This window comes from Onychomys torridus, chromosome 13 (genome assembly GCF_903995425.1).
Source record: "Onychomys torridus chromosome 13, mOncTor1.1, whole genome shotgun sequence".
Taxonomy (NCBI): Eukaryota; Metazoa; Chordata; class Mammalia; order Rodentia; family Cricetidae; genus Onychomys; species Onychomys torridus.
In genome coordinates this window covers 35132186-35276364 of record NC_050455.1, presented here as the reverse complement: position 1 = coordinate 35276364, position 144179 = coordinate 35132186, and the positions used below count along the sequence as shown (strand labels likewise).

At 41.2% G+C, this 144179-nt stretch overlaps 2 protein-coding genes across 2 annotated transcripts; both read left to right on the top strand.

The window, feature by feature from the left end:
- Nucleotides 1-39795: 39795 nt before the first annotated feature.
- On the top strand, nt 39796-72746 carry Ccdc112 (coiled-coil domain containing 112). The gene is made up of 10 exons (XM_036205297.1): nt 39796-39999; nt 52332-52441; nt 57140-57261; nt 61884-61973; nt 63857-63932; nt 64891-65281; nt 68414-68827; nt 70358-70453; nt 71425-71543; nt 72043-72746. The coding sequence occupies exons 1-10, from the start codon at nt 39883-39885 to the stop codon at nt 72071-72073; spliced, it is 1566 nt and encodes a 521-aa protein (XP_036061190.1). The 5' UTR covers nt 39796-39882; the 3' UTR covers nt 72074-72746.
- A 2345-nt stretch (nt 72747-75091) lies between these two features.
- Pggt1b (protein geranylgeranyltransferase type I subunit beta) lies at nt 75092-116730 on the top strand. Its single transcript, XM_036204941.1, has 9 exons — nt 75092-75256; nt 80171-80289; nt 88366-88433; nt 91399-91550; nt 93115-93247; nt 100284-100329; nt 103171-103355; nt 105193-105301; nt 110846-116730. Exons 1-9 carry the CDS (start codon nt 75117-75119, stop codon nt 111025-111027), a joined length of 1134 nt encoding a protein of 377 aa, XP_036060834.1. The 5' UTR covers nt 75092-75116; the 3' UTR covers nt 111028-116730.
- The last annotated feature ends 27449 nt before the right edge of the window (nt 116731-144179 follow it).

Genomic DNA, 144179 nt, shown 5'->3' with positions numbered 1-144179 from the left:
TTTTTTTTTTATTAGAAAGAAGATGGGGACTTGGGAATCAAGCTGGAACACACGGACTGACAAGAAGATACATCAACACCGCTAGAGCAAACAATGAGTCACTGGGTCTCCACCACCCTCCCCCTCCCCTGAGGAAGCTGCGCCTGGACTTTGCTACACTGTGTGTTTGTGAACATCAGATAGGTTTAGAAATATTATTTCAATAAACAGTGGATTTGCTTTATTCTCCTTTCGAGTCCTAAGGTCTGGCCTCCAGGCTCGGCTTGGGAATGGATTTTATTAATAAAAGCTGTCCAAATAGTCTACAGTTAAAATATTTGCTCAATTCTTCTCTTTCCTTTTAAATTAAAAGTGAAGTGGTCTATTTCATCACACGGGCCTGCCTGACCAAGGAGAAGATAAAATTTACCTTCTGCTCTTCGGTTCTGGCGTGAAATATTTGCTTTCCCATGAAATGAGCTCAGATGGCTATTTAAAATCAGGGCAAACAACATCACCAGTCAGATGGGAGAGAGTTCCTTCCTTAACCCTTAGATCTTTCTTCTCCATCCCTAGGTTGTTTTTTTGTTTTTTTTTAATTGAAAAAAAAAACAATCAGCAAAAAAGCAAAAGAAGAAAATATAGGAAAAAAGAGCAGCATGAAAATATGTCCAGTTTTCCTTGACTGGATCGCTGCTAGTGAGAAGCGTCTGTGCGACCCTGAACCCCGATTCCTTTCCTGATTCAGTTGTTAAGTACACGTGGGAGTGGCTACATGACACAGGCAGAGGAAGGTTCAGGGAACCATAGTGGATCCAAAGTTCAAATGACTGTAGGACCCAAGCGAGTGTCATGAGTATGTCCACATGACCACGACCACCCAGTGACCACGGTCAGCTGACCATTGCCTGCCCTGTCTAAAGCTTCCACCTGCGATTTTGAGAACTAGCAAAGCCTGCTGTGGGTTTCTACTTCCCTTTCTGAAGCAGGGAAGAGAAAGTCAACTCTTAGGGAAGAGGAAGCCTGGAAGACTGAGTAGGAATTCAATACCAAGGGAAAAGATGGTGTAAACTGAGGAAGTGTCGGGGATACAAGCAGGATGAGGTATGGGGACCACTGTGCAGAGGCAAATCTTCCTAGATGTGTGTAGCTCTTCATGAAGCTTCTTGCTTCCCTAGGGTACCATGGTCCTGAAATGGCCCTGCCTGTTCCGGTGCCGCTCTGGCCCAAACCTAGAAAGCATTATTCCTGGCTTCCTTTTCCTCTGAGATCTCAGGGGAAGGTTCAGATTTTGTGGTAATTGAGTCATGTACAGAGATGGGAATGTGAGGCTTCTTTTGAAAAGGGAGGCGGGCTGCAAAACTGGGTTGAAAACTGTATTTCTTTTTGATGATGGAGTACAAGTGGCATATTCCCTCCAGTGTAACGCTGTGGGATGTTCTGTATGTTAACTGTGTTGCTCTGATTGGTTAATAAATAAAACACCGATTGGCCAGTAGCCAGGCAGGAAGTATAGGCAGGACAAGGAGAGAGGAGAATTCTGAGAAGTGGAAGGCTGAGGTGGGGAGACACTGCCAGCCTGCCGTCCAGGGAGCATCATGTAAAGGCAGCAGGTAAAGCCACGGGACACGTGGCGACATATAGATGAACAGAAATGGGCTGGGTATAAGAGTAAGAGCTAGACAATGGTAGGCCTGAGCCAATGGCTGAGCAGTTTAAATAATATAAGCGTCTGTATGTTTATTTTATAAGTGGGCCACGGGACTGCCGGGGCTTGGTAGGACCCAGAGAGAAAAACTCTAGCTACAGTGTAAGACTGCTATATGCCACTCTCTAGACCACACTTCAGAACTGCTGTTGTGCTACATTTAAAAATGTCCTCCAAGCAGTTCCTCCTGGCAGTCAGCACAACCCCTCTGGATGGAAAGGATAGTGTGATCTGATTTAGATCTGCTTGTAGCAGATCACAGCATGAGGGGGTGTCAGAACCCAGGACTCCGTGTAAGCAAGTCTGAAGGGCATCTTCTTGATTGACAGTTGATATGGGAGGGCCCAGCTCACTGTGGGCAGTGCCACCCCTGGTCCTGGATAGTATCAGAAAAAAGACTAATCAAGCCCAGGGGAGAAAATCATTAAGCGGCATTCTTCCTTGGTCTCTTCATCAGTCGTGACTCCAGGTTCTTGCCTGGAGTTCCTGTCCCGACTTCCCTGGATGATGGATTATAGAATGAAAAAAAAAAAAAAAAATCTTCCCAAGTTGCTTGAGAGCATGGTGTTTTTTTTTTTTTTTTTTTTTTTTATCACATCTATAGAAATCCCAAGTGAGACGTTGTTGTTGATGACTTAGCATGGTAGCTCAGGGAAGATGTTGAGATCTCAGCAAAGAACAACTCCTTGAAGAACAGGACTGCAGAGGGCAGATAACCAACAAGATCGGGGCAGGAATGGTGCGTCTTGACACAGGATCTGTGTCTCTGGTCCTTTAGAGTCAGAGCAATGGGAACCCACGCAGGTGCCCTTGCCCATGGCAAGGTCTGTCTCTGGAACAGTTTTCCCTTCCCAGCAAGTGTCTAAGGCCCATCCCTGGCCAGAGCTGGATCTGACTGAGTCTTTAAGCTTCTTCCTCTCAAGAGAGTAGGGGCATCAGGGAGCCCCGCCCAGAGAGCCAGACTCCCGTCAGGAATCCTTGCAGGGAGCCAGGCTCCCAGCTGACCTTTCCCTCCTCCTCTGGCACCAACAAGCAACCTGACACCCCTGTCTCTCCAGGGCCTGGTGAACCGGGGGCTCTGATTGGATGCATGTGCAGCCAACCGAAGGTGTCAAATGGAACCAATCAGGAGAGAGTTGTCAAACCAAAGAGAAGAAAGAGCCCAATCAGGTCCGCAGTTCTATCCCTTTCCCCCAATCCCTGGGAGGGGACTCCTGAAGCTTTGGCCATTGCCATGCTAGCCAGGGGTGTGCGCTTGCTTTTGGCTGTTGGCTATCAAGGACTTCGTCCCAGGCTGCCCTAACTAAAGCTTCAATTTCCACCAAGAGCTGCTCTGACTTTTGCTGCAGGCCTTCAAACACAGTGTGCTGTATTGGGAGTTCTTATGTGCATCTGCAAAACCTGGCGTGTGTGTGTGTGTGCGTGTGTGTGTGTGTGTGTGTGTGTGTGTGTGTGTGTGTGTGTGTTTCATTCCCCTTGATTCCAGGACACCTGGCTTTCAGAAGGCTGCCAGCTCTGGTATCTCTGCCTGTCCAGTCACTCGTGGTCATGGGCTGTCAAACTGGTTACAGAAGCTGTGTGTTTTGTGGTTTCTGCTTGAAGATCTGACAGCCTTTGTACCCAGGGTTCTCGGTCATGGCTGCTGCTGCAGATCTCACACCAATATTGGGAGCCCTCTTATTGCTCTGGTCAGCTAGGATCACCAGGCGGTCCTCTCTTGGTCACTGCAGTTAGGAGGCAGGACCTTCTGTGGCGACTAGGTCATAAGGACACAATCCTTATGATTGGACAAATTCCTCTACTACCCCTCCACCCTGGCATGGGGTCGGAAAGATGGCTCAGCAGTTAAGATCACTGTCTGCTCTTCCAAAGGACCTCGGGGTTGATCACTAACACCCACATGGTGGCTAACAACACTTTGTAACTCGTGTCTCAGGAGGTCTGTCGCCCTCTTCTGGCCTATGTGGGTACTGCATTCAGGTGGTGCAGGCAAAATATCCATACACGTAAAATAAAAATGACTCTCAAAACAGATTTTTTGAAAACCACCCCCAAAGCTCCTTCCCTGCTTCTGTAAAGGTATCGTGAAACAGCATGTGTGTGTAGGAAGTAGCTACTGCCAGACAGCAAATTGCCAGTACCTTCCGTTTCAGACTTCCCAGACCCAAGAGCTATGAAAATCATTTTCTGTTGTTGTTTGTAAGCCACACATTTTGCTTTTAAGAACCTGCGTGAAACACGGCTGCAGGTGGGTTTATGTTTCTCCCTTGGAGCATTTGGCTAATACCTGTGTTGCTGTATGACTTACCGTCTGTTTGATGTGGAGATACATCCTGGGCCCATCTATCTGTAGTCACCCTGAGTAGTCATTTCCCAGGCTCCGCCCACACTGAGGTGCTCCTGATAACTGGGCAGTGCTGACTGGAACTCCAAAGGAGTGATGCAGTGTGATTCCCAGAACCACCCTCTCTCCTTCTCAGCTGTGCCATGTTGTCTTCTCATCATAGATTAAATGTGCGTTTGAGGCTTAAAAGAATACAAAGAAATGTGGGTCGGGGTACCCGTGCAGGAAGAAAGAGAATATATAACAGCCAGCCACCTCTGGAAGTTTTTATGTAGTTGTGTAACCACACCGACTTTCTGTAATGCTCAGGTATTGGCGTCGGCGCTTTACCTCATCCAACCCAGCGTGTGGGCCTGGGGGCGGGGGGTTAGAATCAAGCAGAAGCCGCAGCCTCAGCTGCTCACTGCCCCAGCTGCAATGTGGAAGTTTCATGGTACTTTCTTCCTTAAAACAGATACCGACACCTACCTCCTAGGGTCTATGTGAAGAGAAAATGCTTAAGGACACTCCCAGGACGTCCGATGCGGATTGCAATAGGAGGTGGCTGATAGACTGGAGAGCTGTGATAGCCTTGGTGATTAGCCTCTGGCCCGAGGCAAGCTTACTACTCACCAGAATGCTGGAGGGTTCTAGCCACCAGGATGTGCGGTGATGAGGTCTCTCTGAATAATGTGCCTGTCTGTCCCCTGGACTCTTGCACAGCTGCTGGTCTCGTTGCCAGCTTCGGGAGATGCTTCCTGGTGCAATTATCTGATTATTGAGACCAGATACTCACCCTGGTTCTTTTTATAACCTTGAGTCTCCATCTCATTAACATCTCAAGAAAGAGATGTAATATTTAAGTAAGTTTCCCAGTTAGCCCTGTACCCAGCACATATCACACACCTCTTAACGCTGCCTCCTCCCATCCTTTCTGTATTAATGGAGAAGTCAGGTTTGGGCCAAGTGATTGTTAAGTTGTCACTGGGGAGGTGAAAAGGAACAACTATTTCAACCAAGTTGACTCTCTTTAAATTTCCTTGAACATAAGAACCACACAGGAAGCTTGTGCCTAGGGTCCCCAAGGTCAGCAAGTAAAGGCACCTGCCTTTTGGCCCACAGGTTGTCTTCTGAGCTCCTCCCCATGCCCTAAGTGGTGTGTACTTCTCTCCAGCCCCTCCCTTCACACACACACACACACACACACACACACACACACACACACACACAGTAAAACCGTAATAAACATTTTTAAAGGAAATGCAGGGTTCCCAAGCTCATGCCACAAAATCTCTGAGTAACTTAACCTGGGGTGGTGCCTAGTAATCTGCATTTTACTTATCTATCTATCTATCTATTTTGTTTTTTTTTCGAGACAGGGTTTCTCTGTGTAGCTTTGCGCCTTTTTCCTGGATCTCACTCTGTAGACCAGGCTGGCATCGAACTCACAGAGATCCACCTGGCTCTGCCTCCCAAGTGCTGGAATTAAAGGTGTGCGCCACCACCGCCTGGCTAGTCTGCATTTTTAAAAAACTCTCCATGAAGTTTCCTGACGTGACAACATTTTGAGAAGTGCCGTCTTAAATGTACCAGAGTCTTTGGGTGCCAATTATATAATGCTACTTATTTCTATTTCTTGTTTATCTTTTCACCAAATTTTTCTTTTCAAAATGAGATGGAGGACAATGGCCAAAGGATCCCAGCTGTGTGTGTGTATGTGTGTGTGTATTGTGTTGTGTGTGTTGTGTTGTGTGTGTTGTGTTGTGTGTGTTGTGTGTGTATGTTGTGGTGTGTGTGTATGTGTGTATGTTGTGTTGTGTGTTGTGTGTGTGTATGTGTGTTTGCTGTGGTGTATGTGTGTGTGTTGTGGTGTGGTGTGTGTGTGGTGTGTGTGTGTTGTGCTGTGTGTGTATGTGTGTTTGTTGTGGTGTGTGTGTGTGGTGTGTGTGTGTTGTGTGTGTTGTGTGTGTGGTGTGTGGTGTGTGTGTGTTGTGGTGTGTGTGTGTGTGTGTTGTGGGGTGTGTGTGTATGTTGTGGTGTGTGTGTGGTGTGTGTATGTTGTGTTGTGTGTGTGTTGTGTGTGTATGTTGTGGTGTGTGTGTGTTGTGGTGTGTGTGTGTTGTGTTGTGTGTGTGTATTGTGTTGTGTGTGTTGTATTGTGTATGTGTGTATGTTGTGGTGTGTGTGTGGTGTGTGTGTGTTGTGTGTGTGGTGTGTGTGTATGTTGTGGTGTGTGTGTGTTGTGGTGTGTGTGTGTATTGTGTTGTGTGTGTGTTGTATTGTGTATGTGTGTATGTGTGTGTGTTGTGGTGTGTGTTGTGTATGTTGTGGTGTGTATGTTGTGGTGTGTGTGTGTTGTGGTGTGTGTGTGTGGTGTGTGTGTATGTTGTGGTGTGTGTGTGTGTATGTGTGTGTATGTTGTGGTGTGTGTTGTATTGTGTGTGTTGTGTTGTGGTGTGTGTGTATTGTGTGTGTGTTGTGTGTGTATGTTGTGGTGTGTGTGTGTTGTGGTGTGTGTGTGTGTGTTGTGGTGTGTGTGTGGTGTGTTGTGGTGTGTGTGTGTTGTGGTGTGTGTGTATGTGTGTGTGTGTGTGGTGTGTGTGGTGTGTTGTGGTGTGGTGTGTTGTGGTGTGTGTGTGTTGTGGTGTGTGTGTGTGTGTGTTGTGTGTGTGTGTGTGTGTGTGTGTGTGTGTGTGTGTGTGTGTGGTGAGGAGAGCAGCAACTCTCCTGAATGTCAGGATTCTTGCTTAGGAACCAGGTACATGCAGAACAGACACAGCCAATGAAAGATGCTCCCCCAGCGATTAAGAGACTCTAACTTGGTTTCAGAGAAGAGAACAGGGGCGGGGGGAATTTTCTGACTCAGTTCTCAGGAAAAAGAAAATCAAAAGCTTGCCAAAAAAATGATTAAGACATTTTTTTAACCAAATCACAACTACAATAAAAAACCAACAAAAACCCTAAAACAAACAAACAAACTAACAACAATGATCTATGATGTTGTCTATGAGATTTTACTTATCAGAAGTGGTTCTTAATCTGAATGAAAATTGACATTCTGGCTCTAATTATGGTAACTAAACAGTATTTTTGAATCCCCAGTATTAGGTTTCTCCACCAAGGCAATAAGCCAAATTAAACCGAACTAAGAGTCCAGTAGTAATGAGCAAAGCATTCCTGGGTGATCTTGGGGGAAGGAGAGATCACATGTCAGGTCTATGGACCAGAGCTTAAATACCCTGTAGGATGGTCTTGAGCAGCTCCAGGGGAGGGGCTGTCACTAGGTGGGCTTTCTGAAAGGGGCAGGGATTGGAGAGGATGGGGGTTGCTGAGGCAGAGCTTCAAACAGAACAGTAACTACAGTATCAGCACTTGTTGGACTGGAGCAGAGAAACCTCCTGTGCAGAGGAAACTGATAACTCTTCACTCTCTTCATGGGCTCACATTGCACAAGGCAGTGCCTGGTGAAGAATATTCAGCAATCACTCAATCCTTTCTGCCCAGCTTGCCCACACATCTAATTTCCTGTCCCTCTGTCTGAAGTCATCAACTGAAAGTGATGGAATTCAGAAAGCTGTGGCCATGTCCTCAAGATGCACTGCAATTGCTGTGTGTCTTGGAAAGCAGTGGGCTTGAGAGAGCTCCGCTATAACACCTCATTAGCTAACACCTTATAGGTGCCTGTCCTGAAGCCTAGCTCATCAGGTATAGGTCTTCCAATGAATGTGCTACTGTGACCTAGTCCCACCAGTGACTGCTAAGAAAGGAAGTATTTCTCCACTAGAGTCTTTGTGCCTTGATGGGAAGTTCCCTATTCATTATGCAAATCCATGAACATCTCTGGAACAGGCTCACCAACAGATGTTGCCATGCTTTAGGATGGTGGGGTAGAAATAGCTTTGGAAGGCTGAATGCTAGTATATCTCATAATATTGAGAGGGTAGGAATGTAGCTGTGAATCAGGTTCCAAGCTGTTGTACCATTTATCGAAGAAGAGAACAGTAGCCTGCTTTAACTCCTGCGTCTCTCAAAGGTTTAATGAGTGTAATTTGTGCCTATTTTCAGCCCGGCTTCAAACAAGCAAGTGCAATTAACTTGGCTCCATGTAAAGGTGGGAGAAATTACCAAATCTGATAAGAAGGCAACATTCTGAACACAAGACTGAAAAAAGTGTTGTTCTTTCTAGAGTCTGCTTTTGAGAGAAATGATCAGAAAGCCTGAAGTCTCCAGAGCATTTTAATTGGAAGATGAGCATGGGTACAGGGATACGGAATGGAAGACTTCCTGAACCAGGAAGATTGCTGGTCTATAGTCAGAGAGGGGAACAATGCCCTTCCAGCTGATGCTGTATAGACAGTTTTATATTCCCCTGGATCCTCTGAGGTGACAAAAAAGCCTTCCTCCATAGCTTATGGCAATTCCATAACTGAAGACGGTTTCTGTGAGATGTTGATTGACAGTATCCTGCAGTATTTTTAAATAGAGAAAGCACAGCTCACTAATCAGTTTTAACCTGTGAAACAGCTGCGTCTATGCATGCCTCTTCTTTGTCTTTTGGAGACATACCTGCCCAGGCATCTGCCCACGTTTCCTTCGTTATCCAGAAATCAAGCTTTGAACCCATCTCACACAGGTTGCTTACACACCTGACTGTCCATCCCCTTTATCCAAAATAAGCAAAGGAGAGCAGGGAAATCCAGACAGCTGTGGTGGTGGCTCCAGGATGCACTATGACGCCTCTGTGACTTGATAAAAAGCACTGGCTTTAGAAAACCTGGGTGTGAAGCAGGCCATATTTTAGGAGCGTCTGGCCTCATTCTCAATCCCTTAACCTTCACATCAAGCCAAAACACAGGTATAAACATAAACAAATCATAGCAAACAAAAAATTCAGAAAACAGAAAAGAAACAAAACAAAAAATGGTAGTTATGCCTCAACATCTCAATGGTTACATTAAATGTAAACAGCCTAAACACATTAATTAAAAGAGATTGACAAAGACCTATAATTTAGGAGGCCAATGAGAGCCTGGAATACATCACATGACCTTATCTTAAAAATAAATAAATTGGCAGAATAGAATTAAAAAACATGACCCAACTATTCATCACCTATAAGGAGCTTACCCCAAATTTAACAATAAAGAAAAAAGGACAGACTATTGAAAATGGGTTATCATTTAAAGATTCATCCAAATAAGGTGAAAAATTACCATGTTCACGTCAGGTAAAGTAGACTTCAGAACAAAGAAAATTATTAGAAACAGAAAGAGAAAGCACACTAAGAAAGTGCATTAAGCCCTAAATGGGTACATCAAAACTGCAGAGCTGAAAAATATATGAAGCAAAATCATAGAAATAAGAGAGGCAAAGAGAAACTCAGAACCACTGTGGAAACTTCATCATCCTCTTTGAACATCTGATAAAACAGATAAGATAGAAAACCAGAGAGGAGACTCAGCTCCTTGAACTAATAGGGTTAGTCAGCACTCACAGAATCCTCTGACAGCAGCGGAATGTTTGTGTTAAGTAAAATATATCCTGGGTCCTACAGTAGACTTCAAGAAATTTAAAGCATTTGGAAAAACAATACATCATGAATTCTCTGTGCATGGTGGCATTAAAGTGGAAATTAATACAGAAGAGAACTAATACAGACCTCCAAATATCCGTAAACTAAATCCATCTTGGAAACAGCATTGGGCTTTCAGACAACCCATGACTCAGAGAAGAAGTTTCAAAAGTAACTTGTGTGTGTGTGTGTGTGTGTGTGTGTGTGTGTGTGTGTGTGTGTGTGTATCTTAAGCCAGGCATAGTGGCATGCACCAGTAGTCCCAGTAATTTGAGCCCAGGAAGTAAGAGACTAGCAGGGGCAGAACTATCCCAGGAATTAGAGACTAACCTATCACAAGTCTAACAAGTCAGAAGAAGAAAGGAAGGAAAAAAGGAAGCAAGGAAGGAAGAAAGGAAGGAAAAAAGGAAAGAAGCAACAAGAAATAAAAAAAAGAAGGAAGAAAAGAAAAAAGGAGAAAAAATCCAGATAATTGAAAGGATTTGAGGAGAGGCATACATGTTCAGTCTAACATCTTGTTCCGATCTCTTTCAGCTCCATGAAAAGGGAAGGTAAATGACTCAGAAGACTCTGAAGAAAGACACTTGCTAAGAATCTTAATATAGAGATGCTCTAGGAAATGGTCCTCTTCAGGAATCTCTGACCCCGATGTCCACCATTGGGCCCCATGAAACATCATCTGTGCTGCTGGCTTTCCTCCTCAGTGTCTCCAGCTGTGGGTCACGGGGCAGAGCACACAGATATTTTTATATCATTTGAATGGATTAATGGCTCAAAATCAAATCCTGGCAGAATATCAAAGACTCACATCAGAGACACAAGGGTGAAAGTTCCCTTCCATGAAATATAGAGCTTTAGGTGTTTGGCCTTTTTTTTTTTTAAATGTTGAAAATATTCATCATATTCTTTTAACCTAAGAATCCAAAATAAAACCCACATGGTGTCAAAGTACAAAAGCCTCCAAAGAACAGAGAACAACTTTGGAAGCAATAAAATCTTTTTTTTTTTTTTTTTTAATTTTTGCCTGTTTTAAAAAGTGGTGGATGTCCTTGCGTTTCCTGTCCCATTCTGGGAGCTGAGCGCACACTGGGTGTTTTCTATTTAAGGTTCTGAGGGCCAGTTCAGGCAAGGTCCTTCTCCATCTACTTTGTGCTCTGCTCTGACTGGAATTTGCCTGCTTAGGGGCTCTGCCATGAACCCCACACTAGAGGCTGCATCTCAGTGGCATTGTGATCCTGGAATATTATCTTTCATTTATTTACTTTGCCCCCTTCCCTACTGGGAAAATAGTTGCTTCTTCCCACATGTTTTTTTTTTTCTCTTTCTTTTCCCCAGTTGTTCTAATGTTTTACATTCTTCGTTTCAACTCAAGTGTGAATGATTAACAACAGCTTGAACTTTAAGCCTTTAAAGCATACCTGTGTTTTGGCTGAGCAAAGTGGTGCACCGCTGGGACCCTAAGATTCAAGAGGCAAGAGGATTTTGAGTTCGAAGGCCGGCTTAGGCTACATAGTGAGACCCGTTCTCACAAAACCCAAGTCTGGGAGCTGAAAAGATGACGTAGCAGTTAATGGCACTTGCTGCTCTTGCAGAGGACCTGAGTTAGGTTCCCAGCGCTCATCAGGCAGTTCACAATTGCCTGTAACTCCAGTTCCAAGGAATCAGACACCCTTTCTGACCTTCAAGGACTCGCGCGCGCGTGCACGTGCACACACACTCAGTTATGTACACGTACATGTAACATAAAACATTTTTCAAAATCCACAAAGACTCAGATAACCACAGCTGCTGTGAGATCATAATGGCAATAGCTACATAGCCATGTCATGTCCGGAAGACAGACTTCCACAGCCCTCCTCCCCATCCACCTGCTCTAGCGCGCATTCTTTCCATTCCCCTTTACCACATTCCCTGAGCCTATGGTGAGGAGGCTTACACACGCCCCTTCAGGGCTGTAGAGCTTCGGTTTCTTCCAGCACAATCAATCCCCTTGTCTCTCACTCAGCTGGCCAGTAAATGTTGGGAAGACTTCCCATTTCTCATTCTAAATTGTCTACCTCCCACAGCACCCACCACAGTGTCTAGCACATAGTGAGTTCACAGGTTATAAATATTGCCACTATGGATCCTTTCCCTCTGACACGTTGAAAATATGACACCCCCTGTCCTCATTTTTATTTGCTTGTTATAGAGAGAACACTTGCTGTGCTTAAAAGCACTTTAAAAAAAAAGAAGCTCCTGGGATCCAGTCTTTTTAATCCCTCTCTATACAAACGTAAAGAAGAGGGCACAGAAACCAAGTTCTTCTGTGGTTTTTCAGACATGCTTTGGATAATCCAATAAGAGCCCACATCCTCTGCTCTCAAGCTATACAAAGTTGGAGGAATCTCTCGGTTTCAGATTACATCTTTTCTTTACGAAATGAGGTGAAACACAGTACAGACACCCATGGAGGGCAACGGGCACCGTTTTGCTCTCATAAAAATAAAAGGATGAACATCTGTAAAGATCAGCCACATGAAGCATGTGCAGTGGGGGAAGAATGTGGAAAGACTCACGTTGTCTTTAATCATGGGGTTGGTTCTAAGCTTACATTGTTTCCTGGCATGGCTGTTAAAATGTTCTTGGTCTCAGGGAAAGAAAACAATAACACATATTTCCCACACAGGCATACTCTGTTACAGGGTTTCCGCTATCCCTCAGCTTCTCATTTCTCCACACTTCTCTGTATTTCCTTCCCTTCCATTTGCCTCTCACAATAACTGCAGGGACATGTAGAAGAAAAACAGAAGAAAAAAAAAAACTTAGGCTACTAGTATCACTTCTATAACGGCTAAAGCCATCCCAAGCCAGCTCATAAGCGTCTCCAGTAGCCCGAGACTCCAAGCATCCAAAGGACTGGAAAGCACGGGATGACAGTTCCTCCAGGGTGTTGGTTCTGAAGCAAGCACGGTGCTCTTGGTTCATTTCTCCAACATCCATCCTGTGAGTAGGCATTTTTACAGATAAAGAAATCAGGTAAGTCACAAAATCACCACTGCAGTCTACAGAGCCGGAAGCAAGGTCTGATCCCGGCCCAGCTCCTGGAGCCGCTGTATGGGTATAGCCCCTGAGCTCTGAACTGTGTAGCAGGGTTTTGGAGGCCAGTTTCATGGCCTCGCTGCCACAGGTTCTTTGTCCGTGAGTTCAGGGTAATAACAAACAGGTAGCCAGATGACCCAACAAGTTAACATTCATCAGCTATGCAGAGCATGAGTCTGTGTCCCACAGGCCAAATCAACCCTGCCCTGCTCTGTTCTGGGAAATAGTTCTGTTGGAATAGTGCCTGGTTGGTTTGTTCTCTGGGTGTTACCTGTGGCTGTTTTCTCACTATAGGAGCAAAACTGAACACTTGTGACAGAGACCATATGGCCCACAACATTTACTCTGGTCTTTGGCAGAAAACATCTGCCAACACCTAATTTAGGTGAGTGCTTGGAAAGACCTAATCTAAACCGACTAAAGCAGGAGTTCTCAACCCCATTGGGGGGTCAAATAATTCTTTCACAGGGGTTAAATATCAGGTATCCTGTATATCAGGTATTTACATAACAGTAGCAAAATTACAGCTAGGAAGTAGCAACAAAAATAATTTTATAGTTTTGGATCACTACAACATGAAGCATTGTATTAAAAGGTGGCAGCATTAGGAAGGTCGAGAACTACTGGACTACACAGAAAGTCCTGGTTATTGTTACTGTTAATCTTCAGGTTCACTTTGACATCTTGAAGAACAGACATTCCCATCTATTAATACAGTTCATACTTAATAGTCTCTCCTTTGGCCATAATTCTGAAGCCTGTGACTTGAACACAAAGCAAACATGCAATTGGTCGTTGGACATCTATGTCATGAAGTCATCAGCCTGACAGGAAAGGGTTCCTTCTTTAGAAAACTATAGGGCCACTGTGATGAATCGTGTAGAGCTGACTTATCAGAAACTTTTGGTACTTGGAGTGCTTGAATGAGGATTTTCCAAGCCAGACAACAACAGTGTTTCCTAGAAAAGTAGGAGGTAAGGGAGCCATTGTCCCTCTAGCCTAGGTCACTGTGGGCATGTTCTCCAGGCATAGGAAAGGCCTTGTTATTTCTAGATGTCAAATCTAAAAATGAAGAAAAATAACATCATATTTTTTAAACGAGACATCATTTGGTAATCAGGGTTTGCAAATGAAAATTAAAGTAATAATCCTTTCACTGACCCAGGAAAATAAATTCATGGTGACCCAAACCATTGGAGTAAAATGGATCTGTTCTGCGAATAGCATGGGGAGTGACCTTTGAAAACACAAATCAGATCGTGCTCTTTGGTAAAACTGCATGAACCCCAAGTTCCATGGTCCTGCTCTGTCTACACCACTGACCTCAAATCTTCCAATTCTCTCACTCCCTCGGTGGCCGACCACAGAAGACATCTTTTGTTTCCAGGGTGCCCTGAGTGTGGGCCTGTCCTAGAGAATCTGCACCTGCCTTCTTCTCTTCCTGGAATGATGATTGTGTCCTCATATCTTCACAGGGTTGCTTCCTGCTCTGTGCTGGATCTCAAACCACAAGGCATGTCTCCGACCGGGCTTTGCTCAAGGTCACACCTACTCTAGTCTGGATCACATCCATCCTATTTTATCTTATTTGCAGCCTCAAAACAAATGAAAAAAAAATCTTGTTTATTACTTTGCTTACTTTGCAATTGTCTGTTTCTTCATTACTAATACATAAGTTCTGTGAAGGGCTGGAATTTCTAACCTGACATAATAGGTACTTAGTAAACAGTGGTTCAATAAATAAATGAGTGAGCCAGCAAGATTTTACCCTACAACTAAAAGAAACTGTTGCTTGAAAGTCTGAGGAAGGAAACAGTAAATCCTTGGGGAAAACCAATTTAGGTCAAGGAGGAGTGTAGCATGTAGCCGGGGTTCAGTAAGGTGGCAGGTAGGAACAGATGTGCTAAGGATGAGCCTTCTATATCCATTTTCATAAATAGATCTAAGCCTGTGCCATTTAGACAGCCTACTTGGAAAGCCTGTAGAGGTGCGTGTTAACTAGAAATACCATCCTTCCTCACTAGTCTTCACAAATGGCCCTAAGGACAGCAGCCAGGGGATTCCCCAAACACCAAGGCTACCTAAAGCCTCGGGACAATTATTCTCCTCAGTATCCCAAAGGTCGTAGTCAAAAGAGAACATTTCAAGCCAGAAGTGGTAGCACATACCAGCAATTCCAACGCTCTGGAGGCCTATGGATCAACTGATAGTTCAAGGCCAGCTAGGCTATATAGTGTAGCCCTGTCTCAACAACCCAAACACACGCACAAGAAGTCAACGCTCTCTTTCAGAAAACAATACTCTGAACTTTTGAATCACTCTTTGAAACATGTGAAAAGTTGGTAACATACAAAAGCCCAACAAGGAAACTACCCCCGCAGCTGACAGCAGCTCTCCAATAGTCTCACGGACATCAAAACACAGTCACCAGTTGCCCTCGGGATAACCTAGACTGGAAGTTCTGTGGGCTGGAGATGCATGCAGCTCGGTGAGAAAATGCTTGCCTCGTATGGATGAGGTCCTGGGTTTTATTCCCTGCACTGAAATTCATTTTAAAAAAAGTTAAATTAAAATTTCCTTTTGCGGGTTGGGGATTTGGCTCAGTGGTAGAGCACTTGCCTAGCAAGCGCAAGGCCCTGAGTTCGATCCTCAGCTCAAAAAAAAAAAAAAAAAATTTCCTTTTGCACTGCACTCACCCACTTCACTAAGGCCTCTGCCAGTTGAGAAATGTCATTCAGACTTGAATTTGACTCAGGAGGGTGTTATGGTCCCTTTGGCTCTTTCCCTAGAGGAAAGTGGCTTGCTTTGGACACACTCCAGGGCATGGGAAGTGTTCATTTTGACTATACACAGCAAAGATGCTCAGCCTTAGTGATGTTACTTTTCCAGTGAGTCTCAGGGGGAATGGAGCATTCTCACTGAAGAACGCTTTCTTCACCAGCGTGCAAAACATCTTTATGAATTAGATTTGTGAATGAATTAAAAGTGAAGTTAAAACAGTCAAAACATGAGTCAAAGTTATTTTATAATTAAAGCATCCACCAATCTCATCCTCATATCATTTTCCTTTTTTTCTTCCTGGTGGTAACCAGTGCTCAAATATGATTCTCATGGATATTTTGGTAATCTTACTATATGGCTATCTATCTATATAAGTATTTTGTTTCAAGTATTTGAATTTTTTCAAATCCTATGCACACCCTTTTATGACTCACCTGTTTATTCTATTCTAAGGATGCGTCCACATTAATACATACAGTTTTTAACTACAGTGTAGTATTTCATTATATGAGTAATATATTCTATTTTTCCCCTTAGAATGAACAACACAGTAATTGATTTTCTTGTGTATGGTCCATTATTGTAGACTTTTCCTGCAGCAGGTTCCTGTGAGTTAACAGATGCTGGTTGATATAACAGATGTCCCCTGAAATTTCAGGAGTCTGGTGAAACTTGTCACTTCTTTATGTGAAATCCAGGTAGATGAAAGGTGGGACAGACACATCTGTCCCATTGAGCCACCAGAAAGTCAGACCACAGGAGGGTCTGCCTCTAAAGATGTGTGCCAATACCCAGGCAGAAAACCAGCCTTTTAATATCTCTAGGTCAGAAGTTATTTCTACTCATCTACACTGATAAATCCCAGGACACCTAAATGCAAGCCCAGAAAGACTATTGCCCCCCCCCCACGACCTCATCCACAGAACTTCTCTACCTGTGGAAGGGGAGCATAATTTTGATGGACAACTGACTCTCTCTGCCACTCCCCTGAACTGGCTTTGCCAGTCTCAAAGAGGAGCCGTTTGTCATTGAGAGTTGTGTTCTCAGGGCCCTTCCCTGTGCTATGGATGATGACACAGGTGGCAGGGGCTTGGTAGCAGCAGAAATACTAGACTCACGTCTAGCTTCTGCTTGTCTTCACATCTGTGCTCAACAAAAGAACCGTTGTGGGCTGCTCATGGCTGGTGGATGGAGCTGAGCCCGGGGCAACACAGAGACTTCCATGCACCATCACTTCCCAGACTCTGAGAGAGACCTCAATGATTGCAACTAGGTACCAAATAACCTTGCTAGTGCCAACTTCCAAGACATGATTAGAAGAACAGGCTTGTTCAGCCATATGTCATGCCAACAGAAATGCCAGGGGCAGACTTTATAAAGCCACTGTCTTCCAGGTGTAAATAAGCCTCTACTCTACCCTTCTGGAAACTAGACTACCTTCAGACACTCTTATCACCTGGTCACTTAACCCTGACTGAAAATGAGAAAGGATATAAAACAAACCATGTACAAATTGATTTCAAATAAGCATCAGTATCAGGGGAGGAAAAGGGCCGGGGAAAGAGTTTTAGATCTGCCTTTTTAAAATAGGCTTTAAGAGCCCAGGTGGTGGTGGAGCACACCTTTAATCCCAGCACTTGGGAGGCAGAAGCAGGCTGATCTCTGTGAGTTCAAGGCCAGCCTGGTCTACAGAGTGAGTTCCGGGACAGCCAGGGCTACATAGGGAAACCCTGACTTAAAAACCAAAACAAAAAAACAGGCTTTAAAATAAGGGGGAAGTACCAACACAGATAAAATACTTCACTTTCAGCAAAGTACCTATCAGTCACCTCAGTAGAACTTTCTATAGGAAGTTAATGATGTTTGGATAGTATCATGGGTTACCATGATATTTTTATATCTCTATAATTACTTGATAGTTGACAATTATATGAGATCAATGAAAGTACAGTAAGGACAGTTGAGATATTACCAATTACCTACTATAGTTATATACTATACACCCATCAAAAAGAATATCCATGTGTATTATGTAATATGTCTAAGATATTTGTTAAATGTAAAATTGAATATGTATATGTAATACAAACATTTGTATGAAAGGATATTTACACACACATACATAGCACACGTAAGGAAGGGTGTCTCTAGAATTATAAACAAGAAACACTAATAATATTAACAAAAGCTGCTTCGGCAGAGGAAGTCCAAAGGTTAACCTATTCATTATTCTGCAATTTAAAATGTCTGGATTTGCTGCATGAAGGCGCGCGCGTGCGTGCGTGCGTGCGTGCGTGCGTGCGTGTGTGTGTGTGTGTGTGTGGTGTGTTTAAGTGTGAGAAAGAGTATGTATGGTACTGTAGCTGGTTTCACCATCACTAAGTGTGCAGTCTCAAACTAAAGACTGAACTTCAGTAAGAATGGACTTAGTAATTATCATTTGAAATTCAAGGCAGGCTGGGGAGATGGCTCAGCAGCTAAGCGAACTGGCTGCTCTACCAGAGGACCAGCGTTTGATTCTTAGCACCCACGTGATTGCTCACAACTATCTGTAATTCCAGTTTCAAGGGATCTGATGTCCTCTTCTGTTCTCTGTGGGTACCAGGCACACATGTGGCACACAGACATACGTGCAGGTAAAACACCCATGTACATAAAATAAGTAAATAAATAAAAATTTTAAAAGGGAAAGGAAAGCCAGATTTCACAAGACATAGCCTCTATTTCTTTAGAGTATTGATAGGTCCACCACATGAAGGGCTACGATCTAGACAGGAAAGAACAGTGATGCTTCTGTAAGCGGCTTTTCGGAGTGGGGCCATGCCCCTATAGAATCAGGACAAACAGATTTGATTTTCTTGTTCAAGGGGTTATTGACAAAGAAGAGTAGGAGGAACAGCAGATGGCGTGAAACAGCTTCAGACGTGTGATCCAGAATGACCAGATCACGTTCCTCTGTTAGGAAGAATTGATTATTTGCATTTTATTATATTTAATTATTTAATTATTTTGTTTGCTTTTTGAGACAGGGCCTCACTGTGTAGCTCTGGCTATCCTGGAACTCACTGTGTAGATCACGATGGCCTCAAAGTCACAGAAATCCACCTGTCTCTGCCTCCTTAGTGCTAGAATTAAGGGCACATGCTGCCACACTTGGCTTAATTATTTTTAAAATGTTTGCTTCAACTTGGCTTGATTATTTTTAAAATGTTTATTTCAATGTGTTCTATTTAGGATGGGAATCTTTGGACTACTTAGGGTCATGTTACCAGCTAATTCATTTTGCATTAAAATGTTTCTGATCTGTCTCACTTAAACTCAGTAAATACATAAGGGAAATATCACACTTATGCATGCACACACATAATATGCTCATCCATGGGCTGAAGAGATGGCTCAGTGGTTAAGAGCAATGATTGCTCTTCCAGAGAACCTGGGTTCAATTCCCAGCACCCACATGGCAGCTTACTGTGACCCCAGTTCCAGAAGATCTGACACCTTCACATCAGTGCACATAAAATAAATTTAAATAAATTATAAAAAGAATATATTCATCACAAAGAAGAATGCAGCTGTCATTTACAAGAAAATGGATGCCATCATATTAACCAAAGCAAGGAGATCTCAAGAGAAAAATATAACAAAAACAAAGAAACCAAACCAAAACAACCCCAGTTCCTCTCATATGAAAAGCCAATGAAAGAAAGGAAGGGAGGGAGGGAGGGAGGGAGAGAGGGAGGGAGGGAAAGAGGGAGGGAGGGAGGGAGGGAGGAAGAAAAGACAGCTGAGTGAAAAATAGAGTCTATTTTGGAGAGGAATACAAGAGAGCATGGAAACAGGAATATGATTGAAAGACATTGTATACATGTATGAAAATGTCATGGTGCTATTATTTTATATACAAATCATAAACAATAATAGCATTTTTTAAAAATGCAGAGCTCTGTTTCTTTGCCGCCCTCACCTGGTAACAGCATTTGAGAATCTTATGAAAGGAGAGCAGTAAGTAACATGGGCCTTGCTGACGGCAGCGCTCACTCACTGTCCACGCTCACTGACTCACAGGCTGTTCGTTCAGCTTTCCTTAAAGAGTCAAAGACCAAACTGGTGGCGACACAGTGGGCCACTGTGACCTTCCATTCCCTCAGGACGGAAATTGTTCCAATTCAGAGACAATCTTCATCTGATTCTTTTTTTAGAAGAATGGTAAGGGAAGAAAGATAACCATTATAGTTTAGTAAATTGTGATCTTAGTATAATACAGCCGTGACATTCTAGGAGTGTTAAGTGGTCCCTTCTGGGGAGACGCCTTCCAAATATGTCTCTGAGTTATGACTAAGTTTCTATTTTTTTTTCTACAGATTGGCCAATCAGCCTTATCAAAAGGAAATTTGTGACATAGTTTGGGGTTAAGAGATCAGGGAACAAAACAGGGCTAGAAATAGTGACCTGGTTTCCTTGGAAACGGAAGAAAGTACAGGTTTGTAGGTCACTGTTGTTTTGTAGCAGAGGCCTCTGATTGAAGTGGACTATAGCCTGCAGGTCCTTCACCTGCCTTTCCCATAAATAAAATTTCCCAAGAGTGCCCTTTCAGCCCTACTCACCGAATGAATGATTGACAGAACGTCATTCCGGCCCACTTAAATGTCTTGTTTTCTGTGTTCAGTAGAAACTTGGTTTTCTTAAATGCTGTAATATGAAAATTTGTTCAAAGGCAAAAGTGAATGACAAAAGAGGCTCTGAGATTCTAAAACGCCGTGATTCTAGAATATAATATAGGAATTCATGAGCTTTGCCTCACATAAACAACTTTAGGCTTATAATATAATTTGACGATAACTCAAGGTTTATTTTCATGTAGCACGGATCAGTTTTTCTTCTTAAATTTCAGAAAATAAGCCTTCTCTAGCTACTTTAGGAGCACAACTTCAGGAAAGATTTTGAGCAGGTCTCAGAGCCTCAGAGAGGGGCCAGAGAACAACAAATGGACGTCACATATGAGTCACTCAGCAGGAGGGCAGCAGGGAAATCTGGGAGCCGCTGTCCCCAGACAAGGGCTGCCAGCTGTGTGCACCAGGGCCTCCTGCGGCAGTCTCTGCCCATAGTGTACAGAACGCTGAATCTCCATCCACCTGCCATGATGGATGTTGACATCACGTACCTCCTCCTGAGGTTTCAGTCAGATGACAATCTGTGACTGGTAGGGTCTGGCCCCTAGATCCTGAAGTCTAAGATGTCAAGAGATTTTTTTTTTTTTCTTCACCTTTGGAGCACGAACTCTGAGAATTTAGAACATTCTCCAAATACGAAACGGCCTCAAAGCCGGCGAGCAATGGTGTTAATTACTTTCTGCTTCTGTGACACTAGGACCAAAAGTAACTTACAGAAGGTTTGATTTGGCTTGTGGCTCCAGAGGCAGAGTCCATACTGTCAGGGGGTGAGGTGTTGGCATAGCAGCAGGCAGCTGGGTCAGAAACTGAGAAATCACATCTTCAACTGCCTGCAGAAAACAGAGTGAATTAGGAGCATGGTGAAGCTATAAAAACCTCAAAGTCAGCCAGGCAGTGGTGGCACACGCCTTTAATCCCAGCACTCGGGAGGCAGAGCCAGGCGGATCTCTGTGAGTTCGAGGCCAGCCTGATCCACAGAGTGAGTTCTAGGAAAGACACAAAGCTACACAGAGAAACCCTGTCTCAAAAAACCAAAACCAAAACCAAAAGAAACCTCAAAGTCTGTCTGCCTTGATGTATTTCCTCCAGCGAGGTTATACCAACCCCAAAGGTTCTATGAACTTCCCGGACAGCACATTGCCAACCTAAGACCAGGTGTTTACATATCTGAGCCTATGGGGGACATTTCTCATTTAAACCACATGTATCCTAAAAGACCAATGGCTTCCGTGAAATGGTATGACCTCAGTACCACTAGATGCCCTGCAAAGTCTGAGTCACATTCATTGAATTGCCTTTATCATATGGGCATTACATTCAGCACTTAACGCCAAGCCAAGGAGTGTTGAGGAAACTTCCCGCCATGTTGGGGAATACAGGCCAATAGTCCCAGCAGCTGGAGGCCAAGGCAGCTCTCATATAAATATGATGTACAATGTAGTTATAGGAATATTGGTGGAATATCTGACTGAACCGTTCTTGTCTTGGTCTCTGGGCAATGTTGAGACCATACTTGGAAATATTCTCTATTCAAGTGCTTCCCCAGGAGTGCGGGTGCGTGATAGAAAGGCTGTAGGTCATCCTGTACTATATAGCAAGACACTGATTCAAAGAAATTATTGTAATGTTTTCACAAACAAAAGAATTCAAATATTTAATATAAAATTTTGGAAACTGGATTTGTTTTAGAGACTAGATGTCAGTTGAATCCAAGAGTAAGTGTGTTTATTTGCTTAAAGCTCCTAACTAGAATGCTTCCTCCTCTTGTCACTGATAGATCACAACAAGAACATTCCAATTTTCATGCATGAAAGGTGAAAAATGTTTTCTCATTTGCAAAGTCAAATGCCGACTGTTCTTTTAAAAACTGTCTCTCTGCTGACATCTGGTGGTTAAAATATAAAATGCAGTTTTATAAAGGAAAGGGTGGGTTCTCAGATGCCACAGATGGAAAACCATTAAAGACTTAAGAGCCGAACTGAAGGCTGATTTCGTTTCTATTGCTGGCATTGAGTTATTCCTAAATAGACATGATTGTGTGAGGTTTGATGGAGGAAACTCTCCCGTGCTGTAATATATCTGGCAGGCTGTAAATCCTGCTCAAAACTTGTGGCCATGGTTAGATGACACAGGTAAATTTAATTCTTTAAAGAGCTTCCAAAGTGAAGAAACACATTAGCTATATAAAGGTACAAATGAATTACTATTGGACTTCTTGGCATCAATACAATATAGACAAAACGAACCACATCTCTATTCTTTCCTACATGAAATCTTGAGGGGTGGGGAAGCATAAACATGGAAAAGAAGGTCCTGGTTAGGCTTTTTGTCAGCTTGACACAAACGTGGGTCATCTGGGGAAAGAGAATTTCAATTGAGAAAATGTCTCCATCGGATTGGCCTGTAGGAAAGTCCAAGAGGGCACTTTCTTGATTAATGATGGATGTGGGATGGTCCAGCCCACTGTGGGCAGTGCCATCCCTGGCCAAGAGGTCCTGAGGTATAGAATAGAGTGAAGGAGGCCAGGAGGATCCAGAAGGAGCCAGTAAGTAGTGTTTTTTTATGGCCTCTGCTTAGTTCCTGCCTGAAGTTCCTGTCTCGGCTTCCCTTCATGATGGACTGTGAGCGCTAAGATGAAATAAACCCTTTCCTCCTGAAGTTGCTTTTGGTCATGGTATTTATCATAACAATTTTAAAAAGCCTAACTAAATCATGTAGTTATTAGGAAAAATGAATGGAGTTAGGAGGAACGTGATAAGAGAAGGTAATGGAAGGTACATTGTATATATGTATGAAAACATTAGTGAAACCCATTATTTCACATAATTGATACATACTAACAATATGTTGAGTGTTCTGAAGGCAATTTTATTTCTGCTTTATTCACTCTTCCTACTGAGCATTTTCTTTCCAGTCTGAGTAAAAAATAACATATTTTCAGTGTATGAATGTTAACCTTGTGTGATTCTTCTCTAAAGCAGTAACTAATTTAAAATGTTGTCTTTATTGAACTCAAATCTATCACATTTCTATTTATAGAATGTGTGTGTATGTTCCAAAAAATACTTGTTATAGCCACTCAAAATTACTGCATAGTAGCCCAGTGTGGTAGCATATGCCTTTAACCCTAACACTCTCAAGGCAGAGGCAGGAGGACCTCTGTGAGTTCCAGGTCACCCTGGTCTACATAATTAGTACCAGGACAGCCAAGTAGAGAAGACCTGTCTAAAAAAACAAAACAAAACAAACAAACAAAAACAAAAAACCCTCACAACTTTAAAAAATACCGCATTGTTTTATGAAAAGTAATGAATATTTTTGTTTGAAAATGTTTTTGTATACGCTGTAGACCAACTTGTCTATTTTGTTTTCTGTTTGGAGCTGGAACCATAGCTTAGTGGCACAGAACTTTCACAGTATGTGTGAAGCCCTGGGTTTGATTCCCCAATACTGCAAACTATAAATAAATATAAATAAACATATTCTACTTTTATAGCTTCATTTTATTATTTTACATATTCAGAAAATATAATGGTGAACAAGTAGACAATGTCCCTCTAGAATGGAGATTTTTTTTGCTTCAATTTATTCTTAGGTATCTTCTTTTTAGATATATCAAATGGATCTTTATTCCAATTATGTCTTATTACTGTGGCAATTGATTTTTTTCTTTTTCTTTGTCTTTTTTCTCCTTTGAGATGGGGCCTCAGCATATTACCCAGGATGGTTTCGAACTCATGACCCTCCTGTCTCAGCCTCCCAAGTAGCTGAGATTACAGACACATTGACTTCCCCAGGCAAATTTTGTTTCCATTGATCTCATATGTTCTTGCATTGTTTGCAATAGGTTTACATTGACATTACTGAACTGTCCAGGTATACAACCATTCAAAAAATGGTGATCACTGCACCAACTCCTAGTGCAACTCCTACAATCTTTCCTTCTCTGATTCTATTTAAATAGATTCTGGTTAAATTTTGAGAAGTTTGCTAAATGAAAGTGCACACTGTAGAAGCAGATGTTTCTTCACTGAGCAGAATGATGGCCTTTGACAAATATTGATCTTTTCTACTTTATCAAGATTGTTATAAAAAATGTATCAAGATTGTTATAAAATCAAGTATGTCAAAAGTCACTGAATGCTTTTTTTGGACTTACTTGGAGAAAATTATCTCCTGCTCTTCCGTCAGTTTTACCAGGCAGGTTCAATTGCAGAAAACAGAAAGAGATTTACAGATTGAAGGATTTAAGAATTCAGGCAGGGACTCAATTGCTTTTGAATTACAAGTGAGCAGAAGTAGGCTGATCACACTGTAGAATGGGCCCACCAGGGCCTCATGTTCCTGGCAGAATGAGAAAGCTGTGCTTGTGTGTGCCATCTTTGTATCATCTAAAATGAGAACTGAAAAAGTCTTCTTAGCACATAATAATCAAAACACTAAACGTACAGGACAAAGAACGAATATTAAAAAGCTGCAAGAGAAAAAGACCAAGTAACATATAAAGGCAAACCTATTAGAATTACACCTGACTTCTCAATGGAGACTCTAAAAGCCAGAAGGGCCTGAACTTTTGTTCTGCAGTCTCTCAGAGACCACAGATGCCAGCCCAGGCTACTATACCCAGTAAAATTTTCAATCACAATAGATGGAGGAAATAAGACATTTCATGATTTAAAAAAGAAAAAACAAATTTAAGCAGTATCTATCTAAAAGTCCATCCCTGTAGAAAGTGGTAGAAGAAAAACTCCAACCTGAAGAGGGTAGCCACACCCAAGAAAACACAAAGGATAAATATCTCAGACCAGCAAATCAAAAGAGGGAAAACACACACACACACACACACACACACACACACACACACACACACACACACAGCTACAACAAAACAGCAGTAGCCAGTTAACACTGCTCATAGATATCTTTCTACACCAATGGTCTCAATTCCCCAATAAAAAGACACAGACTAACCAAATGGATGCTGTAATAGGACCCACCCTTCTGCTGTATCCAAGAAACACACCTTGTCATCAAGGATAGACATCATCTCAGGATAAAAGGATGGAAAATGATATTCCCAAGCAAATGTATTTAAGAAGCAAGATGGTGTGGCCATTTTAATATCTGACAAAATAGACTTCAAACCAAAACGAATTAGAAGAGATAGTGAAGAACACTACATACTCATTTAAAAAAAATCCACCAAGATGACATTACAACTCTTAACATCTATGCACTAAATACAAGAGCAACCATATTTGTAAAAGACACACTACTACAGCTTAATTCACACATTTACCCTTGCACACGGACTGTGGGAGACTTTAATATCCCACTCTCGCCAATATGTCATGCAGACAAAAAAACTAAACAGAGAAATGTTGGGGCTAACTGCCATTATAAACCAAATTGGTCTAACATATTTACAGAGCATTTCACCCAAATACAAAAGAATATACCTTCATAGAACTTTCCCTTAAGTTGATTGACTACATACTCAGAAACAAAGCAAGTCTCAACAGATACAAGAAAATTGAAATAACATCCTGCATCCAATCAGACCACCAGGGATTAAAGCTGTATATCATCAACAACAGAAACAACAGAAAGCTTACAAACTCATGGAAAATCAACAACTCATTACTGAGTAAAAAAAAAAGGGCGGGGGGTGGTCAAGACAGAAATTAAGAGAGGAATGAAAGACTTTGTGGAGTTGAATGAAAATGAAAACACAACATACTCTAGCTTAGGGACACAATGAAGGTGAGTCTCAGAGGCAAGTTCACAGCACTAAGTGCCGACATAAAGAATTGGAGAGATCTCATCCTAGTAACTTGACAGCATACCTGAACAGAAAGAAGAGATCACAACCAAAGTGAGTAGATGGCAAGAAATAATCAAATGCAGGGTTGAAATCAATAAAATAGAAGAAACAACAACAAAAATAATACAAAGAATCAAATCAATAAGATTGACAAATCTTTATCCAAACTTACTAAAATGCAGAGAGAGACTATCCAGATTAACAAAATTAAACATGAAAGGGGGCACACATCACAACAGATACTGGGGCAATCCAGAAAATCATAGGACATATTTTAAAAACATATTTCACCAAATTGGAAAAATCTAAAAGAAATGATAATTTTCTTGATACACACCATTTATCAAACTTAGATCAAGATCAGATAGGCAATTTAAATAGACCTATAACCTTTAGTGAAACAGAAGCAGTCAATAAAGATCTGTCTACTAAAAAAGCCCAGCCAGATGGTGTTAGCACAGAATTCTACCAGACTTTCAAAGAAGTTAATGCCAGCTCCTCAAATTATTTCATGAAATAAAAATCAAAGGAATATTTCTCACTGCATTTTTATGAGGCCACAATTGCTGTGACTGATACTGAAGTCACATAAAGACCCAGTAAAGAAAGAAAATGCAAACCAACTTCCCTTATAAACATAGATGCAAAATTCTCAAAAAAATACTTGCAAACTGAATCCTAGAACACATCAAAAAGGTCATTGTCCATGATCAAATAGGCTTCATCCCAGAGATGCAGGGATGATTCAACATCTGTAAATTAATAAATGTAATCCACCATATACCAACTGAAAGACAAAAAACCATGTGACCAAATTAAACGCAGAATAGGCCTTTGACAAAATTCAACACCCATTCATGATAAAAGTCTTGGAGAGATTAGGGATATAAGGGACATATATCAACATAATAAAGGCAGTTTACAGCAAACCCATAGCCAACATAACTTAAATAGAGAGAGACTCAAAGCAATTCCACTATAATCAGGAACAAGTCAAGGTTATCCACTCTCTTCATACTTATTCAATATAAGACGTGAAATCTTAGCTATCAAGCAATAAGACAACAAAAGGAGATAAAGGGGATACAAATTGGAAAGGAAGAAATCAAAGTATCTTTATTTGCAAATGATATGATAGTACACATAAGTGACCAGAAAAATTACACCAGGGAGCTCCTAAAGCTGATGAACACTTTCAGCTAAGTCACTGGATGCAAAGTTAACTCATAAGAATCAGTAGCCCTCCTATATACAAATGACAAAGGGACTGGGGGAACTCTAACCAAGCAAAGCAAAAGACTTGTATGATAACAACTTTTTAAGACATCAAAGAAAGAAATTAAAGATATCAGAAGATAGAAAGGTCACCTGTGCTCATGAATCAATAGGATTAGTGTAGTAAAAATGACCACTTGCCAAAACCAATCTACAGATTCAATGCCATCCCAATCAAAATTTCAACATAATTCTTCATGGATCTTGAAAGGACAATTCTCAACTTCATATGGAAACACACAAAAAATCCAGGAGAGATTAAACAATCCTAGATAATAAAAGAACTGTAGGAAGTATCATCACCCCTGATTTCAAGTTGTATTACAGAGCTATAGTAACAAAAACAGCATGGTATTGTCATAAACACAGACACACTGATCTATGGAATTGAATTGAAGATCCAGACATAAATCCACATACCTGATTTTTTTTTTTTTTTTATAAAGAAGCCAGAAACACACACTGGAGAGAAGCAGCATCTTCAACAAAAGGTGCTGGTCAAACTGGATGGATGCATGTAGAAGAATCAAAATAGATCCATATCTATCTCCCTGTACAAAACTCAACTCCAAATGGATCAAAGACCTCAACATAACACCGGATACACTACACTTGATACAAGAGAAAATTGCGAATAGCCTTGAACTCATTGGCACAGGAAAGGACTTTCTGATCAGAGCTAGTACAGACTAGACTAGAACTTAGTGCCATTAGCACAGGAACTAAAACCAATAATTAATAAATATGACCTTGTGAAACTGAGAAGCTTTGGTACCGCAAAGGACACTGTCACAAAGACAAAGCAGCAGGCTATAGAATGGGAAAAGATTTTTAGCAAGTACACATGGGATAGAGAGCTAATGCCCCAAATATATAAAGAACTCAGCACCCTAGATATCAAGGAAACAGATAACCCAATTAAAATATGGAGTATTGCTACACAGAAAACTATCAAAAGAGGACTCTGAAATGGCTGAACAACACTTTAAGAATTATGTTTAACATTCTTGGTCATCAGGAATGGAACATATAAATCAAAACCACTTTTAGACTTCCTCTTACACACATTAGAATGGCTAAGTCGAATGAAACAAGTGACAGCTCATGCTGGTAAGGATGTGGAGTAAGGAGAATGCTGATCCATTGCTGGTGGGAGGGTGGATTTGTTTAGCCACTAAGGAAATCAGTGTGGTGGCTCCTCAGAAAGATGGGAATTGATCTACCTCAAGATCCAGCTATGTCATTCTTGGGCATATACCCAAGGGATGCTTCATCCTACTATAGAGACCTTGGTGAGCTGTAGTCATTGCTGCTCTGTTCATAATAGTCAGAAACTGGAAGCAACCTAGATGTCTCTCAACAGAAGAATGGATAAAGAAAATATTGTATACTTACACAATGGAGTATTACTCATCCATTAAAAGAAATGAAATCATGAAATTTGCAGGTAAATGGATGAAACAAAAAAAAAATAATAATCCAGATTCAGAAAGACCAATGTGGCATGTATTTGCTTATATGTAGATATTAGCTGTTAAATCAATGATAACCAAGCTATAACCCATAGTAACACAGAGGTCATTAGGTATAGAGTAAGGGACCTAGGAACAGATAGATCTTGTTAGGAAAGGTAAATTAAATAGACAGTTATGGATGAATGGGGGGAGCTGGCATAACTATTTGTTTTTGTTCTTTTGGGGGAGGGCACTACCCAGCTCCCAGATAAATCACACACACAGGCTTATTATTAGTTATAAATGCTGGCCTTAGCTTGGCTTGTTTCTTGTCAGCTTTTCTTAACTTAAATTATCCCTTCTACCTTTCGCCTCTGGGCTTTTATCTGTCTCTATTTCTGTAATCTTACTTTCACTCTTACTCCGTGGCTGGCCGTGTGGCTGGGTGGCTGGCCCCTGGCATCCTCTTCTTCTTGTTCTTGCTCCTTCTTCTTCCAGATTTCTCCTTTTATCTATTCTCTCTGCCTGCCAGTCCTGTCTATTTCTCTCTCTCCTGACTCACTATTGGCCATTCACCTCTTCATTAAACCATCAGGCGTTTTAGATAGCACAGTAACACAGCTTCACAGAGTTAAACAAATGCAACATAAACAAAAGTAACACACCTTAAAATGATATTCTACAACATTTACCCCTTTTTTGTCTAAATAAAAAGAAAGGTTCTAATATAGCAGAACTATATACAACAAAAATGTTATCAAGTAAAAATTATATTTACAATATTTTGTCCATTTGTAGTTAGCATATTCAGGGACAGTAATGCATTATCTATCCTATCGCAGTGAATCCAAAGTTTTACAACTAATTTACTTTCTATCATAACTAAAGAAAACTGCTATATAACTATCTAGTCTTCAACTCCATCAAAGACCTAGAAGGACATAATATTATTTAACAACAGAGACATTTGGCTGCCTGGACCATCACCCAAAGTTCCTCTGCAATGTTGGGGCATCTATCTTCAGCCTACAGGCACAGAATATCTGGCAAACTTTTCAGTGAAGCAGGAAATTTGAAGGACTGTCCTGCTTTGTTTTGGCAAAATTCATCAGTCTTTTTCCTGTGTGTCCTGCATGTCCAGTCTGCACAGCACACTGTCAGCATTCAAAGGCAAGAACAGTTTTTTGCCCAGTGGCTAATCTTATCACAATGAAAGCAAACTCCATAAGGAGTTTCTTCAATGCTCATCATCTCTGAAGCAAATTGGTGCTGCCAGGAGCAGATGTGTCTCTTTGTCATGAAAAACCTTATGTTAACAAAAAAATTTAAATGCCATAATCAGTAGGTCTTTGAAGTGTTTGAAAATCATTTATTTATTGAAAATATACCTATTTGACCTAGAAAACATCTAATGTGACTACAAGTTTGATTATTATAGATTTACCACTACCCTCATTTTTACTTATACATTGCATTTTTAAATGAACTCTGTAAGCACAATACCCCAAACAAGAGTAGAAATATATATACAGCATAACAATATTAACTTTAAATTTGTGTCAATATACTCAAATCCTTTAAAAAAGAGTAGAAACATATATAGTGTGTTGTAACAAAAATTACCCTAAATTTGTATCAATATATAAAAGTCCTTACAAATACAAAATATTTGAGATTAATAGTTGTTTTTTAGTTTACAGTAGATTCAATAATCTACCCTTTTATCTTATCATTCTTACATTCCCCTAAATGATAACAAACATCTATAGCCCACAAATAACCAAAAGCCTCCCATAACCCAACTCTTGGGAATGTGGATGTCGTTTTCTCTAGACTGTTTCCTGTGGTCTGTGGGCAAAGGAATCTTTCTGGGTCCCTGAGAAAATTTGAGATAATATCCAAGTCCTGGGAAGATCAGCAGTAACCTTTGTTGATAGCTATCACCTGTCAAGATTCAGGAGGTCTCCCCTAATCAAACCTGATCAATATCATTCTTGAAGGAATCCGCAGCCTCTCGTCTTCTGTAGAAACAAAAGCAAAAACTCTTTTCCAAAGCACTTTTGACTTCTTTTTTTAAAGTTAAGGTGTTCCTAAAGTATCTAGGTTGGTTCAATTTTGCAGTCCTGTTCACAATCCCATGCCTCTTAGTGGCTATTGCTTGTTGATCAACAATCAAAAAAATTCAAAATTAACACAATAACATACAGGATCCACGCTCCCTATGTATTTCCCATCTCTATATGGCTTATTCTTTTCGATTATTTTACTTCTCTCTTTAAAGACTTTATTGTTTTTAAACTATTTCTTTCTTTCTATGACTGTCCATACCTCTTTTCTTTCTTTCTTAAGCCTAAGCACATTGTAAAACACACTGGAACCTGCTTAGAGGGTTTTTTTCCGTCTGGACCTCTTTTACTGCATATCTCTGGTCCTTTTTGACCATACGAGCAAACGTAAGACTGCTCAGCTACCCCTGGATCCTCTGCACCATTCTCGTGGCTGGCTTTACCCACTTTTAGGTTTGTGAGAGCCAGGCCTAAAGCTTGAGGCCCAGTTGGAGGTTTGCTTGACCCGGAACCGCATTCCACCCCCCAGCCATGGAATGACAGTGCCCTGAACCATGGCAGGCGTGTCTACTTAGTTTTTATTTTTATTTAGCATGGAAAAAGCCCTTTATGTGCTCTGCTGTATTGCAGAACTTCAAGGAGCTATATGTATTTTTTAAAATTCTTTTCAAACTTTCTCAGGCTCTATGGAAATTCGAGTCCCACATTGGGCACCAAAATGTTGTTGGCTGTTTTTACTCTTTTGGAGGGCCCACTACCCAGCTCCCAAATACATCACACACAGAGGTTTATTTTTAATTATAAATGCCCAGCCTTAGCTTTGCTTGTTGCTAGCCAGTTTTTCTTAAATTTAAAAAAGTTTCAAAATAAGTTTCAAAATTGAAGTTTAAATGATCTCATCTACCTTTTGCCTCTTACTTCTGTAATCTTACTTTCACGTTTCTTCTGTGGCTGACTGTGTGGCTGGGTGGCTGGCCCCTGGCATCCTTCTCTTTTTGTTCTCTTGCTCTTTCTTCTTTTTTCCTTCCAGATTTCTTCTTCTATCTATTCTCTCTACCTGCCAGCCCCACCTATTTCTGTCTTCTGCCTTGCTATTGGCCGTTCAGCTCTTTATTAGACCATCAGGTGTTTTAGACAGGCACAGTAACACAGCTTCACAGAATTAAACAAATGCAACATAAGCAAAAGTAACACATCTTAAAATAATATTCTACAGCAGAATGGAACAGGTGGATCAAGTGTGGAAGGGGAGGAAAAAGGGGAATGATAGATGGAATATGGAGAGAGATAGCTAAAACTAAGGGCCCTTTGAGGGGTGTTATGTATGGAACCCTAATAAGTAGAAGCTTCATAAAATATGTAAAACATAATGAAGGCAAGATAAATGAAATCACCAAATAACAGGGAGACAGAGCCTCAGCTGACCATCTCTTGCCACCAAATGAAGCTTCCAGTACCAGGATTGAGTTACATCTAATTGAGTTGTTGGCCAAAAGGGTCCTTTGGGAATTCCTAAATAACCAAGGCTGTAGCCAAGACTATAGTGTAAAAAATTAGGGTCAAAGAGACCACAGACACTGAAATGAGGAACAGGAAAGAACTCATCTTATTTGGGAATCAGAGAGTAGAATCTTTATTCTTAGTCATATTATACCATTGTAGCTCAGACTACGAAATACATAGTGCCATAAGATATCAATCTGTAGTGTTTGTATTTTTCTTACTGGACAAAGATAAGCTCCTTATATGTTACTAATTGTACTTTACCCCAGAAGATAAATGTGAAGATCATGACGCCTGACCAAGGAAATCCTTGTTGGAGTGTGAAGGCAATACTCTGTTAAAATTCCGCAGTTATCCTCTTGTTTTCAAGGGATATCTGGCAAGAGCATTGTCCTGGCCTCACACTAGTTCAGTAAATCTCCTTCATTTTCCACTTTTTATTTAGCCATATTTTGTAATATAAAGTTGAATACAGCTGCTCAGTGCTGAGTCATTTTTGGTGTTGGGAGTTTTTTTGTTTTTCTTTTCAGACTATTAAAAAACAACAAAACAAACAAAGAATCAATAGAAACATGCGTGTATAGGAGGTTCTTGCAGTCTTTAGTTGGTTAGACGGATTTAACTTCCCTAAGCCATCAGTAATACCTTTTAATAATTTATCCCCAGATAGTCCATGCAAATGTTCTGCAAATGTGTGATTAATATCAGACTGTAATTTCAGTATTTCCTGAGTCATATTACCATGATTTAATACATGTTTTCTAACCTTATCCCAAGAGATCAAGGGTCTCATTCTAATACACAGGAGTAACATGGAATTGAATCACATCCCAATCACATCTTAATGATAATTGTGTTTGTAAGCTAACAACTTGATTACCTAACATAGCCATAGCCCATCCTAAATCAGTGATTTCAGCATGCAGTATACTATTTATATGTCTTTGAGCATTCCATAATTTTCCTGAATCAAAATACCATCTTTAAATACAATGTATACTTGAATGATTTGATGTAGGGCTACTCCAGCAGCAGCAGTGGTGGTAACGGCAGTAATTCCTAATGCAATGGCAATAATTAGTTCAACCATTCTTTTAGTATGTTCTTCATTTGATCCAGTGTATGATATAAAGAACATACATGGAAGGAGATTATTCCCTAGCTTGATCCATCTGTACCGTCATCCAAACACCAATCTAGGCTCGAAGTACATAAATGCTCTGGGAGTTCAAATCAACAGAAGTGCTAGAATTTACACATGTATAAAAAGAATAACTGGAACAAGACACATACCATTCAGATCAATTCTAAGTAGTTTCTCCAATCATAAATATGTAAGGGAGATGAACATATGCCATGTTACAATGAGATACATTTTTAAAAAAGACATCATAGTCTTATTACTAGAAGTATTTTCCCATATATTCCCTTTCCAGACCCAAATGTTACCCAAATGTGATAATTTCCAAAAATGTTCTTGAGTAACTCTTCTGTCCATATGAGGAGAACAGAGAGGACAGCCTGTCCCATGCCATACTAACTACTTAGACCCATTGCCATGGATGGTGATAGTATTATTATTACAGAACCATCTTACATCTTTGCCTTTCTGGTTGATGTGAGCAGAAGCTACAGGGTTCCAAATGTTCTATTGTGTATCAGTCAAAAGGACAGCTATTTGAGCAGGGTCTTTTCCTTAACAGAGAATGGCATCGTAGCCTCCCTCTTAATATTAATTGAGAAATTTTTATCAGTATAAGGGGCTAAGTTTTTTGACTGTTTTATTAGGTAAACATAGCCATTCAATGGTTGTATCATAATTTTGGTAAAATATACCTGTTGAAGGATGATGAGATAGAAAAGTCATGTATTCTGATACTTGTTGGGTAGATAGTCATTTGTAAATGTTTTATCTCTTGATCTATTGACCCACTATTACTAGAAAATATTTTTTGCTGTCTCTAGTAACATTTTTGTCATAAAATCTAAAGACTATTTTTCTGAAATTAATGTATCCATTTCAGCCTTGTTATGGCTGCTATTTGTATAGTAATCCTTTCCTAGCCACTTACTTTCAAGCTGTTTTGCATCCTGTAAGCAAATTCTCATGTCTTACAGAAAGTACACATTTAGGTATTGCTCTTTTTGCCTCATCTGACAATCTTGGTCTTTCTAAATAATTATTAAAATAGCTGGACTTGAATCTTCCATTTATTATTTACTCTCTATGTCTCATTCTTATTAGGTTTTTCTGTTCTCTTTTTTACTGACTTCCCTTTCCTTATGTATTTATTTTTTGGTTGTCTTAGTTAAGATTACTATTGTTGGTGAAACACCATGACCAAAAGCAATTTGGGGATGAAAAGGCATATTTGGCTTATACTTCCACATCGCTATTCATTATCAAAGGAAGTCTGGACAGGAACTTAGACAGGGCGGGAACCAGGAGGCAGGAGCTGATGCAGAAGCCCTGGAAGGGTACAGCTTAATGGCTTGTCCCCATAGCTTGCTCAGACTGCTTTCTTATTGAATTTAGGACCATCAGTCCAGGGATGGAACCACCCACAATTACTGGCCCTGCTCCATCAATCTCTAATTAAGAAAATGACTTATAGCCAGATCTTATGGAGGCATTTCCTCAACTGAGGTTCCCTCCTTTTAGATGCCTCTAGCTTGTGTCAAGTTGACATAAGACTAGCTAGCACAGCCCCATTGCTGAAGACAACACCCACACAACTTATTGAACATGGAGAAGTCAAGCTGGTGCCTACATAGAGTCTTCACCCCTACATTGTATTATTTATGGTACAGAAAAGTACTCTGCAGGCTTTGAAAAAACAGAAACACCAATCCAGCCACAAACTCTCTGATTTGCAATAGTGTCCTGCCTTCAAGATATGCTAGTGAAATAGTGGCACAAAGCTTATGGGAGTAACCAACTAATGTTGGATCTGAGATGGACCTATACATTACTTGAGTCACCAAGAATCTACGACTAGATAGCTCAAGGACCTAGGACTACTGTTCTAAAGAACAAAGAACAACAACAACAACAAACATAGCAATAAAATGACATTCTGCTATATTCATAGATCAGTGCCTTAGACAGCTGTCATCAGAGGAGCTTCCTCCTGCAAGAGATGGAAACAAATACAAAGACCCACAGCCAGGCATTATACAGAGAATGGGAGACTTTGGAACACATATTCCTAAAGGAGATGTCTCCATCAAGTCCCTCTCTTCAGAGCTCAGCGTGGGAACCCTGTGGAAGAGGAGGAAGAAAGCATGTAAGGGACAGAGGGGATAGAGGACATCAGGAAAACAAGACCCTCTAAATCAACCTGCACAAAGCACATATGAACTCACAGAGGCCGAGGCAGCATACAGAGGGCCTGCAGGGTCTGTACCAGGTCCTTTGTGTATATATTATGGCTCCTAATTTATTGTTTTTATGGTGTTCTTGAGTGTGAAAGTGCGTGAGTCTCTGTTTCTTCTGCTTTCTCTTGGGCTATCTTCCTTCTGTCTGTTCGTTTTGTCCAATTCTATGTGCTAGTTCTCATTTTACCTTATTTTTTAAAGATTTACTTACTTATTATGCATAGTATTCTGTCTGCATGTATGACTGCAGGCCAGAAGAGGGCATCCGATCTCATTACAGATAGGTGTGAGCCACCATGTAGTTGCTGGGAATTGAACTCAGGACCTCTGGAAGAGCAGCCAATGATCTTAACTGCTGAGCCATCTCTCCAGCCCCCACTTATATTTTATTTTATTACTATCCCTCACAAGCCTGTTTGTTTTCAACTGAGAGTGGGTATGGATGAGAGGGAGATTGAGAGGAACTGAAAGCTGAGGAGGAAAGAACACAGCTTCTTATCTGCTACCTCTGGATCAGGAAGAAGATACAATACCTGTTGGTCCCAGAGTCTCACTGGGCACGCTACTAGCTATCCTAGAATGTATGCTTCAGGTACCACCTCTTACCTTATTTAGTTGTTCTGAAATTACAGTGTGCACAAGTGCGTTTATCCATTCCACAAACAATCTACTTTGAGCACACTAGCTGCAAAGGATCCTTGGAGGTAAGAATTTTAAACATTCTACCTCTGTGGTAATGAAGATAAATAGCCAGGTGATGGTGGCGCACGCCTTTAATCCCAGCACTCGGGAGGCAGAGGCAGGCGGATCTCTGTGAGTTCAAGGTCAGCCTGGTCTACAGAGAGAGATCCAGGACAGGCACCAAAACTACACAGAGAAACCCTGTCTCAAAAAAACAAACAAACAAACAAAAGACTAAAATAGGCACTGCGTGAGGAGCTGTCTCTACCCACCACTTATTGACATAGTGGATGCTACTAGATTTATACCCAAAGATACTTGCACCTTAGCAGCATTCATAATAGCCAGAACCAATCTAGATGCCCTTCATTGGATGGGTGGAAAAACAAAGCTTGATATATTTATGGAATGGAAAAACACCGCATCAGATAAAAAAATGAAATCCTGTTATTTGCACCAACATGGATAGAATTGGAGAACAATATGTTGAGTGAAACATGCCAAACACAGAAAGACAAATAGCATATGTTCTCACTTATGTAACAGAAACCTGTAAGTCAGTCTTGTAGAAGTATGAGATGGAACAGCAGATACAAGAGACAAGGAAAGGGGAAGAGAGGAAGAATTAAGATGACTTCGAGGAAGAGAAGGAGAAAGAAGAGGAGGGGAGATGAGCAATAACCTCTGAGAGGGTAGCCAGCCCGGCTGTTCATATTGATATGTAACAGGTAAAATTTTCCAGCATTGCTGCTCCCCTACCCCCACACCTTTCCCTTTCCATTTTTGCTTTTTCCTTAAACAAGTCTTGCTATATTAGCCCAAGTTGTCTTGGAGTTTATAATCCTTCCGCCTCAGTATGTCAACTACAGTGGTTACTGGCTTGCACAAGCAAACATGGATATCATTTTCTCAGTGTACAAGTTCTTAACTTGTGCATTTATATAAAGGATGTGGTTTCGATTTGAAATTCTCAGACAAGAGTATTTTGTGGAAAGGGGTTTTGTTTTGTTTTACCTAGGAGCTGATGTTTCTGAGTAGTTTTCTGAATGTCTAAAAGAATATGTAGATGGTATTCAGGCTTATTGTTCTATCTAACCATAAAATCAAGAACTCTCAGATTACTGTCTGAAACTCCTTTGGAAGCAATGGACTCAAGTTCATAATTTAGGATGTAATTATTAATTACAATAAATTACAATCCACACCAAAGATGTGTTCTAGTCAGCTTTGACTGTCAACTTGACACAGCATAGGGTCATCCGAGAGAGGAAGCATCTACATCAGTTTGGTCTGTGGGTATGTCTGAGGGGGGTTCTTGACTTTTAATTAATATAGGAGACCCCATTTCCCTGTGGGCAGCACTATTCCCTGAGCAGGTGGTCCTGGGTCATACATGAAACTGGCCAAGCCTGAGTCTGTGAGCCAGCCTTGCCTGTGCCCTGGCCTCCATCCCTGTGCCCTAGGCTCTACTCCTGTGCCCTGTGCTCAACCCCTGTGCCCTGGGCTCCATCCTGTGACCTGGGCTGTTGCGGTAGCACCCACGCTACCACCACCCGTTCACCATGTCCGAGTGAGGGGCTGTGGATCGAAAAACAGAGACAAGAGACAGCGGGTCATTTGTGCCAGCAGGATGCCAAATGCCGTTTATTGAAGGAAGGAAGAAACCTTAAATACAGGCTCACAGCACAATGGAGGAACTTCTGGAGGGCAGAAGTTCGCTATTGATGTTCTACATTCTTGCATCTAAGCTGCTTACACCAAATGCAGGATACACAAACAAAGAACCTCTGGTGAGCATTCAGGAAGGTGGAGAATGGCAGGGAATCAGCATAGGGAGGACATCAAGGTCAAGGTCGGCAAGCAGGGCGGCAGTTACCCAACTTGGGAGTTCCAGGGCACTACACTGGGCTCCATCCCTTTTGCTTTCCCATGGTTTTGGTTGCTGTTCTCTACTGTAGCACCAAACTTCTGCTTTTTATTGGGTCATTTGCAGCAGTATACAAATGCTGTCTCCTAGTCCTGAAGTCTCACCCACGACTACTACCTCAACACTAGGATAATCGGTACTCCCAAATCTTCAGCTCACTCAGATAGGCTTTGTTTTCCACCACCCTCTGGCTCTGCTTTTATTCTGATGGTCCACAGCCTCCTTTTTGACAAATGCAACAGTCATTTCTCTGTCATGTCACTAGACTGCCAGGCTGCAGCTCTCCGTGCTGATATACATCTTCCGTGAACCCCCCCAAAACAGTTTCTTCTGTCCCCAGGCTGTTTCCTGTTTGCAGCAGCCAACTTAGAAGGTTCTAGACCCAGTCATCAGACATCAGGTTATGTCCCTTCCAGAAATTCATCAAATCCTACTCAAAATAATCTTTTTTCTATGTAATAATCTTCTTTGTAATGTAGATGAAGGCTAAATCCACACCTTTGGAGATGCCGAGGCATCTAACGGACAGCCTGTTTAACAGCTCTTTCTGGAGTCTCTGCAGTCAGGGGCCTGAGTTTGTATCCTTGTCTCTTCCTATGCAGACTAGTCTTCCTTAACTTTCTCTATGAAATGGAGACAAAACTTTCACTACATAGCTAAACCTCACTATTTGTGGGGATGAAATAGAAATGCGTAGGCAAAGCACCCACAACAGCACAGTCAAGGTACTTTCTCTTAAATGCAGAGCTTGTTTACTTGTTTATATTCCCTCCTAGAAGTCATGAGAAGAAGAATCTTGTATACGGAATTCCATCAAGAATTCCCCAGATCCAGAACCGCTCCTGGCATACAACAGGAGCTAGAATGGTGGATTCATTCATTTAAATGAGGAACAGAAGTATGTATAAAAGCTAGCTCCATTGCCACTGGTTGCTTCTGAGAGGAAGACTGATTTTTCTCAACTTCCCACACAAGAGTCTTAGGAATCTTTCCTCTTACGAATAAGTCCTAGGAAGCAGCTATGGTGTTCCTGGCTCTGACACCTGCTTCTGCAAGGAATGATTTTTCTTTGAAAATACAGAATCACATGTATCCCTAGAATTCCACGACATGCTTTATCATTTACTAAGTTTCATCGGCACTTACAGAAATAGAAAACAATTCTATAGTATGAAAAACACACATGTTCGTATAACACGGATACAATTTAAAAGGAAGACAATGCATTTCTCAGCAGTTATGGGCGTGGGCGAACAGAACAGACCACCAGCACTAACAAAGCCCATATAAACACAAAACTGAACGGATCCGCGCTGCGCCACACCACCCCAAGTCCACCTTGCCCCCCAGCCTGGTCCACTATCCTCATCTCCATCCCACAAGCCGGCGTTGGCCCCGCCCCTTCCGAGCCCCGCCTTTAACTCGGTCCTGCCCTGCGCTTCCACCGGTGTTCTCAGCAGCCACGCCCCGGCAGAGCCCCGCCCTCGAGCTGCCCATCCCTGCACAACCACGCCCACTTAGACCACGCCCCCGGAGCTAGGCGGGGTCGGCTTCGCGCCCCGCCCTAGTGGTCCAGCAGTTGGGTGCCGTCGGCGGAGCGTGGGTGAGCGCCCACTGGAGCTGATCTCGCGCAGAGGTGCGGGAGTCTCGGCGAGGGAACATGGCGGCCCTGACGACCGTGGTGGTGGCGGCGGCGGCCACGGCAGTTGCCGGGGCGGTGGCGGGGGCAGGCACGGCTGCGGGGACCGGCGTGGGAGCGGCGCCGACGCCGCAACAGGTAACGGCGGAGGCTCGGGCCTTGCTTGCTCCCGGGCGAGCCTGGCGTTTGATGGCACTTAGAGCCAGGGCGGTGCATTGGGTACTGGGGTCGGGCCTCAGTGGACGCCCCGGCCGCCGCTTCCTCGCGCCGTGTGGTAGGGACTCCCTTTCTTCAAAAATGGGAGCTAGTGATGGGAGCTCTTCTGGATACTAAGTCGGCCGAGACCCAGGGCTCCCAGCTGGCTTGGAGAGTGTCTGAGCACCAAGAAATTGGATCTGTTGAGTGCATCGGTGCAAGAAGGGACTTGATAGGTGTTTACCAAGATGGGGGGTCTTAAGGACCCCATCTCTGCAGGGTGGCATGGGAATCTTTCGTTCGGATGACCAGACCTCTTTTTCTGCATGGGAGTCTTTCGTTCAGATGATCGGACTCCCTTTTCCGGTTCAGTTTTTCTCTATAGCACTTAGTACCACCGGCTATGTTCCATATTTTATTCCCGTTTTAACATTATCTTTATGCGTCCGTGAAAATGTGAGTACCAGGAGGGCAGACATTTTCGGAAGCTTTAGTGACTGTTGTATTAACTAGCTCCAAGGGCTGTGCCTATTGTGTGCCCGCGACGGTGCCTTCGCGATAGTAGGCACTTACTAAATATTTGTGGTTCAGCCAAGACCTGAAGGGAAGCTACTGTGAGCCGAGGACTGGCCCCATCTTCCATTTCTAAGGGAATACGGTGTTCTTTCTAATATGAAGTTAAGGAAATTCCATGTAGTGGAAGATTTTCAGACACATCCTTTGTTTTTCTCCTTATTCTCTCGATATAACCCCCGAAATAACATTTTAAAATGAAGTATAAAATAAAAATTTAAAATTGATTATGTAAAATGCTTTTAAGTATATATTTTAAAAACGCATGGCCATTTGATTGTGGTACATCCCTGTGATCCCAGCATTCAGAGGCAGGGGTGGGAATGTCAATAGTTAGAGGCAGTACGGGCTGCACAATGGGACTTTTCTAAAAAACAAATAAACAAAATACCAAAAATAAAAGATGGTCTGATACTAGTGGTTTAATCATGTTGAATGTCTTGTCCATGAAAACTTTCTGCCATATTGTAGTTCAACATGATTTCCCCACCTACATCTATATACCCTACCCATGTTATACATGCTGATGTACCTTTCTTACCAACTTCCTCATGCTCATATTGCTACACACTATTCATGATTCTGCTTTGGTGATTCCCAAATGTTGTATTTCCCTTTACAGGGGGTTGGATCAGAATGTCCTGTGGGTCTATTTCACTGTATGACATTTAGCAATTCCTGGAGACATTTTTGGTTGTCACACGGGCAGGATGTGCTACTAACTACTGACTACTATTACTACTAAAAGGTGCTACTAACACCTAGTAGAGATTGGAAGACAGTCCCCCACTGAAAAATTATCTGTGTGATAATGTCAATATATTGAGATTGAAAAACTCTAAAATATATACCTCATAGCTGAGATTCAGTGATGAAGCAGAATTTCTTGAGAATATTAAGGGTTTTGTTTTTGTTTTTTGGTTTGTTTTTCTTAGTTAAAATAGGAGCTTGGAAGATGGCTCCATTGGTGAAGTGCTTGCTGCGTAACTTTGAAGACCTGAGTGTGTGGCTGGGTGCTCAAGCATGCACCTGCAGTCCCAGTGCTGGAGAGTTGGAGGCTGCCCAGCCAGCCTCGCCAAATCAGTGAGCTCCATTCAGTGAGAGACTTACCTAAATAAGTAAATAAATAGATAAGCAAACAAATAAATAAAATAAGGTGGAGAGCAATTAAGGAAGACACCTGATGTCAACCACTGACCTCCTCATGTATGTGTGCCAACACATGCAGCACATACATGTGAAAGAGTTAGGATCATTGATGTCCTATGTTGTGATGTTTTGGACAAGTTTATGTGTTGTCTGTCCTTCATACTCCTCCTAATATCTCTGCCACCATGCATACACACTCACACATACTAAACTTGCACCCTAACACTGAACTGCAGTATTTGTCAGATGATTTATGAATATCTGTATTAACCCTCAAACCATGAATGTTTTCTGGAGAAGAGATAATTTTTATGATGATAGTCTTGATGATATTAGAAATCTCTACCAAAAGATCAAAAGTTCCTGTCTCTAGAGTCCCTTAACAAAATACCACAGATGGGGTGACTTAAACAACAGAAATTAATTTCCCCACTCCTCCAAAGGCTTGATGTCTAAAATCTAGGTGCTGTGAGATTAGTTTGCTGTGAGGTTTCTCTTCTTGTCTTCTTGCTGCGTCGTATGGTCTTTGCTCTGTGTTCATGCAGGGAGAGAGCTCTCTGGTGTCTCATAGAATACTTTATGCACAGCCCATAGGGTAAGAATGTTATATATTTCTCACCTAGTATGAAAAGTAAAACTATCTGTGCTTTTTAATATTTCTGTATTATATGTTCCTATTTTCTCAGAGCCTTTAGTTATATAGTAGTTTCTTCTAAAATAAAACACTCCCTCCTAGAGAGAAACTCATTAAATCCCAGATGTTCTAAAGGAAGGTAAAACATTGCATCCTGCATGGGAGATTTTTAAGATTTCAGATATGGGCTGGAAAGATGGCTCAAAGGTTAAGAGCACTTGTTCTTTAAGAGGAAGGCTGGGTTTGATTTCCAACATTTCCATATGCTGACTCAAAACCATCTGTAACTTCAGTTCTGGGAGATCCAAATCCTTCTGGCCTCTGCAGACACCAGTCATATACGTGGTACACAGACTTACATATAAAATAAAAGTAAATCTTAGTGAAAAAAAAAAGACTCCTCCAGATGTTCTAAAGAAAGGTTCCTTTAGAAGCAGGAAGTAGACAACTCAGAAGCTTCAAGAAGTTCCTGAAATTGATCAAATGCACTAGGTTCTTCCTTCCCAAATCTTATATAAGCAGGAAGGATTGCTGAGAAGCACTCTCAGACTAGCCCAGGTTCCTAGATGAGGTAGATAAGAGAAGTACCCTGAAAGAAGTAGAGACCAGCTGCACTGCCTGGAAAAGTCACTGTCCAGTTGAACTGCCGGCAGATTGTGCAGTAAGCATCAGGTTTCCACTTTCGTGAGCTGTCACCCGTGCTGGGGTGGGCTTTGGTGATGCAGCTGTCTTTGACTCATTTCTTCTGTAAGTCACCCCTCACCCTTACTCTTGTAAGTAACTCATTGGTTCACTTAGTTGATCTTTGGCAGTTGTCCTTACTTTGGTCTATTAGACTAAGCAGACCTTTGCTCACATCTCTTCAGAATAGTGTCACCAGCTCCTTTCAAGGCTGACTACTATTCCCAGATTTCCTATTTGTTCCTAGCAGCTGTTCTTTCAGCCATTTTAGTTATTGAATTATGACTTTAAAATATTGTAAAACTTTATTATTGTTATTATGAGAGAGAGTGAGAGAGAGTGAGTGAGTGAGTGAGTGTGTGTGTGTGTGTGTGTGTGTGTGTGTGTGTGTGTGTGTGTGTGGGGAGAGAGAGAGAGAGAGAGAGAGAGAGAGAATATTTGTGAGTACCACAAGGAGTGCATGTGGCGTAGCATGTACTTCACCTGCTGAACCACCTTGGCAGCCCCCATTTTTGAAGAATAACAATATCTCACTAGTGGTTTTGAACCAGGTGTTACAGCACATACAGGGCTCTATGTCCTTTGTTTTGGTTCTAGTGGACTTCTCTCTAATGACCTGAATGTTACGTCTCTTGGCTGACTGGAATAATCCCTCAATAATAACTACATTCCATGGGCCTAAGAGATGGCTCAGTGGTGCAGAGTTTTCTGGAGGCCCAGAGTTTGGTTGCTAGCACCTACATTGGTGGTGTACAACCACCTCTAACTCCAGCTCCAGGGGATCTGATGCCCTCTTCTGGCCTCTGAGGGCACCTGCATACAAATCTCTCACACATATGCACACACAATTTAAAAACGTTGAAAAGTTAAAAATAAAATGTGCCGGGCAGTGATGGCTCATGCCTTTAATCCCAGCACTCGGGAGGCAGAGCCAGGCAGATCTCTGTGATTTCGAGGCCAGCCTGGTCTACCAAGTGAGTTCCAGGAAAGGCGCAAAGCTACACAGAGAAACCCTGTCTCGAAAAACCAAAACACACACACACACACACACACACACACACACACACACACACATTCCAGATTTCTCTGATTTTTAAATGTCTTCAAAGTGAATTTCTTGTAAAAGTCATGTACGTGTATAGGGCTGTATATATATGTTCAGGTGTGCAAGGCTGAGTAATGATCTCCAAGGCTCTGCACATCCTAATTTCTAGTATCTGTGAGTATATAACTGTGTATCATAAAAGAGACTTGGCAGATGACACTGGATTATCTGAGTGGACCCAGTGTCACCCCAAGGTCCTTTTAAGGTAGGCAGGGAAACCAGAGTTAGTAGGAAGTACTATGACAGAGCAAGAGAGCAGTTGTGTGAGGAAAGGGTCCGAGCCAATGAATGAAGGCAACCTCTCAGAGCTGGAAAATGGAAATGGATTCTCCCTGGAAGACTCTAGAAGGAACAAAGCCCTGCAATACCTTAAGTTAATTAATAGTGTAGTGAACAAATTACATACTAATGTGCCTCAGTTGATAATTGTATATAGTATATAGCTATTAAATCAAGTTAATTAATGTATCCATTCCATCATTTTTTTTTTTTCTTTTTAGTCAGACATTTGGAAATTTATCTTTAGTTTGAGTCAGCTTACTGTACCAAACTCAAAACCTCCTCCATGGACTAGGTACCTCTCATTGCTGGGACAGAACACCTGAGGACAAGTTGAGGAGATGTTTATTTGGACTCATGGTTTGAGGGATACTATCTACTGAGGAGGGAACACATGCGGGTCGGGGTGCGAGGCAGCTGGTCACATTGTGTCCATGGCCAGGAAGCAGAGAAAGATGAATGCTGGACTGGGCTCCTTGTCTTTTTCTTCATTCCCAGATAGCAGCCCATAGAACGATGTTGCTACCCACAGCTGACCAGCACCTGGTATTCCCTCCCTCTCCTCCCTCTGGTCTCTGGTAACCACCGTTCTACCGTCTTTCTCTATGAAATCAGCTTTGTTAAAGACTCTCCCTATGATAAGATCATGTGGCATTTGTCCCTCTGTGTTTGGTGTGTTATACTTACTGTAGTGTTCTTTAGGTTCACACCGGGACTTAGACCTGATCTGCAGAACTCTCAGAGGTTAAGTTGGTTGTGACTCAGTCACTAGTGTGTGCAGTTTCTGGTTAGTTTGTTATAGTGGTAACAGGAAGCAGGAAGAAAGACCTGAGAAGGTCGTCTTCTTTGTCTGACTGGAGTGCCACGCTGGCAGAGGGAAAAGCTGAGATGGAGTGTAAGCCGCTGGCCTGAGTGTTGAATGTGTGCTGATACAGGGTGCTGATATCTTCCTGTCCCCAACAGGACAAAGGAGCTCATTGGCTCTAAGTAGCCAGGAGAGTCTCTGATCACATTAGCGGACAGCTAAGCTAGCCAAGCAGAGCTTAGAGTGCCACATGAGACAAAGTAAAGACTTCACAAAATAAATTGAATAAACATACAGCAATAAGACAAACTCCAGAAGCCTCACTTTCGGCTTTTGGCTTCGCCACAGTGTATTGTGTCCATTTCTTAACAGAAACAAATTATGAGATGTAAAGAAACAAAGTACAGTTCCCATCTAGGGAGGAATAAGGCAGTAGATGAAGACTAGATATTGGATGTGCTGGACAGGCTTTATATTCATTATGCTGGTTTTTTTGTTTGCTTGTTTGTGTACTTTGAGATGGATGCTTGCTGTGTTGCTCAAGCTGATTTAAAACTCATGAGTTCAAGTATCTTTCTGCGCTGGCCTCCAGAGCAGCTGGGACTGCAGATGCCCTGCCATGCACAGCCTTCATCATCTGTGTTCAGAGAACCAAAGGGAATCATACCTAACGAAGTAAAAAAAAAAAAAAAAACAAACCATGAGAATGCTATCTCACTAATTAGAGAACACACACACACACACACACACACACACACACACACACAAACACACACACACACAGAATCAAATTGAATTTGTTGAATTTGGGGGGTTAAAAAGTGCAAGAACTCACAACTTCACCCGAGAGACCGAGCCCACCCCAGGTTTAGCCGGAAGAAAAAAATCAGCAGACTTGAGCATAGGTCAGCACAGATTACACTGTCTGTAAAACAGATGATGATGATGACGACAGTACATACAACACTGTTGAGTGGCTCAGTTTGTGATGTGATGGGAACCATTCACACTGCAGAAGACCAAGAATCACTGTGTGAAGTAGCAGCTAGGGGCCAGGCTGTGATCTTCAGATACCTGCCCTGGTGACCCACTTCCACCAGTTAGGTCCCACCTCCTAAAGGCCCCGTAGCCTCCCAAAATAGCATCTCCAGCTAGTGAACAAGCATTCAAAGCATGAGCCTGTTGGAGCCATTTCAGATTCCAACTGTAACATTCCACTCCTGGCCCTCAAGATTCACATCCATCTCATAATGCAAAATGCATTTAGTTCAACTTCATGAGTTCCAATCCTGTCCAAAAGTTGAACTCCATAGTCTGTTGAGACTCAGGGCAATCTGTTAGCTGGGAGCTTAAGAAGTTAAAAAAAAATAAAGTTTCTTTTAACATACAGTGGCACAGAGTATTCCCATTCCAAAAGGGAATAATGGGTGGATGAACTGAGGAATAGGAGCAAAGCTAGACCGAAAGCCAGAGGGCCAAATGTTAAATATTTTGGCTCCATGGCCAGCATCTGGGGCATGGGGTACCGCGATTTGAGGTTCAGTGGGATTGGGTAGCACTACCTCGCCACCCTGGCCTCTTTCTTCGCTTCTAGCTTTCTCTGGTGGATATTCCACACTTCTGTTGTCTACAGCAGCCTTGTGTCTCTCTTATAGCTTAGGCTTCAATCTCAACACTTCATACATTTCTCTCCATGGACTCCTGGAAGGGAGTCCGACTCTGTTACACGCTGCCTGTCCTCCTAGGCTTTTCTCTGGAATCTTGTTGACCCTGTAACTCTTGCATCCCGTGGATGATGCCAAGTTCTGCCAGTAGTTCACACATTTGCCAGATCCCACTGGACTGTGACTGCAGTGGTGTCGTAACTTTTGTCAGCTTGACACAAACCTAGACATACACAGGAAGAGGGAAACTCAGTAGAAGAATTGCTTTCATCAGATTGGCCTATGGGCATGTCTCTGAAGGCATTTTCTTGATTGCTAATTGATGGAGAATCCAGACCACTGTGGGCAGTGACATCCCTAGGCAAACAGAAGAAAGGTAGCTGAACCTGAGTCTGGGGTAAGCTAGTAAGCAGCATTCCTTCATGGTCTCTGCTTGAGTTTCTAACTTGACTTTCCACCATGAATACTCCAGAACTCCTGAACACTGTTTCAAGCCTTTTGTTGTTGGTTGCTGTAACAAAACCCTTGAGGTTGAGGCTAAGAAGAGATGGCTGTACTTGCTCAACAGTTCATGAAGGCCCATGTGAAGAGCTTTATAACAACTTGATTGATAGTAGCATTGTGGGAGGAAGGGAGCATTCAGTCACATGGTGAATAAATATATAGTGATGAATGCTAAGTACAACAGCTATACTGGAAAAGCTCTACACAGGCTGGGGCGATGGTCAGTAGGTAAGAATTTTGCTGCACAAGCATGAGGATCTGAGTTCAAATCCCTCATATAAAAAGCTGCGTGTAGCTATATGTACTTACAACTCCAGCACTTTAGAGGGCAGAGACAGAATTGCTGGGGATTGCTAGCCACTAGCCTAGACCCACACTCAGTGAGAGATCCTCTCTCAAAGAAATAAGGTGGTGAATGATAGAGCAAGACATTTGATCTTCTCTGGCCTCTGTACACACAATGGGGCACACATCACACACACACACACACCCCACCAAACAAACACCAAACAAACAAATAAAACCAGTTAATTAAAAGTCAACAACATTGAAAATTCATGTGGAGAATGCAAGGGACCTAAAACAATTTTTTTTTTTTAAGGAATGCTATTGAATTGCTCATGATTGTTAATTTCAAATTGCTACAAAGCTACCGTAACTATAGCCATAACTAAAATGTACTGGCTTAAAGCTAGAGTTGTTTGTTTCAGCAAATGCACTGAAGACAATAAGAAAAGAGCTCTTTTAACAGTTGATACTGGACCAGTTGGATAATCATACACAGTTCAGTTTCTACCCATGCTGTGTGCATGAATTAACAAAGACAATATCAGAGACCTGTGTTAGAAGTTAGACTAGGCACAAGTCTTTATGGCGTTCAATTGGACGAATGTTTCTTCTGTGTGACACACAAAGCCTGAGCAACCAAAGCTCAAGGAAGATCAGGTAGACTCCGTCAGGGTTAGCTGTTATTCTTCAGTGGACATTGTCAGGAGTGAAGGGGCTGAGGGCTAACTCAGTGGTTTAGAATGTGCTTAGCATGTGTAAGGAAATGGCTTCAATCCCCAGCATCAGAAGTGTGTGTGTGTGTGAAAAGAATGACTAGTCAGAATGGGAGAAAAATATTGAAATTATGTATTGATCAAGAACAAAACTGCAACAACTTTAGCTTAGATGTTGAATTGGCTTTTTTTACAATTCATGAATTGGGGGCTGTATCCTATCCTATTAAGTAAAAATAGAACAACAGGAAAACACATTGTTTAACATCAGGTTATTTTTCTTGTATGACCTCTTAATAATACTGTTGTTTACAACTTAATTAGAAAACCATGCATTTTCTGCTGAAACTAAAACAAGAAGAATAGTAGTGACTAGACTGCCCTTAAAAGGTGATGAAAAGATGTCCAACATCATTGGCCATCACAGACTAATGAAAACCACTCTGAGAGGGACTGTGATGTGTAACTCTTGCTGTAGGATAGTGCCCTTGTACACTGGTTTAATAAAATGCTGATTGGCCAGTAGCCAGGCAGGAAGTATAGGCGGGGCCAGCAGAAGAGGAGAATGCTGGGAAGAGGAGAGCAGAATCAGGAGTCGCCAGCCAGACACTGAGTAAGCAAGATGACAAGGGCAGGACTGAGAAAAGGTACCAAGCCACGTGAAACATAGATAATAATTACAGGTTAATTTAAGTGTAAGGGCTAGTCAGTAATAAGCCAGAGCTAATGGCCAAGCAGTTTTAATTAATATAAGCCTCTGTGTGTTTACTTGGGTGTAAGCAGCTATGGAATAGGCAGGACCCAGGAAAACTTGTGACTACAAACTCCGATAGAGTGTTTGCTTCACACACCCAGTGCCCTGAGTTTGATCCCCAGGACCCAAATAAAAAACACTGTGAGGTTCCAGTTTATACCCATTATGATGGCTGTAATGAAAAGGACAAACACTAATAACTGTTGGTGAGGATACAGAGAAATTAGAACCAGCACCTATTAATAAAATAGTTTATTAATACTAGTTTATTAATGTTTTGAATCATTGGCACTATCAAGAAAGGGACTAGAGGACTCAGGGGGGACTGCCAGTCATATGTGATATAAAATAGGGGATTACATTCAGAATGCATAAAGAAGGATTCCAACTCTACAATAAAGAGGCTATTTAAGTTTGATAATAAGAGAGTAAAAAAATTACCCAATGGCCCCCAAATTCTATAGCTAAATGTGTAACAAAATTTAAAACAGTTTTATGTTAAAACTTGTATGAAATATTTATAGTAGTATTTTTCCTATTGGCCAAATATTAGTAATAACCCAGTTGTTCATCAGTTGATGAGTGATGAGTAGGCAAATGAAAGGTAAGTCCATATAATACAAAGTTAATTAAAGATATAAGGTGGGCTAGGAAGATGGCTCAGTGGGAAAGTACTTGTAACATAAGCATGAGAACCTTAATTTGGATTCTCCAGCACCCATGTGAAAGCCAGGCATAACAGTGGATGTCTAACTGTAGGGCTGGTAGGGCAAAGACAGGAGGATCCCAGGGGCCAGCCAGCCAGTGAGTGAGCTAAAGTCAATGAATGACCTTGACTCAGAACTTAAGGTGGAGACCAGTAAAAGACACTGACCTCTGGTCTGCACGAGTGTATGATTGCATTCAGACATGTGAACATGTATACACTGTGTGCATACCCACACAAAAGGAATGAGATACAGATCCATAGAATAATTTGAGGAAGTCTTAGAACGTGCTAACTGAAATAAGCCATTCAGGAAAGACTGTGTTGTATAAGCCCATTGATCCCAATAGTCAGATTCATAGTTAGAAAAGCAGGGGCTGAGAGAAGGCGTCTTGAGGGAGACTGCTAATGCTGTGAGTGTGTTCTGGTGTGCTGAAAATATTCTAGAGCATGACAGTGGTGACGTTGTATAACTTCATGAATATCTAGAAAATCACTGATGGCCAGCACTCTTAATAAGTAATCTTTTATGGTATATGAAGTCTCATTTTAAACCTCTGTTCTTGCTCCTAGAATTATAAAGCCTTGTTTGCTTGCCCCTCTTCTCCCACACCCCATTTCTCAGCAGCTCCTCCTGGTCATAACTACTTTTGAGATACACTTTGTTCCTTTTCTTATTCCTTTTCCTGTTTCCTCTTCCCGGCCCAGGTAGTGGTCACACTCTCACACCTGGCCTGCGCTACTCCCTTAGCTTCTTCCTGGCTCTCCCTGCTTCTTGTTGTGCTTTGCCCCAACACCGCACTTCCTACCAATTTATTACGTCCAAACAGCAGCCAGACACAGTCTCTTAAAGACTAACCGTGGCAGGACTCCCTAAGCACTTTCTCCTCATCAACCCCACTCCCTGAGAAGTTATTGCCAAGCTTTATTTTAAAGTGTGTGTATGTGGGGTGGGGTATGGGGACATGCACATGAGTGCAGGCGTCCACAGAGGCCAGAGGCCTAGGATCCCCTGGCTCTGGAGTTACAGATGGTGGGATGCCTCCCTTAGTGGGTGCTGGGAATTGAATTTAGGTCTTCTGCCTGAGCAGCATGCGTTCTCACCTGCCAAGTCATCTCTCTAGTCCCCTTGTGAGAATTTTATGTGACGTGGGGTGTGTAGGTATATAAAACAGGCCTCCAAAGCATTTACTGATAGTAAATCATAAAGACATTTATTTTACAACAGTTATTTGATATACACATAATTTTACCATTTATCAAATTTGCATACTAATAAGGCTGTAAAAAGCTGTATTTCTCCTTTGTTTTGGAGATGGGTTTGAACACCTCAGGAGGAGTTCTGGGAGACTGCTCTGAAGACTGTTCTCCCAAGAGGCGCCTCCCCCCTCCCCAGGCTTCTCAAGGTGTCCCTCTCTCATTCTCACTCACCCTCGAGACCCCATCGTGGTTAGTCTCCATTTGTGTGTCAGCTTCCTTTCCGGACTGACTGATGCCCTGCTGGTGCCATCCATCTCTCTTATATTGAACAACACAGATACACTCTTCAGTAAAATCCACTGTGACTTAAAACATCTGGCACATGCCTACCTATCTAATCTCTAACCACCTTTACTAATCTTTTGCCAAAACCGTCTTTTCTCTGCCAGCGAGTCTTTCTGGACTCAGAATTTGTATAGCTCGTCCCTTGACCCACACACATTCCCTTCCATCATACAGTGGTTGTCTCCCTTTCTCCTTTGATGTGAGTCTTTAGAGTAGACCCTTGGGGTGTTCTAACAGAAAACACAAGCGCTCCACCTCAGCCTCTATTTCCTTTCTATTTATCCCACTTTCTGGTGTTTTGCTTTGTTTTTGCCTGCTTTTTATTGTTCATTTTTTTTCTCTTTAAATCTGTTTTCCCTCAAGAGACTTGAAGACACTGGACCTTGCTGGTAGAGAATCATCCTTCCCTGCTGGCACCTGTCATATACAGTGCTTAGTTTATGATGATAAGTGACTTGTGAATAAATTACATCTTTTTTTGTAAATAATCCCTGGACACGTTTCACACTCAATATAGCATTTTTGGATAGACTGTTTTGTCTACAGAGTATTTTTTTTATCTGTATGAATATTTGCCTGCAAATGTGTGTGTGCATACCATGTGCATGTCTGGTCCCTGCAGGGACCAGAAGGTTGTATCAGAACTGGAGTTACAGACAGTTACAAGATGTTGTGTGGGCGCTAGGAACTGAACCCTGATCCTCTGTAAGAGCATTAAGTGCTCTTAACCACTAAGCCATCTCTAGCCCCCGAAGTATGGTTTCAAAAAAATCTAGATTGGCCACATGCTTATCCCCAGAAAACTGTTAATGCTTTATTACTCTAGACACCCCCTGCTACTTTTATCCCTGATGACACTTTTGTTTCTTATGCAGAATGATGGCGGCTTTACTACTTCAGGTGGAAGTCGTCAAAACTGGAAACAGAAAGTTAGTCGGATGAAGAAAGCAGAATTCATACGCACAGCAGAAAAATTAAAGAATCAGTGAGTATAAGAATCTTGTCTTTAATAATATCACTAGCTATTTTATAATGAACAATCTAAATTAATATAACTGCACCTTCCCCAGTCTCACATTGTTAGGAAACTTCTACTCAGCAGTCCGACAAACAACAAAAAGAGGGAGGGGGCTGTGGAATGCACAACTAGTCTATTTAATAGGAAGAATTTTAATATTTAATGTAAAAGAATTTCCACTGCTAATTAATTGTTTTATTTTTTACCATTTTATATTGGAGTATTTTAAGGAAAACAAAATAATAATGTCTGTATTTTATATACCAGTTAACAGAGTAAATACATTTTATTCTATAATTTAGGTAGGCACTTTAGGAATATTTCTGAGTGGGGATTATAGAGAATAAGCATCTAAGTATCTTTTCATAGCGTATGAAGTTGGAAAACGATTGCTGTAGGCCGGGCCCTTCCCTTTAACTTCTGCCTCCTCACCATCTTCCCTCCTTACAGCGTGTGATTCTCGCCCTCTTTTCAACATGCTGAGTTCATGTTGCACTGCCTCTATATGCATGGTACAGGATCATCTGCTGAAGCTTGGCTAACTTTTCAGGACCTTCATCCTGGGAGACAACGTCATCTCCCTCCTCCAGGAGCCATTAGTTGCCAATAGCTTTCCAGCCAGAGGTGGGACATCGTTCATGACAGGCTGGGATTTTGGCTGGCTTGGTCTTATACAAGTATTGTGTGAGCAGTCAGAGCTCCCGTGAGTTCATGATGCAATATCTGTGTCATGCCCAGCAAATAATGTTTCACTGAAGACATCTTCTACTTCTAGTGCTTATAATCCTTCCCTTACATCTTCCTCAGTGGTCCCCCAGCCTTGGGGACAAGGTTGTTAAATTCATGTCCCATTTACATCTGAGCATATGCAGTCTCTTAATCTCTGTGTGCTGATTACTTGTGGGTCTTTCTATCAATCTCTGCCTACTGCAAAGAAGAAAAAAAAAGGTTTCTCTGGTAAGGGTTGAACGATACACTGACCTATGAATGTGAAGATAAGAACTTGGCAGAGACAGTTTAATACTATGTCAATTTAGCAGAATTAAATTAGGTCTTCCTAGAGGGCCTATGATGTAGCTAGTCATGGGTTTTGACCTAGTTAAGAATACCACACATGAGTTCTGTCTTATATAGAGGACTTTAAATACAATCAGAAAGTAGTTGGTTACTACCATAAAATTGATCCCACTATTGTATCAGTGGTTATATCTTGCCAGGCCAATTCTTATTATAGATCACAAGATTCATTGAGTAATTGAGTAAGATTACTAAATACTTTTTTATCTCCCAGTAAGTCGCATGCTGTCTGTCCTAGTTAGGGTTACTATTGTGGTGATGAAACACCATGACCAAAAGTAACTTGAGGAGGAAAGGGTTTATTTAGCTTATATTTCCCTATCATTGTTCATCATTGAAGGAAGTCAGGAGAAGGAACTCAAGCAGGGCTAGAACTTGAAGGCAGGAGCTGATGCAGAGGCCATAGAGGAGTGCTGTTACTGGCTTGTCACCTCTGACTTGCTCAGCCTGCTTTCTTATAAAACCCAGGACCACCAGCTCAGGGGTGGCCCCGTCCACAATAGACTGGGCCCCCTCACATTAATCTCTTAAGAGATTAAGAATGTCCTATAGGCTTGCCTGCAGCACAGGCTTATGGAGGCATTTCCTCTATTGAGATTGCCTTCTCTCAGATGATTAACTTGTGTCAAGGTGACATAAAACTAGTCAGCATACCGTCTTAGTTGTTTTTTATTGCTTTGATAAGACACCATGACCAAAGCAACTTATGGTTTCAGAGGATTATAGTCTGATCATCATCTTGAGGAACATGGCAACAGGCAGGCAGGTGTGGCATTGGAACAGTAGCTGAGAACTCATATCTTGTAGGAAGCAGAGAGAGAGAGAGAGTACTCTTGGAATGGCATGAATGCTTTGAAACCTCAAAACCTGCCCCTAATGACACACCTCTTCCATTGAGGCCACACCTCCTAATCCTTCTCAAATAGTTCCACCAACTGAACCAAGTATTCAGATATATGAACTTGGGGTCCACTCTTATTCAGATCACTACCTTCTACTCCACGACCCCCATGGGCTTATGGTCATATCGTAATGCAAAATACATTTATTCTAATTTCAAAAGTCTCCATGGTCTTTCATAGTATCAACACTGTTTAAAAGTCCAAAGTCTCTTCTAAGACTCAAGACAATCTCTTAATTATAACACCCTGACTTTAAAGTTCCTGCTAAATAATTAGGTATTATTCTAATAGGTCTACCTTTGTAAGTGACTTGACCTTTCCCTGTTGAGCTTTTAATACCTTTTCATTGTTCTGTGGTTTTTGTTTTAATTATAATATGCACGAGGAGTTTCTTTTCTAGTCTTGTATGAGTTCTTTTGGTCTCTTGTATGTAGGTAGGCCTCTTTTTCTCCAGGTTTGGGAAATTTTCTCCTATGATTTTATTGGAAATGTTCTCTAGGCCTTCTCCTTTTCTATGCCCATAATACAAAGGTTAGGCCTTTTCATGGTGTCTTAGAGCTCTCCCTCCATTTTATTTATTTAAAAAAAATTGATCATTCACCTTTATTAAGTGATCCAATTATTGCATCTTGTCTTGTAGCCATGATTTTCTGTTTCCTACATGAGCCATTCTACTGGCTGGTCTTTCCACTGAAGTCGTTATTTGGTTATGAGCTTTTTATTTAAAGCATTTTTTCAGTTTGTGTTTTCTTTAGTAATTCTCTTTGTTGAATTACATTTTTGTGTCTTGGAATGATGTTCGGTTCTGTTTTTGCCCTCTTGGGCACAGTCATGTCTTCTCAGAGTTGTTGGAGCATACTCATTCTTCTGAATGCTTTGTCTGGAAGTTCTTCCCAGATGTTTGCAGTAGGTGCCATTATTGGGGGACTAGTGATTTGTGGAGGAGGTATGATGTCTTCAGTTTTCATGTTGTTTTTGTTTCTGTGCTGGGACATGTGCATTTGGCGTTAGTTTGTTGGTTGAGTCTTTCCTTTTGTCTGTCTCTATATCTTTCTCCCTTTCTTCCTTCTAGAATTTTTTGTTTTAAAATTCCAGTCCCCCTTTTTTTCTTTCCGTGGTGGCATTTGCAATGTTCAGTGGAGAGAAACTAAGTCATAGAAGGGTTGAGGTGCTGTTTCCCTCTGTGGGACTGGTATTAGGGGCTGGTGGCTCGATCTCAAGTCTTCTTCTGAGGGTCAGGTATTGTTCTGTGTCTGTGGGCCTCTTGTCTGGATCTTTTGCTGTGGGTTGTGGAACTCTCTGCATGCCTGTGGGCCTCACCCTGAGTCATGTCTGGTCCTGACCCTGGGTCCATAGCTTCTTCCAGGAGATGTGGAGCTTCTTGAGTGAGAGCCTATGGGTCTAACCTGGAGTCAGATCAGGTTCCCACACCAGATCCACAGCTTGCACTGAAGCTGCTGGGAAATAGGATGTAGGGCTCTTAGCTGCCATCCTCAGCTACTTGAAAGCTGTTGTTTCTGCTGAGCAGTGCTGCTCTGGAGTAAAAACACAGGATCCCACTGAAGAAGGCAGTGAGTGGTTTAGTGAGAATACTGTACCGTTGAGCTATTTCTTAACGATCTTTTAATTAATTATCCCCTGGTTTCTGTTCCTCTCAGATCTGTTCTGTACATTGTAAGATTTACTTACACTTATTTCAAATTGTTTATCATACAGTCCATGTCTTTTCCTTTAAACAGCGGTATTTACTGAATGTTCATTGTTGTCTGCAGCATCAAAATACTAATAGTACATTTTGAAAATCTTTCTGTAATGTTTCTAGTCCATGTATAGCAAAATGTAACTATCATGGCATATCCTGTATCCACAGCAGACATTTCTGTTTGGTTACAGTAGTGTCTCTGATGCCCAATCAGACCTCTCTAGGATTCCCATCCCTAACAGGGCTTTGGTAGCAATTCTCTGTCTGTTAGAGTTGCTATTTGGATGAAATCCTTTCAGCTTCTCTGTTACCTTACCGATTTCAGCTTCTCTGTTACCTTACCTCTTCTCACAAACAACAAAGGCCCCAGAACACATGCATAGAGACAGCCCCCAGACCACAGAGCCTGCCTCAATTTTATCCATTTCTCCCATTGTGGTTATCAATATAAACCTTTTCTCTGTGCTGCAAGATGGAAAACTGGGAAACTATGGAGAGCATGCCTCTCAGGTTGTGTGCAGTGATACCACTGGCTAGAGACATCCTGCTGCATATTAGAGTCAAGAGTAGAGGGTAAATATTCATATTTACCTTGTGGGAGAAGGAAAACAAACATTGAGAAAATTGATTTCTTTGCCAACTTAAAAAAAATAAAGCCTCCTCGATAGTATATTTTATTTTGTTTTGTTTTAATTGAAGGCAGTAACTCACAAGTAGAATCTCATAGCCAGAGGCTTCTGTATTTTCAAAGGAAATAGTAACAGTTCAAATTATAGTTGGTTAAAATTGAACTTAACTGGTGAGTCCAACTTTAGCTAATATTAGCTAATATTTTGACCCCTTAACCTTATTAGTCTAAGTAATAACACTCTTCTTTTTTAAATGAATTGAATGTAAGGTACTAATTGTTTTGAATGTCTTCATATATTAAACAACTAAAATATATTTAAATTGTATTTATACCATTTGTTTCTTTTCCTAAAGAGTTATTGTCATTGAAAAAGATAAACACAGCCATTTCTACAACCAGAGAGGCGACTTCAGAACTGAGCATAGCATGCTGGAAGAATTGGAAAATAAACTGATAAGCAGCAGGAAGACAGAAAGTAAGTTGGGTTCATGTTGAATTACAAACTGCTGAGTGATGTAGAGTATAGTGTTGTCCTGTGCTGTACTTGTGCATCGACTGTGTTGTGGTTCTGTGGAGATTCATGGCCCGTGACAAGTCTGTCTCTTAAGGACATGTATTTATTTTATTTCGACATTACTGTTCAGTCAATCTAACTGAATTGTTTTCTAAGTCTATTTCGTCCATATTAATAGGAAAGACTTGATTTTGAGTTGATAAGTCAGCAAATGCCATTGATATTTAAAAGAATAACAAAACTTTGTTTCCTGTGCTGTCTGGTCCTAGCTCATCACCCTGGCATTGTTGACTGAGCACTAGATCCAGTAAATGTCAGCAGGGTCACAGCCCACACCACTAGCCGTACAAAGTGCTAACACTGAGTCATGCCCAGGCCCGAGTTTCCACAGTTTCTACCTCAGGAGAACCGTGTCTGATACTAAGATGAAATACAGAAGAAGTGAATATGTTGTTGTTTGTCATGTAGATTAATCATTTTCGTAGCGTGGGAGAATACAGTTAGATTCTGCCTGTTGCAAAACTCCTTATAATACAAAAGCTACTTAGCATTGCTTACAGAAAAAAAGAGTAATGACCTTCACTAAGCTTTATAACATTGATTTTCTTGGTAGAGATTAAACTGCTCCTGATACTGTCTTATAACAGTTTAAAACATTTCTAGTGATTTTTCCCTTCTAAATATAAGGCCGTACCATTTTAAAAAGTCCTTTTCTGTCATGTAGTAGCAAGACTCACTCTCCCGCTTCTGTTGGAATGAGAATAGGAAGAGAATAGAAATGTCACCTATCAATTCTCCATTCTTGACTTCACAGAGATCTAGATGGTGATGTCTTAATTACTGCTGCTTTCCCTTTGTGGGCATGGGCAGGCTGACCTTTCATTTCTTGCCTATGTCCTCAAACAGGATCTAAAATTGTATATTTTTAGGGACTTGTTTTGGCCCTTTCTTTTGCTCCATTGAAATGAAGTACCATGGACCAGACTGACTTTGAGCTCCCTGTATTATCAGTGCTGACCTCAAACTCTTGAGCCTCCTGTGCCCTCCCAGATGCTGGCATTGTGAACACATGCCACCACGCCCAACTCATTTTTCTCCCTTTTCTTTTCTTTTCTTTTCTTTTCTTTTCTTTTCTTTTCTTTTCTTTTCTTTTCTTTTCTTTTCTTTTCTTTTCTTTCTTTTCTTCTTTTTCAGAGCTGAGGACTGAACCCAGGGCCTCTACCACTCAGCCAAATCTCCAACCCCCATTTTTCTCCCTTTTCAATGCAGCTTTCGTTTTCTTTACTGTTTTCTGTTCTTCAGTTTGCCATTCATTATTAATGCTGTGTACCTATCTAAGAAAGGAGGGAACACCTGGTCTCCACGCAAAGAGACACACTCTTCTTCATGGATCACAGCTCTGAAGAAGTAAACTATTCCTTACCTCAGGGATCATACCTGGGTTTTTGATAAATGCCTGCATTTTTATTGGCTGTGAATGGCTGTACAGTATTTCATTTCCAAATGACAATATAAGATTGCGTAAGGTAATTGTATAACTGATGAGCTGTGGCAAAAATAAGCCACTTGCTAATTATTTAACTTTGCTTATAAGTTCCTTCCACCCCTGTCCATCACCCACCCTGTCCATGTTGCCTCCTGAATGCTACAGTTTACCCGCCAGTACCACCACCTTCTGCCCCAGGAGACTTTCTTGACTTAAAATCCCAATAGAGGACCAAGCTTTTTTAATAAAGGGATGCTGTTTCTATGTCTTTTTGAACTCTGTAATTTCATAGAGTGGAACTTTAAAAGTGGAACTAAAGGGCTGGAGAGATGGTTGGGCACTCGCTGCTTTTGCAGAAGACCCATACTGGGAGGCTCCCAACCCCCTACCCCTGCAAGTCCAGCTCCAGGGGATTCAGTGTCCTTGTCTGGCCTCCACTGGGACCTACACACATGTGTGCGCGCACACACACAGATAGATACATAAAAATCAAGATAAACGGGGACTTACACACATGTGTAAGCGCACGCACACACACACACACACACACACACACACACACACACAGATAGATACATAAAAATCAAGATAAATGGGGACCTACACACATATGTGAGCACACACACAGAGATACATATAAATCAAGATAAAAGAGCTTTAAAATACAGAATTTGCTTTAAATTTTGTTTGTTTGTTTTAAAATGGAACCATACCAAAGTCAAATATTCATATTTGGAGGCTTAATCTGGATCTTGGCCCTGGCTCCAAACCTATTGATAAATAAAAAACAAAATCTGCTCCCTCCGTGATCTAGCACTTGTCAGCCCTGAAAAAAGTTGCCTTTAAGGGTTTTGTGATGAAGCCTTTGGTGTGTCACGATGTGACTAGTTGCAGAAACAAAACACAAGAGCAAAGGAAGCCGCACACACTACTAGATTATGACAGAATATATACAGTAAATATACATAGATATGAATGGGTGCGAGTGTTTCTACCATACGTCTGCTAATCTCAATAAACACACTAGCATGATTACTTCAGAAAATGAGGAAGGAGTGAGCAGCCTTTCTGGTGCTAACATCTGAACATGCCCCAGGTCATTATTTTGTTCTTAGACTTTTCATTATTCACCTACCATTTTACTTCTGGGTGGTTCTTTGGTTATTCTTGGCAACTTGTGGCATAGAAACAGGTAGGTACCATACATACCTTTTAATGTGTTTAGGTGAAATTAATACATAATGAGAATTTTGTCAGTCTCCATAGGATTAATACTAGTCATGGGTTGAAGAGAAAACTTGAGGAGTCAAGTTCAGCTCATTAATTGCCACATAAAAATCAGGTGTGAAGGTGTATCTCTGCAACTTCAGTGCTGTGGGAGTGCACACAGTGGATCCCCAGTGTCTCCTCAACTTCAGTGCTGTGGGAGTGCACACAGTGGATCCCCAGTGTCTCCTCAACTTCAGTGCTGTGGGAGTGCACACAGTGCATCCCCAGTGTGTCTCTGCAACTTGAGTGCTGTGGGAGTGCACACAGTGGATCCCCAGTGTGTCTGCAACTTGAGTGCTGTGGGAGTGCACACAGTGGATCCCCAGTGTCTCAACTTGAGTGCTGTGGGAGTGCACACAGTGGATCCCCAGTGTGTCTGCAACTTGAGTGCTGTGGGAGTGCACACAGTGGATCCCCAGTGTCTCCTCAAGTTCAGTGCTGTGGGAGTGCACACAGTGGATCCCCAGTGTGTCCTCAACTTGAGTGCTGTGGGAGTGCACACAGTGGATCCCCAGTGTGTCTGCAACTTGAGTGCTGTGGGAGTGCACACAAGTGGATCCCCAGTGTCTCCTCAAGTTCAGTGCTATGGGAGTGCACACAGTGGATCCCCAGTGTGTCCTCAAGTTCAGTGCTGTGGGAGTGCACACAGTGGATCCCCAGTGTGTCCTCAAGTTCAGTGCTGTGGGAGTGCACACAGTGGATCCCCAGTGTGTCTGCAACTTGAGTGCTGTGGGAGTGCACACAGTGGATCCCCAGTGTGTCCTCAACTTTAGTGCTGTGGGAGTGCACACAGTGGATCCCCAGAACTCACTGCTCAGCTGGGTTAGCTGGATTGATGAGCTCCAGGTTCAGTGAGAAACCTTGCCTCAAAAATTAACAGTGAAGGGCCTAGTAAGATGGCTTGGTAGATAGAGGTGCATGCCTTCTGACTGGAGTTTGCTATCTAGGACCCACATGGTAGAAGGAGAAAGCCAACTCCCAGAAGTTATCCTATGACCTCCACACATGCACTGTGATATGTGACACATATATAAATAAATGTAATACATTTTTCAAAGAGAAGATGTAGGTCTACTGTCTTACTAAAAAGTTAGTAAGTTAGAGAACAATAGAGTAAGACACCTGACATTAGCCCTTGGCCTCCACACACATGCCCACACATGTGTATGCACATGTGCACAGATAAGATTATGTACAACACACACACACACACACAAAGAATTAATGTTTGTTAGACAGTTTAATATTTCCAAAATAAAGTTAAAATCAATTTCTGTTTCTAGAAATTATAACAAGTTAAAAAGAAAGATGCATTTTAAAGAACAAAATGTGAGCCGAGTGGTAGTGGTACACGCCTCTAATCCCAGCACTCAGGAAGCAGAGGCAGGAGGATCTCTGTGAGTTCAAGCTCAGCCTTGTCTACAAAATGAGTTCCAGGACAGCCAGGGCTACACAGAGAAATCCTGTCATGAAAATCCAAAAAACAAACAAAAAAGAAAACAACAGCAAAAAAGATACAAAACATGTTAAGCTTAAGCTACTTGGCATGCTTTTAAAACAATAGTAAGTCTGTCTCCACAGAAGGAAAAAAGATACATCTTCACGTCATGTGTCCAGTAAATGGAACCAATGATCTTTTCAAATATTGGGGAAACTGAAATCCTTTATTTAGAGCCACAATACCTGATGTTTCAATGGTTCGGACATACATGGCTGCTGCTGAGTTGCTCCTGGCTGTCTTTCACTAAAGGACTGAATGGTGTTTATCTGCAGAGGCCTACTTGTAGCCACACTTGTCACAGAATTAAGTATGGACTTTTCCTTACAGGAGCAAAAATCCAGCAACAGTTGGCCAAAATACATAACAATGTGAAGAAACTTCAGCACCAGCTGAAAGATGTGAAGCCTACACCTGATTGTAAGAAGAATTCAGTATAAGATTCTCTTTTATATGTTGCTGTTTTCTGTTGGTGCATTAGAGAAATATATGCTTTTCTAGTGAATGTCTCTTCTTTCCATTTGGCATTAGTGGACCCAGCCCTGCTTCATTAGTTAGGCATAGAGGGGAGAAGTGTAGTATCAGAGCTTATATAGGATTTTCAGCCTTTGAACTGCAACTGAGTCCTTAACTTTGTCAGATAGGCAGGAGAGACACTGTAAGGTGGGAACACTGTGGCCCAGGAAGGTTCAAATTTAGCCAACCAAGTAGAAAAAGATTGGTTTCCCAAATCCTAGCCCTTACCCTGCATATCCTGTCATTGGCTTTTTTTTGGAGGGGGGAGACCTTTCAGAAGTATTTCAGATATGTAAGGGATGGTTTGACTCTACTGGGACAAATGTATTTTAGGGGAAGAAGAAAAAAAATTGCATTCCCACCTTCTGTTTCAAAATTCATTCCTGATTGGTGCTCAAGATGTGTGGACTCAGAATATACTGGATCAGAACCTTATTAGTTAGGGCACTTAGGCAAATTACTAGATCTCTCTGAGCTTTCATGTCTGAGGCTGTGCGCTGGAGAACATAGATCTCCTGGTAGGGTTTGGGGCAGGATGGGGTGGAACATGCTCTAGAGGGTAGGTGCAGTGCTTGGAGTGTGGCAAGCACTGAACTGGCAGATGGGAGAGAATGGATGGCATTCATCAAATGAAATGAGGCCGTAGTGTGCTAGAGGGAACATGCAACAGCTTTATGATAATATTCTGCTATATAAGAAAAGAATTTAAAAACACTTAAATCCATAAATATCGTTGAAAGACAGATTAGAAAAGTATATCTACATATGTAATTTAATAATTGAATATTCATAAGATATATAGAATGTCTAAAAACTAGGGCACCCAAGATAAACAGTGATAGGAAAATGGACAGAGATTATAAGGCACATAGTGTGTCAAAAGAAATACAAAACTCAGGTGAAACAAATGTCCATGCTTATTAATAATCACAAAAATGTCAGCTACATTGATGACAAGTCCTTACCTTCTTTTGGAAGTGATTTAAAATACATGGGGGAGGCAGTGAGAATGAATTGGTAGAGCCTAGCTTTTGCGTTACAGAGGGTAAGTCTAATGAACGTACTGTAGACAGACCTTCCTTATTCAGCTTTGCAGGTGTTACTAGTCACTTTTTAAAAAATGCTTACTTGGACATTCTTAAATGTGTGTGTGTGTGTGTGTGTGTGTGTGTGTGTATACACATACGTACATATATATGTGTGTGTGTGTGTGTGTGTGTGTGTGTGTGTGCAAGGATTTTTACTGTACTGTTGTGTGTATTTAAAGGTTCATCCACAGGAAAAATAAATGAATCACATAGTTTTTGATAATGAAATACCATGTGTAGCCATAGAAAAAGAGAGGCAGTAGTATCTATACTTATGTGCAAGGTTAAGCATAACTGGTTTTGTTTGTTTGTTTAGGTCTCAATATGTAGCTCTGGCTGCCCTCCAACTCACAGATTCACCTGCCTCCATGTCCCAAGTGCTAGGATTAAAGGTGTGCCTGGCTGTCCACATTTTTTTAATCAAAACATTTTCTTAAATAAAAATTTGTGAGTCAAACAATAGTATGTGTAGTATGAAATAACTTTTATAACAGTAATACTGATTATAGAATTTAATAGTATGGGCATGTAGGAAAATACCTTTAATAAGACATTGTAATAACAAAATAATTAATGGTTAGTGGCTTTCTTAATTTCTTGGACTAAGAAATGTTTTTAAATTAGGGACAGTTCATATTTTCTCCTAGCTATTAACTCAGCTATATTGAAATGTGACATGGTGGTTTTACTTTCTTACAGTTGTTGAAAAGCTCAGAGAAATGATGGAAGAAATTGAAAATGCAATCAATACTTTTAAAGAAGAACAGAGATTGATGTATGTTTTAAAACTCATTTAACATAAAGTTTGGGCCTTGATTTTCCAATATCTCACTTTTAGGTTGTCACCTGTGAATGTACTATAAGTTGTCATTTCTAGAATTTTGGAAGTTGCTTACAATGCACTTCATGTTTATTTAGGTAATATTATATCCTTTTGGGGTCTTTGATGGAGTTGAAGACTAGATGGTTATAATTATAGTTTTCTTTAGTTGTGATAAAAAGTAAATTAGATATAAAACTTTAGACTCACAAATATAGGACAAATGACAGAATATTTTCTTTAATTTTAATAGACTAGATACTGTAACGAATTCTACTGATAACTGTTTTATTATTTTTGATTAGACAGAAAAGGGGAAGTGCCGTGGGATGTCTTTCTGTATGCTGTGAATATGTGTTGCTCCCATTCATTGATAAATAAAGCTGTTTGGCTAATGGCGAAGCAGAATAGGTTCGGCAGTACATTCACACTGAAGAGAGAGGAAGAAGGGTGGAGTCAGAGGAGAGGCCAGCCTGCCACCCAAGGAGCAACAAGATGCCAGCAGACTGGTAACACCATGGCCATGTGGCAACATATGGATTAATAAAAATGGGTTAATTTAAGATGAAAGAGCTAGCTAGCAAGAAGCCTGAGCCATAGGCCATACAGTTTGTAATTAATATAAGCCTCTGGTGTGTTTAATTGGGACTAAGCAGCTGCGGGACCGGGCAGGACACAGGAAAACTCTGGCAACAATAAGTCTTGTAGTCTATCTTCTCTCCTAGAGTTTAGTCAGCCTTTCATACTTAAACTAAATTTTCATTTATCTTCGACACCAGAAGATCGCAAATGAAAGTTTGAAAGATTGTTTAAGTTTGAGAAAACAAACTTCTTCACGGATGATTAAACTTGCAGGAAAGTGAAGGGTTAATATGGATTCGTTGAATTCAAACTTCATTCTTCTTCATTTTAGATACGAAGAGCTTATTCAAGAAGAGAAAACAACTAATAATGAGTTGAGTGCCGTCTCTAGGAAAATTGACTCTTGGGCTTTGGGTAACTCAGAAACAGAGAAAGCTTTCCGAGCGATCTCAAGCAAAGTTCCCGTAGACCGAGTGACACTGAGTACTCTTCCAGAAGAAGTGGTCGAATTTGAAAAATTCCTTCAGCAAACAGGAGGGCGGCAGGGGGGCTGGGATGACTTTGATCACCAGAACTTCGTGAGAGTGAGAAGCAAGCATAAGGGGAAGCTGGCATTCATGAAGGAGGTTGTAGAGCACCTTCCAGGAAGAATACTGGATGAAGTTCAGCAACATGAGAAGTGGTATCAGAAGTTCCTGGCTCTAGAAGAAAGGAAAAAAGAGGTACTAGTAGTTCTAACAGCTGCTGTGCGTCGTGTGTGCCTGTGCCAGGCGCTGTACAAAACTCTTAACCGTCTCATTAACGTCTCAGACAGTGTAAAGCCAGCCCACGGTCTCTTAGAGCAGAAACCAAGACGTGGAATAGTTGGGGAATTTCTCAGGGTGCACTTTAGTCAAACTTCTGTCACGAGACATTACCCAGTGTACCACCCTCGTCTGTCTCTTCACTCCCAGGATGGGGTGATTCAGAGCCATGCAGACTGCAGGGAGAGGTCATCTTAGCAGAGGCTACAGTCGTTTCTGGGGAAACACTGTTTAAAGACTCAAGTTTCAGCTACCCTAAGAGGATTGTAGCAAATATACCAAAGGTTCGTTTTCAAATGAGTGTTAGCCTGACTTTTACTTAGGTCAGGGTTTCTCAGCCTTGGCTAGCAGCATCTGGTGCTGAGTAATTGTTGTGGTGACTGTCTTGTCCATGGTAGAGTGCTTAGCAGTGTCACTGGGCTTCTGCATGGGTGCTTGCAGCCAGTGCGTCCTTCATTGTAATCAACAGATGAGTCTCTGTTGTCGGGGGAGCAGACTACCCTCGGTTGAGAACCACCAATTCAGAGAAAATGGGTTATCTGTTGAAAAGTCTGAGGGGTTTGTGGTAGAGCTTGTGTGTTTGCTGCTGTTGTTTGAGGTCGGCTATGTGACCTTTAACTTGTTTGGGTTAGCAAGAATACGTGGTCATTTCTACAGATGACATACCAGCGAAGCCCTAAAATTAATAATCTCATATATAATCTGAAGTTTAGGGAAAGCCATGGAATTTTCTGGTTTTGCTCTCATTGTTTTCTCCCATCTCAAATAAGATGAATGTGAGGAGATGGACTTTGGGAATCTTAAGAAATTTTTAGCATATAGATACAGATAATTTTTAAAGACTCAAAATCTAAGAAATGTGTAGGCCTTTCTTCTAACAATGCTTGGAACTCTAGATTTTCAAAGTGATTCCAAGCACAGAGACAGCATTGCCTTGGAACCTGTTAGAACTTGGAAGACCTCAACCCCTGACCCTGCTGGAACTCTGGGCCTAACATCCTAGTTTTTAGCCAGTTTAGGTTGCTTGCCAACCTTGTGGAATGCCCTGTCTCAGAAAGGAACAGACACTGTGCTCACCATAGAAGCAAGCCTCTCTCCAGTCCCACCTTACTCTTAGCCCAATCACTTTATTTCCTCTGTTTCATAGATAGGATGTAAGGCTTAGGTAGGAGGCAGTGTGACCACAGGGACGTAGTTCACATGTTAGAGGAGAGGGAAGTCAGGGCAAGTGTTAAATACACTGAGTTGTAAGATTCTGAGTAGAGCATTTACCATCCCTACCCCTAATTCCTTTAATATAGCCCGTGTTTTGGATAAATAATACATTTTCAGACATGCTCTGGAGTACCCTTGAGTACCTTCTCTTTTTATGGATATCTCCTTTCCCCTATCCATTCCCTGACTGACAAAATATTCCTAGATCAAAGGCTACCATCTTCATTCATTAACAGTGTTTCCACCATGCCCTATGGAGTGCCTATGCTGTGTCTCACTCACAACTATGCTACTCAGAGCTGATCCATGGACTGGATTTCAGTCTAAACCTTGCGCATTCTGCCATGTGATAAGGTGATTGTGTGACAGTTGGTTGCCCAGTAAGGAAGAAGTACATTCTGTCACAAATTCCTGATCTGTTTGAGGACTGCCATATTGAGTGGCACTGTCTAGATAGTATTTGGTATTGCTAATCATCTCTTAATCCTATAGCTTTCCTTTTCATATTATCTTACCATGTAGAATTTATTGAATGAATGAATGAATGAATGATATACTGTAAGGAAAGATGAAGTTTCCTGACCTGGATGGGGGCTGAGAAATACAGTAGGTAGCATACTATATGGCATAAAGGTTGCTAGAATTTTAAATGATCTTTACATATTCATATAAGAGATGGAACTTTTAAATTTTTTTTCCTGCAGTTATGAAGCATGATGTATCAGGTACCAACTCATTTAATTGTCACAATAACCCCATGTAAGAATTACTTCCTATCATTTTATGGATGTCTTAGTTACTTTTCTATTGCCATGACAAAACACCATGACCAAGGCAACTTATAAAAGAAAGCATTTGATTTGGGGTGTATCGTTCCAGGGGGTTCGAGTCCGTGACCATCATGGCAGGAGACAGAGAGAGAGACATGGTGCAGAACGGTAGCTGAGGGCTTACATCTTGATTCACAAGCACGAAGCAGAGAGGGGGAGCTCACTAGGAATGGTGTGTGCATTTGAAACCTCAGCCCGTGGCCAGTAACACATATCGTCCAACAAGATTAAACCTTCCGATCCTTCTGGGGACTGTTCCACCAGCTGGGACCAAGTATTCAAATGTACGAGCCTGTGGCCGGCCATTCTTGTTCAAACCACCAAGTAGATAGCAGAGCATAGACTAGTGAATTTTTCAGACTCACACCTAATAAATGGCAAAGCCAAAATCGATTCCCAAATAATATGGCTTCAGGCTCATGGCCTTCACTGTCCCACTTTTAATGCATCTCCTGATACTGGTAGGAGAAAGGTCTCCGAGGAAACATTCTCTACCCAGAAAGAGGATTTGAAAACAAAGTGGGGCCGGTCGGTAGTGGCGCAAACCTTTAATCCCAGCACTTGGGAGACAGAGGCAGGCGGATCTCTGAGTTCTAGGCCAGCCTGGGCTACAGAGTGAGTTCCAGGAAAGGTGCAAAGCTTCACAGAGAATCCCTGTCTCAAAACAAAACAAGAACAAACAAAGAAATAAACAAAAGAAAACAAAGTGAGGTAGTTAGAGGAAAGTGGCAGGACCCAAGAATGATGGAGGAGCTGGAGGAGGGTTCCTGCATGCAAGGGAAGGCCAAATAAGCCAGGGTCCAGAGGTTTACAGGATACAGTAATTTTATGAGTAGAAAAAATTGCACTGGTTTAAAACAAAGCTTAAAAACCTAAACATCCAGCATCCACAAATCAATATGTTTTCTAGGAAGCTAGAACTGAGGTTGTATGAAATGCTATGGACTGATTTAAAAAAGAAAAGAAAAATGTTTGTTTGTGTTTTGTTTCCCTTTGATCATTTTAGTCTATTCAGAATTGGAAAACCAAAAAGCAGCAAAAGAAAGAGGAAATACTCAAGTTAAAAGAGAAGGCAGACACCACGGCTATGCCCCCTCATAGCAAACTGGAAGCTAATCAAAAGCAGAAAGAGGAACAGAGAAAGAAGCAGAAATTGGCGGTGGAAGCTTGGAAGAAGCAGAAAAGTATAGAGATGTCAATGAAGCATGCTTCCCAGCTCAAGGAAGAAGAGGAGAGAGAGAAGAAGCAGCAGAAAGAGCGCCAGCGGCAGTTCAAGTTAAAACTACTCCTGGAGAGTTACACCCAGCAGAAGAAAGAGCAGGAGGAGCTCCTGAGGCTCGAGAGGGAGATAAAGGAAAAGACAGAAAAGGCGGAAAAAAGGAAAGCCGCTGCTGATGAGATTTCCAGGTTTCAAGAAAGAGTGAGTAATCACTCTTCCTAAGTATTGATGGATGTCATTCACGAAAGTGTTATTTCCAGGTTTGGCTACACAGGCATTGAGTTCACCCATCATCTTATACAGCACACACACGCTGGCATCCCTACAACTGAGCACAGTTCACTCCCTAACTTCCAGTAAGTTCTAGTTTAGTGGAGAAGATATATGTAAGTCAAGTGATAGTGTCCTGGTTAGATTTTTTTGTTAAGTTGGCACAAGCAAGGGTCATCTGGGAAGAGGGGACCTCAGTGGAGAAAGTGCCTCCATTAGATTGGCTGGTAGGCACATCTGTGGGGCGTCTTCTTTATGCTGACTGATATGGGAGGGTGCAGCCCATTGTAATCTGTGCCACCTCTGCACAGGTGGTGCTGGGTTCTGTAAGAAAGCAGGCTGAGCAAGCCACGGGGAACCATCCAGAAAGCAGAGCTCTTCCATGGCCTCTACTTCAGTTCCTGCCTCCAGGTTCCTGCCCTAATTTCCCCGCAGTGATGACCCACACCTGTCAGCTGAAATAAACCCTTTCTCCCGCAAGCTGCTTTTGGTCATGGTGTTTAGCACACCACTGGAAAGCTACTTAGGACAAATGGTAAGGAAGTTAAGGTATAGACGGAGTACTTCAGGAGGTAGATAATACAGAGGTGCTTACCAGAGCTCTGATTGATAGAGAGAAGGTGATGCTTGAATTGAGTCTTCTCTAACAGGAGGGAGAGCATGACTCAGGGCTTGGAGAAGTGTCAACAGTGTTGTTTGTGGGGAAGCTAGAAACACTTGAGTATACTTCTGGGGATGTAGTTCAGTGGAAGATGGCTTGCCTAGCGTGTGGGAGGCTCTAGGTTTGATTCCTAGACACACACAGAGTTATACTTCAGTATCTTTGGAACATCAAGGAACACATGGGAACCAACAGGCGAGGAGGCTATGAGCCAGGCTGAATGTGTTGTATGAGCAAGACAGGGAAGGTTATTCTAAGATACACAAAGCATAAACAAAGTAGCTGTCAGTGAGTAAAAATGTTATGAATTGCTAATGTGCATAGCAGCGACATTCATAAAGGGAGGTACAAAGGAAAACAGATAAAAATACATGAGTGGTGTGAACTTCAGTGCATTTCTTTTAGTTTATATATAAAAATGATATTAACAAAAGATCTCATGCTTACTCATTCCCCCCACAAAGTAAGCAGGCGCCATTAAAAAAGAAAGATTGAGAAAAAGAAAATAAAATTGAAAGTAGGAAATTATATGAGAGACCCCAGACTAGACATACCTTTGTTAGTAAGTGGAACATGGTTTAGACTGAACCTTTGAGTAGAATGAATGCAGTCTAAATGAAAGGGGTGCAGAAAGGGTCTGCATGGCTGCAGTTAGGGACCAGCTCTTAGCCTGCGTTTGAAAACTTCACCTTCCAAGGAGTGTTGGCAGCTGAGGCCATTTAAACTGTAAACAACTTATGGAAGCAAATTTGAGTTAATTTTGTTTTCTTAATGTAATCTTTTCGTTGATACCTTTTTAGGATTTACAGAAACTTGAATTGAAAATTCTAGACAGACAGTCAAAAGAAGAGGAAAAGGCAGAAAAACACAGGCGACTGGCAAAATTGAAAGAAAAGGTACTCTCTTCTGTTGTGCTTGTTTCCGAGACAGCTTGCTATGTAGCCCAGGCTAGCCTTGAATGCCCAGCCGTGTGCCATCATGCCCTGCTTTAATTTATCTTTACTTTTTAAACTGACTTTCTCAACCAACTATGACCATAATTTTTTACACAAATGAAGTATATATTTCCTCACTTATATAACATGTGTAATTATGTGATATTTAAATCAGATTAAGCATAGTCGTCTCTTCAGATATTTACCATTTCTTAATGACAAAACCAGTCAAAATCGTTTCCCTTAGCTCTCTGAAATCTACAGTAGAGAATATCTGTAATCAGGCCGGCAGCATAGCACACCAGACTTCTTATCTTTCCCTGGCTTCCTCCTCGTTGTCCTGATTGCTTGACTTTAAGGAGACTGGCAGATCTACTCCCTTTCTATCTCATTGTTCTCTCTGTTTTACATTGCACACGTACATACCACAGAGCACAACTTAGCACATTTTTAGCAATTGTTATTGGAGCTCTGCCACTGACTTTAGAAGCACTCTTTTCTTTGACCCTGAATTCCTGTCTTGTCCTCCTCATCATTCTTTCTGAAGCTCCGTTCTGCATCTGTGTAGCTGTGGGCATTGCTTAGTCTCACTGCTAACCACTCAGAACCTATGTGGTGCCGCATGGGTCAAGTAGACGACTTTATTGGTGTTATTTATACTACATTTATTGTCTGGTTATATTGCTCTTATACTAAGGTGTAGTCTATTTCTCATAATTAAAATAGAAATGAAATAATAGAACTAGGAAAGTATAAATTAGCAGTTTATTAATTGATGTTAGTGGTATAAACTTTTTTTGGACATATTAGTTAGTTAATATTTGGGTAATAGCCAAGTGTAATTTTAAAACTGCTTTGTGTTACTAAAGATTTTACTTAGTACCAATTTAGTTCATATACGTTAATTGATACTATTTTACTTCTGATCACAGGTTGAAAATAATGTCAGTAGAGATCCCTCTAGGCTTTATAAACCTACCAAAGGCTGGGAAGAACGAACCAAAAAGATAGGCCCATCAGGCTCTGGGCCACTTCTCCATATCCCGCACAGGTGAGAAGGTAGTAGGTGATCATTTATCAAGATTTATAATGTTTTTACCCCATGCAGTGTTATGCATGTTTGTATTTTATGCAGTTTCTGAATATAATTTTTTCATTTAGCAGATTGACAAAGCATATCTATATTTTTAACTTTTTATTATATATGTATTGTGTGTTGTGTGTATATGGTCATGTGAGTGCTGTGGTTGCTGTGGTGTACATGTGACTGTCAGAGGATAACTGGGTTTGTGACTGCTTTTCCATCAATCCAACTTGAGCAGTCAGTCTTGGTTGGAAGTGCCTTAACCCACTTTACCCACAGAGCTATCCCACTGATACTATATATACTTTAAGTTGCCATTACAGACTTGAAAAAAGTACTGTCAGTCTATGGTGTGTTTCCCCACCTGCCTATGTCCTTAAAGGGGCTCCTCTTTTTTCAATCAGTTGTTTTTTATTGTTTTGATCTTCCTGCATATTTATAATTGCTTTTCTCTTTTTCTCTTTAGGGCCATTCCAAGCTGGCGACAGGGAATCTAGAGGGACTATGAGATAATGCAGTTGCTAGTCACTTGAATGTTAGTTAGTATTGCTATTTCAGGACTGGTGGTTAACTTTGTTATTTAAATGTTACTAGCTTCGTCAAGTTGGTTATTGTGCTGTGTATGAATTGAGAAGTTTTAAGTGTCATGGAGCATTGTCAATATTTTCTTTCTACAAAGATGGCATATGTTGGCCTAGTGTTGATACGAATGTTATTTAAATAGGTTTGTGTTATGAACATTATTCCATTTAAATTTCTCAAAATATTTCAAAAATAATTTGTTTTTAATCATGGCTTAGTAAAATAATTTGGGAGAATCAGTCTTTTTTAAGCCAAAATTTTGTAACTTTTATAACTCGGAAGTAACTAAGCTTGAGTAACAAAAGCTTAAGTGTCTTTTTAAAAGAGTTATTCAATAACTTAGTACATTTTCTAAGTTTAACAAAATGGTAATTTGTCAGTTGTTTCATTTTTGTGTAATGAATATTTTGTATTTGATTAAAGCATGCTTTGTTTTATATGGAGACTATTTTAAATAACCTCCCTTGCTACATGAACCTTCTTCATATATTATGATGTCATCCTCCAGGTTTCCTGCAACTGTGTCAAATTTTCTTTCAGGCTTTCTGGAGCCACAGATTTATAAAATCTTTGTGTCTTTGTATCTTACTGGGTGGTACAGTTTTCTTCTGCTTGCCCCAAATTAGGAACAGTCTTTCTTCTGAAATAAGCTGGTTTTAAACAGTACACTGATGGTTTTGGACTGAGAAGTAGAAAATTTTTTACACAACTCAATTCAGTTTTTTATATTAAAACATTTTATATCATTCTAACTTTGATTAGGTTTCAACTTATAAGGAAAGTACTATATACATAAAATATAAGAAATTTACTTCTTACAAATTTTATCTTCAAATGCTTTTAAATTATATATATAAAATTTGAGACATACAGACTAAATATCCCAGAAATTAGTTGGATTAGTGATCTAAACCTTTCCTTACATAACAGTTAATAGTTACATAAGTATATAAATTCAAAGTATATAGATTTCAAATTTTAGAAAGTAAATTCTAATTGTATAGTTAATGGTGCACAATGAGAAAGTACCCTTAACTAGAAATGCCCATTTTATTTGCTTGTTTTCCATGACTTTTTAATAATCTGGAACTATTGAGGAATATACAAGATGAAGGAATACAAGATGAACTACTACTTAAGATATAGGAAAGTAAACCTAGTATTGCACAAAAATGCACTTTTCAGCTGCCTGCATCAAAGCTAATCATGCTGGTTGATGGATTCTTACTGTTTTAGTCTTCATTATCTTTGGTACCAGTGTTGGGATTGAACCTAGAGCCCTAAGCATGCCAACTACATGCTCCACGTGCTTTACTTCCAGCCTTGTTTGTAATTTATTATTTGTGTGTGTTTGTGTGTGTAAGCATGATGTGTTGGGGGCATACGTACATGTGCAACAATATGCTGGTGTATATCAAAGGACACCTTGGTGGAGTTGGTTCTCTCCTCCCACTTTTATGTTGATCCCTAGGATTGAAATCAGGTTTCCAAGCTTGTACAACTGCTGAGTACCAAAAATTACCCAGGGTACTTTGGAGTTGAGTGTCATACACACACACACACACACACACACACACACACACACACACACACAAACACACACTAACCCACAGGGCACATTACACCTAAATTTCTACTTACTTTGTTTTTAAAGAATCTTGTTAGGCTTAATCTTTCATGGACTCCTTCCTCATGAGTGCCTTGTAACTTAAAGGGAGTAGTACATGGCCAAGGCAACTTAAATTCTATTTTTGCATGAGTAAGGTTTTATTGAAATAGTTTTGCCTATTGGTTATACATTGTCTGTGGCTAATTATGAGTTATAGTGAAATTGCAACTGAAGGTGTGAATAGTTGTGACAGACTATCTGATCCATAAAGCCTAACATTTTTATGGTCTGGTGTATAGAGCTCCAAGCTCAGGACTTTTGGAATCTCCTGGTTCCACCTCTGGGGGAAAAAATCAACCCATGAATGAATGTGTATTATCTGTAAGCATAAACCAACTTCACTATTTTGTTATACTTAATTTTTAAGAGGAACCCTGTATCAGTATTTCTAAACTATCAACAATGAGGAAATGAAGTATAAGCAGAAATAATTTGTACATTGTTGAGCTCCCTTTAAATAATCAATGTTTAATATTGAAACAGAGTTCAAACCTTACTAAGCAAACACTTTCATATATACCGCCTCCTTATCTTTGTATCTTTTGTTGTTTTTGTTTGATTTTCATAAATTCTGCTTGGATAACTTTATCTTCTGCTCCTGTTGCCTCAGCTTTCTTCAGATGAGCCGATGTTTGCTCATATTCTTTTCATCCTAACTATTCTTGAGTTCTGCCATACAATGGTTTGGTATTTGATGGGTCCATTTCAGGGACCTTCAGTTAACTGAATTGCTCTCTGCCAATTTGATATCTTCTCTTTTAAAGCACCAATACTCAATACACAGCACAGATCCAAACGTTATAAAACGAGGGCCACCTGTGCATGCAATTTTAAATAATTCCAGATACTCTATAGAGGATTAGCAAAACGTTTGTCTCCAGTTTCCACCTGTAAGTTCAGCTTAAAACTGTGGCCCTCCAAAAATGCGCCTGCAAAGTTAAACTTTCAGATCTCACGTCCTTATGCTGTTTAGGGCCAGGATTTGGGTTAGCACATGAAGAAACGGGTTTCATTCTGTCATTTTCACAAACAAAATCTCACGAAGGTATTTACGAACTGGTTTTCCGGGATGCGAGAAGGGTTTCTAAAACGTTGGTTGGGACGGAATAGAAAAGACTGCCCAACCGAAGGAGAAGAGAGATGAAGTGCTCTACTGAGCTTTTCGGTGGTCCGCAGGGTACGCTTCCACTGTCGCCCCAACCAGACACCTGTGGGAGGTCTGCTAGAGTTGACTTCGCGCCTCCCGCCAACTGCTTCCGGGTCGCGGCGAGTGTCGCTTCCGGAGCAGCATGGCGGCCACGGAGGACGAGAAGCTGGTGGGGAGCGGAGAGGGAGAGCGGCTGGATTTCCTGCGGGACCGGCACGTGCGGTTCTTCCAGCGCTGCCTCCAGGTCTTGCCGGAGCGGTATTCTTCGCTGGAGACCAGCAGGTAACTGGAGGCTGCCGCGGCGGGGCTGGCGATGGCGGCCCTCCGGATGCTCGCCGCGGACCGGCCACACAGCCGGGACCCGCGGGGCTGCGCTGCCACCGGCCGGCCTTAACCCCGAACCTGGCCTTGACCTGCCTGCTCTGGGCCCCGGGCTCCCCTCCATCGCCACCGGCTGCGGGCACCTACCTACCCCTTACGCTCCAAGCTCAGGACTTTGGGAATCTCCGGGTTCCGCCTCTTTTCACTTCCCAGTCATTTTCTGTGAGCTTCCTTTTCCACTCCCGTAACATCCTGATAGTCACTTTGGTTTCTTTACTTTTACAAAAACCGAGTACAAAGCGTTTATCCATCATCGCTTCTGTACAGCCCTCCCCCTCTAATTAACTCTCAATTAAAAGGCAGGGAAACACTCTACTAAGATGTGATTAGAAGTTTACTCGTGAGGAATTGTAAATCAAATGGTAGGGCTAAAGGGTTCAGTGTTGCACTAAGCACAGTAAGGCTGGAATTGGCAAATGTTTGACATTTGGCCGAGGTTAAGGAACTGTTGTAGAAGTTGATGTGAGAAAACAAAAGGAAGACATGTTTACTGTGCACTGCTGTGTTTGGAGCGAGGCTTCAGGGCTCCCTAGGGTTGGATGATAAGAAACACTGGTTTTGTTTTATTTTAGACAAGATCTCGCCATGTAGGCCTAGCTGGTTTGGAACACACTGTGTAGACCAGACTGGTCAGAGGTCTGCCTGTCTCTGCCTCCCAAGTGCTGCTATTAAAGACGTGAGCCACCACACCCAGCACCGCAGTTTGGTCCTGGTATCCCCACATTTTCTTAATTAGGAGCGCCCAGTGTATTTTGAACACTTGATGACTGGTTCAGTTTGGAGACTTTCATGGATGACTTCTACAAATGTCATCAAGAAATACTTAACTGGTAGATGCGAGAATACAGCCGAAGAAGGCAGGTGAGCACTTTGACTAGAATTCAGTGCTGTGTATTAATGCGAGCTTTCTGAGGTAAATAGCAGGCACATGCACTGTAACCCAGGTTTCTGTAGAGAAGCCTTCTTTGACTACCACCTGTATGTATTGGTTTGTTTAATAACTTTTTGTCACATAGAATTCTGTCTCATGTATAGCATTGGAGCTGCCTTGTTTGGTTTGATTGTCAATGGTCACATTTGGCTATTTGAATCGGAAGTAATTAGATCTGATTTAAAATTCAGCTCTTCTTCTACAAGAGCCAACACATCTCAAGTGCTTCGCCGCATTTTAGCCACGGACTGTTGTTTTTCTTCACATTTGCATCATTTTACTGGTGCACTAGGACCTTAAGTAGCAGCTGGCATATATATAGAAGGCATGACAATGTCGGCACACAGATGTTTGTCAGACAGTGTGAACTGAGCCCTAAAGGACGAGCAGAATGTTTGAACGCATTTAAATTTTAAAATTTTATGTGTCTGAGTATTTTGCCTGCATTGTGCCAGGTGCCTGTGGACACCAGAAAAGGTCCTGGAACTGGAGTTAGAGATGTGAACCACCATGTGGGTGCTGGGTCTTGAATCCTAGTCCCCTGGAAGAGCAGCTCCAAGATACACAGATTCTTGAAAAAGAAAAAGTGAAATATTGTTTATTCTCTTTCCTTTATCCATAGATACTGATTCACCAGCATGAGTTGCTACTCTTCATGTACTACATGCCAACGCTTCAAAGTACTGTTTGCAGGGATAGCAATGTGGCTCAGTGGTAGTGCAATGCATGCTGCAGGCCATACATTGATTCCAGCATTAAAAAAAAGTCCAAAATTTGCACCATTGATAAAGTGAAGACATGTTTAACCTGGCTATCAGTAAAGATTTAGGATTACATTTTCAGAATCCTGTTGTGTATGATGTGTAAAATTAGAGTAGTGCATGTTGGCACTACAAAATATAATTTCTGCTCATAACCTAACAGTAGAAATTGTCTAAACTCACCATTCACTAAACAACTCTAGTGTAATCATAGCACTCCACACCAACCACTATATATTAGAACATATGGAACTTCTCAGCGTATTGGCTGAGAGATGCTGTCTTCACCCCTATGTCTAATGCATTGCACTTGCACAGAACTTTTGATGATTTATTACTTATGTGTGGATATTTGTGTGTCTATGTAAATATATATGCAAGTGTATGCAAATGCCTGTAGAGGCCAGAAGAGGGTATTAGATTCCCTGGAGCTGGAGTTACAGGTGGTTGAGAGCTGCCCAGTGTGAGTACTGGGAACTGAACTCAGGTCCAATGCAAGAACAGCAAGTGTGCTTAACTGTTGAGCCATCTCTCCAGCCCTTCCTATAGAAATTTTAAAAAATAATTTTCAGTTTTCTTGTGGTTCATTAATAACCTCATTTAAACAATGCATTGGGTCTGTAGTGTTTTGTTTTTCCTTTTTTTTTTTTTGTCTTTATTTCACTTTGGTTTTGAGTTTATTTTTTTGTGGTTCATATTGAATTTAATTTGCTTATATTCTTACTGACAAATACAAAGCAGCCGAGGTTACTTACTTATGTATAGAAGCAAAATCTTACTGTGTAGTCCATGATGGCCTTAAGCTCACAGGCTGCTTTTTCCTCTTGAGTACTGAGATTGCAGGTGTGTGCAACCACGCTGGTCAAAACAGCTAACTCTTGGGCTAATGTTAGATTGTATATTTAGACACCTAGAAATATTTTTTGACCCACCGTTTTGTTTTGTTTTTTTTAATAAAATCACTCCATTTCTGTTTCTTGTACTGCGATAATCAGGGATTGTGAAGCAAAGTTCTTGGAAACAGCCACACCTTCCACTGAAACTTCCCCAAGGCTGGCTAACTTCTGTGGGGGAGGGGGATTAGAATGTTGCAGGTCTTGAACCAGTTACAATATATTTTGGGCTGCCCTCAGTCTCTAATGGCCCACCTCTGTATCTGGCCTAATATCCTTGTTACTAATAGATAAAAAACAACAGTAGAAATGTATTAACAGACTTCTACCATCCAAAAGGCCAAGAATTTCAGGAAATAAATGAGAGACCTGTAGCAGAGATTTCACCCTTTTGCCTTAATCTGTAACATCTACTTAATCTTTCCACCATTTATTGAAAAGTGATTTAATTTATGACCTTCTTTGTTCTATTGCTTTAAAAACTTTAAACTTGATAACTGCATTGGAATACAGAATTTGGGGTAACCTAAATCTCTGTTCGTGGGTCATGATCACTCATACTTGGCTCTAGAATAAACTGTCTTAACCCCTGTAAGGTGAGAGTTGTGGTTTTTAGGTTCACAGAATAAATCATTTTTTCTTTTTCAAATGTCACTGGCATCATGGAAATAAGTGTCTGACTTACTGTTTTACCAAAGAGCTGTGTTTTTATAACAAAAACGGCAGTGGTAAAGAGAATTTGGTTATACTGATCTGAGACAAGTGAGTAGTTGCCGGGAGGGAAGTAGTAACCGTCTGACAGTATTTTGGGAACTGCTCTTGTGAGCTGACCAGGTTCCGAGGCCTTGAGAGTCTTGCTTTGCACCTTTCTAGAACAACTATTTCCGAGCAGACTTCCAAGTGTCTTCAGCAATGAAGATCATTGTGTAGATTTTAGGTAGGCTCTGTGTAAATCAAGTTGCATTCCTCTACAGTGTTAAACCAGCAGCTGCAGGAAGAACTCGATGGCACTGGAGAGATGGACCCACAGTTCAGAGTGTGTACTGTTCAGTTCCCCATCCACAGTGGTTCACTTACGAACTGCCTGCAACCCCACCTTCGTGGAATCTCATAACTTCAGCCTCTCCCAGGCACTCGCACTCCTGTGCACAAAGCACATATACGGGCATACAAATAACCCTTGTTTGCCACTCTAGCTGGAGGTGGGCCTGAGAGAATGGAGCCCATAAAAGAGGCACACTAAAGTTTTATGCAATAACCAGCTTTGTTCAGAGCATCAAACAATTTCTACTCTGAAGGTTAAGTTTCTAATCACAAGAGGAAGTTGCTTGGGACGGGCAAGCTGCAAGTGGGAGAACATGCTTTTCTATAGAGGCGTAGAAACAATGACAATAGGCAGTCGTAAAGGATGCTCTGGAGTCAACTCACTCCTGTCCACTACACCTTGACAATAGGCAGTCGTAAAGGATGCTCTGGAGTCAACTCACTCCTGTCCACTACACCTTGACAATAGGCAGTCGTAAAGGATGCTCTGGAGTCAACTCACTCCTGTCCACTGGACCTTGGAAGGCATAAAACATAATCCCAAACAATTCTGTGTTTTTGAAGAAACTGAGATCACAGGACTCTTACCTTGTTTTCTTGGAGTTTTCTCACATGCACTCAGAACTCTCCTCACATGACTCTATTCTTGGACCCCCAATTAAACATAAAAACCTCCTAATTCTAACACCCCTAATTAAAAAATACATATGTGTGTGTGTGTGTGTGAGAGAGAGAGAGAGAGAGAGAGAGAGAGAGAGAGAGAGAGAGAGAGAGAGCGCACAGGCGCACACACAGAGACATGAACACACAACAAATACATACGTGCTTTTAGCCTTCAAGTGGCTCACATGCAATTTTCAGTGTGTTCTTGTACCCCACAGGTGAGTAGGGTTCATGATTCTGAAAGTCCCTTTCTTAACAATTAAAAGAAGGCGTTGACTGGTACTGTTCACTTACTAAGAATAAACTGTGGGGTTTTTGTTTTGTTTGTTTTCTTGTTTGACAAGGTAGAGGGATGGCATGTAAATTATTTTAAAAGTAGAATGAAGGTTTTTAGTTGGTTTGGTTTTTGTTATTTTTCCCTTTGGTGGTTTTTTGTTTTGTTTTGGGTGTAAGCCAGAAATAGTTCACTGGTTCACTGGTTTGATAGTTAAGGTGATATTTTACTTTTTTTTTTCCCCTTTAGGTTGACAATTGCGTTCTTTGCACTCTCGGGGCTGGATATGTTGGATTCCTTAGATGTGGTGAACAAAGATGATATAATAGAGTGGATTTATTCCTTGCAGGTCCTTCCCACAGAAGACAGTGAGTGAGTTTTTAGCATTTTATTTTTAGTACGATTAGCTGTTCTTGGCATGGCATGCATGGGATTAGCAAATTAGAATTTATTTGTACTCTTGGCGTACTTTACATATCTTTATTTTTCTTGTAGTTGAACACCCCTTTCTGTCCAGATACAACACATAACTAGTATTGGCATTAATTTCTCTTGAGAAAACAACATAGAGTCATGGGAATTACATTGAGACTCACAAATAGAGCAGCACACTGTGTTGTCTATGCCTACATTAATGACTCAATATTTGTATTTGATGTTTGTATATGATGAGTCCTTTAGCATTTGGTCTGTTTGTTATTCTCAGCCATTTTTCCATATTCAGAAAATTTGGTCAATTACTATATTTCTTAATGCTTAGTTTTATTTTTTTTTTACTTAAATCTCCAAAATTCATAGCTTCATGATTGACATATTTTTGAGAGAAAGAAGTACACAGTGTATCTTCAATTTATACAAAATGTAAATGTAGTTCAGATGACCTGAAGTTGTGGTGTGTTACTCGGCAGGTACTTGCTGCCAAGCCCAGTGACCTGAGTTTTATCTCCAGGACTCAGTAGGACAGAAGGGAAGAACCAGCTTTGGCAAGTTGTCTTCTGACCTTCACACATGTGCTGTGGCATGCGTGTGGCCCTGCACACACATACACACAAATACATAAATGTGAATCACCACAATTGTGGTAATTAGTAACTAACTTCAGAAAATGTTTTGTTATAGTAACACCTTAGAAACAAAGTAGGTGTTCATCAAAACTAAAATATGTAAGTAAACTATGACACAGGAAAAAATGTTATGTGGTAGTAAAATGATCAAAGGAGACCTGTGTATGTATTGACTCAAAGTCTGCCTGTCATATATGGTTAAATGATCAGTTGAAAACATGCAGTCAGCATGGTGGTGTGCACCTATAGATCCAGCTACACAGGAACTTGAGGCAGGAGGATTGCTAGAGGACTGGAGTTCTAGACCAGCTTAGGAAATTAATGAAAACCTTTCATCTGGCCTGAAAAACAAATAAGCTAATAAAACACAGATGTTTTAACAGTTCAGTCTGTAAATATAAATGTAGAGAAAGCCTTTGAGAGGATATATAGAATGTCTTTGTGGAGGGGAAGTAGATGGAGCAGAGGTAGGAGATAGCAGGATAAGATCTTTTTTTTTTCTAGGTATCTACTGTGTTTGAATCATCTAATAAAATGTTTCTGTATTTAAATTAGAAAAAATCTCTTCAAACAATGAAAATAAACAATTTAAAACTGAAATCTATATACAAATATTAATTTAACAGCAGACATAATGTGTATTATTTGATATTTTATAATTTTTCAAAGCATAGCCAAATAATTATCAGATTTATTCTTCATCTAACCCAGAAGAAACCGAAAGACAGAGTAGTTGGGTTAACCAACTGCTTTCTGGTTGGATTCTGGATTTTAGGTCCACTTCACAGGAGGAAACGCATGCCTGGCACAGAAGATCTGGCCAGAGCCCATGGTGGAGGAGCTCACAGGCCCCCGAGATGAACTATTGCTATGATCGAGCTGAAGTGACAGGGTGGCAAACTGCCTTCGGAGTCTGTGCTTTTCTCTCACTAATCAGTGCAGCTTCAGACCTCGTCGGAGAAGCTTCTTTGTGCAGTAGAGTGTGGCTAAGACAAAACCTCAGAAAATGGTCAAGTGCAGAGATGATCTCTCTCTCTCCCTCTCTCCCTACCCCCCCCCCCCACACACACAGAGGGAGAGAGAGAGAGAGAGGGAGAGAGAGAATGAGAATGGGAGCCCAGGAAATCCTGGGCATAACAGGACTGCTTCACTCACAAACTACAGCGGCTCTGGTTGTCTGAACAAGACCTACACAAGATGAAGTCAGTTGACATTCTAGCATGAAGGAGGAGGGGCTCATAAGCTCTCACCCCTAACTGAGGAGCTGTGACCAGTTGGTACCTTCTGGAAGAGGGACAGAACAGTGTTCTTTGTAAAACTTTCTTTTGTGGATGGCCCCACAAAAAGACTGTATGGGCAGCACAAACTAGAGTCCAGGGGTTATTAAAAAAAAAACAACAAAAAACCCAGGTGGTGGCGCTGCACACCTTTAATCCCAGCACTGGGAAGGTAGAGGCAGGCAGATCTCTGAGTTTGAGGCCAGCCTGGTCTACAGAGGTAGTTCCAGGACTACACAGAAACCCTGTCTCAGAAAAAGAAAAACAAAAGGAACTGGAGTTTTGGGGTGGTGGTGGTAAGGAGGGAGGAGTCAGGGAAAAGAGAGAGTCATAGCTATGATCAAATTCATTGTAAAATTATCTGAGGAGGTCAGAATTATGACTACTTAAGAAAAGTTGTGTCTGAGGCCTTGCACACACGTTACAAAGATAGAGTTGGACTAGACTGACGGCTCCCGGGTCTCAGTGCTGCCTCACTGCCTAAGTGCCATGCGGGCCATTTAAAGACATTGTAAAGATTTAGTCAGCCATCCACTCTGGGACTGTAAATACCCTGCTGGCATCTCATTAGTGTGCTGAGATGCTTGGAGCATTGGGCCCTTCTTACCAGAGGAAATATTTAGGAAGCAGGGTCAGGTTGTGAATTGTATACTCCCTTCCCTGACCACTAGTGAGAAGTTACATCCCATCATTCTGTAGATAAAGATAATGAGGTCCAGAGGCTTCATAATTTGTTCATAGTAACACAGACAGTAATGATGCTGGAGGAACCACTAGGGTAGACTTTCCTGTTCTCCATTGATTCAGTGCAGTAGATGCTGTAACTCTGAGGCCATCATGACAGTAAGTGAATTGACGTTTTCCTTAGAAACTATAATAGCAGATGCGTGGGGTAGTGGGAAACATCAATACCTATTGCCTTGCTCCTTCCTTCCTTTCCTCCCTCCCTCCCTCCTTTTTTTTAAGTAATTTTTTTTTTCAGATTGCTCCTCCCTCTCTGCTGTCTTTGTCTGTCTGTCTGTCTTTTTTTTTTTTTTTTTTCTTCCTTTGAGGCAAGCTCTCACTGTGATACAAGATACTAGAAGTTGCCATTTAGCCTGAGGTAGTCTCAAACTTGTGGTCTTTCTGCCTCAACTTTCTGGAATTATCAGGCCACCACCATTCTTTGATTGCTACTTTAAAAACAAAAAATATAACAACAGCAATAATAAAAAGCAGTGTTCTGTTTGTAGTAGGTGTGGTTTCATGTGGGCTAAATGAGACACGCTCCGTAGTTTGGAAATGACAGTTTGAAAAGTGTGATGATTCAACCCACCCCAGTCTTGTGTCTGTAGGACTGCCAGTCTCTGGCTCAGATCAGTTCTAAATCTCCAATCTCTTAAGAAATCTCTGCTGTTTCTTTAATTTGTCTCAGTCTTGTTCTAAAACTAATTTTTGAAATTTGGAAAATAGACATTAAAACACCTTCTAGCTATGGATTGGTTTGTTTCACACGTTCATTTGTTTGGTTTGTGGAGCTGTGGGTTGAACCAAGGCCTGGAGCATGCTAGACAAGTGCTCTCCCATGACCTACATTCCCAGCCTAACTATTCAACTTGCAGTTCCTTTGGGTCTTTCTTGACATCTTTGAAACAAGGAATTGGGAACAATGCATACTCCTAATAAGAAAGCCTTGCGTTTCTTGAGAACTGTGAAAAGTTATTTATATATTTGTAAAAGTGCACATTTTAAAATAAAATTACCACATTCCTCACTGGAATTTTACCTGCTCGGTGCAGAAACCTAGCTTTTAAAGTGGAATGGTGCTACTATAACCTAAGCATAGCCTTTAGCTACATGTGCCAAAATATAATTTGGATTATATTTACCTTTTGTAATACAGTTGTCTCTTAAAAGAGGGAAATGAAAAGCTTCTTATGAAGGTCAACTCCCTTTGTTGAAGTCAGTGTTTTTGATTGTTGTGTTTTGTTCTTTGTATCCCAGTTTTAACACAAACTCACAGTTCTCCTGCCTTAGCCTCCAAGAGCTGGGATTAGAGCTGTTTTTTAAATTCTAAAATGTTTTTTAAAATTCTCATTAAACTTACACATTTTGTAAGTTTGTGTGATACATGTGTGTGAGTGAACATGCACATGCCGTAGCACCTATGGAGGTCAGGGACAAGTTTGTGCAGTGGACTCTCCTTCCACCTCTACATGGGCTCTGGGGCTCAAACTCGGGTCACAAGCCTTGCCTGGCCAGTGCCTTTACCCAGTGAGCCATCTTCCCTGCCAACAGTGTTTTAAGACTACAAGTCAGTCATCTTACCACCTCAGTATTGTTTTAAAACTGTCTAAATGTACTGTCTTCTAATGCTTGTCATATAATTGGTCTTTATTTTGAACTTAGTAGCAAACCACAGCCTTTAAAGTGAGATATTACCCAATCATCAGGCAAAACTCAGTTTTATTTTTCAAGCCAACATTGTAAACATGTTCTCTGATAATACAACCCCAATACTTTATCATAAATGCATATGCATATTCCATGAACAAATTCATATGCTTGTTGCATTCCCGTCTACTCAGTTCTTGTTTTTCTTATGCACCTGGACTCTTCTGCTGTTATCTATTTATTTCTGTTGTAACATAGATTTCTTGACTTTGAAGTTGGTGCCACAAAAGTAGAAGGTCCATTAGCCAATATGTTTTAACTTGAAATATGACTGTCTAGGCTTCATATTCATGGTTTCCATGTCAGCTTCAGATAGGACCAAGATATTTCTACATCTTACCAAGTTCTATGTACAACCGGTTCCCGTTGAGTAGACTATGTGCAAGGAACTTTCTTTTGTTTTGTTGATGCTAAGTACAAACGCTAGATGGTGCTCTGGACTAAAGCTTCAGTCTCATCTAGAGTGTGTGCAGTGTTAAGTTTGGAGCAGACTGCAATTATCCTTGAATATAATGAAGCGCTAAGTTCTAGAATTATAAAGAAAAAGCCAGTAGAAAACAAGCTTGACAAAAACTAGAAGAGAATGCCCAATGAACTTAAAAATGGTAAACATGTTCTTATTGAACATAATTTTCACAACCTTGGTACTTAAGTGTATGACTGATAAACCAGTTTGATAAATAAGTCATCTTTCTTGGGCACTAAGTTTAATATTGGTAAATGTGCCATGAGAAATAAGATCTTCCTTTGAGCTATTGTTTACATTGAAACTATTTTTTTCCATCCAATTTCATAGTCCACAAGCAGTTCAGAAGAGGGAAGAAATGATACATTGTCTTCCCTATGTTGTGATTGTCTCTAAAGACTAAATAGATTTTCATGGTGACAGTGTATGCTCCTATTTGGAAAAGAAGAAAGGACGCTTTTAATTTGATGATATTTTTCTTTAAAAAATTACAAAGGGGTGAGGGGCTCTTCATTTCTTTTGTTTTATTTTTGATAATATTTAATTGGTCAATTTTAAATAGTTACTGTTTTTTAAGCCATGGACCCTGCTATAACCTGAGCATATCCTTTATCCCTTAGAAGAACCCTGCAGCATACTCCTTGCAGTATGTTACTGTTCCACTTAGGAAGTGGAAGAAATTGCAGCTGGGCACACTGGTGCATGCTTGTGGTCTCATCACCGGGGAGCAGAGACAGGAGAGTCTGCAGCTCAAGGCCTTGCTGTAAAACAGTTTGAAGGCCATCCTGAGCTACATGAGACTCTGTCTCAGACTGACAGACATACAAGAGAACCAACTTAGACAGGTTGTTAGTGGCACGTAGAGCACAAGTACTAGAAGAAGGTCATGAGTGTGAGTTGGGTTTCCTGTGTCCAGGCCGAAGCCTCCAGTCAATACAGATCTTTACAAGGGGTAGTAAAAGAGGAAGCTGACGTTCAATTCAGATCACACAGGGAGAGACACTTTGACTCTTTTTACCTACCTTGAAGTACGTAAAGCAAACTCACGATGAAAGGATAAAGGTGGAGAGGTGCGTGAAATTCTACTGAACTGTCCCAAAGATTCTTGTTTATTCATTTTTCAGTCAGACATTGGGTACTTCTGCAGGACTTTATGGATGATCATCTGATGTTAAAATGCAGCATATCCATAGGTCTCTTCCACATACACATCATCTCTCTCTCTCTCTCTCTCTCTCTCTCTCTCTCTTTCTCTCTCTCTCTGTGTGTGTGTGTGTGTGTGTGTGTGTGTGTGTATAGTACAGTTACATGAACAGCAGGTCAGTCAGAAGATGTCATGAAAGAGCAGAAGAGAAAGCCAGAGGGACACTAATCTTGAAAAGAATTTGAGTGACAGCTGTTCTCTGATAAGAGTCTCGTGTGTAAGAGACTGTAAGCGAGGCTTCAGGAGCCAAGGGGAGCTCCTAACTAATAGCCCGCAGTGAGACTGAGATCAGCCGCACAGTAACAGGAAACTCATCTGCCAATAATGTGACCGAGCTGGAGGCGGACTGTCCCTCTAGAGCCTCCAGTAAGTAAGGTCGTGCAGTGAAGGCTTTGATTGCAGCTTGGGAGACTTGGGCTGGACTTCTGATCCTCTGACACAGTGAGATGGTGAATATGTGTCTTAAGGTCCTGCAGTGGTGACTGCTTGTCCACAGTGACTCAGAGGATGGAAGTCTCCCTGGTCCTGTCTTCCCACACAGCTGCTGTTTTCCTTATTCCCTCCAGGCTGTTAAGAATGTACCATTTGTCTAATTATGAATATCATACACATGCTTTGTAGCCTTTGTTTTCTCTTGTTCAGATACAGATTTCCATGTTGTTATTTAGTTTTACTGCTAATTACTTTCAAATTAGCATAATGCACCCTTTAGCAGACACAGCATGGTATCGTAAGCCTGTTAGATGATTCTGTCACTTTTGAACTTTCACCGTCGCACTGCGCTGGACACTTCTGTGCATCTGACCTTGCTCATGAGGGTCCTTGTACATTCTGGGATGTAGTGTCACTTAGACAGAGGGTATGCTTTGGTTGTTCATTAACAAAGCTTAAGTGACTTACAACTTTAGTCTTAGCAAAACCACGACACGCTCACTGATTTACTGCCAACAGAGAGAAATGATTGCCGGGGAGTGTTCGGTTTGGTAGTTTCTCATTTCTGCAAAGCTTTATAAGCTACCACTGAGTTTCAGGGAAGCGAAAGCTGAACAAGGCGATTGCCTGGTTTGGAGAAGCAGAATGGGGACGTTATGATTTAGCCCTCCACCCGTCATAAAGATGGGAGTTTATGGCATCAAAGCCCATTTTTAAACCATCTTGAGTTTTCATTAGCTGGCAGTTCTGGTATGCTAATATATTCTTGCCTTTTACATCTAGCTTACTGATTTTCTAACAGCCATTAAGCCCATAGTTATAGATGCACTTGTAAGTTCTCAACTTATATCCCATATATATCTGGAAAAAGGAAAACTTAGAGATAGAAAAACAAAATGATAAGTATACTTTGAGTAGAGACCAAGTGTAAACTCAAGTATTGTACATACTTCAAAGCCAGGCACCCAGAACACAGGTTTAAGACTGAAATATGAATATGCATTTTATCTAGGGTGATAGAACAGTTTACCCCGTTGGCTTACTCATGTGTCAAGAAGCAGTGAGTCGAGGTGGACTTGAGCCTGTTGTGTGGGCTGTTACCTCCAGCATGTCACTTAACCTCTGGGCTTGTTTTCTGATGAGCCTTCAACATTATCTCACTTAGAAGTGGAGACAGTGGACCTTAATGTATAAGAGGACTTGCTGAGAAACCAAGGGGACCTGAGTTCAACCCCCAGCACCTACATAAAAGCCTGGCATGGCTGTGCATGCCTGTAACCCCAGCTGTTGGAGGTGAGGGGCTAGCTAGCGTAGCTGGAGCAGTGAGCTTCTGGTTCAGTGAGACCCTGTCTCTAAATATAAGGTGAACAGCAGTAGAGGAAGACCCCTAGTATCCTCTCTTGGTCTGCATGTGCACAGCCATGTACACCCTCACCTGTGTGCACCATATGTACATGTAGAAGGAAATGGAGCTTTGGTACTAAAATACTGTTACGGAACAATTCTCAGGTTCAACTGCTTTGGGTTCTGTACAGAAACTGTATTTTCACACATGCTTTGTTTTCTAGGGTCAAATCTAAATCGCTGTGGTTTCCGAGGCTCTTCATACCTGGGTATTCCATTCAATCCATCAAAGGTTAGTTCTGTTTATTTGGAATGTAGGAAAAGGACATAAAGAGACTTAGTAGATGAAGACATTTAGAAAGAACTAAGCTTCTAGGTTCAGTATGCTAAATAGAAAAATGTCTTAAGTGAAGCCTTTAGCCCCTTTCCTAGTTTTTTTTGGCACATATATATGTAGAAATTTATGTTGTTACCAACACTTATCTCTTATTACTATGTGTGTGTAGAAGTTATTAGTGATTTCCTGGAGAAACTGGAAATACAGTGTTCAGGAACTTCTGTGAAGCCGGTGACCTTCCCGTGCCTCAGGACTTAGTGCTGGGCTCGCGTTCTCAGGAGAGTGGGAGCTGCCCCCCAGGAAGTGACTGGGGACCTGGGCTGCGCTTTGGGCCTGAGGCTTTTGAACCAGCCCATGCCAGTGTACAGAGAAGAGGTGCTAACGAAGTGGAGGGGCGGGCCCAGAGCGAGCCCTGGATGACCCACTGTGACAGAGTGACCAAGGTTTCTCACCGTGGGAAGTGGAGAAAAGTTGTTTTCCTTCTTTCCTTTCTTTCACCATGATGTACAGTGTGGGACTCAGGGCCTTAAGCATGCCAGGCTCTCCCACCTGAGCCAGATCCCTGCCCCCTCTCACCTCTTTACAAAGAGGTCTCACAAGCTAGGTGTCTGAAAGCTCATATCGTCTGCCTGTAGAATGGTTATCGGTCAGTATGGGATTACTCTTGAGAATTTCAAGAATCATGTGTAGTTACAGGAGGGGGTGAGAAACTTGCAGTTATTTCTACTTTGATTCAAGATTCTGGAATAAGTAGCAGTGATTGTAGAGATGACAAGATTTGGTTGAAACTCTTTGAGCTTTATTCTTTTCACTTAAACTGTAGACAGGCTTATCTGAATCATGGTCAGATGACATCAGTAAGATGTCTCCAATCGAGTGCTCTGGTAGCAGCGAGTATGATAACAAAGGATTCATAAAATGTGTTTCTTTTTTTTTTCATACATGAATTTTCCAACTTTAGCGAACCCCGAATAAAGGGAGGCTTTCTGGTTAGTCATATGAGCAGAATTATCTGTTTTGACGTAAGGAATGATGTTTATTATGTAGTACAAAACCATGTGCAGATGTAAGCTGTACTTGTTGGTGTAAAACAGTGAAATATTATATTACATCTTCACAAGATAATCTCTACCTCAAAGGCATCTCATATCATATTTTTAAAATTTATTTTGAGACAGAGTCTTGCAATATTGCCCAAGTTGACCCTAAAATCCTGGGCTTAAGCCTCCCAATTAGCTGGTACTGTAGATGTGCACCATTGCCTTTGAGTCTCTGCACAGTTTAGAAATAATCTCTCTTAATGAACTGTTTGCTGCTGGTTCTCAAGTTCTTGTGAAACCCAACTTTGGCTCTCAGTGTACCTGGTCTGTCCCATCTGAGGAGCCAGGGCTCACTGTATATGGCCTTCCACTGAATCTCTGTGGTAACAGGAGCTAGAGACTCATATGAAATCACATAAGCCTACAAAAAGCTATCATAGAGGATGGTAGTGTAGAGTCTATGAGGCATACTAACCTGAGGAACCTGGAAGAGATTTTTCCAGTACCATATATAAAGAAAACAGCTTCATCATTTTTTTTCAGAAACCATTGAACCACCTGTGACATTCTAATATATGTATAGAATTTGACAGGCCATAGACACTTATGGATCCACCCAGCTTAATCTTTTCACTTACTTTGCATCATAAACCCTATACTCTATTAAATTATGTAATGCTTTTAATGTCCCATGATTTTCCTTCCCTGCTTCACTTTTATTTTCTTGTCCTTATCTGTACTATCCCTCTTTCTGCAGGAAAGAGTCCCTGTTTAAATCTGTTGAGTACCATATCTACTTCATGACCACTTGAATGACTGACTCTGGATTGTAGTTATATGCTTTCCTAAAGGTCACAGTTCACACTTAATTCACATTCAGATTCCCTATCATTCTTTTAAAATAGCAGGTGTTTGGTCTAAATACTGAAAAATGAGACCTGCTTTGGGCATTCCAAGATGGCCATTATAGCTGTGAAATAGAATAGTCAAGAAAATTAGGACTTGAGTTCTGAGGAGGGACTTAAAAGGTGTTAAGATGAAAATTAGTTTGGTGTTAGTGAGACCATGTAAAAGAGTTGTATATAAGGGTGGATCAGTGGGTGGCTTCAGGCTTAAAGGGTATTGAATATCATGCAGATTTGCTCTGTGTAAGAAAATTGTGGGATTAAGTTGCTAACCCTTTTTAACACACATACACAAACCTTATTGGCTAGATTCCTTATATGAAGCTTAAATGTGGTTTATTTCTGAGATTGTGTGACCTTGCTTCTTCTTATACAGTTGAAGTCCTTACAATTACTTATTATATTCTGAATGCTAATGTTTATTAGAGGTTGAAATGATTAGACTTCATGACAGTAGAATAATAAGGTTATGTGGTGAATACTAATGTATTGAATTTAGGTTTGTACCATATATCATAACTTTTATTTATTTATTTATTTTTACAGCTCTGGGAATTAAACCTACAGCCCCAACACACAGTAGGCAAGCACTTTACCCCTGAGCTATATTCCAAGCCCAAATTTTACTTCTTTTTATAATTTTTTTGTTTAAAATATTGAATGAGTTTTTAACTTTATAAGACATAATTTTTATAAATATAGGCTTGAACTAAGTAGAACGTTTCAAAGTTATGACATTTATTCAAATGTCATAACTATTTTCATAAAATTGGAGGAGTATAAGATTTTGAAAATTATGTAGCTTTGTAAGAAGACATATTGAGACATGTAAAAATTGAGGCTTTTTTTCCCTCAAGTAGATATCTATACAAATTGGTACAAGGAACATTTACTGAAACCTCATGTCAAACCTCATTTATGAAATAAAATGTTAAAATTTAAATTAATTTAACATACTATTAATTTTGAATTTAGAACCCTGGAACAGCTCATCCTTATGACAGTGGACACATAGCGATGACCTACACTGGCCTTTCATGTCTAGTTATTCTTGGAGATGATTTAAGCCGAGTAGATAAAGAAGCATGCTTAGCAGGCTTGAGAGCACTTCAGCTTGAAGATGGGAGGTAGGAACTATTCGTTATCATTTTATGTTTACATAAAAACAATTAGGAACTAAAAATATATACTGGATATAATACTATAGTAGATCTTTGGAGGATCATATTCTCTTAATAGCACTATCCAGGACTGGAAATACAACTCAAGAGTTAGTGCATAATTAGTGTGTGAAGGCCCTGGAATAGACCCCCAGTCACACAATGGAAAAGTACCTACTCATTTTATATGAACAAAAATGAAGCTCACTTTCTAGTAGACCTCCTTTTTCTTTTTAATTTGCCTTCTGGATGAAACAAATATTTTGAAATAAGCTATTTAGTTTGAGTATCCTTGAAAGTAATGATGGGAAAGAAAGGAATGCATGTAGCACAAATCTTAACAGGTCTTATTAATGAAAACAAACCGGGAGCCAGGTATTGGGGTGAACGCTGGAAGATCAGAGAAGCAGAATAAGCCACAGCTTCCTCACCTCGACAGTTCCTTAGCTGATCCTGTTTCCTCAGATTGGAAGCTTCTAAGTCCTCATCCGAATGGGTCTCAGCTGAACTGCTGCTGCTCAAAAGCCTTAAAGCTTACCAAGTTCTAGTCCCTGGTTTTCATGGCTTATATACTTTTCTGCTTCCTGCCATCACTTCCTGGGATTAAAGGCTCTTGTTACCATGCCTGGCTGTTTCCAGTGTGCCTTTGAACTCACAGAGATACAAAGGATCTTTGCCTCTGGAATGCTAGGATTAAAGTTGTGTATGCCACCATTTTCTGGCCTCTATATCTAGTGGCTGTTCTGTTCTCTGACCCCAGATAAGTTTATTAGGGTGTACAATATTTTGGGGAACACACTATCACCACAAAAGCACATTATAAACTGTGTTCAAAGTGAGGTGGCTTGCTCTCCAGCTCATTGAGAATGATTTAAATGATAGAGAAGTTAATTCTCACAACACTTGGTGGTTTATGTAAGAGTTTAAGTCATGAACAGTTTTAAGTTGTTAATGTGATGAAGTAGGTAGCTATAATCTCCAGTCAAAAGACTCTGCAGACCAGTCTGCTGCTGTGTTCTGTTCCTGCCCTGTACACTGTGGTCCTTGTTTCCTTGTCAGTGTTTTTGGAACACTGTTCTTGACTAGGGAAAAGTGACTGTAGACATAATGAATGGAAATTTGAGAATCTGCTGTTGTCCTGGATTACTGCCATCAAGAGGACAGGAACATGGTAATACCTCCTGCAAACTAAACATAATGAAACTCAATATAATAGATCAATTAATAGTTATCTATACATACATTGAGGAGAAATTTCACATAATAAAATTTGGGTTTAGCAGTTTCTTACTACCAAATAATATGTGTGAGGTTTTACTTGCTACTTGTTACTGGGAATAAGCACTTAGTCTGAATAGTGGTATCTGGGCAGTGACAACTCATTAGCATAAGTGATTTCCGGTCATTTTATACCTGTGGAATGCGGTGGGAGGCAAGTCAGCAGTAAAGGTTTCTGTGAGTAAAGACACATGGCATATGTTCCTGGCTTGAGGTAAAGGATCTTAATGCAGCTTCATGTCCTTGTTTTCAGTTTTTGTGCTGTTCCTGAAGGCAGTGAAAATGACATGAGGTTTGTGTATTGTGCCTCCTGTATTTGCTATATGCTCAACAGCTGGTCAGGCATGGATATGAAGAAAGCCATCAGCTACATTAGAAGAAGTATGGTGAGTGCTGTTGTTACAACTGGACCAGTTGAGCTTACTGCTGGGATTGAGGGCTGCAGTATAATGAATGCCTCATCTTTTCATCAAGATTGAGAAATAAGAGTCGTAAGATGAGGTTTTTGGTGGATTGTTTCTCAGAACATCATATGGAAGTAATCTCAAAGAGCATATTGGTTTCTTACCCATTAAAATTGGTGCTTACTGTGTTTTCTAATCTAATTTTGAAGATGATAACTAGAAATGTTCCTCTCACACAATACAATTTATTCTAGCAGTGATAAAGAGAGCTTAGCCACAGCCAGGGTCACCTCTCGTTCCTGCATCTTCTGGATAAATTAGGGGTGGCAGAGCTGCTCTCCAGGCTTATCGCTTCCCAACTTTGAGGGTTCACAATTTACAGATGAGAGTTCTTAAGCCGATTAAGGCTAATTAATTCAACCTCTAGCAGATCTGTTACTATCTCACAATGGAATGCCTGAGCTCCTAGCCGATTGGAATTGGTTTAACTATGCATCAGATGTTTTGTTTGGTTTTGTTTTGTTTTTGAGATTGGGTCTCACTGTGTAGCTCTGACTGACGTTCAGCTCACAGAGATCCTTCTGCTTCTGCCTCTTGAGTGCCTTATGCATGGATTTTATTGAATGTATAATACAGAGTTTAAAACTTGTGACTGCAAAAAGAAAAGACTTTGAAGAGTTTTAAGAGGAAAGAGCCACGACCTGAGCTTATTTCTATAATCTGAGCTGTCTGGAGGCTGAGGCAGGAGGATGGCTGAGAATTCCAGGGAGGGGAGGAAGGATGGGGGGTTGGGGGCGATGTAGAAGGAAGGAAGGAAAGTGTTAGGGGTGGGTGGTAAATGTTTATTTGTCCTATTTCTTCCTGCTTGGGTAAAGTGGTATATGCTAGTTTTCTCTGTAAAACTGGTGTTTTTCTTTTTGTGACTATTAGGCATTTCATGGTAAAATATGTGGAGAATAAGTAGCCTGTATCTCATAACCTTTTATTCATCCATGTTGTAGTGTGCATGGTTTCCTACACTAGTACCTATCCTATAATAAGTGGAAATTCCATTATAAAAAGCCTCTTTCTGCCTTCATTTCTTTATTTACACTGTAAAGACTTATACTGTGGACTGTATTCTTATTTTAATCAATGGAATATAGTCTTTCAGTATCACATTATCCTAGTTAGTGTTAACTGTTAACTTGACAAATCTCAAGTGAGGGATTGCGTAGGTCAGATTGGCCTGTGGGTGTGTCTGTGGGAGATCGTCTTGATTGTTAATTGATGGAAGAGGACCCAGCCCACTGTGGACAGCCCCACACCCTGGTCAGATGGTCCTGAGCTATATAAGAAAGCTAGAAACTTGAACCTCTGAGCCAGCAAGCAACATTCCTCCATGGTTTCTGCTTCAGGTTTCTGCTTCAAGTTCCTGCTTGAGTTCCTGCCCTGATTTCCTCAGTGATGAACTATAAGCTGAAATAAACCCCTACATTACTTTTGGTGAAAGTGTTTTATCATAGTTGCAACTAGAAACACATTATATTTTGATGCTCAGGTTGTTCCAGATTTGGTCAGTGAGAACTTTTTCAGGCAGGGTCAGTACTTTTTTGACATGTTCCCTTCATTCCTTGATGACTTCCTTGCTTTCTGGGACAAGATACTTCAGCTTCCACTTGTCCTTTTCTTAGCCTTGGGCCTGCAACCATGCATTTCTTGAAGAAGCCCTGGTCCTTATTGAAGGACACTGTTGAGAAACAGGGATCTGGGTTCTAAGTGTGCTTATTAACATTAGATAGTATTGCTTCTAGGCCATTCTCATCAAGCAGACTAGGAAAGTTTTATATATATGTATGTATGTATAGATCTTATACATATACATGCAAACACAGGCTGCTTCTGTGTGTTTTTAGTAGCCTATATGTTAAGAACCATGAGTCTGTACAGATAAGCCCAACTTGCAGTTTACTTCATAGGATCTATTTAATTTCCATCTTTGATAAGTTATTTATTCCAACTACGATTAGATTTATTTATTTCTTTTTAAATTCCTGTTGTAGGTATTCATTCATTTAGACTCCCCATAAGTTGTTGATCTTTATTTACTTATAGTATTATTTACTTAATATGTGTAACAACCTGGTTTTGTATGTCAGAACATTAAAGGAAAAATTCTGAGAAGTGTAACTTGTTAGTCCCCTTTATTTACCACCCTTTCTTAACCCCCAGACCTACCATCTTGTTCCTGTTCACTCTGTAGGTAACATTATTTTCTCATTTACCTTTCCTGTATTTCCATTTGATGAGAAGATCCATTGCTTCTTACTTCTTATTAAAAGGATAACCCACTTCTGGTGTCCTAGTCTGTATTAGACATGCATGCATGTCAAACAGGATAACCCACTTCTGGTGCCCTAGTCTGTATTAGACATACATGCATGTCTAACAGGATAACCCACTTCTGGTGCCCTAGTCTGTATTAGACATGCATGCATGTCTAACAGGAATTTATTAGAGTGGCTTGCATGGACTGTCCTGGTTAGTTCAACAGTGGGCGTCTCCTGATGGGAAGAAGGCCATGGATCTGGTAGTTGTTGAGTGGCTATGAAGCTAGATGCCTCAGGCAGTCATCAGTGTACTTTGGAATCCCGAAGAAGTAGATTTTAATGCTGGTGCAGGAATATCTTAGCAACAGGATGACCTTGCCAGTGAGAGTAAAGGGCAAGTAGGCAAAAAGCAAAAGCTCCCTTCTCTCATGTCTTTGTATGTGGGCTGCCACCAGAAGATGTGGTGATTTAGGGTGGGTCTTCTCACCTCAAATAATCCAATCAAGAAAAATCCCTCACGAGTGCACTGAGCTATGTGGGTTTCAGTTAATTATAGATTAGTCAAGTTGACAAAACTATCCCACATAAAAACAAACACATCATTTATTTAAGCAGGTCATAATATACTGCAGTTACCTTTTCTGGTAATTTGCTTTTTTACTTTTTCTTTCTTGTTTTTTTGTGTGTGTGTGTGTGTGTTAATTTGGTAATTTGAATAATATGCCTTGAAAATCACAGTTTTCCTTATTTTTTCTTATAGTTTTACATTACTTAAATATGTGGTTATAACATAGTCTCTTCTAAAATTCTCTGTTTACAACTATGCTGTATAGACAGTATATTTTTTTACTTACAAACAGTACTGTTATTGATAACCTTCTGCATATCTTTTGATATATTACAGATAGATCTTTAGGTAAATTGTTTTGTCAAAAGCTAAGTGCGTATGCAATTTTATTAGCTATATTTTGCTTTCTACCCCATGCAAAGATGGACCACATGGACCAGGCTGTGAGTAGTACTCTTGTTACTGCTCAGCTCACTGCCCTTAAAATGTTTTCAGTAAGCCTGTTCCTTCCCCCCCCCCCCCCCCCCCGAGACAGGGTTTCTCTGTAGCTTTGGTGCCTGTCCTGGACTAGCTCTATAGACCAGGCTGGCCTCGAACTCACAGAGATCCACCTGACTCTGCCTCCCAAGTGCTGGGATTACAGGCGTGCGCCACCACCACCCGGCTGCCTGTTTCTTCTATAGGAAAAAAAGAACACTTAAAAAGATGAGCCAATTTGCCTTTTTCCACACAGCCTTGCCCCTTGTTTAAAAGCCCCTTGTCTTTGTCCTGTCCTGTCCTGTCCCCCTGCTCTCCTCCTGTGCTGGGACCTAGGTCTCTGCAGGGTGGGGAAGCACTCCCAGGAACTGTCACCAGCCTGCTTTGTTTCAGGTTCTCTGTATTTCAATTTTCTATGTGTCCTTTGCTTGTCTTTCATTTCAACCACTTTTTTTCTGGCATTTTTACTTCTTTTGATGGTGATCAAAGTAGTGTTTAAGATCCAGCCCAGGGCCAGGTGCATACTAAGCAAGCACTCTACTGCTGCGCTCCATCTCTGCGCCATTTCTACCTCCATAGATCTGTTTTATATTCGTGGTTGCTTTTTGACTTTATTTGATCTCCCTTCTCTTTTAGAAAGAGCTTTATTACTTGTAATTTTGTGTGTGCCGGGGCAGGGAGGGGCTATGCACAGGAGTACAAGGTGACTGTAGAAGTAAAAAGGAGTTAGATCCCCTGGAACTGGAGTTGCAGGTGGTTGTGAGCCTCCCCGTGTGGGTGCTGGGGACTGAACTTGGGTCTTCTCTCCAAGCAGTCTATGCTCTTAAGCACTGAGCCATCTCTTCAGCCTCTCGGTTTTCCTTTTTGTGTTTTCATTTTAAAGAATTGCACCCTAGGAGTCCTGTAATTTAGTCCTTGTTTTGTTTTGTTGGAGTTTTTGTTTGTTTGTCTTTTTGAGACAGAGGATTTCTGTAACCCTGACTGTCCTGGAACTTGTGTAGACCAGGATGGCCTTGAACTCACAGAGATATCCGCCTGCCCTTCTCCTCAGTGCTGGGATTAAAGGAATGCACCACCACAACTGGCTAATCTCTCTACACTTGGCAAATCTTTCTTACTTTGTTTTTGTTTCTTTCTGTTTGTTTGTTTTTCTTCAAACCATTTAACACATTATTTCTTTCTACTGTTAGTCCATTTCTTATTTGTGTGTGTGTGTGTCTGTACTTCTTAGTGTGGGGGTGTGTGCATGTGTGGAGGCTGGAGTAGATACACTGGGTGTTCTTCCTCGGTGGCTCTCTACCTTTGTCATGTGACACAGTCTGTCACTGAACCTGCAGCTCATTGGTATCCCCTGTCTTGGCATTAGCTACTCCAGCATTGGGGTACAGGCATCTGCCACTGAGCCTGGCTTTTATGTGGGTCCTGGCACATAGGTACTTTACAGACTGAGTATTTCCCCAGCTCTCTGTTTTTAATGTGTAATTTACTTTTCATATTCTTAGTGTTTATTTGGGGATGTGCAGTTGAGTTTTGGGTGCTGGGTTAAATTTCCTACTTTCCTTCTATCTCTGTGGCTGTTTCTTGTCTATACAGGCTGGCTTTCATAGACTGAGAGTTGTGTTTTCATTCACAGTAACTAGATATATTTTGTTTAGTAGATTTTTCTCCTCTTAACAGTATTGAGAGCTCAAGGTTGCCCATTTTCCTTTTCTTAAAAAAATATTTATTTTGTGTGTGTGTCTATGTATACCATGTGTGTCCAGGACCCCACAGAGGTCAGAAGAACCAACAAATCCCCCAGGACTGGAGTTACAGATGGTTGTGAACCACTGTGTGGGTGCTGAGAACTGAGCCTGGGTTTTCTCCGAGAGCAGTAAGTGCTCTAACCACAGGGCTATCTCTCCAGCCCCAGGTTGCCCTCTTTTCATTGCAACAAAGTATGATTTCTTTGAGTGATTTGGTGATGGGGGGAACTGTAACACAAAATCTAATAGGTCTTTAAAAAAACAAAACAAAACAAACACCCGGAGCCAGATATTGGAGTAAATCCTGAAAGATCAGAGAGACAAAGGAACAAGCTACTGCCACGTCTCATATTACCAACTCCATGAATCCTCGGACTGAACACCTCTGAGTCCTCAGCCAAAAGCTCTCCAGCGGAACAGCTTCAGTTCCTGTCTCCTCACACCCTATACACCTTTATCCGCCCAGCCATAGCACTTCCTTCTTAGTGCTGGGTTAAAGGTTGCGCTTCCCAATCTAAGGCATGAGATTTTAAGAGCTGGGATTAAAGGCGTCTGATTCCCAAGTACTGGGATTAAAGGTGTGTGGCACCACTGCCTGGCTCTGTTTCTCTCTTAGATTGAGTAGTAGTCCAGGGTGGCTTTGAACCCACAGAGATCCAGACAGATCTCTGCCTCCTGAATGCTAGGATTAAAGGTGTGTGCCACCACTGCCTGGCATCTGGCATCTGTGTTTTAATCTAGTGGTTTGTTCTGTTCTCTGATCTTCAAGTAAAGTACACAATATATCACTGCAGGAAACATGATATATAGTCTGTGATTTTTCTGACATAAAGGAAATCTTCCTTTTTCTCAGGGCTCTACATTTTTCTCTTGAGTTATCCTTCATTACCTGATGCTTCAGTGACCCATTCCTCCGTGTTTACTTTCCGTGTCTGGAAGTCACGGCCTTTGAACACTGCCTGCCTACTTCACTTGCGCTTTCTCAGGCTGCTGGTACGGCCAGCCCGTCTTTATTGGCTCAGCGCTAAAGGCCCACAGGGGTGATAAAGAGCCTTGCTAACAGAAGGAGCAGCGACTACTACTAACAGAGTTTGAAAAAGATGTTATAATGGGTCATGCTGCTGCTGCATGGTTTCTATATATGTAAAGATTTGTGGACTAAAGAGCTTGTATAGTATGCAGTTAGTGTGTTTACAAAGATTTGAGTCTTTTTATTATTTAAACTGTGGTAACTGAGATTCATATGAGCAAAGTCTAGACTGTGTATTTTCACTCTTAGAATAATCTTAGGCAGTGGTTTTAGATCAGTCTTAATGGTTCTCCCCTCCTTCTCCCTCATAATTCTTCACAAATTATCACTGGTCTTTATAAATGTTGGTAAGAGCTAGTTGGCTGAGATTTGGTACTGTTTCTATAGGCAAATAATCCTAAGCTTAGACATGTCTCTGCAAAATTTGAGTTGTAGAAATTTTATTGTCTTTACTGTTTTGATTTTGGAAGATATATGAAGTCCTTGAAATTGAGATGGCTGTCATCTATCCTTAGTAAGCCAAAAGTGTCTCATAATAGGTTTATTTAATGACTGAAGTTGAGTTGGCATGAAGTTCTTGTGTTTTTGTTCATGGTCTGCTCACATGGAAGAGTGTGAGTTGGGGATTGTTATTGACAGAAGCCGAGTATGCAGTACACCCCCCCCCCCACACACACACACGGTCTCAGATGCCCCTTTGTGAAAGCACGTCATGGTTCAGCCTGCTGAACAAGAGAAGAATGGAGACTGCAAATGTCCACTTTTACTGCTCTGGAGAAAGTGCTTATTTTAAAAGATAAAAGAGATCAAAACAGTTAGCTTATTGGCAACTTATCTACTGTTAGAATTATTATTCTCCATTAAACTAAATAGTGTTTTTCTTTTTCAGTCCTATGACAATGGGCTGGCACAAGGAGCGGGCCTTGAATCTCATGGTAAGCCTTCTTAAATGGTGTGTACTTTTAAAATAGCATGTGGTACCTTTAGCACAAAAAAGTCTCAGACTGTCCGAACCCTTGCTGTAGAAAGACTGTTGTCATTTCCCACATCTGTCCTTCACACTGTGGTGCTTAACCTCTTTGGAGCCTCAGATCACTAATCTTTAAGAGATTATTCAGGCCAGAGAAATTTCTAGTAATATGTTAAAATGTTAGCTGCATGAATGTATCTTGGTATTGTTTCTTAGGCTATCATTAGAAAACAGGTTATTTTCTTTGGCATAACAATCAAAAGACTAAACCAAAAAAGAAATATTGAACATGAAAAACTTTATTTCCCTTCCATAATATAATTATCCTTAGTGATAATCACATACACTTTCTGTTGAACTAGCCTGTTTGCTCACGTTTTCCCTCATTTTGGACAGGACTAGAATAGTGGGGTGGTAGCCATTAAGTTTGTTAGCGCATCAAAAACATGTGCCCTCTCAAATCAAAGTCTCTGTTCAGAAGTGATCAGGCCTCCGTTCCTGTGTTTGAGCAAGTAAGTCCAGAAGCTGGAGGCTCGGATGAGCTTGAGGCTCCTCGTCACTGATGTGCTGTGCTGTGCCCACTTGCTGCCACCATCCCTCTGCTAGCATGATTGTCCCCACCTGTCACCATTGTGCAACCTCAGATCTGTGCACTGTGGTTGAAGTTACTAAGTACTTTAGCTGCTGCTCTGTGCTAGCTATCATTTGATGATTTACTTATTATTTAATTGGCATACCAGCACTCTGTTACCAGGTTTCTTTGTAAGTGATCGGTTCAGTCAGAAAGGCCAAACCACTGTGAGGAGTCAAAGGAAAAGGACCTATTACAGGAACAGGCCTTTACCTACCTGTATTTAGTTGATTGTTATTGGGACAGAATACCTGACAAAGAGCTGTGGAAGGAGGGTTATGTTGGCTCACTGTAAAGGGTGTAGTCCTCGTGGAGAAGTCGTGGTTGTGGGAGAGTGAGGCATCTAGTCACACCTGCAGGTAGGAAGCAGGGAGATGAATGCTACCGTGGAATGGTGTCCTCACTAGGGTGGGTCTTCCCACCTCAGCTAACATAATGTAAAACTTCCATAGTCAGTCACATCCTGTCAGATGGTTGACAGTCAGAATTAGCTATTACACTCCTCACGAATGAACATGGAATGGAGTCTCAGAGGAGTAGAGCAGAGGGGCTTTGCCCATGCTCAGGCCCCACAGCCCCCTGGCGACCCTCACTCTGAGCTGTGGAGGGATCGCCGCCAGACTTACTCACACCTGCAGCCTCTCTGCTGGTGCTTTTTCCTGTAGGGCCAGTTGTCCTCTGTGTCTGCTTCTGCTTGTGTCCGGTGTTTGAGTTTGACCTTTCCATTTGTTTCTGAGTCACTTGATGGTGAGACTCATTTGTCCCCACCCAGCCCCGAACGTGCGATCTGATTTCTGTATGCTGGCTTCATTCTGCGTTTGTTTGCCATTGTTATCGGTCAGGCTGTAAATGAGTCTTCCCATCTCCTTTCCTGAGCTCCCCTCATTATACTTGTGTTGCTAGTGTATGTTGTATTGATTGTCCTCTGGGGCACGTGGTGCCCCTGCATGGAAAGTTGAGTTTGAACTGTCTGTTTCAGCTTAATGAGATTGTGGCCTTTTCATGTGCTCTTTCTTACTCCTTACTCGCCAGTCTAAATATGTAATCTGGTGGGGTGGGGTGGGGTGGGGGTGGGGGTTCTTTTTCTCCTTTTTCTACGTCTGTTGTTTCATTCTGTCTTTCGCTTGGTCTATATATGGAGTCAGGAGAGACTGAGCAGGCAGCGGTGACCTGGGCCTTGATCGTCAAGTGTGCTGCTCACTGTATCTCACTAGTTTACCAGGAGCAGACCACTTCGGGGCTGGAGTTTTAATGTGTTCTTCAAGGATTGAGCTGTTTGAGTTTGCGATGGATAATATTATTTTTGTCTCTCAAGATTCATAATAGGAAGCTCAGATAAATGATTCTGATTCTATGGTTCTTTTTAAACATCTCTGCTTCTTAGTCCAGAATAGAAATGTTAAGTCCCTTTGGCCTTAATTTTCTTTGAACATTGAATTCCCATGAACTTACTTCTCCTTATCTTTTTAGTATGGTGCTTAAGTATAAAATGTACCTGTTTATGTGAGTGTGTTTAGTTTCCTGCTTTACCTCTGACTGCATGCTTATTAACTACCTTAAGTTACACATTTCAGAGGATGGAGATTCTTCCCAATAACTACCAAATATGAATGCTAACAGAGTCCATAAAATTGAGTAAGAAAGCCATCTGGGTCAGTGAGTTTGATCTGTACAGAACCTATAATATTGCCCCTGTCTTTAAGGCTCTTGGATAATAATGCCTAGCCCTACAGTAAAAAAAAAAAAAAAAATACTGTTTTACTATATTGGGCAGGGAGTGACAAGAAGAAAGTCTGAGGAAGCCGTTTGCTTTTCAAATGCTCTCGATTCTCAGCTGCCTCCCTGAATACAGATCCCATGGACATAAAGGAACTGAAAAGCAGGCTTGGGGGTTAGTTCTGGTATAAATCGTGTAATTTGGAACAGAGTCCTTGATCTTGTTCCAAGCCCAAAAGAATAATGCCTCTTACAGCTTTAAATTATTTTAAATTTTATTCTATTTTGTCAGTTGACATGGGAGGTTTCATTGTTTAGTGTCTCGGGTTTGTTATTAAATTTTATTTCGCTGTCCTGTAGGCTAACAGGATCATTCCCCTTCTCCCCGTATTTTGTATACTGCTTTCATAGGTCCATAGACATCTGAGCGGAAATTTACAGTTTGTGTTTTGTCATCAGGAGGGTCCACCTTTTGTGGCATTGCGTCACTGTGCCTGATGGGTAAATTGGAAGAAGTTTTTTCAGAAAAAGAACTAAACAGGATAAAGAGGTGGTGTATAATGAGGCAGCAGAATGGATACCATGGAAGACCTAATAAGCCTGTTGACACCTGTTACTCATTCTGGGTGGGAGCAACTCTAAAGGTAAGAGAAGCCATGGAAATGAGGAACCCAAGCCACTTGATGTGTATACCCACTTAAAACTTACTTAGGGCTTGTTACATACCCATAATAAGGCTAACTAGAGATGTAGAACAGGGACTGATCTGGAAATCATACCTGGAAGCAGAAAGTTAATTTAAAAAGATAACCATAGGCCATTTGCTAGAAATCCATTTAAAATTTTCCTTTCTTCTTCATTGTTTGTTTTGCATAAAACTTCCAGACCTCATTGAGTGGATTTGTTACACAAAGTCACTGAGCTGTTATCTGCATCATTTGCATCTTGAATGCCTTCCCCCTTAAGAAGCACCCGTGTGCAGTTGTTCTGACTATAGCAAGAGTTTGTGTTCATCTTAGATATCCTATCCTGTGTGTGGTTGAAGGGACTCTGAAAGAGACTGGTTTACAATGAAGGCCATAGCCTGTTTACTTCTAATGCCATTTAAAAATAGGTTGTACTTTTGTAGTGAAAATTTTGGACACACTTAAAATAGAGTGGATAGTGTAGTGAAGTCCACGCATCCTCATGCACTGGTGGTGGTGGTGGTGGTGGTGGTGGTGGTGGTGGTGGTGGTGGTGTGGTGGTGGTGTGGTGGTGTGGTGGTGGTGGTGGTGGTCCTCCCAGAGCAGCTGTCCTTTGTCCTGCTTCAGAGACACTCCTCCCAATGACTGTTGTCTTCAAGACAATCACTTGTTTTGGTTGGTTTTCTGGAATCTTCAGTCTGTTTTCTAAATGAAATAACTTAGGAAACAGCATCCCTAGTATCAGTACCACATCTAAAATGAGCCATAATTGCTTCCCGCATAGTGCCACTTAGTGATGATGTTGTCTCCTATTGTGTCACACCCAGAAACTCCTAATACCAAACTCTCTCCTTTGGTCAGAAGGCTCTGAGATGTCAAGCTGGTTATAAAATTCTGTAACTTCTCTTTCATTGTGGTGAGCTGTAGCTTAGTATGTTTGGTACTTTTTATACATTTGTATGTCATCCAGTAGTTAATTGATAGCCAGAATACTACCTCCCCAGCACTGCCATTGGATCCATGGCCTCTGATCCTGTCAGGAGTGTCCCACTGTCCTTTCCCCTAGCCTCCTGTAGGGGGATCTCATCGAGTTATTAACACAACTGATAAAAGCAACTGAAGGAAGGAGGCTTTGATTAGACTTAGAGGTCTGGGGGGGAGGTCTGGAGGGATGTCTGGCCGCAGGAGCGGGGAGCAGCTGACCACTTTGTCCTCCATTGGAGCAGAGAGCAGTGACTACTGGGGCTTACGTAGCTTTCTCCTGTTTGTGCAGTTCAAGACCTAGCCTGGGGAAGTAGTGTGCCCACACTTGGGGAGGGGGCTTTCCAACTCAGTCAACCTAATCTTGATAGTCCCTCTCAGATGCAGACACACATTGTAAACCATCGCACTCATATAAGTGCAATCATGCAATATTTGTTCTTCTGTTTCTACTTATTTCCCTTAGCATAGTGTTAGGGAGCATCCATTTTGTAGTATATGTGAAATTTTCCTTTTTATATCTGAGTAATGTTCCTCTATCTCCCCCACCCCCATGTAATTTTAGTAGGTATTTACTGAATCTGTAGGTGGGCCTGGGTAGAAGTCACGTCTTGACAATAGTAAACCTTCTTACTAATGAGCTTGGTAAAAAAATAGAAAATACTGTAGTTGGCTCATTCAAGTGCTCAAGTCCCCAGAGACTTGCTCTGGGAGTCTAAGCTAGCGAAAAGCCTATCCAAATGGTCAGTAGCTGAAAGGTGAGTCAAAAGCCAGTAAGTTTTGTACCTGTTAATTTTTGTCATTTTGTTTTTAGCTTCTGAAAATTTTCCAGTACACTAACTTTGAGAAGAACAGGAATTACATCCTATCAACTCAAGATCGCCTTGTGGGGGGATTCGCCAAATGGCCAGACAGTCACCCAGGTAATTACATTTGGCATGACTCTAAAGCAGTATGTGTTTTACTTCTTGAGTAGACCTGGTAAGTGTATGTTTTCTTCAGAAATTTTTACGATAGAAAATATTGTCACAGTTGTAACATTACAATAAACAATCCATTTTGTAAAAGACTATGTCTGAAGGCTGGTGAAATGGTTCAGTGGATAAATACACCTGCTGCCAGACCTGGTGACCTGGTTCAATCCCCAGGACCAACATGGTAGAAAGGGGAGCCAACCCTACAGGTTGTCCTTTGACCTCTACAGTGTGTACCCATAAACCTACCCATACCCACACACAAAATAGAAGTCATGAAGATATTCAGGACAGACAGAGTTAAAGTGTGGGTAGTACAAAGGAAGGGCAAGTTGTTAATATTTATTAGTATAGTACACGTCCCCCTACACCCCTAATACTTAGAGATGTTGTATTTCATGTGTGAAAGTAAGGCAGGTGTTCTGAGTGGGTCCTCTCCAAGACAAGGGGTTACTTGCTCGCCTCAGACATCAGGGTCGTTAGCTGTGACTTGAGCTAATGGTGTTCTAGTTTGCTTTTCTGTTGCTGTAAGAAAACTGACAAAAGCAACTTGAGGAAATGGTTAATTTGACTTATTAACTAGGTTATAATCTATCAATGGGAGAAATCAGTGAAGGGACACTTGCGTGCTGGCTCATTCTCTGCCTTGCAGTGTCTTATGTTCAAGCTCGCTAGCTTGCTTGCTTGTTTGCTTCATTTTTTGACATAGGCTTTCACTTTGTAGCCCTGGCTGTCCCGGAATTCACTCTGTAGACCAGGCTGCCTTGAACTCACCACCTGTCTCTGCCTCCCAAGTGCTAGGATTAAAGGTGTGCGCCAACCCCTCCCAGCCAAGCGAACTTTCTTATACAGCCCAGGATCATGTGCCCAGGGCTGTTACTAACCACAGCAGGCTGGGCCTCCTACATTTGTCAGCAATCAAGACAGTTAGCCATAAATGTGACTACACACATGGCAACAGGTCAGTTTGAACTGGACAATTCTTCAGTTGAGGTTCCCTCTTCACAAGTCATTCTAGATTATTTCAGGTTGATAAAGCTAACTGAGTCCTGAGGGAAACAAGAATGACTTCTAAGTTTTAAAAAAACAAATTCTCAAAGCCAAATTTAACAACACATTAAAAAATATTGCTCAAGGGCTTGGTTATAACTAGTTACTAGAATGCTTGTCTAGCATGTATACTACCCTGGATTTGATCACAATGTAAACGAGATGTGATGATGCATGCATGTAATTCCACCTCATAAAAAGTGAAAGCAGGAGAATTAGAAGTTCAAGGTCAGCTGTGGATACACAATGAGTTTGAGGCCAGCCTGTCATACATGAGACCCTGCTTTAAACAATGTTCATTTACCATGAGCAAGTAGACTATGTTCTAGGAATGCAAGGATAGTTCAATACTTGCTTCACTAAATGTATAACATCACATAATTAAGGCTCAATGATAGATGTCACATGATCATCTCAATACATGCAGAAAAGACTGACAATCTAACATTGCTTCAATATAAAAGCCTTGAAGAAACTTAGAATAAAAGAGATGTAACTCAACATAATAAAGGCTATGCAGAGCATAGCTTTAACCAACATTGAAAAGCTCAAAGCATTGCTACTAAAATCAGGGACTTTCTCTGCTCTTAGTAAAGTTTTAAATTCTTACCTAGAACAAGGAAATAATGTCAGAAATTGACAAGATCCCATGAAATTAAAGTCTTCCTGGGAAACAGAGGAAATAGTTAATATAGTGAAGAGAGCCTACAGAATGGGAAAATATCTTCACTAGCCATATATTTGAAAGAGGATTAATATTTAGCATACATAAAAACTTAGAAACCTAAATACCCAAATCCCAAACAACTTAGCCCATGAATAGAATGATGAAATGAACAGACAGTTCTCAAAAGGTGGAAGTTCAAATGGCCAATAAAAATATGAAAAAAATAAAGGATTCAACATTGTTAGTCATCAGGGAAATATAAAATGACATTCAGATACCCTCTCACCCTGGTCAGAATGGCTGCTATTAAAACAAATAACAAGAATGCCAGGCAAGGAACTCCTTAAACACTGCCTGTGAGAACATCAATTATTCCAGCCACTATGGAGATCAGATTGTAGGTTCCTCAGAAGATTAAAAATGGATCTGTCATATAATCCGGCTGTACCATTTCTGGGTGATACCCCAAAGAACTGTAAAGTAACATGCTACAGAGAGCCTTCAGTAGCCATGTGTCCTCAATAGTCAAGTTATAGACCCAGCCTAGGTGTCAACAGATGAATGGGTAAAGAAAGTGTGGTATATGTCCCCAATGGAGTTTATTCAGAATGAGATTATGTTATTGGCAGAAAATGGATACAACTGGAGATCTTCACGGTAAGCAGAGTGCAGCATGCTCAGACAGATACCTGTCTCTGTTTACCCTCATTTGGGATCCTTGACTTTATATAGACATAGATGATCGGATCCTTGACTTTATATAGACATAGATGATGTATGACATAAAGCAGAAGAGACTGTCAGGTTGGGGAGAAAAGAGGGTACATATGATATACCTCAATTAAAATGTCTTATGAAACTCATTGCTATGTATATGAACATATACTAACTTAGTAAACTTTCTCAAATTCTGAATACAGGTATCCCTCACTGTCTATATTGTCCTCCAAATTTTGGTGTTTCAGTTAGCTTTTTTTTAAAAGTCAGGGTCTTATTGTGTAGCCTCCGATGGCCTGGAATTCACTGAGAATGTCCTCAAACACACAGAGATCCATCTACCTCTACCTACCAAGTGCCAGGATGAAAGGCCACTTCTCTGTGTTTAGATGAGTACCTTAATTTCTGCTTTCTCATGCTTCTTGCCTAAAATGCAGGAACCAAATAGCTACAGACCATATGACTGGCACTCAAAAATTCGCACCCCTCTCTAGCATCCTTCTCAGCCTTTAATCACACCGCTTAGGTTTACTCCAGCAAAATGAGCCTGTTTGTAGCTTGTCTGTACAAATCCTTGCTGAAGTAATCGAGAGCAGGCATGTTTGATTAGCATATTATTGGAGGGTTAGCTGTAGACATCCTCAGCTAGCTCTAAGGCATGGCATTGTAGCATTGTAATAGAATCGTGGTCTCGGTTATCAGAGCATTAGGAAATGTTTTCTGCTCATCTCTATAGAACTTCTGTGCTTTGAGTGTGTACTTGAGTCAAACTAAAGAAGAGGCTCATGAAATCATACTTTTGTGCTAAACTAAAAGGAATAATCACACCTGCCTTTTTTTAAAAATGTAAAACATGCTTTCTTAGAGAAAATGTGGGATGCTACAAAAGTATATTCCAACATATGTTTTCACAAATCAATTTCCAAAGCAAAAATTTTAGTTTTGAGATTTTTGGTATATATAACACATAGCTGTAAATATGTTTGATGTCTTAAGAAATTTGGTGATTATTTTGGTCCTGATGCCATTTTTTTTTCTGTCAGTCTGGCAGTGTTTTGACAAATAACACATATAAGAAACACAATCATTTGGAAAGCATCTCATATTTTTGAAAAAGCGATTATTTCTGGTATCGTGGAATTTGATTTTTGTGGGCTTTTTGTTCAGTTGGCTTTAGGTTTTTGAGACAGGATCTTATATGTGCCCAAGTTCCTCTTGAACCCACTGCATAGCCAGAGATGGTCTTGGTCTTGATCCTCCTGCCTTCGCCATCGAGTGCTGGCTTTAAGTGTGGACCACCACCGGGCCAGCTTTCTGGTCTGCTGAGAAGGAAATTCATGGAGCTGTTTTCTAGAGACCACTTGCTAAGTTTAGAGTCGGTATCCACATGTGGGTGTGTTGACGACTTAGAAACACAGTGTCCCTGGAGCCTGCACACCATCACACAGATGGTCTGAGGGCCAAAGCCTGCTTGCCGGGCCTTTAGGAGAACCGTCTGAGCAACAAGTTTCCAAATGAGTGCCCTAACTTGGATTTAGTAAGATTTGTAGCAGATTTGGCACCAGGACCTTTATTAGTTTTGTGGAGAATACTTCTGCTTTATTAAAGGAAGTATATCACTGTCTACAGATGAAGGGTTTGGGTTTTGGATTGATGGGTATTTTGAATATTTTGTTGTGTTTTAAGTTTGAAATTAAGTACTGATTTCTGACTTTTACAAAGCTTCTTTTGAGGAAAAATCTTAATATGGAGAGATTTAGATTTCGCATAAGCTACAATTTATTTTATTCTCAGTTGGTGTTATACTCCTTGCTCTTCGCCTTTTTCTTTTAACCTTTATGTGTATGAATATTTTGCCTGTATTTACATCTGGGCAGCACATGCATGCAGCACCTGCAGATGCCAGAAGAGGGTGTCGGAGCCCTGGATTGGAGGCACAGGTGCTTGGGAGCTGTGGGTGCTGCAGCCCAGCACGAGCAGCCAGTGCTCTTGAACTGCCGAGCTCATTCTCCAGCCCTTTCCCTTTGTTTTTCCTGAAAGATTTTCTGATTTCTAAACTAGGTTAATACTGCTGTGTTCACCTTGAAATTTTAGAGTAACTTTAAGGAACAGGGAAAATTTTATTTTTCACTCTGAAAATTAGGTGAAAGTGAGCCACTTAGCTTGTGATAAAGTTAGACCTGGTAAGGTCTTCTGAACTTTAATAGCTCTTAGGATCTTAAATGCTGCCCATTTCAAAAATAGAAAAGTGTTCTTGGTTGCTATGAAACTTTTTGTAGTGTTCCTGCAACTGCAGAGATCTGAGCATTTCTGAAGTCTATATAAGGTTCTCAGGCAAGCAGAGGCCATGTCTTTAATGACTACTCAGCAGAGGGTTGTGGCTCCCTGGAAATGGGAGACTAGTGAGGCTAGCTAGGGCAGAGGAGTCGTTATTACACCACGTAGAAAGTGAGTCTGTGTGAACTGTCAGGGAAGAAATGACACATCTCTCCAGGTAGACTCTCCGCTCCGATTACTCCACAGTGTTGGCAATTGCTTAGGAGTTCCGTCTACTCCACTCCACACAGTGTTGGCGTATGCTTAGGAGCTTTTGAGACAAAGGGTGGGAGGGCAGGTGTTGCTGCTTGGTTTCAAAGGCTGTTTTTATTTTCATTATTAGAGAACTTTCTAGGGCTCTGGTTACAACTCGGTGGTGAAGGGTGTGCTGAGAATCTGGAAGGCCCTGGGTGTACTTAGCACCATGAAAACAAAATGAAAGGAAAAAATTCTTTTATAATATAAATTCTTTTTTTCTCTATATTTTGGAGTCTGCAGAAGGCATTGTTATTCTGATCCTTAGAGAACATAGGCAAAACAATCATGTGATGTGTTCCTCTAATGGTAATTTCAGTAATGCAGTACATAATTTTGGTTGACTTTTTTAAATGGTACTGGAAATTGAGGCGACTTCGTTCAAAAGCTAGCATTTTTTTCTAATTCTTTTAATGTAGTGATTGGCTGTAGGGAATTTGCAGTGTGTACAAGTGAGATGCTGATCATGGCTTGAAATGCCTTTTCAGATGCTTTGCATGCATACTTCGGGATCTGTGGCCTGTCCCTAATGGAGGAGAGTGGAATCTGTAAGGTTCATCCTGCTCTGAATGTAAGCACACGAACTTCTGAGCGCCTTCGAGATCTCCATCAAAGCTGGAAGACCAAGGACTCTAAAGAGTGCTCAGAGAATGTCCATATTTCCACTTGACTGACCCTGGGGTAATGGGTTTGTAGCATAACTGTAGCTCAAGGTTAAAAGCCATGTGTAACCAAGTGTGCTCTTTTTTAAAGGGGTAGTCTTAAGTCAAAGCTTGTACTGCTAACACTTCCGGATATGGTCTTGAGCCAGTAACCACTGTACTGGGTTTAAAGAAAATTCTTGTTGAAGTTGGGAACCTCAGCAGGACTCTGTTGTGATTCTTGAATGTTTATAGTGTGTTTCTGAGAGGTTTCTTGGGACAGATTTACCAAATGTATGTAGGTTATCTTCTTAATACCCTTCAGTACAAGTTCTGGCTTACAAAATGGATACAAATCTTCAAGTTTACACTTTATATGGCATTGATAATCTTCAGGTGAGCATTTAGTGATCACTTAAAAAATCTCTACACTGATGGGAAGAAACTTGCTTTATTGAATTAAGTATCTGGGGTTTTTCTTTAAAAATCGATGGTCTCATAATTTTCTTCAAGAATAACATATTTTGTGTTATTCTTAAGATGTGCCAACTAGACTTGTGTAAGCTATACACATGAAATTAAAAGCTCATAGTAAGAAAAAATAGGCTTAACTAATACTATAGTTTTCTAAAGAGAGCGTACTGCATAACTGAGGGAGAAGGAATTGAACTGGGTAATTATGAGTGAGAAGGGTCTCTGTGTCTTTATTATAGGTTCCTTGGGTGAGGACCTGTTTGGTTTTGTTTTAATCCCGAATCATTGGCTACCTTTTGTCGGGGGCAAGGGAAGAAATCATCTTTGCTGTCTAGAAAAAAGATATTCCGTGTTCTATTCTTCTGAGGTTCATGACACTGTAAATTATACTTGTATGGTTATAACTGAGTTCTTTTTAGTTGCTTGGATTTTTTTTTTCAGTATTTTGTAGCCACTGTAGTTAGCTGCTTTATCTCCCACCAGGTTGAGCATCCTTAATCCAAAATTCAATATCTGGGCCAGGCATAGTGGCACATGCCTTTAATTTCAGCTCTTGGGAGGCAGAGGCAGGCAGATCTCTGTGAGTTCAAGGCCATCCTGGTCTGTATAGTAAGTACCAGGCCAGACACAGCTGCATAATGAGACCCCAACCTGAACTGAAAAAACAAAACAGCAACAAAAATAATAAAATCCATTATCTGAAATGCTCCACAATCAGAATTTGTTGACTGATAGCATGACACAGTTGGAAAATTCCACCACTTCATGCAACGGGTCACAGATGAATTTCAGGGACACTGTAAATAGTATATAAAACTACTTGAAATTACTGAGTAAAGTGTATGAAATAAATGCATTCCGTGTTTAGACCCGGGTCCCATCCACAAGGTAAAGTGTATATGTAAATATTCGAAGAATCTGAAAACAGAATCGAAAATCTGAAACATTACGTTTGGTTCCAAGCATTTTGGATAGTGATACTCAACCTGTAAATAATTTTCTAATGTTTTCAAGTTTGATAAATCTTTAAATATAAACAGAACCATTGAGGTATACATAGTCATTTATATTTTTATATTTTTGGCTACATGGGAGGGAAATATACCCATCTAGAGGGGATAAATTATGGTTTCACTTATTCATTATCTTGTTTTATTGTCTTAATTCTATGAACTAACAACCAAAAGAAACTGGTGTGAAATTCTTTGTTAGCAATCAACTTGTCAATAAATCACATCCATGACTTGGTGACAAGAAAAAAATTTCTTCATTAGAGGAAATGAGTGTGTTAGTCTTGCTAGTAATAAAAGTTGTATTATTAATCTACAGACATCATTGTAAAAGCTAAATTATCAGTATCTCTGGGTAGATAATAGCATTTTCATTATTCCCTAAACTAAAGAGACATTTCCTAAATAAAAATACTTCTAGAGGGAAACTGAACATATGATTAAAAAGAATACATTGCTTAGTTTTAGGATTGATTTTGCAAAGTCAAACAAAACAGTGCTGGGAGTCTAGCTCACTGCCTGGTTTGCACAAGGCTCTGGGCTCCCTGGCTTTGATCCTTGGCCCCCAAACTAACAAACCAACCAAATCCTCATTAGAAAGAAATCTTCCAGTGGTGGAGAGAAAAGCTTTACCAACAGATGTTATCCTCCCACGAGTTGTTCCAGTTGCTTCTGTTTAAATCTAAGCAAGTAACAACAGCTCTGCCTCAAACTGAGTTCTCTCTTAGCCATTAAAAACTGAAACAGCATGTATGAAAACGCTCTAGGTGTATATCAGGAGCCAGTGTTTTTCCTGAGTTGCTGTCAATTGTTGGAAGGTAAGAAAATTGGTTCTTAATAAAGAGAAGATTTATAACATAAAAGTAATTTGTATTTGCAAACTCCTTGAGTAATTTACTGGCAAAGGAATATTATTGGCAGAATAATTCTAGTGTACTCTTAAGAGCCAAGGTTCCATGTGATACTTTATGGAGCAGTGAATGTTGGTGTTTCATAGATGCATATCAACCAAAAAATACTGAGTTGTTTTGAAGTGTGGAAAAACTATTTCTAGCTTTTCCTAAATAGGTGTGTCTAAGAAAATACTTATTAATAAAGTAAATTAAAAGCAACGTTTCACATATAATCTGCTCTCTCGAAGTAGGGGCACAGTCTGAGGAGAAGCAGAAGTTCAGATGTGCAATGTGTGCCCTCCTAGCCAGCCTCTCTCCATCTCCTCCTCTTAAGGAGCTTTGAAGAGCAGTAGCAAGGAACATTTATTTGTCACCTACAGGTTTAGGTTTACCTGCAATTCTTGTTTTTATTGGATTTTTAAATAGGTATAAGTAATAAAGTTCAAATATAAATTGTGCTGACAGTGGTCATCATTTGAAATGCCAGACCTGATAGTATTTGATAAACAGCATGATGAGGTCATCTGAAGCAAGATGACTTGAAGTTTAAATTACATATCTGTCTATTGAGCGACATGATCTGGGATCCAGTTCCCCTATGGTACAATGAAGTGAGCAATAGAATTTCATTCACTAGGCTGATTCAGGTTTAAACGAGATAGTATATAAAAAGCACTTTGCATACAGTGAATTTCTAATTTCATATGACCATAAAAGTGTTTTTAAAGTCTCTAATACATAGAAATCGTAACAGGGTTTAGACTGAAGGAAGAAGCTGCCCACAGAGCAGTCTTTTAACTTTCCCAGTGATGACAGAAGGAACATCAGGTATAGTCACAGGCACTGCAGTGCTAGGGGACAGGTGGTACCCCATGAGCCTCAGAAAACAAGTGAAAGAACAAATGTGCCCTACCTGCATGGTTTGGGCCCACATAGTTTCACGTCCTGTGCAGAGGGTAGAGGAGGAAAGCACCCGGGTTCTGAAGCCCTGCAAGTTGGAGAACTGTGGTATTGCCATGTTCTCACTACAGAGGGAAATGGGCCGATCTGAAAATAAAGGCTGAAACTCAGAAGAGCTCTCCAGATCCTGTCAGCGGTTTGGTGAGTGTGGAGCAGTGGAAGGTATGTTGATCCTAGTAGATAGAACATGGCCTGATGCCATGTACCTTTTGAAATTAATGAGGTAAAGCACAGCACTGGAAAGAAACTGCTAGAATTAGAATCCAAATTGGACAGGATAGGCCTGGGACATAAAGGAGAGATAGCTAAAACAAATGTTGGGAGGAAGGCCTGTCAACAGGGATGCATAGTTTATAGGCACACATAATCATTTAAGTGACAGGAAATGGAAGGCTGCTGGGAAGGTGGAGCATTTCCTAGAGTAGTTCCTCCTTCTGAACCATGACTTCACTTAAAAAGCAGGTGAGTATTGGGTCCCCAGAGTTAGAGCAGTGCCCTCACAGATGAGAGCACACCGGACCAGGGAAACCTAACCCTGAAAAGGGGGCCACAGCAGCTGTCGTGTTTGCAGTGACATGCACGACCTCAGAATTGCAGCAAGGAGCAAAACGAGACCAAGCAGAGGAAGGAGGCAGGAAGAAAAGCAAAGGCAGTTGATCTAAAGCTAAGAAGTACAATAGCTCCGGCCTTGGCATACAGAGGATGCTCAGGGAAACAACCCACCAGCTAACCTCAGAGACACACAGGAGGAGCACGGAGGAGCACTTAAATGACAAGGGGAAGGGCCATTAAACACAACTGATTTCAAGTTGTCTTAGGAATCTCACACAAATTCAAAGGTGAAATTTTTAGAGAAAAATGCAAGTTGATAAAATTTAATACAGAGACTATAACTACCATAGGGAAATGCAAATAAAGACCACTGTACAATCTTGTAAGACTGAAGAATCTCAACATTGCTTTAATAATTCCAGAGGCTAGAAAAAGGATCTTGAATCTTAAATTACTACATTTTTCCCATGTTTACTTTGTAAAGTTGGTATAATCACATTAATGTTAAAACATAACAAAGACTATGCCAAAAAAAAGGAAATCCTAGGTCATCCAGGCTTGCTAATATCTCCAGACTGGGACAACAGCTCTTGTAGTAGTGTTCGTCACTCAACCATGAAGACGTGAGTTCGATCCCGAGCACCCAAGGCAAAAGCTGGGCTTGGTGTTGAGCACTAGTTCCCAGTGCCAAGAAAGCAGGAACAGGCAGATCACTGTACTTCGTTGGCTAGCCAGCCCAGCCTAATCAATGAGCCCAAAATCCCCCTGACAACCCGTCGAGAAAATAAGGTGAGGCAGGGGAGCTGGTTCAGTTGGTAGAGGGTCTTGCTACACAAGCCTGACAAGTTTAATTAGATTTCCTATAACCCATGTAAAGGCGAAGGGAGAAAACCAACTCCACAGAGTTGTCCTATAACCTTATGTGTGCTGTGACACATGTGCCCACACACACAAATAATAACACATTTTAAAACATAACATGAAAAGCTAAAGAACAACTGAGGCTGACTTTAGGCCTCCACACACCTGCAAACACAAATGTAAATGTCAATAAAAATTATTCAGTGAATTGTTAGGCCCACAACCCAGTCAGTAGCACTTGAAAGAGAATAAAATTGTGGCTCAGTTGAGTTCATATTAGGAATGCAAGTATAATTCAGTTTTAGACTATCTTAAATATAGTGTTAAAGAAAAGACATTTGATCTGGTAGAATTAAGTACTCCTATAAGAAACTGATAGAGAATTCACTAACATTGCACCTCTGCCCTACCATTGAATCCGAAGAGTCTTTCTGAAGAAGCCAGAACAGGAACATGCTTACTGTCTCCTTTACTAAACACCACATGAGAACTTTAACCAAGGAAGTCAGAGCAAAGACATGAATCAGGAAGATTCAAATTTGGCAAATAGGATCATCTACTTGAAAAACCCAAAGGAATTTGTTGAGACACCAAACCGTAAAAGAACCCAAGTATTAGCAGTAGTTAAGGGGCAGGCAGCGTGAGGGCTGCATTTCCACATTTCCACCAGATGGAGCCAAGTGTTGTCAGAAATGGCCTCCTTTCAGACACTCCCTCCATCTGCAAAGTAAGTGCTTTCTGGCCTGGCTTGGTCACCTGCTAGGTCCGCTGTTTGTGAGCTCTCTGTAAGTGTGACCATCTGCTGTGCACTGTGTTTTACTTGGCTTCTTTGCCCTACAAGAGACTACAAGGGCTCCCTGGTGCTGGTTACAGAGGTGCGTTCATTTTATGAGTATTTACCAAGCTGTGCCATCAGCCATGCTTTGTGCACTGTTCTCTGTGTGTAAATACAATTCAATAAAAGTGTTTAATAAAAATAAGATGTCATGTCTGTATCTACATAAACCTAAACCGTTTAGAAGATATACCTCAAGATCTCTGTGATTGCTGAAACAGACTCATGTATGAACTCCATCAGACATGTTTGAAACACCTATATAAGAAAATCCTGCTTTGGAAAAAGAAAACTCTTAGAAGAAAATAGACTCAAGGATGTGCCTTACTGTTAATAGGAAGACAGTATGAATTGCTCTGACCGCTTGACTTTTAACACTGCAATTGGCTCTGAGCTCCTTATTTAACAAGACGGTTACATCTACAAAACAGTTTTCTTGGGTTACTTTGTAAATGTAATGCCACTGCAATAAATCCTATGCTTGTTTTCATTTGAGAGAATGTATTAGACTAGCCATTAAAACTGAGAAAGCGAGACGAAACCAGCCCTGCCAGACACGGAGTGTGCTGGCAGAAGCTCTCAGAATTAAATACGTACACGCTTTGCTCAGGCAATTCCATACCTACAAATTTAGATCAAGCACACAAATAGATGATGATGTGCTTCAAGGATCTTCCAAGGTATTTATAAGTCATAGGAGAAAAGACTGTTTATAATACATTCATATAGTGTGATACTATACCAGTGTTAAGAAAGACACAATGGTATTTGTAATATATTGCTAAATGAACCAAAAGTTTAATATTAAAAAATAGTTCAATAAACAAGGGAAATGAAATGTTAGAATTAGTCCCAGCAGCACATTACAATAAAGGCAGCATCTGAAATCAGTGAGAAAGAACTTCTAAGTACCTACTTCCCTAAGTAATTCTGTGTAATTGTTTACATATTTACAAATCCTTGAAGGATGTATAGTGTCATCCATCTCAAACCTTTGCATGTTGCACTATACACCAAGATAATGTACATTCTGTATTGTCAGTCATTCAATGATAGGGATGTCTTTTAATATGTAGGTTTTATCAGTTGCTGAGTATTGCCTAAGTTGTCATTATGGATGACTTGTTTTTCACAGTTACAAATACGTTGCTGTAAGATTCTTGAGAATGTATTTTCACACTGCCTATTTGTGTGTTTCTTTTAGGTATGTTTATAGATATGGAATTGTTGGGATAAACTTTTATACATTTTCAGTTCTAGTAGCTCTTGGCACATGGCTTCCTACGAAAGTCATGCTTGAAAATAATCTGGTTAGTTCCTCTGTGGCATTGGGAAAGACTGGTGGCTTAGTTCCTTGTCCTCATCTTGCAACTTGATCTAAGCTCCTGATTCAGAGTCACTGACGTTAGGTCTGTATTCCCAGTAATGAGGCCCACACTAGAGCCCAGGCTTTCCATGTCTGCTCTTGAACTAGAGTGTCTGTCCTCTACCTTCCGGATTCTTTCCACATTTCCCCTAATGTTCTGCTCACTTGTCATTAAAGCTCTACTTGAATTAAGGATGTTGTTAAAAGTGTATGTGGGATTTCCTGAAGTAGTTGAAGATAATAGTCTGTGCATACATGGTGTCTTCATTTTGGAAGGCGGTATATGGTTCTATAAGACTATATAATATAAAATTCAGGGTTTTTAAAGTGTGTGTAAAGGCTAGGGATGTAGGTCAGCAGTATAGCATGTGCTTAGTATGCACCATGCTCTGGGTTCCATCCCCAGTACCATCAAACAAAAAATATTATGTGGGAACATGAAAGGCATGTTAAACTGAAATGAAGTGAAAGATTTATTGATGGCTAAGATTCATGGCTGGTCTTCCCCCTCATTCCGTCGTTTTTTAACATGCCGGGAATTTGATAGACCATGTATTCTCTAAGTAAAGAAAATGGTGGCTGAGATAATCAATTCGATAAGTACACTAGTATAGCTTCCTAGAGCATTATTAGAAGTTTATCTTACAAATTTCAGCAGTTGAATACCACAGTAGACTATCCACAAAAGCTATTTTGTTGTAGTTTTTTTAACTAAACATGTTATAAAAACTATAAAGTAGTTAGACTATAGAAATACTCACGTAATCCTTCATACAATATCTTTTGTAACTCTTTTTATTAGTTCTCTTTTCCCTTCCTGTATTCTAGGCTGTTCTCAAACTCTCTGTATAGCTGAAGATGACCTTGAACTTCTGATCTTCCTGCCTCTGGTTCTGAGCAGCTGGGATTGCAGGCCTACACCACCATGCCCAGTTTACTTACTGCTAGGTATTGAGTTTAGGGCCTCATGCATGCTAGACTAGCATTCTACTAAGGAGTACTTAGTTTGTTTCTAACTTAAGAATGTTCCTATAAACATTGATTGACTTCTGTAGGGTTCCCACAAAATAAATTTCTGGGCCAAATGATGGGTGTTTAAAAAAATATCTTAGTACTTGTTTATTGTTCTGTACAAGCAGTGCACATTAACTCAGCAACCAGGTACTATGTTTGTCCATCGCCTCTGCTGCATTGGAATCTGTCAGTTTTAGAGTTTGTTCTGGTAGGGGGAAATGGCAGTCCCTTGTTACAAATACGCAGAAACACATCCTGATATGTTTGTGTAATACTGAGTGATGAGTTTATATGCCTGTAAGTTAGATCAGAAAATTGTCTGTCCATTAACAGGACTAGTTTGCAATGTGTGGTTTCCAGACAGAAGCATTGACACTACCTGGAACAAAAATAACAATGAAAACGGCAACTGCTAATACTCATTGTAGCTGGAGACCTTCTCTCCAGCCCCCACCAAGCCCTGTTAGTCCGACAACCCATTTATAAATTAGACATACAGGTGCTTATATTATTTATACTGCTTGGCCATTAGCTAAGGCCTACCATTGTCTAGCTCTTACTCTTATATTTAGTCCATTTCTATTAATCTATACTTTGCCTTGTGGCTTACCAGTACCTTACATCTTTCTTGTCATGGCGGCAGCTGGCAGCGTCCCTTTGCCCCAGCCTTCTACCTCCCAGAATTCTCTTCTCTCTTGTCCCGCCTATAATTCCTGCCTGGCCACTGGCCAAACAGCATTTTATTTATATAGAGTGATATCCACAGCACTTCCCCCCCCTTTTTATTTTAAAGTAAGGTTTTAACTTTTACATAGTAAAATTACATATAACAAGACAATTATCAAGCAAGAATTATAGTTACAATATCTAGTCTATTTTGACAAAATTAAACAAAATATTTTATCTCTCCTATATTTATGAGTCTAAGGTTTTATATCTAACTTAACTTTTATCATAACTAAGGAAAATTATACCTATTTAGTCTTCAACTACATCAAAGACCTCAGAAGGATATAATATTACCTGAGAAACAGGAGAAGGATGTAAGCAACTTTCAGGAATCTTGCAGGGTGGACAGAGACAGCTGGCAGCCTGGACAATCATCTAAAGTTCTTCTGTAAAGTTGGGGCATCTGTCTTTAGCCCACAGGGCTAGAGTCCCTTGGTCACTTTTCTTAGGGTCCTGTAGAATGTCTGGCAGTTTCCTCTGCAAAGCAGGAACCTGAAGGACCATTTTGTCAAGCAAAGTTCAGTGGTCACCTTTCTATGGGTCCTGTATGTTCAGTTGATCAAGTCCAGGCAAGAACAGTTTCTTGCCCAAATGGCTATTTTTGCCAAGGTGAAGATAAACTCCATATGAAGTGTCTTTGATGCCCATCCTCCTCTCTGAAGTAAAACAGTGCTGTCAGGAGCAGACATGTCTCACTGTCCAGAAAGTCTAAATTTTAAAAATATTTTAAATGCCGTATTCTGAAGGTCTTTGAAGTATTTGAAGATTACCTATCTATTTGAAATATCTCTATGTATACCTAGAAGACTTAACTAACATGGCTACGAGTATGATTATCATAGATGACTAATTAATTTTTAATTATCCATTACAATTTTAAATGAGCTGTACAAACATAATACCTTAAACAGGAGTAGAAATATACACACAGTATAATAAAATTAACTGTAAGTTTGTATCAATAGACTAGAATCTATACCAATGTAAACATTTTAAACAAGTTGTTGCTCTTTAAGTTCATTAATCTACCCTTTCATCCTATCATATCTATATCATATCCCATTTTCTTCTTTAGAAAGAGATTGTATTTATAATCAACCTGTTTTAAATAAAAAATATTGGTTTTTCTTTGTCCCACATCAGAGGGCTCTTCTGATTTGGGACACAAGAATCTTTTAACTTTTTATTTTAGCAATATGTCTGGGTTTAGAGAAGGAGTGAGCCAATTCCATCTCCAAAGCCAGCTTGATATATTTGGGAATTTGGGCGTAGTTTCTCTTACTACTTCCTGCTGGAGCGGGGCACTGTATCTTATGGGGACACAAAGAAAATTTTAGGATTATGGAGTAAATCCGTGAGGGTAAACCTCTGAGCCAGTTGCCTTGAAACCATTCTGGATGTTGGATCATCTGGGCCATGGTGTCATCAGAGACCTTTCAGGTGGTCTTAGCTAATCAAACCTGATGTATCTTAATCTGGAACAAATCCACAGCCTCTGGCTTTCTGTGGAAACAAAAGCAGAGACTCTTTTTTCAAAGCAACATATCCTTATATCCAAATTTTAAAGTCAAGGTACCTTTAAAGTTTACATATTTGTTTAATTCAACAGCTTTTACGATCAAATCTATTTTTTTTGCAGTTAAAAATCCCAAAGACAACACAAACCAGATTCTCTGTGTAATACCTATTTTTGTAAGATTGAAACACCTCTGTGGCTGCTGGCTCTGCCCACCTCAGCTTCCCAAAGTGGCGGTGGTACAGTTTACCGCCAGCTCTGGGTCTGGAGCCATGTGTACCATCAACTATCAGAAGCAGTTCTATCAAAGCAGTGCATAGAAACCAACCTACCTACCTACCTTCCTTCCTTCCTTCCTTCCTTCCTTCCTTCCTTCCTTCCTTCCTTCCTTCCTCCTTTCCTTTCCTTTCCCTTCCCTTTCCTTCCTTCCTTCCTTCCTTCCTTCCTTTTTTTTTACTAGCAAAGGCTAAATCCACCAGGCAGCAGAGTAAAGTGCCGCTTATAGATTCCTCATTCCTGCCACACTGCAGGTCAGACGCACATGCCAGGAACCCGCCATAGTAGCTAAAACTGGCAGGCTGCCATTAACTTGAGAGACACAACTAGGAAGCTGTTTTTAGCTCTGTTTTAGAATCTTTTTTCTTAGGTTTTAGGTGGAAACTCTTGCCAACAACGTTGTGCGCCATTTGTAGTTAGTGACCTTCTCTCCAACTGTGGGAAGTGAAAGGCTGGGTGGAGAGACACTGTCAGCCACTGCCATGACAAGAAAGATGTAAGGTACAGGTAAGCTACGAGCCAAGTGGCAAAGTATAAATTAATAAAAATGGGTTAATTTAAGATAGAAGTAGATAACAAGAAGCCTGCCACAGCCATAGAGTTTATAAGAAATAAAAGCGTCTGAGTGATTATTTTATATGTGGGTTGTGGGACTGCAGGGGCTTGGTGGCACCTGGAGAGAAGCTCTCCACTACAACTCTTCCTCCCCCTCCTCTTAATAAATAAATGTGTAAAGAATGTATTAAGTTAGCTTATGTTGGAATAGCAATAGAAGATGTCTCACACTGGAGGGGCTGAGACTCAGCAGTTGCTCAGTTTAAGAGGCTGGTGCCTCAATTGTCCGGATCTGGGGCCAGAATTCTGGAAGCTTCCTGGAGAGCCAGTGGTTCTAAGTCAGCAACTGAATTCTAGAAACACTGGTTCCAACACCAGTGAGGGAATCAGCAGCAACAACAGGGTGAATCAGCTTGGGGTCAAGAGAGAAGGCCAAGGGAGCAAATGGTGACTCCTCCTGGAACATCTCATAAGATCAAGTTTCCTGCTTCTGGTAAATAGAAGGCTGCAGGGTGCCAGATGTCTGTTTTCACAAAACATCTGAATGATTCTGGTGCGCATTGACATTCAAGATTCAGGAAACGTAACTTGAGTAAGACAAACAATAACTATTTGTAAGGTTTATATTTAAAAAATAGGGGTTGTACTCAACAGTAAACTCAAATTTAATAATGTGATAGATTTTTTTTTATTTCCACAAAGCTAGTATGATGAGCCTGTGGTAGTAGAATAGAAAATGTAGGGATCCTCAAATATGTAAACAAGTGAGATTTACTTCTCCAATATACCCAGTATTTGTTTACTCCTATCTTTGTGGGAGGTTAGAGAGGGACCTTTCAAATGTGTTAGCTAACAAGTTTAGTCTCTCGCGCTCCTTGCTGTGTAGTCTGTATTATCCAGGGTAGGGCAGGGGTGCTCTGCACAGGCTGCTGCTGGGACTCTCCCTGGTGCCTCCTGGCCTGGCTGCTGCTGGTTTAGCATGGCCTTTCAAGGTATGTTTCTGGCTGCTTCTAATTTCATAGTCCCAACACTCTGGTGTCTTTGCTCCAAATTAGGCCTCTTTCTTTCCAACTGATGTCAATGACCCCTCTCCCAAAACATGTTTACTGTCCTGTCATGTGCCAAACTCCCAATGTTCTTTACACTGAAAGCCCTGTCCCTTACTGTATACCTAGCGACCTCTCCATTCTTAGTGCCACTGAACAGTGACAGAACATAAACCAAAAGTCTGCTTCCCTTTAGAGACCTTAGAGTCTCTGCTAGAAACAGGTCACAGGAACACACTACATACCACATGTCTAAATATTGAAAACCTAATACAGCATATCAGCAAATCTTGTTCCATTTCCCTTGGTTGACAAACACATCTTCATGATGACAGACTTGAAAATGTAAACACTAGCAAGTCATACTAAAGAGCACACACCCACAGTTAGGTTGCGTTTTCTACCCTAGGCTATACTTTGGAAAACATTTCCCCCTGCCTTGGTTTCTTGCCAGTTCTGACTCTTGGCAGTACTACAAATAACCACGTAGCCTTAGGGAGTGGTGGGGGAGGGGGGGAGTGTATAACACCTGTCCAGTCTCCTCTTTGCCCACATGTATGCTCTCCCTGTGCCTGTATCCCAGTCCAATCTTTGCTATGTGTGAAGCCTCTGACACCCACCAATATCACCTTCTACTTGTCTCAAAAAAAAAAAAAAAAAAAAAAAGGCTGGAGAGCCAGGTTTTGATTTTTTTCAGAGGACATTAAAATTTTGGTGATATATATGGGCCAATGACTATCAAGACATTAAACATCAGGCAATTGGAAGTGACCCCTGTGGGACAATAAATGAAAAATGAGATGAGCAGTTGACCTGCCTTGCTACTTTGAGACTTCCTAGATAGACCACCATAAAGAGGAGATACAGGCAGAAAAAGCAGAGGTTATGTTCAAAATAGGTGGAAGAAAGATTAAACATGTTAAATACAGACATGAAAAAGTGAGATGAGATAATGGCAGTAAAGTAGAAATTACAGAAAGGATTAGAGAGCCTGAAGACAGCAATAGAAGCTTATGCAAGATGAAATGCAAAGAGAAATCATTTTTAAAATGAAAATGGCATTAATAGGCTGTGGGGCAATTTTCAGGATCTTAGTGTGCATAACTTGGAGTTTCAAAGGCTAAGTGAGCATTCAAGAAGAAACTTGAAATGGTAAAATATTCCCAAATTTGATAAAAAGTGTAAATCTCAAGTTCCAAGAAACAAATTACTTAAGGATATCAATCAGAAAAAAAAAAAAAATAGCTACACCCAGAACAGAGTTATGTGACAGGGGAGTTCTCATCAGAAACAATGCATGACAGAAGAAGAGGATCTCGGGGAGACTGACAGCCCAGAGTTCTATATCCAATGCAATGACTTAAAGACCATAGAATTGAAGAGGAAGCGTACAGGTGCATTAACTATTAAATGATGTTCTCACCAAGGGCTGGGTTAATGGATAATCATCATCATTGTCTTTTGATGAAAACTTTCATATGGGAAAACTTATAAAAGGCTAATTTGAGTCAGATGTGGTGGTGCACATCTTTAATTTTCAGCCCTTGGGAGGCAGAGGCAGACAGATCTCTGTGAGTTCGAGGCCAGCCTGGTCTTCATAGTTCCAAAATAGCCAGAGCTATTCTCAAAAAAATAAAATAAAAAATAAAACAACCAAACCAAAACAAACCATGACAAAAAGGCTGATTTGGATGTTTCAAACAGCTCATTGTTCCCAGTTTTACCACTTCCCTGGGATGTTTACAAGGGCTGGCTCATACTTCTCACACCTGGCAGGCCCCTGAAGGCATCTCAGCTTGTGTTACAGTCAATACAGTTCTTAACTGGTTATTTCTAAACATCCATGCGTTGTTTTAGTAAATATCTAAATTCAAACATTTAACCTCAAAGATTTTTTAAATCAGAAGTATATAGTAGAGATTATTTTTTAAGCTTCATGTGTAATTATGATGAAGGACTAGGTTTAGAAATCCTATTTAATAAGTCATAAGTACCTTCTGTTGCCAGTCATGATCCTAAGATGACTTCACAGTAATAAAAATTCACCGTGTCTCTAAGCAGTAGTTTGGGCAGTGTGCTGGCTACTTTGATGTCAACACAAGCTACAGTCTTGAGAGAAGGGAGCCTCAATTGAGAAAATGCATCTGTAAGATCTGGCTGTAGGCAAGCCTGTAGGACATCTTCTAAATTAGTGATTATTGCAGGAGGACCCAGTCCATTGTGGGTAGAGTCACCCCTGGGCTGCTCCTCCTGAGTTTTATAAGAAAGCAGGGGGAGCAAGCCAGTCAGCAGCACTTCTCCATGGCCTCTGCTTCAGCTCCTGCCTGCCTCCAGGTTCCTGCCCTGCCTGAGTTCCTGCTCTCCCTGCTTTTGATGATGAAGTATTACATGGAACTATGGGTGAGATAAACTCACTCTTTCCTCCCCAAGTTGCTCTGGCCATGGTGTTTCATCACAGCAATAGTAACCCTAACTAAAACAGGCAGTATCTTCAGGAGGCAACTGTTTTCTACCAAAATACTATTTTCTTGGGAGATGAATCAGTACTAGCAAGACTGATTTTAAATAAATAGATAAATACCAGCAGTTCTTGATTTCCTTCTTTAGGCCTAGCCATGTGAGGCCATGTCAACACTAGAGAAGAAAGACATTTTTTTTTTATTGGAAACATTTACAAAGTAGGGAAGTGTAAGGCCATTATTACAGTATGTAGATTTTATCTCTGCATCCTTTATGGATGAAAGCATGCAAAGTACAGATTTCTCCACCTGTAGCAGTTATTACAGAAGTGGGCACACCTCACCTAGCACGTTTTTTCTCACAGTTCATGAAATTCACAGCTGGGAAAGACCATTGGTGCAGTCTCCCTCCAGCAGCCTGCACGGCCTTTGCAGCACTGTAAGAGCCAGCCAGCAGGGAGGAAGCCACCAGCTCAGTCCTGTTGGTTCCACTGTAGCGTGCAACAGAGTCGTCTAGTTCCAGGGAGTAAACATGAGCAATGGCAAGAGTCTGTACTGCTTCAGGGGCCTCTAAGCTAGCTTTGGCCAACAATTCATAGCAGGTGTGGATCACACCCTGCACTGGGAGTTTTGGTTAATAACCCATGGTTCCAGGGAGAGATTTTTTTCCAGCCATTCAGAGCATCTCCCTTCATTTTTTAAAAAAAATAAATTATAATTTGTTTGTAAAATTGTGTTCTTCCATGTGGCTTTTTCATGTCCCCTTCAGTTTGGTTTAACCTGCCCCATGTCTCCTAGCTCTCATCCCCTCCCTGCTTAAAGCTTTCCACCCTAATATCCCCCATTTCTACTTCCCACATTACCCTTGGTCTACTCTCCCCATCCCATGAGGTATTACCCTCCCAATGGGCTCTTTATACATTGGGGGCCTCTACAGGAACCAAGTTGAATACACAAGACTAGAGAGTTGAAGATCTCTCACAGATTATATTTGAGTTCCACAGCAGAATATCCATACCTGGTAACATATTCTTATTCAAAAGCCCATGAAGGTTGAGTTCTTAGGCCCTCTTCTGTTATTTAGCTACATTGGCATGACACTGACCTGGCATTTAAGTATGTGTTTTAACCCACAGACAACCACTCTCAGCCTTAATCAGAGAAGCCTCTCTTTAGTGAACTTCCATGAATTCAGAGACTTACGACTGTGCAGTATGCTGAGAATAGTGGAAGACATTTTTACTATGCACTGCTAGGCTCGGAGAATCCTGCAGAAGGGGATGGGGAAGAAAGTCCAATCCAGGAGATAGGGAGGAGGGCTACAAAATGCCATCTTCTCAGCAATATCACAAACACGTGACAACTACAGATCTTCCCTGGGTCTGCAAAAGAATGGCCCCCTTCACCAGCCAGACATGGATGGAAGAGGGGCTCATGAGGCCCTGTCTTTCACTGCTGAACATTTCCTATGGCTGGACCAGAGAGAGGGAGTTTGGCCTTCAGTTGTGTTCCCATTACTAACCCTACCAGCCTCCAACCCAGTGTTCACACAGGTAGCCCTGGTTAAGCCAGATGGTCCACAACACAAAAACTAAAATCATGAATCTGGAAAAGAGACAGGTAAGGAAGGAGAGGGGTAGTAAGTTTGAGAGGAAGATGGGAGAATCAGGGGTAGCCTTGTATACATGTATGAAGCTGTCAACTAAATATTTTTAAAATAAGAAATTCTGTCAGGTGTAGTAGATGCAAGGAAACAAGTGAGTTTCTGGAAGCACTGTTGTGTATTTCCAAGCATGTTTAGAAAGGTGGAAACACCATTGAATAAGGTCCAGCCCTGATCCAAATTACTGCAGCTCTCCCTTGTACACAGGCATGTACGAACATAACTTTAGAGCCCCTGTTTCTTGGAAAGCTCACTCCAGTTTATTAAAATGAGGTTTTATGTAAGTCAGGGGATTGCAGACTGAATTTGAATTCTAGCTTTTGAATGTTTAATACAGTATTTATGGGAGACAATAATGCTTCTTCCGTGCTTATAAATACATAATAGCATAATGGAAGCCTTCCATTAACTGTTACTGGCCTGTAGAGCACATAGCTGGAATGTGCTTTCCCCCAGAGTTCTGTGAGATGGTTGGGGGTGAGGGATGGCAGGGAGATGGTCATTGAAAACAAATGTCTTTTCCTCTGGTTCTTTTGTAATGTTGTGTTTCGTCAATTAGTTCACTATTGTCTGAACATGGGGCAGAAATGACCAACTGATGGACTTTATGTATCCAAGGCTGACCTCAGACTTGTTATGCACCTGGGATGATCTTGAATTTCTGATCCTCTTGCATCCACCTCTCAAGTAATGGAATTAGAAATATGAGTCATCACATCCAGTTTGTGTGATTCTGGGAACTGACCCAGATGGGGTTTCATACATACTCGGCAAATATTCTATCGACTACTCTACACCTCCAGCCCTGAGGGAAATATTTTTTTAAAAATATGGCTGCCTTAGTTTCTGTTCTATTTCTGTGAAGAGATACCATGCCATGACCAAGGCAACTTATAAAAGTTAACTGGGGGACGGGGAGTTGCTTACAGTTTTAGAGAGTTGGTTCTTGGCCATCCTGGCAGGGAACATGTCAGCAGTCAGGCAGGCATAGTGCTAGAGTAGAAGCTGTGAGCTTACATCCTGATCTGAGGGCAACAGACAGAGAGAGACAGAGAGAGACAGACAGACAGAAACAGAGGGGGAGGAAAGGAGAATAATACTGGCCTGGGCTTTTGAAACCTCAAAGCCCATCACCCAGTGGCATGCATCCTCCAACAAGGCCACACCTACTTCCAGTTTTCTCTCCCACTCTCTTTAAAACACACACACACACACACACACACACACACACACACACACACACACACACACAAATCAAAACAGACAAAAACCCAATAAGACAAAAAAAAATGCCAAAAGAAAACAAAGTCTCTTCCCATACAAACCAACAAATGAACAAAACTATGGAGTTCATTATGTGCTGGCCAACTACTTGGGCATGGGACCTGCCATCAATATACCCAGTGATAATCCATTGGAGAAAGCTGATTGTCCCTTTGCAGGCTGATATCAATTGCAGATAGCTTCTTGGTTAGGAGTGAGACCTGATGTCTACTTCCTCTCTCAGTGCTGAGACCCCACCTGGCTTAAACCTATGAATGTCTTGTGGGGGCTGCCCCAGTGTCTATGAGTTCATTGTGCATCAGTCCTGTTTTGTGTCTGAGAGATACTGTTTCTTTGGACTCCACCCATCACTTCTGGCATTTACAGTCTTTCCGCCTCCTCTTCCACATAAGATCCCTGAACTTTGAGGGGAGGGGTTTGATGAAGATGTTTCATTTAGGGCTGAGTGCTCCAAAGTCCCCTCTACCCAACACATTGTCCAGTTGTGAGCCTCTGTGTTAATCCCCATCTACTGTAAGAAGCAACATTTCTGATGAGGATTGAGTGATGCTCTGCTCTCTGGGTGTAGCCATGTCAGTAAGGGTCATTTCATTGCTAAGTTCCTTTAGCAGAATAATAGTATTAGTTTTCCTTTAGGGCCTAGAGTTTGGGCTGATGACTTATCTCGTCACAGGTTCTTGGCTACTGTAGGAGTGTCAGGTATGGGTTCCATCTCATGGAGTGGGCCTTAAATCCAATTTTTTAAAGAAGTGTTTTGGTTACTCTCCTAACATTTATGCTACTGTTGGACCAGTATATCTTGCAGGTAGGTCACTATTGTAGTTCACAGGGTTTGTAGCTGGGTGACATTGATGATTACCTTTCTCCTTCAGTAGTATGCAGAGTACCTTCCAACATCATGAACAGTAGTCAGTGGGGGTAAGGCTTCTAGTTAGGTACCAGCTCAACTTTTCCATGTTTGATGATGTAAGTAAGTGTTGTTCTTAGCAATGGGGCCTTCATTACCATCAGGTTGTGGAACAAAACCAATAGCCTTAGCAATAGCCTGTGGTGTTTAGGGGATTCCATGGGACCCCTTTGACCAACAACTCAACAACTATGGACAACAGTTTTAGAGAGATAGTTCTTTGTCATCATGGTAGGGAGTGTGTCAGCAGTCAGACAGGCATAGTACTAGGGGAGTATCTGAGAGCTTACATCCTGATCTGAGGGCAACAGGCAGAGAGATGAGAGAGACACAGAGAATGTGAATACAAGAGTTATGAATAGAGCAGCAATGAACAGGGATGAGCAAGTGTCTAATAGGATGTAGAGTCCTTTGGGTATATGCCTGTGATGGCTGTTCTTGGTTGTCAACTTGACTACATCTGGAATAAACTACAACCCAGAAATGGAGGACACACCTATGAGAACGTTTTTGCTTCTCATCTGAACTTGTGAGGTAGGAAGACACACGCCTTTGATCTGGATCTTGAGGTGTAAAGACACGCCTTTAATCTGGGCAACACTGTCTGCTGGAGGCCTATATAAGGACATGGAAGAAGGAAGCTTTTGCTCTTTGCTGGCTTGCTCTTGCCTTGCTAGCAAGTCCATTCCTTCACTGGCATTAGAGCCTGCTTCTTTGGAATTCCAGCATTCACTAAAGACCAGCTGAGACATCCAGCATTGTAGACTCAACAATTTCAAGATTCTTGGACTTTCCATTCATAACCCATTGTTGGGTTAGCTGGACCACAGCCTGTAAGTCATTCTAATAAATTCCCATATCCATCCATCCGTCAATCCATCATCCATCCATCCATCCATCCACCCATCCATCCATCCATCCATCCATCCATCCATCCATCCATCCATCCATCCAGGTAGAGAGGGAGGGAGAAAGAGAGAGAGAGAGAGAGATTCATTCTATAAGTTCTGTTTCTTTAGAGAACCCTGACTGATACAATGTCCAAGGGTGGTATAGCTAGATCTTGAGGTAGATCAGTTTTCAGCTTCCTGAGGAACCACCACACTGATACCTATAGTACCTATACCAGTTTGCATCCTTTCCAGCAATGAATAAGGGTTTCACTTTCCCCAAATTCTCACCAGCATGTGCTGTCATTTGTTTTATTGATCTTGGCTATTCTGACTGGGGTAAGATGAAAACTCAAAGTATTTTTGATTTGCATTTTCCTAATGTATTTGCATTATTAACCACTCATTCTCCTCAAAGATACAAAGAAATCTCCCTTTAACTTTTGTCTATCAACTTTAGAAATCGTGGTTTTATGTAATATCCTTTTTCTAGTTCATAAATTATTAACATAGCCCCATACATTACTTTTTAAATCTTCATTTGTTTGCCAGGTTTGTCAATCATGTTGGGGAGTCTCAAAAAAATATTAAAAACCAATTTCCCTGGGCTGGAGAGCTGGCTCGGCAGTTAGGAGAACTGACTGCTCTTTTGGAGGACTTAGGTTCAACTCCCAGCACCCATAGGGTGGCTTACACTCCTCTATAACTCCAGTTCAAAGGGATCCTATGCCCTCTTCTGGATTCCTAGGGCACCACACATTAATGTGCAGCCATACATGCAGTTTGGAAAGCACTCAAACCATGTACATTTTAGGCTGGATGTAGTGGTGCACACCTTTAATCCTACCACTTGAGAGACTGAGGTGGGGGGAGCTCTGTGAGTGTAATGTCAGTCTGGTTCTACATAGATGCAGGCTAGCCAAAGCTACCTATCAAGACCTTGTTTCAAAATAATGACAGCAAAAATTTGCCCCTGGCAGCTCAACAATTGTTAGTATAATTTATCAACAATTTGCAGCCTGTGAATTTGCAGCACATGGGTGCTAAATAAAGCCAATCAGGTAGAGTTTCTAGTGCTTAGGAAAGTGTCTGTGAAGGGAAGGATATCAACTCTTTCAGGTTATGTATTGTGCAACTGCCTTGGAGAGAAGGGGAGAAGCAGGGTGGGGGAGGGGTAATAGCTGGCTGTTCTCCATTCCTCAGAAAATGACATGGAAAAATGGAAGATTAATTTTAATCTATGTAGAATAGATTTACAAGGAACAGACAACTGACTTGGAGCCTTCATGGTGGAAATTTGCTTTTCTAATGTGATGACCCAATATCAAAGAAAGAAAAACCTCTTGGCAAAATGGGCATTACCCAGTGCCTTGAGCTAAGAACTAAAGAGAATATGACTTGCTAAATTTCACTAAAAGTAAAGGAACCCAGAAGAGGAGTCTCCCAGATCTGGCTCATATATAAAGGGGAAAAAAAAGAACCCACCCTTGTCTTATTATCAAAGGATATATGAAAGAGCATTTCTTTCTATTGTCTCCATTGGTTAATCAGTCCTAAGGTCATAAACAGAGAATGCAGAATTGCATCCACTTTTCTAGGGGTGCCAACATGTTTTACAGCCTGGAAAATCCTGCACAAACCTCTCTCCACCATTCATACCTCAGAGGCACAAGAGTGAGCCAAGTTACTTGAGCTGGGATTTTGCTCCTCATGTATATCAAAGCCCTTTCATGCTCTCACAAAAACTGGACCACTGAATGTAAGATTAATGTCCTGCCAAGAAAGCTGGCCTCAGGGTAGTCCCCCTACTGGTACCAAGTCACTTCACAAAAACCTTAAGACTCTGAAAACCCAGCGGCTGCAGAGCTCCTACAGAACTAAGACACTTTTTCCCCTAGTCATAATTATCTACTAGTTTAGACTCAGACTTTGCCCTGGGGCTGAGTAACTCTCTCCACTCTGGTGCCGTGTTCCCCACACTCCACACCTGTAACACCTGTGGTGGTGTTTTGTTTCTTGAACTCCAATTGGCTTATAGCTGTCATTCTCCAACAGCATCAGGTCCATTTGTTTCAGATTCCCAGCTCTCACAATGCATAATAAGTGCAAATTAACATGTGTTGAATCGAGTGGAATTGAATTAATCTAAGTGGCTTTCCCACTTAACCTCAAAGGGCACTGGGAGTGGTAAACAACCACACCCGGTACCACCCCCGTCCTTGTGACCTTTAGCAAGCCATTCCCCATTTAGTTCACAGGACTGTGCAACACAGGAATCATAAACTCGTTGCCACCTGGATCAGCAGAAACAATAAAAGCCAGTGTCTGCTTGTCTCTAAAGTTCAGTGGCAGAGGTGAAGCCAGAACACCACAGCAGCCAGCCCAGGAGAGTCACTGACTTCACACTGTCCCAGCTATTTTTTGTTGGTTTTTGGTTTTGGTTTTTTGAGACAGGGTTTCTTGTGTAGTTTTTTGGTGCCTGTCCTGGATCTCGCTCTGTAGCCCAGGCTAGCCTTGTACTCACAGACATCTTCCTGGCTCTGCCTCCCGAGTGCTGGGATTAAAGGCATGCTCCACCACCACTGGGCCTGTCCCAGCTTTTAAAAACACCCAGACCCTTCTTCTTAGGTCACTTTTGGATTTACAGAAGAGCTGCAAATGCAGTAGAGCCCTGAAAGCCCCACCCAGCTTCCTGTTATGAGCATCTTGGTGTATTTGTTGTAGCTCATGAGTCAATATTGGTGCCTTGTAGTTAACTGTATTTGATTTCCTTAGGCTTTATTCAATGGCCTTTTTCTGGTCCTAGGACATCTCCAGATGCCATGTTACATTGAATTATCATGTCTTCTCTGGGCTATGACAGTTCTGTGGCTTTCCCTGTTCTTGATGATGGGCAGTTTTAAGGATGGTCATGTATTTTATGGAATGTTCCCCAACTAGGATTTACCTGATGTTTCTGTCATATTTAGACAGGAACTAAAAGTTTGGGGAAGAAAATGACAAAAGGAAAAGGACCTATTTATCAATTATCTATCTATCTATCTATCTATCTATCTATCATTTGTATCTATTATCAATCTACCTATCATCTATGTATCTATCTATCTATGTATCTATGTATCTATCGATCTATGTATCTATCTATCTATGTATCTATCTATCTATCTAATCTATCTACTAAATATCATCTATCTACCATCTATCAATCTATCTATATCTATCATCTATCTATCGATCTATGTATCTATCTATCTATGTATGTATCTATCTATCTATGTATCTATCTATCTATGTATCTATGTATCTATCTATCTATCTATCTATCTATCTATCTATCTATCTATCTAACTTTTTAGAAACCTTCCTATCTATCCACCCCTCATCTCCACAAAGTTCTAATTGTAGTGGTAGTGCCTGTTAGGATCAAGGAAAGGCACCGTTATTTTATGTACATTACAGGAGTCTGGTCTCACCCAACTGGATAGCAGCAAGAGAATCCTTAGAACTAATCCCCCGAGAGGGCTGACCTCAGACTCCCAGGGCAGAGACTCCTGAGGACTTCAAAGTGAGCAGAAATGAAAGAAGGTCCCATCAAAGCAACAGGCCACCATGCAGAAGCCAAAACAGTGCAAGGAACTGACTGGCAGAGGGTAATCCTGTGAGACGGTTAAAAGGAAGGTGGAGCGCAGTGATAAAAGTGTGACCACACACAAAGGCACCTGGGCATTACGACACACCCAGAACCAGCTGAGTAACTGCAGCTTGAAAGACGAAGGCAGAAAAGTATTTTACAAATGCAGGCCATGCAGCAGGAGCTGTCTGAGGCTGGTCTGTCAGGGGACTGCCACTGTTTCATCTGGTAACTCCCCCTCAGTACTCTACTGCTTGACCCTCTGGCCCTCTTAGAAGGGCAGGTTCTATAGACACTGCCTTGTGGAATTTTGGGGGACTCAATGGGGTGATATGAATAAGCATTGGCGGTGCTCTGCCCAGAGTGTCAGCACATACTAGTCACTGTCACTGTGCCTGTGGAAGATGGGTACAGAGCTTGCCTGGAGGTATACTGCAGTCTAACTAAACCCGAAGGCTTAGAAGGCCTCTAAAGAAACTAGCTGTGGAAACTCTTCAGATTTCAACTGGGTGTATCAGTGCATGCCTGTAAGCCAGCCACTTGGGAGGTTGAGGCAGGAGAATTGAAAGGTCAAGATCAGCCTGGGTAACTTAGACCCTCAAGAGAGGGAATTAAAAAAAAAATCAGAATAAATTTGTAGATATAGCTCAGTCAGTGGTTGAGTGCCTGCCAGCATGTGTAAGGACCTTGATTCAGTCCCCAACACTTTGGGAAATAACAGTCTTGTTATTACATGTGTAGAACTTACAGTCATTGATTTCCTCTCCCACATGCTTTGAAATTGGAGTCACAGTCCAATGGCAGTTAACCAGTCTAGGGTCATGAAACAGGTCTAAGCCAACTTGGCCTTGATTGGTGCAGTGAACTTGGACTCCAGCTAATTGAGCTATGTAGTCAGTCATTATGACCTGCCACTCAAACCAGCTCCAGCTTTTCCTCCTCAGAAGCTCTGGTAGGGATCAGAGCAACTCAGATATGTGAAACTGTCCAGCAATCTGTACTGAACTCTCTGTTGAGAAATATCATGTGTTCTGCTCAGCTCCGTGCCCAGGTCTGTGACTCTAGTGAAGGTGATAAGGAACACCAGCAGAGGTTTTTTTTTTCCCCCTCTTCCTGCACCAATTATGTTTACACTCCTACTACTGTGTCAAGGGTGATGCAGGTGAGTAATAGCCACAGAGAAGATTCACTGAGCTCTCAGCCCTTGCTGGCTAGCTTTCTAAATTCTTAACACATATTAGCTCAGTCCTTGTAATAATCTTTGCATCAATATCTTGCCCATTTAACAAGAGTAGAGTGTGGTGCAGAGAAGTTTAATGTGTTATTAAAAGACAGATGGAGGCCTGCAAGATAGATCAGCAAGTAAATAGGTATTCCTGCTAAGCCGGACGTCCTGATCCCCAGAATCGACATGGTGGAAGTAGAATACTGACATCCACAGATTCCTCTGACCTCCAAATCTGTTCTCTCTCTCTCTCTCTCTCTCTCTCTCTCTCTCTCACTCACACACACACACACACACACACACACACACACACACTAGTTGAGATTATTTTATTTTATGTGTCTTGAGTGTTTTGCCTGCATGTGTGTATGTATACCATATGCATATGCATGGCTGGTGTCTGAAGAGGTCAAAAGTGGGAGTCTGGTCCCCCAGAACTGGAGTTACACATGGTTGTGAACCACCATGTGGGTGCAGGGAATCGAACCCAGGTCCTCTGAAGGAGCAATAAGTGCTCTTAAGTGATGAGCCTAATAAACCCATTTAAGTTAAATGGCTGTAATGTGACTCTCTCAGTTGGATTTGTGTTTAGTTGCACACAGCAAAAGACATGGCTAAACAAATTCTAGATGTCGTTTGCTCTTAAATGAAAGAAGGAGCTGGGTGATAATAGTTACAATCACAGCTCCACTGTCTTCCTGTTATGGGCCTCTCTTTAACCTTGGGTCATCTCAGTGCATGACTTCCAGCCTCGAGTTCTCCTCCGCAGTCCAAGATGGTGATACACTGTGCTTTTTCTAGAAGTCACCTAACAACCTCTCTTGCCATCCAGCATCAAGCCTTTCTGCACAGAAGCCTACCAAATGCGCTTCGATTTTTGTTTCAAGTTGCTCACATTTCTCAGGGTCCTGTAACAAGGCAGGAAAACCCATGCACCATAAAAGACAGTCTGGGACTGCGCTGTTGGCGGCACGTGAAGAGAAATCACAGCATGACTGTCTCTGGTTCCCACCTGCAGTAATCATCAGGAATATGCAGATACGATGTGGTGGGCAACTAAAGAGTTAGAATTGGACTAAGGTAGCCTGGTTTGGCTTATGCAGAATTTATTTAGAATTAAGGAAATTCTCTAACTTCACAGTCTTTAAGCAGTGTTCTGATGAAAAAAAAATTCAATCAAGGTGAAAAGAAAATTGGTAATTTTTCTTTTATTCTGAAATTTTAATTGGAAGTTTTTCCTCCTACAGCATTATTTTCAGATTTTCTTTTCAAGAAGAAATGTCCAGCATTAAGCCCTTGGTGTGTCCTTTAGGAAAAGAAATAGAATACTTGAACTTCCTATTTAGAAGGTTTTTGTTTTGTTTTGTTTTGTTTTGTTTTGTTTTGTTTCTCTCTGTGTAGCTTTGCGCCTTTCCTGGAACTCACTTGGTAGCCCAGGCTGGCCTCGAACTCACAGAGATCCACCTGGCTCTGCTCCCAAGTTCTAGGATTAAAGGCGTGCGCCACCACCGCCCGGCTTAGAAGTTTTCTTAACTAAAGTAGGACTATGTTCATTTATGGCTAAAACTTTTCTCTTGACCTCAGTTACAAAGTTGATAATATTCATTTGTCTCTTGAAAAGAAATTGCTTGAGACTTAGTAGGTGTTGAGTACATTATTTTTAATAGTCATTTTGTTTCATTATTAGCAAAACAATGGGGGTAATGTGTAACAAATGCTTAAAAGTTTGTTGCTGAATGAGTAACTCTGTGGCTGAATGGGTGATGTGTTCACTTTAATACACCTTAGCCAAATATGTCTTAAAAGTACATTGAGTAAAGGGACTTAAAACCCCTTTGAGTTATATGAAACACAAATATTTCAAATAAATATAAATTACACAGAGCAAGGCACATTTGATATTATGAATTTTTGCATGTTATAAGAGAAATATTAACAATTTTCCTTTTCGAGTATAAACACCATACTTCAAAATTCCGTTCTGAAACACAGAGCTCTCCCAACAGGCTGATGCAACTCTAAAATAAGCTTCTCATTTATACTAACATAGCCCCATAGCTTCTCTGAGGACGTATTCATAAATATTGCTACCGTGTTTCAGAGATGCCTGAGGAAGGAAATGGTGGTAGACTTAGCAGAAGAATGGTCTATAGTGGAAAGTGTAAAAGAATGTTTCCCTTGACAGGATTCAAAGCTATGCATGTGTCAGTAAATGAAGAGCTATAACTTCCAACTCAAAGCCAGGGCTGTGGTTAGGGTGCTGTGAGTCACGTTGTTCAGTGTCTTCCTAACCCTGATTACCTTGCAGGCCACGCAAATGATTGCATCACCTTTCATCTGCAAAGTGCACCCCCTCACACCCATGGCTGAAGGAGGAGCTCAGAATAATTGGGGCTGCAGCAGCTCAGCTGGAGAGCTGCGCAGGCACAGTGGCATTGTGGGTACAGGTCAAATAGATGGCTGGAGTCCATAAGAGAGACAGTATATAGTTAGATAAAGTGGGGTCCATGAGAAGGCATCGAGAACACTGGGGCCCAGGGAGAGAGTGTTCTGTGTCAAGGGAGTAAAGGTCATCTTTTTAAATTGATTTTCATTTTGTGCGGATAGGTGTTCTATCTACATACATGTCTGACACCCACAGAGGTCAGAAGAGGGCATTGGATCCCCTGGAACTAGAGTTACAGACAGTTGTCAGCCACCATGTAGATTCTGGAAATGGAACCCAAGTCCTTGGGAAAAAGCTCATAACCATGGAGCCAGCTCTCCAATCTGAGTAATTGTGGATTTTTTTTAAGAAGGCAGAAAACACATTAATAAATACAATTCTCAACATTCTTTCCCTTTCATGTCCCTTGATATTATTCTGAAACCCACAGATGAAGGAGAAAACTGACCACACTGACCTCCACACATGCATTGTAGCATATGTGTGACCCCATGAACACACAAACACAAGTAAATATAATGAAATATTTCAGAGAGTCTTAAAAATTTAAACTCACCCCCCAACACATACACACCATAGCTCCTGACCTTGCTGCACCTGACAAGTTAGGAACGGATGAGACTGTGCCTGAGCACAGGTTGCCCTTCCTGCTCTTCAAAGTTAATGTATTTTTACAGTGTGATGAGTACAGAGCTCTTTCTTAGCACTAAGTGAATTTCGTCCCAGACATTTCCCTCCTCTATACAGGAACAGCAGTGCTTAGGCCCTACCAAATGCTCAGTTTAATCAATAAATGAGTAGCCCATGTTGATGTTATTAATATTCTGAATTTCCATTTAATGGAGAGATGAGTTATGCCCTTTATTGGAGATCCCTAATGCAATAAGAAGGAAATCTTAAAAGTGTATCTTAGCAGAAAAAGAGAGTAATAATCATGATTTATCATTTTTCCATATTTGATAATCACTAATTAATTTTCACTAATTCAGACCGCCCAATATGCCCCTGTCACTCACTGTCCACTAAAAGCAACACGGATCTAGATCTGAGAATCTGTGGCTGAACCCTCTCCTCCAATCCTCTTCCTAGCTTCCCGTTGAGAACACATACCAGACAAGCAACCTCCCAAGTAAAGGAGGAGCGGGAGGAGGGGTCTCGTGCAGGTGTCTGTCTAGTTTATTCTCAGCGCTGGAAGCTGCTCTCTAAGCCAAGCTGCTTCGGAACGGCGACGCAGACAAACCCAACACCCACCCTTAGCTACCCGGCAGACCGAGCAGGGCAGGGTAGACCTTTGCCCCAGGAAGGTGGCTGAGGTTCTACCAGAAGGTTCCTCAGCCTTGAAAGCAGCAAACTTTTGTGGCAGTAACACAGCCAGGCCTGATGAGTGAAGCGGATCAAAGAAACTAAAACGGAGCTCACAGTTCAATTATTTATGCTGCCGCCGCAGCTGTATTGATCAGAGCTTGTTTTCTCACCCCGTCCCACCTTTCTGATACCCACAGAAGCTGTCATCTCCCAAGGAAACCTGCCCCAGGGTGGGGGTGGAGCGGGGAGCAAGCCAGGACCACAGTTATCCGATATCGTCTTGCTGTATCTAATGACAACTGATGATGTCTTTGCATATCTCATCTCCCGGGAAAGAAATGGTGTATCATTTCACCCTGTGGCCTGAAGGAGAAAAGGTTCTGCCCTTACCTGCCAAGATCATATTACCTCAGCATCCAAAAGCCCAATGCAGAGAGCTACAGCTTTCTTGATACTAAAGGGACATTTCTGTTTTGAGACTTTTATTCACTTTGGGATCTATACTGCCGGAACACTGGGTAGCACACAGTAGGCAGGGTTTTTTTTTTGTTTTTGTTTTTGTTTTTGGTTTTTTTTTCTGTTTAGTGGATGAATTCATGAATGAATATTGTCATATTCATTCTAGGGATCCAGGTCCCGGAGGTCATATGATTGGAAGCGTGTCTTAGGCCACCAGCCTCCCAAGACAGCCCAGTCTTGCAGCACTGAACTTCTTTCTAGGCAAAATCTTGCTTGTCATAGGAGTAACTTTTCCTTCCTTGAAACTGAGGGTGAATTTAGAATATGGGCACACTGTTCCAACTCCACCATGGGGGGATGTCTGAGATAAGTATTGGTCCCTTGCCCTTCCACAAAGAATTTCAAGGCATTTGCCACCATCTGTGGGCCAAAGATTGTGCACTATAAACTCCTGAAGACGAGAAACTGAACGAAGCAGTGTACTTTTTAACCTCGAGGGAAAAAGAATGTGAAAATAAAACTTTGTTCTTGGTTTACCCATGCTTACCTATTTACTGGGGTGGTCCAGGGCACTGCTGTTCCCATGGAGACAGGAAAGGTAGTTGATCCAACTGCTTTGATTAGAGGAAATAATGAAAATTTATAGCAAATGCTGTTTGGAAAGCTGCTTTAAAAAGGCAGAGAGACAGAAGACCTGTGTTGCAGGTCTTTGGCTTTCCTTCCACATAGTAAGCATCTTATGCTATTAAAATTTAAAATGTGCAGTATTGAAAGGAAGAAAATGGTAAGTATGCCTACTTCCCCTGTGTGAACTAAAGTCCTCTGAAGAAGTCGCATCTATGCCAAAGACCCTGCAGACAGAATGAGATTCATGGATACAATACAGAGAGATGGAATTTAGCGGATCAGAGCCAAATTTGTCTTGAGCTCATGTTAGTTCCCAATTGTTAGTTAGCAATTTTCTACCAACCTCTGTATCTGTCCCAGCATCTCTATGACTACTAGGGAAAACTTCAGAAATGTTGTGTTTGTTTTAGGAGACCATTATTTCCTCCTATCTTAAAGCTAAGAACATTGCAAGACACTATCAAAATCCTATAGAAGACACTCCCTGCTCTGCTGTACGTACCCAATGTCCCCAGCAATGCACTTGGTAAGTGTACTGACTTATGGTTGTCTTTTGTTCTGTGGCTGTAAACTATCATGTAATCTTTTCCACACTGGAACACGTGATTGGAGGTATAAGAAATTAAAGAACTGACACACTTCTCCTAAGAGTGTGGGGAAATAGGTACCTTCAGACTTTTTAGTTTTGAGGGGCTGAAACAACTATTTTGAAAGGCAGTTTGGCAACACCAACTCTTAATTTTTTGTAGGCCAACATTTCCTTTCTTAGCTGTTTAGAGATGGATGCTTCATGGAGACTGTAAACTGAAGAGCACGGGAAAACAGCATCTTCAAAAACATGTTGAAGAGCTACAGGCTGAATGACTGATGAGCACTTTATAACTGTGGAGAGTTAGAACATTGCCCATCCAGAGCAACATTATCTGGAGCTATTTTCCCCCAAAATATTACATTTTAGGAAATATATATTTCCAATATATATTTGGATAGCCACTTGTTGCCCTTCCTTGTGGCTGACATAATGTCTTTTTTGACTATTAGGTGAAACCTTTGAAATGCATTTTTAGCTGTCTACTAGCTTCTGCTGAAGCAAGGCCATCAGATAATACTAAAAACCTAAACTGAGTTTTTGTGCTGTCTCCCTTTTCTATGGTCCCAGTTTATGTATTGGGTAAATCATTGGCTTATGACTTTCTTGCATTTGGTAACTACTAGAAGCTTGTGTAACTATCTCCACAGAGGAACATGTCTTTAGCGACAACCTCGATTCCAGTTCCCAGGCCACAGTCACTCCTATTTGGCTCAGAATAAACACTCTTTGAGGTGGGAGGTGTGTTTTGTGTGGATGGCCCACAATCTTAGTATCTCCAGCATCCGAGGGTCGTCATCAGCATCCCGGGGTCATCATTGCAACTTTGGCCTCACCTTCAAGTTTCACACAATGACTTACCAAGGCCTACTTGCAGGGGATGTGACCATGCCACACATTGTGTGGCCTCCGTTTCTCCCTAGAACCTTGAAGCAAGTCTCCACAAACCTCTCATTCTTGCATCTTTTATGCCTGCTAAGATAGCACCATATGGCGGATGCTACTAAATTCCCAGCCCATGGGACAGCACACTCCACCTTTAGGGTGATCATTCCTGCTCAGTTAAACCTCCCTGGAAACACTCTACACATTCAGAGGTTTGCCTCCTAACTGATTCTAAATCCAACCAAATTGAAATTAAGGTTACCCATCATGCCCAATTTTGTATGTTGTTGGAACAGGGTACAATAATTCATTTATCCATTGTAGGTTATAGAGATAAGTAAAGTCAAAAAACCATGCATCTCTTTAAGCTGTAATTGTTTCAATAACTGGTATGGCAGGAGAGCAGGTGTTTTTAAAATTTATTTTATGGGTATGAATGCTTGCCTGCATGTCTGTTTGTACACCACATACTTGTCTGGTGCCTGTGGAGGCCAGAAGAGGTTGTCAGATCCTTTGGGAATAGAGTTAGAGACTGTTGTGAGCCATCATGTAGGAGCTGGGAATTGGACTTGAATCTTCTAGGAAAAACTAGCCAATGTTCAGCCCCAGGAGAGCAGTTTTTATTGAAATATTTTCTTCATTTGATGGAAGATGGTATTGGAGGATTTATTAAGGCAACTCCATGTAGTTAAAAGGGAGGTTTATTTGGGGGTAATGTATAACAAGTAAAGGAATAGGTTACAGGATCTGGGAGAGGTGAAGTGCAGTCCAGCTGTGTTCTCTGGAGAACTCTGCTTAGTCTATATCCAGCATCCAGGATCACCAGGAACCAAGTGAGCCTGTACATCCAGATCTGGGGTCTTCAGCACTCCTGTCTGCCCTGCCTCCAGGGCAGATCATAGGTAGGTGTGACAGTTACCGGAAGCCTCACTCGGGGTAGTTCTTCCAGGCCAAAGCTGGAACAGCTACCTACCACAAGATGTCAAGTAATGTATTTTCTGCAAGAGATCTGTTAACATTGCTGCTCTTCTCAGTGTGAATATTTGCACAGTACATAATGCTCCACTAAGTATTTTCCTTGGTGGCAAAGTTTCCTGAGAATAGCAGCTATCATGTTAATTTCTTTTTTTTCTCCCTCCCTCCCTCCCTCCCTCCCTCCCTCTCTCTCTCTCTCTCTCTCTCTCTCTCTCTCTTTCTTAGAAATATAGATTGACTTTTGAAAGAATGAAGTTTGATATTAATCTATGTGGCTTTAATTTACATTTGGTTTTAGTAGAAAGGAAATAAAGTAACTTTAACGGTGCCTAGTGACTGTCTCACCATCTGTTTTTTGTTGTTTTTTGTTTGTTTGTTTATTTTTTTTTTTAGTTTTTGGAGACAGGGTTTCTCTGTGTAGCTTTGCGCCTTTCCTGGAACTCACTCGGTAGCCTAGGTTGGCCTCGAACTCACAGAGATCCCCCTGCCTCTGCCTCCCCAGTGCTGGGATTACAAGCATGTGCCACCACCACCCGGCCTTCACTGTCTGTTTTTGATGTCAATGCAGAGGGTTTTAGGAGTCCTAAAGTGCTCTTCATTTTGTCTGTCTGCCATCTTTGAAGGGTTTTCAATGCTCTATTTGGTTCCTCACACGTTGATGATGCGAAACAGATGCCACCAAGCATTGAGACCAAACCCCCGTCGAACTCCTGGACACTGACCGGGTTCTAAAAGCCTCACCCCCTCTCCTTCCACTTCCTTGGCCTCTGTAGGAGTCCTGGGAACTGGTAAGGATTCCTTACTGAAGAATTCCCTGGGAGCAAGGGAGCAGGTGAACAACCCTTTTGTACCAGCAGCTTCTTCAGGCCTGGCAGCCATTGTGGCCAGGTGGCAAAGCGATCCTCAGATCAGAGATCCCGGCAGTAAGAACTGGAAGGAGCTAGAAGATGGGCGTTGAGTTAGAATCAGTCGTTTTACAGAAGTGAGAACTGAAAGGCAGGAAGTGGGATGGACTTAAAACCCACGCGGCGGTAGAAACAGTTCCCTCCCCGTATCTGTCTCCTGCTCTTCCTCACCCACAAATCTTTGTTTAGATGGCAATAGAGTAAAATAGCCACACTCCCAGCCTTCTCTCCAGCCAGGAGCAGACACAGCACCAGTTCTCCCAGAGGGGATGTGAGCTGAGGCTTTGAGTGAAGTTGTAGGGAAAGCTCTGAAGTCCTAACATTTGGCTCATGTGCTTTTTACACACCCCACCTCCCACCCCGCTGAAATGTAGACATACATTAGCTGGTCACCTTTCACACAGTTGTTGTTTTTATGTCAGATTCCATTTTGGGTATAAAAGACTTTGATTTCTAGAGAGAAATCTCAACCCATCAGGTATTGCTACTACTGAAAAGGAATCCATTCCCGGGTGCTAATGGCTTTCTTTGCCATCTACTACTTTTCCTCATGGAAGCAAAGAGAGAGGACAAGATCCCAGACAACTGGGGAGGATCAAGCTGCTGAATTGCGCCCTAGAAGCCCTGGCACCCTGTTTTGCCTCAGCAGAGCCCTGACTGAACATTCTACACATATGCTGGTTCTGCTGGTTCTGAGGCTATCAGTAGCCAGACAATAACACTCAAAGAGGAAGCAAGGATCTGGGAGAGCAGAGAACAGTTACTCAGCAATTATAGAGCATTCAGGAGAGCGAACGGGATGGGGGAGAGAAGGCGATGTGTATACTTTCCGATTTCTCTGCCA

Bases quoted from the DNA above. Each gene is read 5' to 3' on its own strand.
- Pggt1b (XM_036204941.1), top strand. From the start codon at position 75,117: ATGGCGGCCACGGAGGACGAGAAGCTGGTGGGGAGCGGAGAGGGAGAG. The intron at 93,248-100,283 runs GTGAGTGCTGTT...TTTCTTTTTCAG, and splicing joins GCTACATTAGAAGAAGTATG to TCCTATGACAATGGGCTGGC. The intron at 103,356-105,192 runs GTAAGAGAAGCC...TTTTGTTTTTAG, and splicing joins GGGTGGGAGCAACTCTAAAG to CTTCTGAAAATTTTCCAGTA.
- Ccdc112 (XM_036205297.1), top strand. From the start codon at position 39,883: ATGGCGGCCCTGACGACCGTGGTGGTGGCGGCGGCGGCCACGGCAGTT. The intron at 52,442-57,139 runs GTGAGTATAAGA...CTTTTCCTAAAG, and splicing joins GCAGAAAAATTAAAGAATCA to AGTTATTGTCATTGAAAAAG. The intron at 61,974-63,856 runs GTAAGAAGAATT...ACTTTCTTACAG, and splicing joins TGTGAAGCCTACACCTGATT to TTGTTGAAAAGCTCAGAGAA.